Below are 144,179 nucleotides of genomic sequence, written 5' to 3' on the forward strand. Positions count from 1 at the left end.
ACATTTGATGATATCTGATCTGTAAAAGTAGGCTGCATGTATTGATGCCACTGTGGGAACCCTGGAGCTAGGGTTGCCACCTGCCTGGTATTTTACTGGCCTGGCCGGTAAAAATTATGATTGATCCCAATGTTATTAATTGGGAAAAAAGATAAATATAAAGGAAGGCCAGTATTTTTTTTTCGAGAAAAGATGGCAACCCTACCTGGAGCACTGAGAATTTCAGCACATGGTAGCAGGAGTGTAACTACAGAGAAAACAGGGGGGCCAGGAGGTATAGTGGCCCCACAATGCCCTAACTCATATAAAATTTCAATGAATATTGGTGAAACACGTAAATCTCTAGACATTTTGGGGATCTGAAAATAAACTGCCTCTAAAGGAGGTCGTTTTGAACACTCTTAGCATTGTCAGAAGGAACAGCCTGGATTAGCTCTACATAGAACAGATAGGCATAGGTAACACATGGAACACTGAGAGAACAGGCTGAGGCTGCTTCAAATTTAGGGGCAGATTTATCAAAGGTCGAGGTGAATTTTCGAATGAAAAAAATTTGAATTCCGAGCTATTTTTTGTGTACTTCGACTAGGGAATAGTCCAACTACGATTCGAATTTGAAAAAAATAGTAACAGAACACACATTTTTCAGGTTTTTGGCATTCAGACTTTAATTACTAACCCCCCTAAGTCTGTATTTAATGAGTTCATTTTCTTTTCTTTAGTTTTTGTGTTTTAGTTCACTATTTGTTTTTTAGCTGTAGTGTACTTTGTATATTTTTTATCTGCAAACCTTTTGCCAACCACAAGATGTCAGTACATCACAAATAGTAGGTTTTCAGAACTTCTTCGCCATGTACATGTAAATTATTGCAAAGCATCGCAGGCAAAGATACAGATCCGCTGACCATTCATTTAACTATGTGACACTTTCTGTGGTCTGATTACCCACTGAAACCTGCTGAAATGTAAAATGAAAGATTACATAAAGCACCGATGTAGCTCAAATGATAACATTTATAGTGCATTCCGGGTCCTCGCCCAGTGGAGGGTTTATGGAATTACTTCAAGTCCTCTTAGACTAGGAAAAAGATAGTGGTTAAACCTCAGAAAGTCCATAATATGCCATGGGTCTTATTTGTACAGATGGCATTGGGATCTCAAGGCCAAATAGTCCAGAAACTGTTGTTTTTATGTCACTAGCCTGTCGTTTTGTGTGCCACCTGTGCACATGGTCTGTTGGAGTGAAGACTATTATTAGCATTAATACCAATAACCCCAACCTGAGGATAATTATGCAAAATAAATCACCTCACTTTTCTGGTATATTTACATATGCATTGTTCTCTATTTAGGCCATTCCGAAATCAATATATCATTAACCATATATTATAGGGTACATAGAAACTAAAGTGCCATGGATAGCGATTTATTCCATTGGATCTCACAACCTGGAATTCAATGTAATGGGATTGAATTCCCATTCATTTTATGTGTAAGGAGTTGGGTGATAAGAGGGATGGAATTTACATTGTTTTCAAAGGTAAGTTATTTACCTAAAGTATTGTATCCAACCTTTTACTGTAAGATACCTTAATAAGCTCTGTTACAGGCAGTTGCCAGCAAAAGTGGCATCATTAATAGAATATACCTGTGTACAATTAAACTGTGACATTTTCTCAGAATACACACTAATTATGTCCAGAAAAAAGGTCTGGAGAAGCACCAATCAGAGTTGGGTTATAAAAAAATAACCCATACTTGGAACATCCCCCAGAGCACTGTTGTTTCATTTAAAAAATGGAAAGATTATTTTACAACAGTGACTCTGTCTAACGAAGACCATACACAGCCAGGTAAGGAGGTCAGTAGTCAGTAAAGCAACCAGGTCAATAGTACCTCTGAAGGAGCTGGAGAAACAGCCCATAGGACAGGTGAAAGCGGGACACTTCACAAAACTTTAATTTAGGGATGAAAGCCATTTCTGAGAAAAAAAACATATCAAAGCATGTTTGGAGATTGTTAAAAATGATGTGGGAGATACAGCAAACTTTGAAAATGGTTCTCTAAGATGTGTCTCTCTTTGATGAGATCAAAACTGAACCTTTTGGCTTTTAAAATGTTAAGGGGGTTATTTATCAAAGGTCAAGTTGTTTTTTCCATGATAAATTTTAGTTTTTGAAGGTATGGTCAAAAATAGGTTTTTCGAGTTAAAAAAAAACTAGAAATTTTCTAGATGGAAATAGCTGGAATCCAACATTTAAAGGTGTTAATAGCCTTCATGATGTTGGAGTTTTTTTTGGTGGGTTTTGCTCGAAAACTCGATCAATTTGGGTGATTCCAGTTTTTTCCCAACGAAAATGCAATCAATTAGAATTTTCAGGGTTCTCAACTCAAATTTACAGATTCTGTTTTTTTTCGTTAAATTAGAAAGCATTCGAGTTGTGAGTTCATTCAAGTTCTAAAAAAGCTCACAAAGCTCTAAAATCAATAAATTACCCCCTATGTGTGGCAAGTCAACTCTGAGAAAACTATCCCCATGATAAAGTATGATGGTGGTAGTGGCACTATGTGCCATCATGTAATGGGGGGCTTTTTCATTGGAAGGAACTGACAAGAAAGATGAATAAAGACAAATACTGAACATTTCTAGAGAAACAACAAAGTTTCACCTTCCAGCAAGACAATGACCCTGACCACACAGCCAAAGCTATACTTCACCTCAATATAATTGAGAATCTACAGCAAGTCTTAAAAATTGATCTTCCCCAGCTGTCCCCATCCAATCTAACAGGTTGATGGTTAATTCATTAATAAAAAAATGGTCAAATATTGCAGGGTCCAGGTGAACATGGCTGGTACTTCCCTCAAAAGATTCACAGCTGTAATTGCAGCCAAATGTGGTTCTACCAAGTGTCGACTCAGGGTGGTAGATACTTTTGCAACCAACAAATGCCTGCGTTCTGTTTAATTAGCTTTTGTGTCACAATCTTCAAAATGTTAAGTATGTTCTGTAAATCAAATGTCAAAAAATCCCAGTTTATATATTTTAATTCAAGTTTGTATCAAACCACCATCTGTCCACCAAAATAAAAACCATCAGAGTTACTTCTAGTTCCCTTGTTTGGGTACACTACTTGCAGAACTTCAAATGATAATTAATACTAAGCAGCCCACTCCATTTCTTCACATTTAGATGCCCATGAAAGTAGCTGGGATCAACTCATCTTATAAGAACACTGTCTTGAATTGAGCAGAGAAAATTGAACATAGGTCCCTAGAAACTATCTACTAAACAGAAGGGCTGGTTAATCTCAACTACCATGAAATGCACTTCTACATACACATATTGCAACTCAACTCACACTCAAAATGTTGTTTGATTTACTCGCCCTGGTTATTACCCTTTTAACAAAGGTCATGTCTGTATGAAAGGAGTTTAGCTTTACTTATGATTACTATAGAACTGTTGAATACTTTCTTAATATAGCTTTTTTTAATTAGTTACATGTTCCAATTAATTTTATATGCACTGCTCCAAGCACAGCCTGTCCTGTAGTGTGCCCTAAATGGGAGGCCCTGTGGAGCCCTTTGGCCTATTTTCTGGGAAAGCCAATGCAACAGATGACAGTATGTAAATCTCATCTAATTAAAATAGACGTTGCAGGTAGTGGAATTCATTACTGGAAGATAAGTGTATTGTTATTGTGGGACCACTTCCCAGAAGGTTCATTTTAGGCCAAAGTCATAACATCTTCAGCTTGAAACCGTTTCCAAGAGAGTGAAACTATTTAGTATTAATAATATAACTTTCTAGTGTGATTAATATGAAACACTTGTGGCAAGCATCCTTTCATTGCATTATCCACCCATCAGTCCATATAAAACTTACAGTATGTTTTCTATTCTATTCTAAGGGGATTTCATCCAAGTAATAAAAAAATAAACTTTTGCCTAATTACATGTAGTCTGTTGCAATTGTGCCCAGTGAAGAAAATGTATGCAAGTGTGGGAGCACATCTTTTTGAATTGGGAACAAGTTGCGGTCACATTTGTCAAAATGGGGATGGGCTGCATATGGCTTCGATTGCACTCTGCATGGACCCCTTGTCTGGCTTGAGAGCAAAGCAATCAGGTTGGCCCAACTTACTCCAAACAAAATTGACTTCCCCAAACCAGGGTGACATAAAATTGTTGTACCCTAAAGAATCCTACAGCATTGGGCCTGTTGCAACTGACTTTAGTCCATCTTATATATATGTATGGAGTCATGGCCGTATCTTCACTTGTGTAGATACCCAGTGCAAATCATTGAGTAGCAGTTATTTTTGGACCCTTGACCTTTTATGCTTTACTGCAAAATTCATAATTAAACCGAGCAAAACATTAATAAATGGTTCATCATACATTTATACAGGGAATTAATTTTATTTGGTTGTCCCAGATATGAACATGCTACCTGCGGTCCTGCAGCCATTCAGGCAACAATCAAGGCAGTGAGCAAAAGTGCAAGAAAAGGCTAACTGCACTTGTGTTTTAAAACTTTGCGCACTGCATTCACTGACATAATGCGAAAAAAGACGGTTGCAAGGGGATATGATTATACTTTTGCAGTATAATACCTTATAATACATAATAATACAGTTTAATACATTATAATACAGTATAGTACATTAGAGGACAATATAGACAAATAGCAGGGGACCTTTTTACCCATAAAGAGGATCACCACACCAGAGGTCACCCCTTCAGACTAGAAGAAAAGAACTTTCATTTGAAGCAACGTTGGGGGTTCTTCACAGTCAGGACAGTGAGGTTGTGGAATGCACTGCCGGGTGATGTTGTGATGCTGATTCAGTTAATGCCTTTAAGAGTGGCTAAAAAAAAGAGTTCTTGGACAGACGTAATAGCAAAGGCTATTGTGATAATAAAAGTTATAGTTAATATAGATATGAGTATATATGATTTATGTGAAGGTACGGAGGGGTCAGTGTGTATGGATTTCATTTGAAGGGGTTGAACTTAATGGGCTTTGGTCTTTTGTTCAACCCAATTTAAGTATGTAACTATGTAAACAACCCCCCTTGTCTTAGTAAAAGCGAAGTTATGAGCTAAATTTTTTACCAGGTTTCACTGTGAGAAAACTCCAAAGACTCCAATGTTTTATGCACTGAAAAAGTTGACACAAAAAAGCCCAACGACTTGAATGTTGTATCGGATACTCACCATCAGGGTGCACAGTAGCACAGTTCATGGTGTTTGCGGTCCATATAAGAGGTGAGAAGGGAATCAAGAATAAAGTGTTAGGACTGTGCTTCTATAATTGAATAACATGAGTTTCAATAAACTATATTGAAAAGTTCATGTTGATACAAGGTTTGTCAGAATGATCCTCAGGTTTGCTCTTGACCTATGTTACGTGGCTTTGGGCAATGATCCTACAGTCAGATATTCTTGGGGCAAAGTAACAAGGAGATTGATGAGAAGCACATTAAGATATGATTAGATAGTTGGGTCTTGATCTACAATTCAAGTTGACTTGAATTTTGCAACAGCAACCTGTGTTCTACTACTTGTAAAAGTACCAATACCTGTTAAGGTATTGCTGGAGTCACAGAAAACTTTTGGGAAAGAGTGACCTCAGCATGGTGTCCCTATGTAATAAATTAAAACACACACACAAATAAAGTTACAGGAAAAATATTTTACATATGAAAGCACATGATGATTAAAACCAGCCATGCCTTGAAAGATCTTCTTGAGAGGAAAGACACGTTAGCTAATGTTGGCATTCATGCAGTGCCAAATTGGTCTGATCTGAAGAAGAACACATTACATGGTTGGTGGGCATCCAGGAGAGGAGAACATCCACAGTGAAATTCAGTCTTCTTCATATGGAATTTTCAAGTCTGCACAAGCATTACCTAAGTGATCTTTCATGAGTCAGAAACGTGCCATTGTGTAGCCATCAAAATACTCCCCAATTAAACTAATTCCAAAAATGTTCCTGTTTATGTCTGATGGCTCCATCTCATCTGCATTCACCCCTAGGCTGCCCCACTGCTCTACAATAATACAATATCATTTTAAATACACCACTCAACACTAAATAGGTAAATGAATGAAACAAAACAGAAAGAATTAACACATTTACCTATTCAAAGTCAAAATAGAGATAGAGTTATCATTCAGTATGAATCAAACACAAGTGATTCTATCCCAAAACAAAACCAAGGGAGGTTTATGTCTGTGAAGGTTTTCATTCATCGAGGTCATGGTTTATCTAGTAGAAGGAACTGGACTTGTTAAGCAATTAAGATGTTTCACTACTCATCCAAGCAGCTTCTTCAACTGAATGGTATGGAAACTTCTCAGCATTTACATTGCCCAATTTTGATTGGATTATTGGACTTCCCATACTGAGGACTTCCCATACGAGTCTGCTGCTCAGATGAGTAGTGAAACGTCTTCAATAATTATTCCAGTTGCAAGCCATAAGCCGAGAGTGTCTTTCCCACAACTGTCAAGTAAGATAGGTACACAAAGAAAATGCCCTAATGCCAACCATTCCATTTACTTTAAACCTGAACTGGATTCCACCAAAGTATTAAGCACCTTGTTCCATAAAACAAAATTACCATCATAATTTGAATGATTCCTTTCAATCAGAAAACATCACCATTTAAGTTTCCACTCAAATTTATTTCCAGATAACCCCAAACCTCCACCTGATCACATTTTAAACTAACATAGGAATTTCTCCTTCTAGGAGCTGATAAGGAAACTCAACTTTTCAGCTTTCTGTCCCACTGAAAACTAGCTAGCTATTGCAACCCCAGACCCTTCTTCGAGCTGAATTATCCATCATACATTGAACAAAATCTTCTACTCATACCATATTTTTATACTTAATAGTTTCTTAAAGACTGTTAAAGATAAACACAAAACTATTTGGCGAGCAGATCTGAAAATTGAAAAAGAATGTAATGCTGCCTTTGCCTTTCTATTTATAATGACAACATCTGGCAAGTTTCTGGAATATAGTATATAAGTCATGTACAGATGTACAATTCAGACCGGCCAGTATATTTCCTGACATCAGCACAAATGATAACCAAGAAATTGTGCCTCCACTGGATAACTCTTCCATGTCTGTTGAGGCTGCTGTTGTATGGAACCAAACAATGCACATTTAAACATCAGACTAGCAATAGCCAGGAACTGGAAAACAACATTTATGTTATAATGGAGTTCATGCAACACACAAATAATTACACCCTCATAAAATCTGAATAAACCTGGCTACCTTGCCATGAACTGTATACACTACAGATTTGAGACCTATTATGCCAATGCTTGGGATTTGGAGTTTGCTGGATAAGATCTCTATTATTTGGGTATCCATAATTTGGGTCTTCATACTTTAAACATTAAATAAACCAAATAGGATTGTTTTGCCTCCAATAAGGATTAATTATAACTTTGTTAGGATTAAGTACAAGGTAAAGTTGTATTATTACAGAGAAAAGGGATATCATTTTTACAATTTTGAATTATTTTATTAAAATGGGATCTATGGGACATGGCATTCCCATAATTCAGAACTTTCAGGATAATGGGTTTCCAGATACCCATGCCTATGGTTTCCCATACATGTATAACATTTATAGAATGTCCCCAATCGCTGTGAACTAAGGCCCTCTCACAGCAATATTCCCATATGCGAATGTGTATTTTTCACATGGATCTTAAATGATAACTAGATCTCCTATAACTGGAACCATGCAGTGAACCAGTTATAACTGGCTTTACTACCTTACAAGTGCATTGTTCTCTGGTATCTCAACTGTCCTTTGTAATTGTATCCTGTATGAAAAATGTGTTTTAAAATTAAAAGAAAAAAATGTGAAAATGCAAAGTCCAATGGCTTATCATAATATACTGTAACAGCACATCCTGTGGTTTAAAACCAATCCACTTTACAAAATTAAAGTAATTGCTGGTTTATCACACACAATGTTCTCTCTTACTTTTACTAATAGATCATTCCACCATCCACTGGAGAAAACCTGCACAAGCTCATCTCTGTAGTCCCCTTACCAAACTGAACACATATCAGATGCATATTGGACTTCATTAAGGGTATGAAACTGTCTAAACTTTCTCCTTCCTTGTGAACAGTGCCTTGTGTGCAAAGTTCTCCTACAGTGATTAGAAAGTATGGGTTTTTTTCCAAACTGAGTACTGAAATATAATATGCAAAAGAGAAATGTTTGTCCTAAATTTATGTCCTTATATAATTGAGCTCAATTGTTCATATTGATTGATAATGACTCTCATTCCTCAACTGCCCCCAAACACTAATAGCTCCCCATCTTCTCTATAGAGCAAGCAGTGTTTCTACAAAGCTATTGGCTTCTGGATTCCTAGCAGAAGATTTCTGCTGACATTTGCTCTGGTTTTGATCTTGGGAACTTTTATCAGTGTTGAATAAATTGAGTGAATAAAATGTTTATATTGTGCTGTGACAATGACAGAAAGACAGTAAGAGAGGAAAACACAGTTTCTGGTCTTTGACCAATAGGCTGTAGGGAATGTCACAGTGGTAATCTGTGGTCTTGAGCACTTTATAAGGAATTTATAGGGGTCATTTACAACACATTTGCAGTGTACAAAGTGCAAATTTAACTGCAGTTCCTGTCTTTTTACCCAAAATTCACCATTTTTTCCCATAATTCAAAGTCATCATGGTCACTAGAGGGAGTTGTGCCTGAAGGCGCTGTGGTCAGTGCTACAAAACTGACCTGCTTTGTCGTAAACCAGACGCAATTGTGTTGTAAATTTTCAGCCCAGTTAGTAATTTTTGAAAGTCGACATCTAAAAAGACTGATACTTTAGGCACAAGTCTGCAATGTTACTGCAGAGCTACTGCCACCTTTGGAGGTATTATTTTTACTATAGTGCTACTATTTGCAAGAAAAGTGTTCTTTAGTATAATTGCACAACAATAATCAAATGAGCTATACATACACATAAGAAAAACTTTCTCTTGATTGACAGTGAAAATCTGCTGCTTGTCTTTCAACCAGGTGTCTGCACTTAATTTGTATTTATTTTTAACTTAATTTAACTTTATTTAATCAAGTGATAGCATATTATAATGGATTTCAAATTATCACCCTGATGAACAGTATATCCCTGCCCATATCTTCCTAAAGACCAGCTGTTATAAATAAATAATACTAATGATATATGGCTCATTTACTATACTACACAAATGCAGTGGGCACCAAAGCATTTTTTTTACTCACAATTCACAATTTCTTGCTTCAGGACTTGTGGGTTGGGAAGGGGGCAGGAGGCCCCTGAAACCTTTGATTTTGTACTCCACAGAAATAAATATTTGGAGGTACCCCCGTGTAGTCCGCATCAAGTTGTAAGAGTGCAACTTTTTTTCTACTTTTGCTTCATACTACCTTCACACAGAGTCACGTGACTCGGGCAAAGTTTGCACCGACCGGAACATTGCAGGAAGTGCTTCGTAGAAAACTGTGAGTGTATCAAACCTATTTACTTTGGCCATATCTTCCTAAAGACCAGCTATTATAAACAAATACTGTGATACTAATGATATATGTCTCATTTACTATACTATAGGATTAATAATGAGTGGAGGGCACACCAAAACTTTCAAAAAGTAGTAAGAGGTGCAGGAACAAATGTTACCCCTACTGTAGGTAACCTATACCAATAAATTTTATCTACATGTTTGCACACTCAAAACAAATACAATTTAGAGAGAGAGTGGTTCGAAAAAATTGTTTTTACTTTTATGCAAAGAAAAGCATTTTACATGAACAACGCCATACAACACATGGCATAATTTATACAATGTTAAAAATAGCATAGAATATCAACCACCCATTAATTGTACATAGCAAGCAAGATATCAGCAAGGAGCGGATACACCTACCAGAAAAATGAGAATGGCCCCAACGTTTCGGCACCAAGGCCTTTGTCAAGGGGATTCTGATACTTACCGAGTTTGGTAGAGGTATAAATACCCTATTCAATCACTAACTGGGTGCTTCGTTCGCGCGCTTCCTATACTTCCGGGTATGTGACGTCACTTCCGCCTACGTCACTTCCGCCGATGAATCATCTGACTTGATGACGTGGCGCTATATTCGCATTGATACTGCGCGCATTCAAACAGGAAGCATGCGCATCTGTTTACCTCGTTGCTAAGCAACTACTGCTGCATGTAACGCTATTGTTTACACCATCCCAAACAGATGCTTACACAATACACATACACAATACTTTGGGTCGCTGTATTATGGTATCTATTTGGGATGGTGTAAACAATAGCGTTACATGCAGCAGTAGTTGCTTAGCAACGAGGTAAACAGATGAGCATGCTTCCTGTTTGAATGCGCGCAGTATCAATGCGAATATAGCGCCACGTCACCAAGTCAGATGATTCATCGGCGGAAGTGACGTAGGCGGAAGTGACGTATGCGGAAGTGACGTCACATACCCGGAAATATAGGAAGCGCGCGAACGAAGCGCCCAGTTAGTGATTGAATAGGGTATTTATACCTCTACCAAACTCGGTAAGCATCAGAATCCCCTTGACAAAGGCCTTGGTGTCGAAACGTTGGGGCCATTCTCATTTTTCTGGTAGGTGTATCCGCTCCTTGCTGATATCTTGCTTGCTATGTACAATTAATGGGTGGTTGATATTCTATGCTATTTTTAACATTGTATAAATTATGCCATGTGTTGTATGGCGTTTATGCTTTTCTTTGCATAAAAGTAAAAACTATTTTTTCGAACCACTCTCTCTCTAAATTGTATTTGTTTTGAGTGTGCAAACATGTAGATAAAATTCATTTACTATACTACACAAATGCAGTGGGCACCAAAGCATGTTATTACTCACAATTCACAATTTCTTGCTTCAGATTTGTGATTGATGCTTCTTGATCCTGATGTATCCACGATGGTGATAAAGTTTCAGCCATACAGTGAATCAGGAACAAGTCTTCTCAGGATCTATGTAGCTTTCAGATGCATGGTGTGCAATACAGATACCTTGATGAGGTAGCACCTGTGCCAGCACCATGCAAAGTTAGCTCTGGAATGACAGAATGTTCAGGCAGGAGGAAATAAAAGGGTTCAAAGCCTGATCCTGATCAGACTGGCCAACCAAAGGATCTCCATGTGGACCATACCTTTGTGGATAAATCCCATCAGCCCTTCCTTATTTCTACAATTGGACTATATAAAAACCTATACCATTTGGCACTATCTAATTACTGTAAGAGTGAACACAGGGTGTCAGAATCTCTGGAGACCAAGTCCATCATCAGTCAAGGAAACTTTTACAAGTGGAAATCATTGCTGTCTACATTCATCTGCATAATCTCCTTCAGAGACTACAGGCAGTTTTATTAACCAGCAGTGTAGGCTAATTCTCCCCCTTTAGATGTGCAAGTGGTCCTAAGCTATTCTAATGCCCTTCCATGTGAAGGACCACTGAAGATTTAAACATAGGAAAGAGGACATATCAAACAACCTAAAGTCTATAACCAGTGGCATAAACTGGTTATATGCTTTAAGAGCCCCATAGCTTTAAAATTATCAATACTTTCCCCACCCACCATCAGCCAGAGTCTATTTCCTATTATTGCACCCATCAGATACAATAATCACAAATAGAGAATAGTTATGTTGACCAAGTCCCCTTGAAGTCACATATAGAATCACACAAATTGCTTCTGCAACCCTGATAGCACATTGCATGTTCTCTGGAAAACAAGAGTCTTGATGCCAGAAACGATCATTTAATTCCAAGTACTGAACTATTATTACCATATTGCAAATGCCTCCTCATCCTGTTCAGAGTTTGACATACAGTTTAATTTTCAACTCCCACATCCTTAACTCTTTTGTCTCCTTTTCTCTCCGGCGCTGTCAGCTAGTTCCTGTGATTAGAGCTTCACCGGCAGTGGATCAAGCCGGGAAATTCAGCTTAAATCCCAACCGGATGCCTCGTGGAAAGGCATTATGTGCAACGTGGTCTCTGGATAATTAATGAATGGCATATGGTGCTACAAGTGTGTTTAAAAAAAATAAAAAGACCAATTTATGCCGCTATGCAGGTATTAAAATCTATATTTAGGCATTTCCATGAAAATGGGGGGGGGGAGATAACACCCACAAGTTTACTCATTGTCATCCTAGGGTGGACAGGGAGTTAGTCACAGAGTACAATTTGTTCTAATCGCTGCCGTTACACTTATCTAAACATTATGTGGAATAAGCTCAGGGACTGAGTCACAGTGAGTGGGTTTGTAATCAAACGCTGTGTAGCTGCAGCATTGAAAACATGTTGTTAGGGTCCTAAGTAATGTGCCTACACCATACTGAATAGAGAGAAAGAGGAATGCAAAAAAAATCGTTTTTTCCATATAAACACAACGATTCATAAAAATAAAAGCAAGATCATCCTCTAACCTACACAATCACACGGGACGCTGCCATTTATTTCTTTTCATTATTTCCATCCTGCCTTTGTGTTTATTTTTAGTATTCAAAACAGGTCACGTAGATTGGTGTTTAGATATGAGGAATTTAAACTGAAATGACTGCACCTCGTTTTATTTTGCAAGAGCAGGCATGGGCAATAATAATGTGCTTGTCTAGCACAAAGGCCTTGTATGTTACCTGTAGCAAAAACTCACATTTTTTGTAATCCAATCCCATTGTAAAACTTTTGTACACATTGTAACCAAATGAAAATGACCCTACTGCTACAATACGGTTCACTTTTTTTGGAAACTTTTGGACTCTGCATTTTATACTGTTAAAGGACCAGTAACATAAAAAAATTAAATTGTTTTTAAGTAATAAAAAAATAATGCAATGTTGCCCTGCACTGGTACAACTGGTGTGTTTGCTTTCGAAACACTACTATTGTTTATATAAATAAGCTGCTGTGTATCAATGGAGGCAGCCATTCAAAGGAGAAAGGGCTCAAGTTACAAAGCAGATAGCAGATAAGCTCTGTAGAACATAATGTTATCTGTTATCCATTATTTATCCTGTGCCATATAGCCTTTTTTCAATTTCCACCATTGCTACTCAGCAGCTTGTTTATATGAGCTATAGTAGCGTTTCTGAAGCAAACAGATCAGTTTTACCAGTGCAGGGCAACACTACATGATATTTTCTTTACTTTAAAGCACTTTCATTTTTTGGTGTTACTGTTCCTTTAAGATGCACACAGGCAAAAAGATAGGGCACACTTTGACACTCCCAGCATACCCCAACAGTCTGTTCTATTTTCTGGCTATTGATTTGGATCCCAAATGTATCGACCAGTGTTTTGAGTCCAGGCCAAGATTGCCAATCTAGAGATTCTGGCAAATGCCAAAGGGCTGTTATAAGATGCCACAGTCACTATTCCGTGAGCCAATAGGGGCTGCTTGTGTCTCTGCACCTAAAATGTGATGGTCTAATTTGAATCTCAGACTGGAACTGGATGAACTAATAAATATTTCAATGAGGCTAAACCAACTACTCTCTGCTACAATGCCCTGACATGTGTATGAAGGCTTGGAGTTAGTGATGTGCTAGTCTGAAAAAAATTGACCCGCACCATACCCTAACCCAAGATCTCCAAACCCAAACTTGACCTTCCCATTGCTGGCAGGAACACACCTATAAATAGAGGCTGCTGAAGCCGGCACACAGGCCCGGATTTGTGTCAAGGCCACAAAAGCCTAGGCATAGGGTGGCATGCCACCCAGCCACGCTCTAAGGAGCACTGGGGAGCTGCAACAACCCAGCAAATGTACGAGTGCATGTGGGGGGGCGAGATGGGTGCTCACAAAAGCAGGCACTAGGATCTGGGCGCTTAGGGGCGCCGGAGAAGGAAATCCATGCCTTCTGGCACAGAAAGGTCGTGGGCGGGGAAATTGGAAGGAAGAGCTGAACCCAAACCCAGACCCAGCAATCGTGTTCTGAAATCGGTCTGAACCCGCATGACTCCCTACTTCGGGGGTCAGATTATGCTTGTGCATCAACATTTGAAGAACAGGCTACGTGCGCTGCTCTTTATTCCCTTCCCCTGCCATCATTTGCATATGCGTATTAGGGGATTGATTAGTTTTCGTATTCAGCTAAATCTTTCACAAAGGATTCGGGGGTTTGGCTGAATCCAAAATAGTGGATTCGGTGCATCCCTATAAATAACTCCCTTAATCAAGTGCCCGTGTTGTAACCTGCCAGATATCGCCCTACATTGTAAAACTTAAATATTGTTTCCTTCCGGTCTGAATTCCAAGTGGCGAAAAACAGCAAAAGTTTCATGTAAAGAAAATTCATGTTTATATCAATATTTATTGTAAATATTCACACTGCAGGGACCTTATGATAATACAAAAAGTAACATATATTATCATATTTATGCATAGAAATGAATCAACATGCAGCAGTCAATACAGTATGTAATTAGATGGTAAAAAGTCTACTGAAAGTCAGAGACTAACTTTTTTGTCCAGTGCAGTTAGACGTTTGAAAGTAAACATATCATTGGTTGTTGACTTGCTTACCGAACTGGCTCAGAATTTAACCTATAAACTTTTGATTTACTTTAGCTTTGTATTATCTGATCTGATTACGTATACATACAGCAGAAAAGGTGACAGTTTCATAGACATTCATCTGGCACACATTTATGACTGCTATGTGGAAAGGATGCACCAAATCCAAGTTTTGGGCTACATCTTGGGTCAGACAGATTTTTTTTTTATTTAGCAAAACCAAATCACAATCTAATAAAATGTATAGTCATCTTTAAAGGAACTATTGCGAAAATATAATATAAGCTTCCTCATACTGATTAACGAAACGTTCTAAATACAATCAATTAAAAATTCTGCATTGTTTCTGAAGTTTACATTCACTATTCCTCTCTCAGTATATGTTTCTCTTCATTCTGTCTTCATGCAGCAGTTGGGTGTCAGATAAATGATCCAATATATCTTATAGGGGGGCTTCCTTTCCTAGCAGATGTATGAGAACTCACTTAAATAACTGATTCCAGTACAAACAAAATCTAACAAAATAACTACCTTTTGCACAAATACTGTATGTAGAGAGACAGGGTGTCTGGTGATTTTAACAGAGTGAGCTCAAACACATCTTCTAGGCAAAAGGAGCCCCCCTATAAGGTATATTGGATCTAACGGTCAATGATTATCTGACACCCAACTCCTGCATGAAGACAGAATGAAGAGAAACAGATGCTGAGAGAGGAATAGTGAATATAAACTTTATTTCAGGAATGGTACAGAATGTATAACTGATTATATTTAAAAAGTTTCTTATTTCATTATGATGAAGCTAATATTAAATTTTCATTTTTGCAACAGTTCCCCTTTAAGTTAATATGTCTATGAAGGTTTTCATTCATTCAGGTCATGGTATATCTAGCAAAAGTAAATCTAGATCAACTGGACTTGCTGATTAATCATTGAAGACATTTCACTACTCATCTGAGCAGCTTCTTCAGTACCAGTTAGTTGAACTGAAGAAGTGACTCAGATGAGTAGTGAAATGTCATAAATTATTAATCAGCAAGTCCAGTTGCTCTAGATTTACTTCTACTAGATATCTTTAAGTTAACTTTAGTATGTTATAGAATTTCCTGTTAGCAACTTTTCAAGTGTTCGTCATCTTTAATTTGCCTAGTTTTTAAACTACCGTATTATAATTCTTCTGTAGGCCCTTTCCAACTCTGAAATGGGGGTACAATTGACCCTCTTTAAATTCTAAACTGAAGAGTCACTAAACAAAAACCTAACAACTCAAAAACCACAAAACTTAAAAATGACCCCTAAATGCAACGTCTCATAATGTCACCGAGACTATATGATAATTTGCCCCAATATATTTGAAATGACATGCGTTTAATAAAAAGACTGATTTTACTTCATGTGAGCCTGCCTTTATTGTTGTCAATGTCATGCTAAGAGCATTGCACATAAAGTGCAGATATAAGGAATCAAAACCCACTTAATATAGGCATCCCCAACTCCCTAAATAAGGTATTTCCTGATTAATGAAGGGCAGATACGATTTTTTCTAAATCATTATATTAGTATAACTCTTATATAGCAATATGCCAAAAACTATTGTTAATTCAAGAAACACATCCAATCCTATGAGCCAATTAGACATTTGATTTCATATTTCTAACTCTACTGGTGTTGCTCTATAATACAACATTTGTAGGATTGTCACCTTTTCTGGAATAAAAAATACCAGCTTTACTATATTTATATCTTTTTCCCCCTAACAATAGCATTGGTACCAGCCATTATTTTTACTGGCAAGGCTGTTAAAATACTGGTCAGGTTGCCAAAATAACTACTTTCTCTTAATATTTCTTCTTTAACCAACTCTTACTTACAAGTCAAGATTGGGGATCAGAATATAAGGTCACAATATTTTATTTTGTACAGGTATGGAAACCCTTATGCAAATAAATTATCCATTAAGCTCTGGATTACAGGAAGATTGAGGATGATCATATTTAATATGTGGCTGCTCAACCCAACAGACTTACCCTTTACCCTATATTCAGTCTTATTCTGATTACAGATTTAAGTGTTAGACCTATTGTGCAAAAACTCAGGTGCACACACACACACACACACATATTTCTTTGGTTCATACAGGTAACATTTATCCCTGGAAACAAATCATGTTAATTATTAAAGATAGTAATTCTGTATAAACGAATATAAAGGCATACATATTATCCAACACTGTGAAGCCATGAATGCCCAAGGTGCCAGCCAAGTATCAAAGTCTCTTGTAACTAAATGCCTTCATCGTTCCTTGGCAATTCACTTGTACAAACAACATTTTCCCAGTATTTGTGATTACAGTTCGATGCAGCATAAGATATGAATCATACATATGAATCATCAAAGCGTTCTGCTTATAAACCTCACCGCCACCCAAGTAATTTGATTATTTTCTCATTGTGCCTGCTTATTGATAAAAGCTGTATAAAGCAACTGCAAATAAAAGCAAGAATATTGAACTAACGACTGATTTTCATCATGTGAATGAGTCACTATTGTCTTAAAAACGTACATCCGATTGTGCTACCTGAATGACAATGTTTGGATTTTTTTAAAGCTGAAGTTTGGTTTACCTGCACAAAAAAATTACATTGAAACTATATGCCACCGGCTGGAACTTATATTAATTGTGAAATATCACTTCATAACTGCGTCACATAAAACCCAAAGCAATAAATGTAGTAAGAGCATAATTGACTACAGGAAAAAGTAGTCTGAGAGGGCCCTGGTAGGTTATGAGTTCTAGGTTAGGCAGCGAACATTGCAGGAAGAGAATTGGTGGGGTTGGCAAACAGTAAGAGAAAAGTTTAGGAGACTTTACAAGAGATCTATGGAAAGTTACAAAGTTGGTAGTAGGTCAAGTAATGGCAGGCATACGTGGGTTTGATTATTGGTTGGATAGGACCATTAGTGGGCCCCATTTTCCATCAGGACGAGGACCATATCAGCTTATTGATGTGGTCCTCTCCCAATTGCCTGCATTTACCTACGCTATGATCCATTGTGATGATCGCCCGTCGACTGGTAAATGAACCAATGGTTTGGCAAACAAGCAGATCTTTAGGCATATGGTCAGCTTAACCCTAATTTATTGCCAAAGGGTGTCGAGAGTCCACTAAATCTGCAACCACAAGTCCCCCCTTGCGACGAACTGGGTCGGCGGGGCCCATGAAGGCTGGGTTTTTGTGTGTGTGTGTGTGTGAGTCAGCTCACACACATTGAGGAAGTGAAAGCCAGTAGATCAGAGAAACTGACCCCATGAACATCAAATGCTGTATACACCACAACTCACACGCAAATAATATAGATTTATACTCCAAAACCTGACTAAATGTGGAAAAATGAAAACAACTGCAATCCCTGCAAGCAGCTCAAAAATTATTACACAAACCATTAGGCACAAGCTATGCTTAAATACAGGCACATAATGTTTATAAACTACACATTTTGCAGGAACAAAGAAAGAGAGCACACAGATGAAAGGTATTAAATAAGAGCCTGGACTAACTCCTAGTCAATAACACGCTTCACTTTTTACCTGAATCAAAGCAATAGACACAACAAGTACAGTATACTGATACTACACTCAAATGGGACAAGTGCCAGCACTTTTTATATGGCATTTATTCTGCCTTGTGTTGCCCACTCTAACAGTAAATATGGTCCGGGATTTATTTGCAATTGTTTTTTGAAACATGAAACCTTGAACTCAAAATCAGTGAGATACAAAATGTTTATTAAAGAAATTAAATGAAAACTTAAGGAAAAAAGTATGATGTACTTGTTCCCATGGGAACATGCTGCTGCGGACTTCAGCCCTGGGTTGTTTGATAAAAAAAACATCATTTACACATATAAATTAGCACTATGGCAGTGAATGGAACACCACAGAGGGCTGTAGGGACTGATTCAGTTCCCTTAAAGCTTCCCTTTGTTGGAAAGGATTGCATGAAATTGTCTGTGATGGACCAGGGCGAAGTGGCTAATGAATTTCCCCCTTAAAGTGTGATGTGTGGGCCGTGGGTTGGGCAGATTCAGGCTGACTTCAGCACGTTATTTCTGGGTCGTGGGCAGGTTATGGTTGAGCTCTTCCTTCACTCTCCTGCAGCCTTTATTTTGAGGCGCACCTGCCCACCCTTTTTCGTGATTTCAGAAATGAGCAGGTCTATGAATAGATGAGACTTGTCCGGTTGGATTCAGGTCTGGTGCAGGCTGACTTTTTGTCATCACGCACATCACTATTCTCGAAGTAGCTATTGTCAGTCAAACACAAAGATGCTAAATAACTGATTTTTTTTTATTTTTCCATTGAAATATGATTACTGCAAGAATTGCTTTGTGAACCTATGGTTATTGGAAACAGAGATATGATTATAGAGCATATACATTGAGGACAGTAAGGGCACAGCTTGATCCAGCTTGATCCACTAAACTTGAAACACAAAAAGTTTTATACAACAAATAACAAGCAACCTCAACATCTGATGCACACTTGTGCCTAAAAAACAACACAAATGTTTCATTTTAATGCAGAGAACCAAAAATCTTGATTTTAGCACAGTTGCTTTTTTTAAATGCAACACACTGCATTTTTATTGGTTTTACCCATGTTCTTAGTATATTATTGAATTTGAAGAACTTCCTTTTGTTTTGGTATACTGAGCATGTATTCCAATAGACACGCATTCAAACACCTGGGTAAGGACCCTAAGGAGCACATAGTAAGCTGGGTTCCTGAATATTCCATAGAAGAAGACATTCCCAGAGGAGAAAGTGGGCAGAAAGCCATTGGATCCGGCATGTTTCTATAGAAGAACATATGCAGCAAATCATATTGCACATCTTTTCAGTCACAGGCAGCTGAAAAAATAAAAATATGTTATCCACATGAAATCAAGTCATGAAATCGGCTGTTAGCGTGTTACTGACTTATCTTGCAGTATTGCATTAGACTTAGGGCTGAGAAACTGTAACTTTTCTCCATATATCAGCCCTGGTGCCTGGATGCTATGGATGTCTCTGCTCAGAATCTGCTACGACTGAAAAGAGTACAGGGGCCCAGGCCAGAAAAATAAGCAGGGGGAGAAACTGCTCAGGACACACCTAGCAGACCAACTAAAGAGCCTGTCAACAGTTGGCCCCCTGGGAAGGTAATAAGCGACATAGCGACACTCGATTATCAGAGAGCCGTGCGAAAACTGGATAAGTGTTCTAAATTGATATAATTTTAAACCTGGTGCAGCTCCCTGATCCACCAGTTGTGACTGGCTAAAGAATTGGAGCTAGAAGTAAGAGACCCCTGTTAATAATACTGTACTGTAATAATACTATTAGTATGCACATACATAAAGGCTTTTCAGCATCCATTATGATTGTTTAAGAGGACACCTGGCGATATAGCTTTTGAAGTCAGGGTTCATTCCAACTGGGTCCCTGGTGGTCAGGGGCAAATGGTAACCCTACACTGAGAAGCCTGAAAATGTAAAGAGAAGACAGCACATTCTACAGAAACACTATCCATATGATAGAAGTCAAAAACAACTTGATGTAATAATAATACAGGCTGTAATCATGAGACAATTGCTTTTATACCAAACGTCTGTACTTTTGTCAGAAAAGCAGCAGAGAAAGCCACATGGCAAAAATAAAATAGAAGTGCACACATTCCAAGTTATGTACATGTACAGGTCAACACCTTTTTTTGAAAAGAAACATTCTGAAATATTAAATATTCTCTTGAGCCACATATAAATCCTTTTTACATTTTAATGTAGTAACCTCTAAGCTCCAGCTTCCATCCCACTAAACAACACAAAATCTATATCACAACTCTACAGCATGCTATGAACATTTTATACACATCTGACAACATTATCAAAACATTGAAACAAAACATAAGGATCTCAGTTAGAAATGAACTCTGCTGATATCCTGGGAACATCTGCTGCCAAATCATGAAAGTCCTGTTCTAGATCAAATAAGCAAAATTATTAAAGATCTGCAACTATAATTATCAGCAAGTTTAAATACATCTTTCCACAAGTGGCTGTCTTGGCATTCACACAACTCTCAAACCTGGAAGGAAACAGACTCTATGAGAAAAATATGTTAAATAAAACTTTAAACTATGGCTACAAAAAAATGCAAAAGAACCTTTCAGAAAGATAAATGCCACAAACCATTTTGGAGGAAAAAAAATTAGAAATATTCTATATATCAGTTGGGCCTATCAATACACAACTGACACTATAGATACACTAACATTGACTAACATAACTCTAAGTTAGATAATAAAAGAACAGATAAAAGTTGGGCACTGTATATATATTGTACCAACACAATAAATAATTTACATTTTTACATGGGAGTGCCGGTTTCTTGAATACAAGGTTATATATATTTTAATCGTGCACCCCAGCTATATAGGCCGCAACAGTGTTTGCCTTGGAGTGCGGACACTAACTGGACTGTGATATATATATATATTGAATTCTACATAATACTTCTTTGACCAAGCACCCAACATTGAATAATGGAATAAGAGTGCGGGTATGTTTGGACTGGACTGTGATATATATATATATATATATATATATATATATATCACAGTCCAGTCCAAACATACCCGCACTCTTATTCCATTATTCAATGTTGGGTGCTTGGTCAAAGAAGTATTATGTAGAATTCAAAATGGACCAGCACTCCAATAATCTTCAAACAAATGTGTTTATTGAGTCATCACTTTCATATATATATTCATTTATTTCCTCATATATTCATATATTCATTTATTTCCTCAGTGGGTATGGGTAGAATGACAGGGGTATGGTAGAGTACTACATTGGGTATCCATAGGTACTCATGGAATATCCCCATGTGTTTGGGTTCCTGCTGGAAAACCTCCATGTTTCACTGGTGTAGGAGGTCCACGGGTAACTTGCAAGGGGAGTTGGGTATAATATTCTTCTATGTTTGATGCTCCTACCAGATGTAACATCACTTCCAGGATCATGCAATACTTGGAAGAAGGCAGGTCGGAAAGTTTATTAGGTGTACCTAGACTGGTTCTAATCACCTTGCGAAGATGATGCGAAGATGATGATGTGTTGGTCAGTGGGTCTGAGTGAAGCGTGGGTCTTCTGGACTAAACACATACAGGAAGCTAAGGTACGACCCCTATAACTTACAAGTATGTAAATGCCCAACCCCACATACATACGAACGGTGTACATACAAACTAGATTTCCTCTCTGGACATACTGAGTGTGATTGTGTAAGCAAGATGGCCTACTGAAACCACTTCACAAGAGGACTCCTGAAACCACCTCATAAGAGGCCTACTGAAACCACTTAACAAGAGGCCTCCTGAAACCACCTCACAAGAGGCCTCCTGAAACCACCTCACAAGAGGCCTCCTGAAACCACCTCATATGAGGCCTCCTGAAATCACCTCACAAGAGTCTTACTGAAACCACCTCACAAGAGGACTGCGAACACAATTCTGGTCAGGACGTTTGGTTATACAGTAAAAACTCAATTTTACATCCCCTGATTTTAAGTTTTCCCTTTTTTTTTGGTGGTCCCACCTATATATTATGCATAATGTATTTCCCTGATTTTACACAATTTTTTCTGGTCACCTGAAAAAAGTTAAATGGCGTTTCTACTGTAACACTATAATGACTAAGTTGTGTGATTTTGTGTCCCTTAGTGCTCTTGCACTTATCTCTGGTATATGACTTCCCATGAGTTTTGTGAATCTTAGAACTGAGCTGACTTTAGACCACTTAATGAAGAATGGTGTGTGGACTATTTAAGCCTATTTAATGTCCAGCAACCCAATATAACTACTATCATTTACTACAATAACACTTGTTTGTTGTAATATTTACAGCAAAGACCAATGTGATTCCTTCCTTCAGTTAAATTTTTAGGGCATAATCTGATCAGTGTTTCAACACCTTTGCAATTGTTGGTTGTCGATAAAGCTACAAAGCGCTACTACTACTAGTAGGATTTCTTTATAGTTGAATTAAAAAAAGGAAGATGTTATCTTTACAGACATCTGGGAGGGTTATTGTGGTTTCACATCAAACAGCTGCCTTTTATTTGCTAAGAAATCTGTGGGAGGGATAATATCTTACAGAAATCCTGTTGTACTATCATCTCAGTTCATGCTTTTCTCTTCATATGCAACAGATAATGATTTTTAGACATTACTATCAGGAGAAGTTATGAGAAAATCATTTTAAACTGAAATGAATGGGGCAGTGTGCCCCCTTGTTCAACATGAGTTCAATGAATAGGGCTTGTGTTGAACAGACGTATTGCCTATTGTTTAATCATAAACAAATCATGCCTTTTTGAGCTACACAGGGAAATTAAAGCTACTGCTTGTTTGGTCCTTGCAAGATAGATTCCCAGTATACAACACCTCTCCCTTCACCCTTTATTGTAACTATTTTGTTAGCAGGAGTCCATTATACTGGGGGGGATTATCTGTGTGCTGGCATTCTAATTATCTACCTTACAAAGACCAAACATAGAGTACCTTCAATATTCCAATTTAGCTAAAAACATTTTTTTTAAAAAAAACTAAAAAATGTGATATTGAAGGATAATTAAACCGTAAAAATAAGTGAATGTAAAATTGATGAGAGTGCTATTCTAAGACCTTTTGCAATGTGCATTCATTATTTATTTATTTTTAAATTCCAAGATATTAAAGGATTTGTGTATGTTAAAATCAATTAATTTTGTTACAACAGCGCCACCTGCTAGTCATTTTCTGTCCAGTCTGACCACCAAGTAGTCAAGGAGGTTGTCAGGAGAAATAAAGAGGCTGCTCTGATGTTCTTCTGGTTAGGGAAAAAATGAGAAACCTTTCTCAAATCTTTCCTAACCATAAGAACATCAGATCAGCCTCTTTCTCCTGACAACCTCCTTGACTACTTGGTGGTCAGACTGGTCAGAAAATGACTAGCAGGTGGCACTGTTGTATAAATAATAAAAATAAATAAATAATGAATTTACATTGTAAAAGAGCTTCAAATAGCACTCACTTATTTTTAAGGTTTACTTATCCTTTAAGTGTAAAAAGCAAAAAAATAAAAATAAAAAAAACACTAATACAAAACTTATCCATCTCAAAGCTGGCAAGGTAAAAGTCAATGGGAGCTGTCCTTTGCAAATCATAAAAATATTCTTTGGTTTGAGTTTTTTTTGTTTGTAATCATACAAATATTCTAACGAAAATGAGGATATTGAGGTTTTTGTATTCTTATTTGGATGTGATCCATTTTTTTTATTCATTTGTGCGTTTTATAGTCTGATCTTTTATTAAGTAGATACTCGTGCTTTTTAAAAATGTTAGTTGAAATTGAAAACACCTCTGAAACTACACCAATTAGAATTTTGATAAATAAGCCTCTATGTGTTAACTGTATTTCACATGTATTTCCCCAGTTTTCAGATTTTACTATATGCTAGATATTTTTGCATATTTATCATTACATAATTAGAGATTTTTGCAGTGTTCTTAGGCAAAATTGCATCTACTTTTTATGGATCTAGACATCAGGACTTGTGATTTGTCATTTGACAAAGACTGCTATTCTAACACAATTGTTATATCCAGTTATTCATTATAAGTCGCTGCTTCATTTGGCAGTATTCAAAGTCACTGGAAATAGCCCATATCACAAAAATGATCATCAGCATAAAAAATTATCTTTACATGCTCACTGGGTAACAGAAATAGCCCTCATTAAATGATTAAAGCTTTCAGACAAGCAAAATTACTTCCAGTGTACCTGTTCAAAAGAAATGAAGTACAGAGAAATATAACACAACAGGGCCAACAGGCCCATCTAATATTTCTTCTTTATAAAGCTGAAAAATGGTGTTTGTTCTTGCTTGTTTTTAGTATACTGGTATAGGATCTGTTATCCAGAATATAACATGGTTTTGTGGATAAGGGATCTTTCTGTAATTTGGATCACCATACCTTAAGTCCTTTAAAATCATTTAAACATTAAACCCAATAAAATAGTTTTGCCACCAAAATGTATTCATGCAGCTTAAAGAGATTCAGTCCCTTTTCATGGTGTTTTTTGTATTACTAAATTACACTGAATACATTGCAAATAATTAATTCAACCAATTCATTTAACAAATTCATGTATTTTTTAACTTAGGTCATTGTGCCTGATGCTGTGATTTTCAGAAAAAGCCCACACTTCACAATGGAACTGCTTTCAGATAAGCTATTGTTTTCTACTACAGTGTTATCTGGGGGAGTCATGGCAGGACTTTCCTATTGTGTGCTATTCTCAGATCTACCACTGGGTGAAACATGGAGCTTCTATCAGTTCAGGCAGCTGATCCTTCAGGAGAGATGTAAGGAAGCAGTTCTTGTTACCTTTCCATTATTCTCTATGTGTTAACTGTATTTCACGTGTATTTTCCTTAGTATTATCGTTAATTATTTATATATTTTACTATGTGCTATATATTTTGTCTGGGAGTTTTGGAATTTAATTTTGTTTTATTCATTTACTTATAACTACAGCTGTATTTTGACTATGTTTTTGAAATTCAATTCAGACCACAACCCAAATATAACTCCTTCATATTTAAATACACATTTTCAGAGATGACTAGCAGGCTGGAAACTATTAATGGGCACCATCTCATTCTCAATTCTAATTTTTCCCTAAGAAGGTAGCAAACAGAAAATGTGTCATGTCACTTTCACTCTTAAAGTTCATTCACATGAAATGTTTTGTTTGCCTTATGATATATATATATATATATATATATATATATATATATATATATATATATATATATATATATATATATATATATATATATTTATATATACCCTTTAATTTGATTAATGGCAGCAATCCAAGCCACAGTCACTACAGTAACTAGAGTTTGTAACAGTACAGTGCAAAGCTACATCCTTTACTATACTATATACTACAGCTACATACTATATACTACAGCTACATACTTTACTAAACTGATGTACATAAACAATCACCCCTGTCCTTTCTCGGGCTGTGCAAGAGAAAGTTACAGCTAAGGGCATATATCCTATGGCATGGTGAACTGGGCAGCAGCCTAGAGGGTTGGCTTTGGGGTCCTAAATCTAACAGGCACTCATTCCAAAAACGCATTGAATTGTGACAATGGGGTGTCTGTGACAGACAGGGCCGCCATCAGAAATCACACACCCCCTTACCATAATAAAAAGGCGACACAACATTAGTGTCATTAGTGAGCCAAGCCCCCCAACACGTTAAAACAAATTATTTGGTAGCCAGTCCCCCCCCCACACACACACACAAGTTTAAAAAAAATCCATTGGTGGCCATGCCCCCCCCCCACACATTAAAAAAACACAGGTGACTAGGGCCCCCACAAGTTTTAAAAGAAATCTATTGGCGACTAAGGCTCCCCCTCGCATTAAAAAAATCCATTTCGACCAGGGTTCCCCCTCCAAGCCAAAAAAAAAACTGGTGGCCCCTCCATAAGTTAAAAAAGTTATTGGCGGCCAGGCCCTTCCCCAACAAGTTTTTAAAAAAACACTGGTGACCAGGGCCTCCCATAAGTTAAAAAAATTATTGGCAGCCAGGCCCTCCCCCCAACGAGTTTTTAAAAAATAATTGGTGGCCAGGGACCCGAACAAATGTTTAAAATAACACTGGTGACCAGCCCCCCCCCATATAAGACAAAAAAAGATTATTGGCTACCAGCCAGACCATTGGTGTTCAGTGAAACTTACCTTGAAAGTTCTCCTCAGTGACAGCAGCTTCTTCTGCAGCTTTAGCATGAAATAAGAAAAACAATAATAAAAACACACAAGTATGATCAACTTGAGCAAAACCTACGCTTAAAAACATGAGACCTTTGTTGTTGTTTTAAAGAGTGGGATGTGCATGAGGTAATTATATCTTGTTTGATTTCATTTACTCGATTTCTACTTGTCTGCTTTCTTCTTGTCTGTCCTCCAGGGGTAAATCAACTTTGGAGAAGGCCCTGGGCAGTGCCACCACTGGGACTCCTGAAAATCACAAACCCCAGGCAACTGGGTTGCCCTTATGGTAATATACCACTGCTGTCTTCCCTTTGTCCTAATGGAGCTTTACAGGTCCCATCAACTTAACCCTGGCAGCCCCAGTATCCAGTAGATTCAAAGGGAAATTGTTGTACTATAGGAAATTGCTGTGCAGTTACTATTTGGTTTCTATTACACACTAACAATATTCAGTTTAACCATGAATGTTTCTTTAATTAAACCCAAAATAGTTTACAATAAAATTACAGCAGCTGTAGATACCAGAATAGCTGAGTATTAACTGCTAAAATAATTTGCTATAACTGCTATAAACTGGGTTGCCCTTATGATAATGTACCACTGCCGTCTTCCCTTTGTCCTAATGGAGCTTTACAGGTCCCATCAACTTAACCCTGGCAGCCCCAGTACCAGTGGATCGATGTACTATCGGCAAAGCAGAAGAAATCAAAAAGGTGACATATGCCACTATTTACATGTCCTACCTGCACATTTACTATTTGGTTTCTATTACACACTAAAAATATTTAGTTACACTGCAAATTTTTCTTTAATTAAATTAAACCTAAAATATTTTACAATAGAATCACAGCAACTGTAGATACCAGAATGACTATTAACTGCTAAAATAATTTGCTATAACTGCTATAAATAATGTGTATCATCAAGCACAGCTTCTGCAGATTTGCTCAATCCTTAAAAAATGTGCACCTTACAGTCCGTTTTAATAATTTGATAAACTGGTCACCAAAAAAAAAAAAACATTTTGTGCTAATTTTCTGTTCTGTTACAAACAGAAAAAAATCCCATTGATCATAATGAACTGTGGCAAGTCCAAAACTAAAAAATGTAAATTCATGTGTTATTCTAATATACACACATGGGAATAGGTTTACATTATTTAGGTGTATATTCTACTTCTAGCCTTTATAAATAGGCACTTAAATATTCAGAGGAATAAACTTCCTTTCAGAACAATGATTTCCTCTACACAATAGAATGAGTACAAATGTCTGACACATCTTGGTTTAAATGATTGAAAGACCAGGTGTAAAGTTATGTCCGATTCATGTTTCCTCGTCTTAACTCATCAGTCTTTTCCAGCCTATTTATCTGCTATCACAGGAAGCCTAGTCAGCAGCCGGAAATATTCTGCTTTTCATTTTTTTTTTCATGGGGAAGAGTCCAAAATAATTTTTATAACTGATGATTCAAGATAAAAACTGCCTTTTAAACAAGCTATAAAATGATTTTTTTTTTAACCCTGTAGCTGCATCCATTCATGTAAATAAAGTGATTAACCTGTATCAGAGCTTGTAACGCTTGACTGTAGGTTCTAATACAGCATCCTATATCTGCTATGAAATATACTAAGCTTAAATCAACAAAAAAAATCAACTTTCTGCATTTGGTAGACTATAATTTGAGCATTGCAACCTTACTTTTTTTGTGGCTTCCGATTTATTTGATTTTTAACGTCACATTGTGGATTCTAGTTTAGTCGAAATTTGATAAATAACCCCTTTGTGTAAAAGCTCCCTTGCGGCTGTTTATAAAAGTGTTTATGCCCAAATTATGCATATCTTGTACTGGCAGTATTATTTTACACCACCCTAGACTTGATGAAGTTCAAATGAAAGGGAATGCATTGGAAAACTCCTTTATCAATACAAGAAAGCAGATTTACAACAATCGTTATGGATAAATGGAGTCTAATCAAATGTTATAATAGCATGTTTACTCATTAAACCAAGGGGGTATTTACTAAACTCCAAGTACAAAAATCACAAAAAAATCATGATTTTTTTTCTATAATATCAGATTTTTAAAAAATCATACATTTTTCAAAATTTAATAAACCCCGAGGATGGAACAGTCCGAATCAGAAAATCCGGCATCTAAGACCTGTCAATGGGAGAAGTCCCAATGATTTTCTGATGTGCGCTGGGTTTCTTGCAATACCCCGAAGTTTTCTGAGTTTTAGGGTGAAAAATCCGAAAAATTTGGGAAAATCGAATGAAAAAAACATGAAAATCTAATTTTTTTCCCACAAAGCAAATTTTATAAATAAAAATAATTTAAAAAACCAGAACGGATTTGATCGGCGTTTGTAGCAGAAAATATTGAGATCATTTGGACTTAAATATCCCCCCAAATGTCAAATTTCATCAAACTAGGTTCAAATCAGAATCATTCATTCTGGATTTATAACATTTTCATCAAGAAAGCTAGAAATGAGCATTCAAGCTTCTTAGAAAGTGTATTCTATTTGTGAGTCTATTTCACTGGAAAATACATTGTCAATAGCATTCAAGGGGAATTCAGCATGCCTGAGTGTATATATATGACCACTTAGACTGTAGAGCTTGCACTCCAGGTTAAGTGCTTGAAAAAGAATTATCAGGATTTGTCAGTTCAGAAATGGTGGGAGATTTTGGTGTGGATTCAGTCATCTCCCATCAGATGTAAATGTAATTTCTATAGTTAGTAGCATGTATGCATGGCAAAGATATAAAGCAAATGTTAAAGGAGAATTAAACCCCCAAACTAATGAAAACCCCCTACCCCCAACCCTAAATAGTCCCCCCTCCCTCCCACACAGGTGTTAATACCTGTAAATGCCCCTAAGTCTTTAATTACCCCTCGATGCAGAGTCAGCGCAGCGGAACTCACAGGCGCCATCTTCACCGCTTTGGGAGTCTTCAGTAAGTAAGTGGTATAGCAGCGCAAGCGAAATTGTAGCAATTTTCCGGTCCAGAACAATTGCGCATGCGCCAACACCCGTGGACAGGGCTGATCCTATCAAATGTGGGGCCCAATTGGGACCATGTTGGCGGGGCCCCTAGACAAAGTGTTGCTGGCTACTGACACACCAAGTATTTAGGAAAATAAGGGCATACAGGCACAAAATAGAAAGGAAAGGGGCAGACAAGGTAAGAGAGTGAGAGGCATGAAATAGGGGCACACAATAGGGGCACACAGGGTAAGAGAGAGAGGGAGGAAATAGGAGAGTGGACTGGGCCAATTAGTTTGGGGCAGGCTGGGCCGTTTCAGCTTGGGAGCAGGCTTGGTTGGATTGGGGGCAGGCAGGGACTATCAAGGTTGGAAAGCTGGGCCTATGAGAGTTGGGGGCAGGCTAAGACCTATGGAGTTGGGGGATAGGCTGGCTTATCAGAGTTGGGGGTGGGCTGGACCTATGGATTTGGGGATGGGCTGGACAAAGTTGGGGGCAGGCCAGGCAGCATCATGTGCTGAGGGAAATATTATCTGTGCTGCCCTGTGGTGCGGGGCCCCCAGAGGTGCGGGGCCCTATTGGGCCCAATTGGTCCAATAGGCCTAAGGCCGGCCCTGCCCATGGAAATTGCCAAAGAGACCCAAAGATTCCCGAAGCGGTGAAGATGGCTCCTGTGAGCTTCGCTGACTCTGCATCGAGAGGTAATTAAAGACTTAGGGGCATTTACAGGTTTTAACACATGTGCGGGGGGGAACAGGGAAAGGGGACTATGGAGGGTAGTGGTTAAGGGTTTTCATTACTTTGGGGGTTTAGTTCTCCTTTCAGCACTTAAAACCCACAAAAATGAAAAATGTTTCACGGTCTGGCACAATAGGAGAATCTGAATATGAAATGCCTTCAATGGATTTGTTTCTATGTGCAGCTGTATATTCTTGATGAAAGGACAGGAACAATTGTTTCATAATTAGATTTATATTTGGGGCAAATGGGGCTCAGGAGAACTTTACTTTTCTTAATTGAAAATGAAATCCCATTGTATTTTATTCTTAGCCTTTGTGGCAGAACTAGTTTCTGTCCCTAGTTGATAAAACTAAAGATATCATTTAGTTCACATTTCACAGCAGTGCAAATTCTCAGTTTAGTGCTTACCTCTCTTCTCCCTTGAGAGGTCAATGTCCTTTGTAGAAAAGCATTAGAGGATTAAAGTCGACATTCACCCAGTAAACGGGGCTCAAATTTGACAAATTTCAATAACCTACTACTTCGGTCTTCTTAAAGGGATACTGTCATGGGAAAAAAAATTTTTTTTCAAAATGAATCAGTTTATAGTGCTGCTCCAGTAGAATTCTGCACTGAAATCCATTTCTCAAAAGAGCAAACAGATTTTTTTATATTCAATTTTGAAATCTGACATGGGGCTAAACATATTGTCAATTTCCCAGCTGCCCCAAGTCATGTGACTTGTGCTCTGATGAACTTCAATCACTCTTTACTGCTGTACTGCAAGTTGGAGTGATATCACCTCCCTCCCTTTTTTTCCGCCAGCAGCCAAACAAAAGAACAATGGGAAGGTAACCAGATAACAGCTCCCTAACACATGAAAACAGCTGCCTGGTAGATCTAAGAACAGCACTCAATAGTAAAAACCCATGTCCCACTGAGACACATTCAGTTACATTGAGAAGGAAAAACAGCAGTCTGCCAAAAAGCATTTCTCTCCTAAAGTGCAGGCACAAGTCACATGACCAGCTGGGAAATTGACAAAATGTCTAGCCCCATGTCAGATTTCAAAATTGAATATAAAAAAATCTGTTTGCTCTTTTGAGAAATGGATTTCAGTGCAGAAGTCTGCTGGAGTAACACTATTAACTGATGGGTTTTGAAAAAAACATGTTTTCCGATGACAGGATCCCTTTAAGTCTTTTATTTGAAAGTGAAAATGGATCATGCTTTTATGCTCTTTTACATTTGCTACTTCCTCAACACCCACCTGCAATCTGCAGAATTATGATGGTCAACACAATTAGTGAGATTGTTTTTCTTTGGGTTGATTGGGCAACATTGTCAAACATTTTGAACCATTAACACCTGATTCAACCATAAAAGATTCAGTAAAAAAAAAAGAAAATCAGAACTATATATCCAAATTTGACCAAAAAACTTAAAACAAAGAATCTTCTGAAAATTAAATTCTCAGTAAAATGTTGCCAGTGCTTTAAACACAAAACACAAATACATGCTCATTGCATCAAAACAAAATTCTTCAAATTCAATAATATACATGGGTAAAACCCATAAAAATGCAGTGTGTTGCTAAAAATTAATATGGCTGAAAATGCAATATTATCCCGAATTTATTGCACCAGAGTAAAGTTTCAGCTTGTCAATAGCAGCAATGATCCAGAACATCAAACTTGTCACAGGGGGTCACCATCTTGGAAAGTGTCTGTGACACTCACATGCTCAGTGGGCTCTGAGCAGCTGTTGAGAAGCTAAACTTAGGGGTTGTCACAAATTATCAAGCAGAAAATGAGGTTGGCCTGTAATATAAGCTGATGCTACAGGGCTGATTATTAAATTCTGATGCCAGTTGCACTGGTTTCTAAGCTGCCATGTAGCAATTATCTGTATTAATTATTAATTAGCCAAATTTTGTGACATTTACATTGTATGTGTATTGTATATTTTGAGTCGGTCCCTAAGCTCATTAAGTGAAATCAGCACAGAGCATGTGCAGTGAATCAGCAGAAAAGAAGATGGGGAGCTACTGGGGCTTCTTTGGAGACACAGAGCTTCGCTGCTAAAAGGCTGTGGTTGCCTTAGGCTGGTACAGAAGCCCAAAACATAATGCACAACATTTCTAGCTACTTCTTTAGTTAAACTTTAGTTCTGCTTTAAAGGGCAACGAAAGGTAAAATCACTGGGGAGTGCCAAGTGAATATATCAAAACTCAACAGGCAGACGGCACTTCTGGATGAGGTTTATTGGGATTGCTGCTGTTAAACACCTAACGCATTTCGGGAATGTATCCCTTAATCATAGCCTATGATTAAGGGATACATTCCCGAAACGCGTTAGGTGTTTAACATCAGCAATCCCAATAAACCTCATCCAGAAGTGCCGTCTACCTGTTGAGTTTTGATGTATTTACAGTGGGGACACTGTTGACAGAGCACCTGGGCAAAGGGAAGAGTGAATATAATTGCTTATCTAATACCCCAGCTGGAGCTCCTGTTTGGTAAAAAAAAACTGCAGCTGGCTTTTCATTCCACTCCACATGCACCAGCGTGCACACCACCAAAGTATATATAGGCCTCAATGTAGACACACTGTCCAAGGTCAAAGATACCCGTCTTGCACTCTACAGGAGGGGAGGTCTGGAGATCAAACTGTAGGGACACAAAAGCCAGAAACCTGCAAGATAACCAGAAAAATACCAATATTGCTGCTGGGAGTGCCATTTTTGTATGGGTACAGGGCTCATGTTCATGGTTGTGGAGGAGGCCTCATTTCTCATGTTCATGGTTTTAGTGGCTTTTGAAACCACATCTAAACTCACTTTCTCCATGCCATGGAATTTATTAAAAGATCTGATTTAAAAAAGGACAAACAGAAAATTACACTGAACGATCAAAAAAAAAATACTAATACCTCTAAAACCTTTTTGGACAATTCCAAGCAAAAAAAAAAAATCCAAAAACCTCTTCTTTAGGACTTTGACAACTGGCAAGGGGTGGTTTAACTTTAAATAAACTCTTAGGGGCCAATTCATTAAAGGGCGAATTTTTGGCAACGACCGATTCGACACACTCCGTGCCACTTCGCCAGGGGCAAATTCATCACCACTACGCTAATAATCTGACTCTTTCAAATGGGGGGTCACTGACCCTATCTAAAAAACAAATGCTCTGTAAAGATACACATTTATTGTTATTACTCCTCTTTCTATCCAGGCCTCTTCTATTCATATGCCAGTCTCTTATTTAAATTAATGCATGGTTCCTACGGTAGTTTGGGCCCTAGCAACCAGATTACTGAAACTGCAAACTGGAGAACTGCTGAATAAAAAAACGAAATAACTCAAAAACCACAAATATTAAACAATTACAACCAATTGCAAATTGTCTTCCGAATATCATTCTCTGTCTACATCATACTAAAAGTTAACTCACAGATGAACAACCCCTTTAATAAATCTCACATTTTTAGCGCTTAGAAAAACCATGAATTTTTCGAGATTTGTAGAAAAAATAGCAAATGGGCCCCTGAGCATGAACATCTACTTTTAACATTGCATGAAGTCTACTTATTATGCTGACAGTTTCATTTAGGAGAGAGAAGTCTGTAAACAGCTGCAGTAATGTCTGAATAACATTAGGAGGTGCTCTTATGATTTACAAAATCTGGACTTTAAATTTTTTTCATCCCAAAGGGACTACTACACATCGTTTATGAATGCTCTTAATAAGGAAACTCTCTTTAACTCACCTCTTACAGTGCCAATTAAAAACCCCCATAAATTGCTCAGCTCTGTGTAACATTCTTGGGCACAGAATGAAGAGCACATAAACTACGCAATGGATTTTAAAGGAACATTACAAAATAAAAATACAGAAATAAAAGCTACCACTTGAAAAAATGACAAATGTTTTTTTTTCCCCCTTTACTACGTGGTTATGTAAACAGCCCACTGTAATAACAGTTTGATTAAACAGAATGAGCTTAGGCTGGTAATGCTTAGCTTAAGAAATGTGACCAAACAATAGAAATACTGCAGGTATGAAGTATGGGTGTTTGTTTTGAGCTAGATACAGAGTTAAGTGCAGTTTTTGGCATGCAGAGAGGCCATTGAGTCCACCGATAAGATTCAAAGAAATGGAGTATAGTATAGTCAATTATTTGACACTTAACATGGAAATGTTAAGCCAAACCTCAGGAAATCGACAAGCAATGTGTTAAATTAATTCAATGTAATTTAATGGGGGGGGCACTTAGATATAAAAAAGTTATTTTTCAGATTGTCCCAATATTTTTGTACCAAGCAACAACCAAAAATAAATACCAAAAACTTTAGTAATCATCACCTCAATGTGGAATTATACACTAAACTGCGGCTGACTTTGGCTGCCTTGTTTTGTGCGAGTCTGGGTGGGTTCGATTTCTGGGTATGGAAAAAAAAAAGACCCAGAGGGTAATTTTCTAAGATTTCATTATAACACTGCCTGCCACAGTCTGATGCTATTCTTTGCACTCCTTTACAAAGATGGAAAGATATGCATGGAGTATTGAACTAAAGCTGTGGACCCCATTTAAGGGTCAACAAATAGTCGATATTTGCATTCACAATTGCATAACACCCCTTTCTTGGACAACTCACTACATGCTGGCAGTCAGGGACTACCGGTAATCTTCCAGTATAGTAGAGAGAGATACAGGTGGTTTTCAATGCCTCCACCCAGGGCTGTGGAGTACATAAATCGTTGACTCCGACTCCTCAGTTTATGGTACCTCCAACTCCCGGAACAGTGTAATGATAAGAAATAAAACACTAACATACAAGTAAACACAAGTGGTAAACAATATAGCGAAGAAGAAAATAAATGGGAATGCAATACAGAACTGTACATCTATAACAATGGATTTTGAACTGTTTTGGTACAAGCCCCTAATTAGTGGTCTTCTCTTGGTTCAGGTTCCCTTTAACTCACAACAAGGTTACAAGAAAATATTCATGTAAAAGTCATTCTCAATCATTGTTCCAAAACTATCTAGGAAACAAAAAAAGTTTTCACCCCAAATCTCACCCTAATTGACGTTCATGCTGTTTTTTCACACAGAAAAGAAGAAGGAACAAGAGGTCATACCCTGCCGGGATGTTATGATGTCAGATTCTATGAATGCCTTTAAGTGGTTTGGATGACTTTTTGGACAAGAATAATTAACATATTTATGGTGATCTTAAGGTCTACAGTTTAGCACAGGTATATATATATACACATGTGAGTGTATTGATAGGTCTGGATAGGTGTGTGTATACTGTATACACTGTCCTGTGAGGAGCACACCCCACTAAAAATCTAGTGCCTGGGTGTAGAAGAAAACAGAGCATAACACTTATCAGATCTTTAAAAAGTGAAAAAAATTGTTTTATTTCAAGCCCAACTTTTTGGTCACTACCTGTGACTTTTTTCAAAGGAATACAAACATAAAAGTTTGTACACAGTACATAACCTCTCCCTGTTTCAAAGAAAAAGGGCACCAAATGCATTAATACATTATATGCATGTACAGGCTGAATCACATGGACCTGCCAACCCATGCCACAGTCTGCAACTCAACCCACCATAAAAACTATAAATGATGCCCTCTAATGACAAGCAAAAGGTCAAAAGGGAGGCACAGAAACTTAATTTGCGACTCACATACCTGCCAATCTGTACACCTATCCAGTTTGCATTTACTTACCTGCCTAATATTAGGCTGCTTAGCGGCAGTATCTCTTACAACAACAACCTCTTTAATACAATGTTTTATATGCAGCATCAAGATGATACTGTTTGGAAGGGGGGAGACCTGGGTCTTTCACGCAACAACCTTTGCTCCAGTTTTAATCAGACCAAGTGTTTGTAATTTAAATCAGATCAGAAAGCTCAAATAGGCTCACATGCATAATAGCAGAATAGAAACAGCCCTGTCACCCAGCAACACAGTTATAAAAGGCAGAATAGACATTAAACCCATTACTATCACTACAATAAAAGCCAAGATCACTTAGCTCCATAAATAGCCATATTAGCAAACAATCAAATTCAACTTATAATTGACAAAAGGAAAAAATGGCAGCCTTAGGGCTCTTACACACGGCCGTTCCGACCTGCGCTCCCCTGCGTTCCGTTTTTTGGCGTTCAGCCGCAGGGGAGCGCAGGAATAGACGCAAGTCATTATTTGAAATGGGGCTGTACTCACTCAGGCGCGTGTAGGTGCCGAACGCAGGTTCAGACGCAACATGCTGCATTTTTCCTGCTTTCGGCGCCTACACGCGCCTGAGTGAGTACAGCCCCATTTCAAATCATGACTTGCGTCTATTCCTGCGCTCCCCTGCGGCTGAACGCCAAAAAACGGAACGCAGGGGAGCGCAGGTCGGAACGGCCGTGTGTAAGAGCCCTTATCCATAATTGGATAGTTACTTAACCCAGATGAAAGTCTTACTAACTACTAAGGGTATAGTTATTCCAAAGGTAGAGAGAGGGCAATAAAAGATACTGATTAAATCCTTGGCATCTTAATGGCAAATATATGGGGGCCCTTAGGAGGGCCTGCCAGACCAACATCTCGCCAAGAATTGGTGAACTCATGCAAATTGGGAAGAGATCCACAACAAGAGAGTGGATTTCAAAGAGCTGTATATGTTTTCTTATGTGAAGCCTAATGATCAGATGAAATTCCAACCTTGTATTTTTTCTTCTTTATAATTTTGAATTATTTGTCTTCTTCTTCTGACTCTGTCCAGCTTTCAAATGGAGGTCAATCTAAAAAACAAATGCTCTATAAGGCTACACATTTATTGTTGTTGCTACTTTTTCTTGCTCATCTTTCTATTCAGACCTCTCCTATTCATATTCCAGTCTCTTTTTCAAACCAATGCATGGTTGCTAGGGTAATTGGGACCATATGAACCAGATTGCTGAAATTGCAAACTGGAGAGCTGCTGAATAAAAAGTTAAATAACTAAAAAAGCACATGTAATAAAACAATGAAAACCAACTGCAAATGGTCTCAGAATATCACTCCCATGCAACATGCAAAAAGTTAATTTAAAGGTGAACAACTCCTCATGTAACATTGGCATCAAGCCAGAAGGCAACCCTAGCGTCCAATGGCACCTTTTTCATTCACTAGTTAAAAAGCAAAATGGGGGAGAGAGATGCTTGTGCGCCCTGTGTATCCTAGCCTATAGGTCCCTGACAGGCTCCCAGTTGGCCGCACTTCGGTGACAGACAAACCACCACAGTTGCAATTTTGTGGCAGCAGACAGGCACACAAACCTGCCATTCTAAAAAACCCTAGGCACCTTTCACATGCCATTGAACTTGCATTCAGTATGTGTGTATGACTCTTCCTACTACAAATGCCTATATGATGAGAATGTTGTGCTATAAAAACCTGAATAAATAAATAAATATATATATATATTCCATGCACAAAGTCGGCACTCACGTTTATATAGTCTTGTTTGCCTGGGTGCAGGTCAGATGATTTTAGATTTCTTTTAAAGACGATCCACACTCTCAGGACTTAAGCTGGCCATACACAGGCCGATAAAAGCTGCCAACAGACCGAGTCGGCAGCTTATTGTCCTGTGTATGGGGCCTTCCAACGAGTTTCCCCATTTAATATCTGTCCGAAAGTCGGCCAGATGACGATCGAACAGGGTTAAAAATTCCATTGGATCTTGGCCGCATCTGCGCGTTCCGACCGTTTACCCTTCGTTATGATCCGATCGTTGGGATCAGATCAGCCCTATATCGCCAGCCTCAAGGTGTCATTGCTAAATGAATGGATCTCTCAAAGTATGGCCACCTTTAACGTGGCCATAGACGCACGGATAATATTGTACGAAAGTTCATTTCGTACGATATTATCTGTGCGTCTATGGCCACGATAAAGGAGCAGGCATGGTGGGAAACGAGCCGACCGGCAGAAGACTTGGATATCGGCCTTTAAAGGCACCCAAACCGCCATTGTTAGGGCATAAACTAATCTATTCGTCCACTAGGTCCTGAACGTGCGGATCAGCTTTGAAAGAAATATAAATATATATAACATACAAAAGCCATGAATATCTTGTAAATGATATCCTTATAAACGCTGAGTTCTGATGTCATCAGTTATAAACGGTGAGTTCTGATGTCATTTCTGTCACATGACTCACTGAAAGTTGTGTATTATAATAAATAAAGTACCCCCAGTTGGAAAATATGAGGATATTAGAAGTCACCTCGGAGTTCCATGACCTGTATAAAAACAGGCGGCCTTCTGCCTCGTGTTTTTATATGGTCATGAAACTCCTCGGTAACTGATAATATCCTTATAATTTACAAGAGGGGGCACTTTATTCACTATATATATATATATATATATATATATATATATATATTTCATATAAGTTCTTTAGAAGTACAAACACTAGAAGCAATGACCCCCCACAGCAGTTGTAGTTAGACTGATGCCTAAAGCCAGCACGGCCAATATGTGACTTATTAGTTATTGGCCCTCAACCCCTCCCCACAGCCTGCTCCTCATTCCGCCTTCTCACGCCTCCCCTCCTTTCCCTCTTCCCCCTCCCTCGCTCTCCCAAGCCCCGTGTCCTCGCAGCTGCTTGTTGCTGGGGAGGGTGACGTCATCGCTTCCGCCCCACTTCCTCTCCGTCTCTCTCTCTCTTTCTCCCCTCCTAGTCCCTGCGGCTGCGGCGGGTGAGACACTCCAACACACAGACGTACGCGCGCACACACATATACACACACATATATACGCACACACAGCGAGGGAAGGAGAACGAGGCTCCAACATGGACTAACGAGAAATGGGGCTCGGACGGGGCCACCGCCAACAGCAATAGCCCTCACTGTGTGCGCACACCAGGCGGGGCAAGGCAGGCGTGTGACAATAACCCTAGTTCCCGGGTGGGATCTCACCACTTACACGGAGGAGGGGGGACGGTCCTCATCGATGCTGCCGGGGACAGACTCCCAACGTCCTTCTCTCCCCCACCCCTTCCCTAAGAACTCGGGGCAAATGAGGGGAAAGATGAGCAGCTCGGAGCCCCCCGAGGCGGGAGAGACCCGGTGAGCAGGAACAAAATGAGCGAGGAAGCCCCCCCGGAGGAGTAAGTATGATTCTGTTTGGAGAGGGGGGGGGCTTGTGTGTGTGTGTAATCACTTTGGTCTGGAACTCTTCACTTCTGTCTGCCTCACTCTTGTTACCAGGATTGTAGTTCTTATGTATAGCTAGTGATTATGTATAGCTAGTGATTATGTACAGGTAGTGATTGAAGTATTTTCCCAGAGCTCTTGATAATAACTACAAATCCCAGAATCAAGTGTCAGGCAACATGCCGGGGGATTGTGGGAGTTTTAGTTCAGCTGCTGGTTGGACTTAAGCTTTTTTGTTGCATGGCCACTTATATGTGTCTTCTTTCTCATTACCCTTGTCTTTAGCTTAGTGTAAGTGAATACGTTTTTATAGGATTTGTACAGTCTTTGCATAGAGTGTCCTTATTGTAGCCCTCGGCGCAAGAGCTTAATATCTGGCAGATTGCAATACAAATTTAGTAAGCATGATATGCATGTTGTCTTTGCAGCAGGCAGAGGTTGTTGTTATTATTATTATTATTATTAATACTGCACATTGGTCTAATGAACCCAGAGAGGAATGCTTGCCCCCATCTGCTTCATGCCTGTGTCTTTGTCAAGCGCTGTGTACTTTTATGGCATTCTAGCCCAAAAGATTTATAAATACATGTGCAAGGGATGAGCTTGCACCCTTTGGCTGTAGGGTATTGCTGCATGGTACGTTAGATGGAAGCGCCATGCAGTACGGGATCTACAGCGTCCGTGTTGTCTAACGGGGCCTGCAGTTGGGTTCCCCCGTGTGATGGACTGAAAATTGTTGGATACATGTCTGAGACAGGTCCACTCACAAGACAGTTCTGTTATTTGCATTCCTGGCAGTGCCCAGTTGCAGACCGGCTATGAATGTTTGTGATTCTTTGCATGCGTGATGTATAGATAGATAGATATGTGTGTGTTTATGTTGTATACACAGAAATCTACAACCTGTTGCATTCTGTGTGCAGTTTTCAGTGGTTGCTGAGAGTTCTAGAAATGCCACAGGTTGCAGATACCTTGTATAGTAGGCCCATATATCCAGTGCCGGACTGGGACACCAGGGGCCCACCCAAAAACTTTAGACCAGGGGCCCACCTTAAAACCTTTGACCAGGGGCCCACTCTCAGTATTAATATTCTTCCATCTCCTCATTCAACCTCCATTCTCCTGGCCCTGTACTCTTACATACTATAATCAATTATTCCATCTATTTAGCCTCTTTGTTCTCCTAGAAATAGGAAATGGCCATGAAATTGGCCAAAAGTTTAGCAGCATCAGGGCCCACTGGCAACTGGCCCACCGGAATACCAAGAAAACTCCCGGTGGGCCAGTCCGACACAATATAGCTTGCAGTGATGCAGAAAGCAAGGAAAGTTTGCTCTAAATTTTATTCGACAACCTGTATGCAGAGTGACTGCAGGCTCCTGTGGCATGTACAGCTATTTCAAAATACAGGTATGGGACCAGAATGCTCGAGACTTGAGTTTTTTTTGGATAAGGGGCCTTTCAGTAATTCGCATCTCCATACTTTTAAGTAAAAAAAAAAATCATTTAAATATGAAATAAACCCAATATGTTTTGCCTCCAATAACTGTTCATTATAGCTTAGTTAGGATCAAGTTCAATGTACTGATTTATTTTTACAGTTATTGGATCCGTTATCCGGAAACCAGGAAGCTCCAAATTAAGGAAAGGCCTTTTACCATAGACTCCTTTTTGATCAAATTTTTACAAATGATTTCCTTTTCCTCTGTAATAATAAAACAGTACGTTGTACTTGATCCAAACTAAGATATAATTAATTCTTATTGAAAGCAAAACCAGCCTATTAGGTTTAATATTTACATAATTTTCTTATAGACTTACGGTATAAAGACCCAAATTACAGAAAGATCCATTATCCAGTAAACCCCAGGTCTTGGGCATTCAGGAAAACAGATCCCATATCGGTATAGAGAAAATGAAACTAGTTTTTAAAAATGTGTATTATTTCATTATAATGGAGTCTGTGGGAGAGATGGCCTTTCCTTTCGGGATAACAGGTTTCCGGATGACGGATCCTATACCTGTACTGTTCTAAAGTGGCTGGACGCGCTGAAACTACACACAAGTGTTTTGGCTAAATGTGTATTTTCAGTATGTTACAGAGAGTATTCATTATTGGTTCAGTTTTACTGAAAAATGATTACACTGTAGATCTATGCATATTCTGTTCTGGAAATTAAGGTACAGGTATCGAATCCAGTATATGAAGCCCCATTATCCAGAAAGCTCGGGATTACTGTTTGCACTATTTAATCAGTTCTCCGTTATTAATTTTTTTCTGTAATAACGAGACATTACCTTGTACTTTACTTTATCTAAGTCTGTGGAAATCCATGTTGATGACAAAACAATCCTATTGGCTTGTTTTTATTTTCAATGTTTTTTTGTAGCTTTAATGCAGGGGGTCCCCAACATTTTTTAGCTGTGAGACACATTCAGAAAAAAGAGTTGGGTAGCAACACAAGCATGAAAAATATTGCTGGATGCTGCAAATGACGGGGCAGACGGGGCGCGGATTTATAAATAGATGGGATGGAGCGGGCCGGCAAAGTTCAGATGGGGAAGGGGTAGGTAAGGGTCAGGAGCAGGTAAACTCGACCCGCACATCACTAGTCTGTAGCCAACCCCATAGCAGATAAAGGTTACACATGGCCACACACACACAGTGGGGACGTCAAGTATAATCCATCAGAGACCCAAACATTTTGGAGGTGTTCTGTGGGTACCCCACTGGCTGCAGGACTATAGCATGGTGATCCACATTAATGAAGGATCCCTTATCCAGAAAACCTCAGGTCTCAAGCATTCATGGACAATACATCCCATACCTGTATTCTTATTATTCATCTATATTTTAAATTAAATGAAGCCTGTTAAGTGCATTTATACTGCAGCGCATGGTGTGGATCAGTCGATCCTACCAGGTACATTATGCCACCTTCAGATTTTTGGTGTACTTGGGTAATTGCATGTTGTGTTTCATTTGTACAATGGTGCTAGTTTTAAATTTAGGGCTATGTATAAATGTGTCCTAAATTTTAAACTATTTTTAGAATTAGTCGACCAGCGACTAATCTCCCTGCAGTGCCTTCCCGTCTGCAAGAATATGAATTGCCGGCGAGATCGATTTGGATTTCTGAAGTTGCCTCATACTTTGGGAGACTTCGGAAATCCAAAGCGATCCTGCCGGTGATTTATATTCTTGCCGGCGGAAGGCAGCGCAGGAAGATTAGTTGCCCGCAGTAGAGGAGATTTATCGCTGGGTGACTAATCTCCTCATCTGCCACCACCTTATAGCTTGTAGGTCATTGATCAAGGTACAGGTATGGGATCAGTTTTCCGGAAAACCCATTATCCAGAAAGCTCCGAAATACAGAATGCCTGTCTCCCATAGACTCCATTTTATCCAAAATTTTAAAAATGTTTTCCTTTTTTCTCTGTAATAATAAAACAGTAGCTTGTACTTGATCCCAAATAAGATATAATTAATACCTATTGGAAGCAAAAACCAGCCTGTTTATTTAATGTTTTTCTAGTAGACTTAAGGTATGAAAATCCAAATTACAAAAAGATCAGTTTTCCGGAAAACCCAAGGTCCCGAGCATTCTGGATAACAGGCCCCATACTTGTAATACATCTTCTGTGGTTGTCCTCTTCTCTTCTGGGGATCAATACTCTATTTTTGTTATGTTTCGATATTGCACTCTATTTCTTTTCCCAAATAGCCATATGTATTTGAAAAAATTTTGACCGGGTTGCCAGCGTTGCAGCCATGTCCCGCTTTGCTTCATTCTACATTTCCACACAACAACTTTAAAGAGCTGTGGTGTTAAAATGGTTAAGTGCGTTGTATTAAATTGAGATGTCTGTGTGTCCTTTAAAAACAACATCCGCCTACTTGTACAGTTTCGTGTTTGAATGTGCCACGTGATGTAACTGAAATAATGAAGGCCACACGGATAATCATCTCCATATTAACTTGTTTTAAATATTCTACATTCGCTGCTACAATTGGCGAAGAAAGTTTGTTTAATGAGGACGTGGTTCTGTTTTTGTGTTTCCAGTCTTCTCGTGTAATTTGGGGCTTAATGAAAGGGGCTTCATAAAGCTTTTCTTATTTCAAACATGGAAACTGGTAACTTTAAAGGAGAAGGAAAGTAAACTCTTGGGGTGCAAAGTTGTTGGCACCCCCAAGTTATTCAAATCACCTGCAACCTGGGGCTAGCGCTTCTACTCTTCAAAAAAAAAAAAAGGCACCAGCCCTTGGTCCAGTTAGCTGAACACAGCGCCACCATTTTTTTTCCTGCCATGTGTCCTCTGTGCCGGTTCTAGGAGGAGGGCAAATGCACATTAAAGGGGTTGTTCACCTTTGCATTAACTTTTAGTGTGATGCAGATAGTGATATTGTTTTTCATTCTTTATTATTTGTGGTTATTTAGCTTTTTTTATTCAGCAGCTCTCCGGTTTGCAATTTCAGCAATCTGGTTGCTAGGGTCCAAATTGCGCTAGCAACCATGCATTGATTTGAATAAGAGACCAGAATATGCTACTTTTTATTACGCCTTTTTCTATTCAGCTCCTCTCCTTATCATATTCTGGTCTCTTATTCAAATCAATGCATGGTTGCTAGCGCAATTTGGACCCTAGCAACCAGATTTGTAGCTTTACTGATCATTTGGTCAGCGACCCCCCATTCGAATGCTGAAAAGGCAGAAGGAAAAAAATAAAAATTATAAAAAAGAAATAATGAAGACTCGTTAAAAAGTTGATTAGAATTGCCCATTCTGTAACATGCTAAATGTTAACTACCCCTTTAAAGCAATGTTTTGTACTTTGCATGCAATTCCCTAGACATGGGATGCAACGACTGTCTATCTGTGGATTCTGGCAAATGTCTGAAGAGCTGCTGTAGACAGTCACAATTTATTGAGTCTTTAAGGGACCGTCAGTCCTCTTGTACTTGAAACGCCAGGCTGTACTTTAAATGGGAGTGGTGGCACACGTGGGGGATTTAGTCGCCTGAGATCAATCTTTGCTACTGCAGGAGACTAAACTCCCCGAAATGCCTTTCTGCCGGCAAAAATGCAAATCACCGGCAGAATGGAATAAGCGTAGCTTCGGTTTTCTGAAGTCGCTTGAAGTTTCATCGTGAGCGACACTTATGCCACCTAGGGTTGACGGAAAAAAAACACCGGCTTTCTTATATATTTAACTTTTTTCCCTATTAGTAATTGGGCTCAACCATCATTTTTACTGGCCAGGCCGGTAAAATAGAGGCCACGTGGCAACACTAATGCCACCCTGCCATCGATTAGCATTCTTGCTGGCAGGAAGGCATTTCGGGGAGATTAGTCGCCCGCAGTAGTGAAAATTTCTTGCAGTCGACTAAATCTCCCCGTGTGTAGGGTAAGGGCACACGCTGCTATTTCGGGCATCAAATTGCTTCTTCTTCGGGCGACTAGTCTCCCCCAACTGCCTTCTCGGGGAGATGAGTCGCCCGAATGAGAAGCAATCTGTCGCTGGGGGACTAATCTCTCAAAATAGCAGCGTGTGCCCTGACCCTTACAGTGATTTTACAGCTTCTTCTACATGGTCTGTCCCACCCTGCAGTGTATGTGACTGAAACGCCATGTTCTTTATTCTGTAAAGCATTAGCATCTCCCCTGCAGAAAGTACAGCGCTGGGTTCCAAGAGGTAACAACAGAATTTGAGTGTGGAGCTTAATCATAGCCCGGGCAGGTTCAGGCAGAAAAGGATTCGTGGTGTGTAGGCAACGGTGCTGCTTGTCTTTAGGGAATAGCCACCAGTTCTGTTTACATATGTGGCTCCTACTGCTCGCGGCCATTTTTCCCCTCGCCTTCATTTGCATGCGCGGCTCCATTCATAAAAAAAACGGAGGGGGTGTCGGCGAGACAACCTGTACAGATTGGCAGCTGGGCTAGGCCACAGTGTGCCGCCCCTCCCCCAAGCGTCTCTCTCATGCTTGTCAACAGGGACGGGCTCCTCTTTGTGGCGACTGAGCCTGTGTGTTGCCCTGGGTATATAAATATAAAATAAAAGAGGAGGCCAGGTCAGGGCTGGGTCGCTGCCAGGAGCAGAGGACGAGGGAGGCGGCAGAGAAAGCCTTTTTCTTTTTTTTAATTTGTGAATAGAGCTCGGGCCTGGTTATGGTCACGTGACCGCAGCCATTCATAAATTCTCCAGTTCCCATTCACAGGGCAGTGTGCCGCTGTGTCATACACCAGGGACAGGACAGGCTTCCGTTCTGAGGTGAACACACCGGCAGCTTAGGAGTTAAGCGCAGCAGAAGCGCCATACGGCAGTACTGCAAGGGGAGAAGCAGAAAATGGCTCCCAGTTCAGTGTGTTTCTTATAAGCTCCCTTAAAGGGATACTGACACCTGAAATAAAATTTTCTTTTACACATCCATCATAACAGAATGCGCTTTGTGTGCTCTAAACGTATTTGCTTGAGGCTTTCGCATTACCCCGTGTCACTCACCCAGTATTTGTGCAGCCGGAGTCTGTCGAAATTCGGGAAACTTCTAGTAACAATTACAAACGCAGACCTATCGGCGAAAAACCATCAACGTGAATTATTCATAACTTTGAGGGGGTTATTCTTTAAAGTCCCAATGCCATCAACTCGAAAAAGTCGAGTTTTGTTACACTACAAAATCCGAATTTTTAGTGGAAAGAAAAAAACTTTAATTTTTTCGAGATTTATTAAACCCCGGGGATGGAAAAAGTCAGAATCCGAAAATCAGGCATCTCCGACCTATCGAGGTTGTATATAAATCGATGGGAGATGTCCCTATCCCTATTTGATCGTTTCTGTGCTCGAATTAGCCCAAAAATCTGATTATTTCGGACTTTTCAGGCAAAAATTGGAGATAAATATCTGGAGAGATTTCTGGAGTTGTTGCCCATGGCAACCAATTAGCAATCAGCCACCCATAAGTTCATTCAAGGGTCGAATTTCAAATTGAAAAAACTTTGAAATTCGAATCCCAAAAGACCAACCAAAATTGTCTGTGTTTTTTTTTTGTCAAATAGGTTAATTTTCGACCAAATAGGTCCGTATTTGACCATATTAGAATTGTACGAGTTGAAGGAATAGCGCATTCGATCAAATTCAAATTGAAGTGTGATTTTTCAAAGTCCACCAATTGACTCCAAATAGGTTCTAGGATGTCCCCCATAGGCTAAAACAGCCATTCAACAGGTTTTAAATGGCAAATGGTCGAAGTCGAATTTTTAAAGAGACAGTACATGATAAATTTCGATATTCGAATTTTCAATTTTTTTTTTTTTCAAAATCGAATTTGGACTATTCCCTAATCAAAGTACACAAAAAATAAATATAAATTAAAATTCACCTCGACCTTTTTGTTATCTGGACGCTTGGGATTAAAATTACATTTGGCATAATAACAGCCCATCCAACAAACTTGATATTTCATTATCTAGCTGCTTCTTGCCCATAGTCGCAGCATTTTGTGTTGTCCTGTCTGGTGGCATGTAACCCCTGATCATGAAACAGCAGTGGCTTAGCATGTAAACTCATGTGTTCTAAATTACCCGTGTGGTTTGTGCTGCCTTCATCTGCTTGCAACATCCTTACTTCCTGCCTGGAAGCTCTGAGAGGGGCTGGGACCGTTCTTTTTTTATTTCTTCCTAGTATTTGTTGGCATTTGGATCTGACTCTATAAATTTTGGTAGCTCTTGATTCATTACAGATGAGTAATCAGAGTAGGTTGAGCTGTACTTTTTTTTTTTTATTTTGGGTAAAACTAAAGGTTTTGGAGAGAAGGATTATCCCGACAAGCCTTACATAAAGCCTTATTCAGAGTAGCAAGTAATCCGATTGCAAGAAAGCCGATTCTCAAGTGGGAAATGGGATTCATCCGCTTAGTTTAGTAGACTGGAAATTGCTTCCATTATTTTGATGCCGTTTGTGAGTTTGATTTCACATCCAATCTGATATGTTCAGGATTGATGAAATATATGACGGGGTTCAGCCGGCAAATAAATCTACTTTTATATTCTGAACACAGAGCTGTCTTATTAAAAGAAAATCCATGCAGGAGAGGAAACCCATGCCAATACATGGAGAACATGCAGACTGGAAGAATTGGGCCTCCCAAGTAGTTTTTAAAAATACCTGTCCTTTCGGAATTTTAAAAAAACATGCTTGCTGCATAGAAGTTCATGTAGCAGTGGGTTAGTAGACTGGAAAAATTGGGCCTCCCAAGTAGTTTTTAAAAATACCTATCCTTTTGGAGTTTAAAAAAAACATGCTTGCTGCATAGAAGTTCATGTAGCAGTGGGTTAGTAGTTTTTAAAAATTCCTCTCCTTTTGGAATTAAACATGTTTCTATCAACATGGTCTGCTAATTATCAGACATGTTTCTGTGAACATATTATTTTCACCATGCATGCTGCATATCAATTCCTGTAGTAGCAGTGGGATGATAACCTCTGGGAAGGGACTGTGGCTGTGGAATAGTAGGGAGAGATGGTGCCTATAGTAGCAGTGGGATAATAGTCTCTGGGAAGGGACTTTGATGTGATATAGCAGGTATAGTAGGGAGAGATTGTGACTATAGTAGCAGTGGGATAATAGTCTCTGGGAAGGGACTGAGGCTGTGAGATAGCAGGTATAGTAGGGAGAGATGGTGCCTATAGTAACAGTGGGATAATAGTCTCTGGGAAGGGGCTGTGGGATAGCAGGTATAGTAAGGAGAGATGGTGCCTATAGTAGCAGTGGATAATAGTCTATGGGAAGGGAGTGTGGCTGTGGGATAGCAGGTATAGTAGGGAGAGATGGTGCCTATAGTAGCAGTGGGATAATAGTTTCTGGGAAGGGGCTGTGACTGTGGGATAGCAGGTATAGTAAGGAGAGGTGGTGCCTATAGTAGCAGTGGGATAATAGTCTCTGGGAAGGAACTGTGGCTGTAGTATAAACTTTATTTCTCTGCTGCTAGTTAGTTCATTCTCGACTCTAATAATACCTTCAGCCTGCATGTTTCATGACTTCATAGATCACAGTCTAATTCCAGTGTGGTGTAGCCTATTTATTACCACCTACTTTTTTTTGTTCTGCCTTGAGGATTTTGTCTTTTAATAGATGTATCAAATTGGTACCTTGTTATATTTGGCTACACTACACGTAGAATCAATTGAGATTTGAATCTATTATAATTATAGGTCATGAGTGTCTAATATTACAACCAATTAAATAGGGCTAAGTCACAAGGGTTAACCTTTGTGTATTTTATCTGCTTTGGACAACCTGCAGCTCTCTATCTTCTAGAACTACATTGTATTTGGGGTGATATAGCTAGATAGGTAGGATAGAGCTGAGCAGTACTCCAGCAGCAGTGACTTGCTTCTCTTTGCTTAGGCAACCACTCTCCATAAGAGAACAGAATCTCAATACAGGTATGGGACCTGTTATTCAGAATGCTTGGGACCTGGGGTTTTCCAGATAATGGATGTTTCTGTAATTTGGATCTTTAGTCTACTAGAAAAACATTAAATTAACCCTGTAGACTAATTTTGCTTCCGAGGACAATTTTGCTTCCGAGGACTGATGATATCAGTTTTATTACAGAAAATCATTTTTAAAAATCTGGATTATTTGGATAGTCTTTGGGAGTTGGGAGATGGCAAACCCATAATTCTGAGGTTTCTGGATACTGGATCCCATACCTGTACTGTACCAGCCACAGCAGATGCTTTATTTTGAACAGAAAGCTAAATAATGTAAAGACCAAAAATAGAAGACCAACTGCAAATTGTCTCAGAATATCAGTCTGCTTTATACCAAAAGTTAATTTAAAGGCGAACTGTTGTCCTAACTAATCAGACTTGTGACGATTAAACGTGTTGCCTGTGTGAGCACAAATGTACCATTCACAGATGTCCATCCTTAAATTTGAGTTCCGTTTGACAGAATCTTGAAACAAACCCTGGCAAAGTACTCCATTCTGTTCATCCCTAACGTTTATACAGATTCAGTCTGAGTCATATTTTCTATTTGTTGCTGTGGCAACTGAAAATCATAGGTTGCACACAACTATTTTTAGGTGTGTTTCACCTCGGTTGAGCAGGCTCCGATATTGTATCTTTGCAGAGGAAATTCGGAAGCGAGGAATAGGGCTAACTGAAATGATAATGGGGGTCTACTGATCTGATCAGAAACACTATGAAACAAACTCATGATTAGCAGCACTCCGCAATGCATTAAAGGAGACATGTTGTGTGAAAAAAAGAATGTGCCAGTGCATTGTGCTTTTAAATAAAAGTGTTTTGGTTTGATTTATTGGAAATTACTGCAAAAAACCCCCCAACAGATCGCTGCCAATTGTTTTACTTTTTGCTGCCTCATTTCCCAGGCTGTGCAGGGGAGCCGGTGGCACTCAGCTGCTGATTGGTTCCTACCCTACCATGCAGTGTGCATAGACTGACCTGATAGGGATTTGAATCCTGTCTTTGCTTCTGGACTGCAAGACTGTGATTGGCTATTCTCCTCCTAATGGCTTCTTCAAGGGAACGTAGGGTTGCCACCTTTTCCTAAATCTTTTACCGGCTGGTGTGGGGGGGGGCGGGAACAAAAAGGGGCGTATTGTGACGTCTGAAGGGACGGGCCACGTCAAGATTTCAAGAAGGAGAACAAAAGTTACGTTTCCAGTGGATTGGGGGCGGGCCTAGGGGTCTTTTTAAGGGTATTCCAAATTTACCGGCAGCTACATTGCCGGTAAATTTGTAATACCGGCCTTGACAGGTGTTGTACCGGCTAGGCCGGTAGAATACTGTCCTGGTGGCAACCCTAGTTGGAACATGGCCACTCCTCATTTGAAACACTGACAGGCCTTCGCAGATCTATAGGAAGTTTCAATAAAGGAGCTGTATTTAAAGATGATATTAATTAGTAGCCCAGCGTGAAACCAGCACCATAAATTATTTATTATTGCCTTCAAGATTGAAGGGTTTTTTAGCTATGCTTTATGTCTCCTTTAAAGAAGAAGGAATGGCTAAAATAAAGTAAGCTTTAGCAGAAAGGTCTATATAAATACACCAGTAAACCCTCAAAGTAATGTTGCTCTGAGTCCTCTGTCAAAAGAAACATTCCATTTTATTCCTTCTATTGTGTACACATGTGCTTCTGTATCAGACTTCCTGTTTTCAGCATAAACCTCCAGGGCAGGGCTTGAGCATGCTCAGTTTACTCCTCTCTCCCTCCCTGCTGTAATCTGAGCCCAGAGCATATGAGTGAGCAGGGAGAGACTCAGGCAGGAAGTGATGTTACAGCAAGCTAATATGGCAGCTGCTATCCTAAACAAACCGAGAGCTTCTAGAGCTGTTTACTCAGGTATGGTAAATCATTCTGCAGAGTAAATCTAGTGTTATAGCTTGCACAATTGTGGCTAATCTATTGGCAATAAACTACTTTGGTATCTTTCCTTCTCCTTTAAAAATGCTTATTCATAAAAGACACACACTACACCACACATTTCTCAGCCTGCGTATATATCCCCTCAGAGTTCCATCCACTGATCAGGACTCGTATCTTTACAGATATAGAAAAATGTTGGTGTAATCAGTCATCAGCCATTCTTACAAAAAAATCTAGGACAGCATATAACTTTTCATCCCAAGTCTTTATCCAATGTACTTGGTTGAGTCAAAGCAAGCAATGAATGATAAATCTGACTTTTTTTTTCCCCCCCCCCCCGATGGCACAAATTACATGGTAAGCATATTTTACACTGGTGCTGTTCAATTTCTTAGAAATGGCAAAGTAGAGAAAAGGAAGGAAAATTGCAAAAGAGCCTGAGAAGGTTAATATCAATGTTGGTTTTTTTTGGGGGGGATTATTTTTAGGGAATTATTTCTATGTAGACTGGTTTACCCTTTCACTTTTGTTGTTACATTTTTTAGCTGCATATGATGGCTTCTGTTCACTTTTTTTTCTATTATGATATCTCTCTACAAATTAGGAGGAGCGAAGGTGTTGGACTGGTAAAACTCACTATAGACTAAAACAGTTGCCATCATCTAGCAACCAATTAAAGGGGTGGTTCACCTTTAAATTTTAGTATGTTATAAAATGGCATATTTCTAGGACCTTTGCTGTTGTTTTTGTTATTTATCTGAAATTGTTTTTTAATTACTTTCCTTCATTTTTTCATTCTTTCCAGCTTTCAAATGGGAGTCACTGATCCCAGCAGCTAAAAAGCTTTTGCTCTGTGGGGCAATCATTTAATTGTTACCTTTATTACCTATCTTACTATTCACTCCCTATTAGTGATGGGCTAATCTGACCTGTTTCGCTTCACTGAAAATTTGCTTAACTTCGGAAATTGGCTGAAATGCATTGAAGTCTATGGGCGAAATTTTTTTGACACACAATTTTTTTTTACCCATTGGCGTTTATGGGCGTTCTTCTCAGAGCGAAACTTGGCGATAAGTTTCGATCACAACTAGTCCCTATCCTATTCATATTTCCATCTTTTATTCAAACATTACCTTGTTACTAGGGTAAATAAGACCATAGCAACCAGATAGCTGCTAAAATATCAAATGTAGAGCTGCTGAACAAAAAGCGAAATAACTGAAAACCATAAAAGTGATAAAAACCAATTGCAAATTCTCAGAATATGAAAGTTTTCATCATATTGAAAATTTATTTAAAGGTGTACTACCCCTTATTTTCTGCCAGCTGACTAGTAAATGCTCCATGCTGATTGGTTGCTTTGGATCATTAACAAGTAGCAAACTTTAGACAGCTTTTTACATAACCCCATATGCATTGTGCCCTAAAGAGCAAGCCCCACAGCTTGGGATCCTATAGTGTAAAGGAAGAATAGAAAACAAATGAACCATACCTTATGTTTAAACACATGAATAGGTATAACTGAATACACAGCTTATTGTCAAGATGACTGCGTTGGATGCAGGGCTATCTGTTTTCTCTGTATTTGTAGGTTTATTTGGCTTCTAGTAACAACAATCTACTGCACAGAGAATGGAGAGCAACGATTCTCTGTATTTGAAAAGGGTAGGTCAGTGTAGGAGAGACCATTATATGGTTCATGGAATTGTTGGTTTTTAGTTTATTGGTGGAGTAACCGTATATTTATTGGCTCGTTTTCTCGATAGGTGCTTTCTTTTGTCTAAAGTGAAACCTATTCCTTTGGTTTTCTTGTTCCTGTCTTCTTGTTCACAAGAGTCATTGGGTTCATTGTCAGTAGACCCTTTTGTTCTGACTGTTTCTACTAGACGGGTAATTATGTCCTGGTCTCTGTGGTTTGGAAGATCTCCTTCTCCAAAAATTGTATTTATTTATTTCTATTTTTTTTATTTTTTTGAGAACAACTATTAAAAGGAAATCTGTGGGAGGTCTGCACTTCCGAACCTCCTGTTCCTAATTAAGTGCCTGGATAGCTGCTAATCCATATGCGTGAGTTGTAAACTTGACTGCCACAATACTTTTATTGTCTCTTAGGTTTTCTTGGTTTTCTGTTTAAAAAAAAAAAAAAAAAAATGAAGCGTCTGCCCTTTTTCTTTCTCACACTCATTCAGAACTGTATTATTGGTGAGGGGTAGGAATGTAAAATGTCTTTGTGCTCAACATGAAAATACATTTAGGGGCCTATTTATCATGCTGTGTAAAAAGTGGAGTAAAGCTTTACCCAGAGCAACCAAGCAGCAATTAGATTTCAACAGTTAGAAAACAAAAGCAAAGATCCGATTAGTTACTATTAGCAACATCACCGGGAATGTTTCACTCCACTTTTTACACAGCGTGATAAATAGACCCCAAAATGTATTATTAGTAAGTGATGAGCTGATGAAAACGCTGTACTCCATGGTATTTACAGCTAGGGTCATTTTCCATTCTCATGATTGTTGTGCTCATTTGTACTCAACCTATGTTTAACTTTTTTGTGTTGCCAATTATTATTTGGGATTCATACTGTTGATGGAACTTGTCCACTGTAATAGGTTACATTGAGTGCCATTGATTGAGTTTAGTTATATCCGTTCCTTAGTCTGAGGAAGGTTAGGTAACCTTCACGCAGAGTTCCTCCGTCAATGAGTACAAATTTTATTACATGCATACACTTCGAAATTGATCACAAGCCTTTTTTTCTATTCTACAAGGAAAATACAATGTCCCCTAAACTGAATTTTTGCAGCTCTGCAAGTATTTTCCTACCAATCCATCGTCAGTAGCCTTTCCATAAGGTGCAGATAGGTGGTTTAATTTTATGCTGCCATGTAATAGCTCCTGAGTCTGTTAGGGCAGAGACACACGTGGAGATTCGGGTTGATTTAGTTGCCCGGTGACAAATCGCCTCTTCTTCTAGGGACTAATCTTCCTGAACTGTCTTCCTGCCTCACAAGGAAACTTCGGGGGACTTTGGCAAACGAAGCTCTCCAAGTGCCATCTCGCTGGTGATTTAGATTCGCTGGCGGGAAGGCAGTTCGGGGAGGTTGTAGCCAGTCAACAAATCTCCATGAATCTCCACATGTGTCTCTGCCCTAGGGTAAGGCCACACGAGGAGATTTTGTCGCCTGACAACTAATCGCCTTGTCTTATGATCGACTATCTTGCCCGAAGTTGCCTCACTGAGGCAACTTTGGGCGACTATTGAAAGCGCATCGCCACATGTGCATTAGCGCAGGCAACTTTTCATTGTAGCCTATGGGGAAAAACGCTGAGGCAGTTCGGGGAGATAGTCACTCAAAAGACGAGGCGATTAGTCGCCAGGCAACAAAATCTCCCCGAATCTCCACATGTTGACTAGCCCTAAGGCTTTGTTTTAATATAATTTAGCCCATGAATATGGGTAATACAAATAAATAGCCTACTGGTTTACACAAAGCCTATGTCCAGTGCAACAAAAACCAGCAACTATCAAAATGTAAATTCAGGTATAGGCTCAATTACCTGGAATGCTTGGGATCCGGGGGATTTCAGGATAACTGCGCCCCTTTCATCAGTTGAATCACCATAAGGCTACTATAAACCTAAATTGTTTTGTCACTAACATGAATCTATGCTAGCTTAGTTACAGAAGGTAAAGCGGTCCCTGCTCAAGAGTATGCTTTTGCAAGCCTATCTTGTCTGATCCTAGCTGATGGCATACCAGGAGATTAATTGCCAGCAATAAAGCTCCACTTCTGCGGGCGACTAATCTGCTGCTTTACCACCGGCGATACAGTGAATTGCTGGTGGTGAAACCCATGTGTCACGTCTATCTTCTGAAGTCAACCTAAGTTGAAAGTTCAAGCGACTTCGGAAGACTGAAGCGTCACATGGGTTTTACCACCAGTGATTCACTTTATCACTGGTGGGAAAGCATTAGAGATTAGTCGTCTGCAGAAGAGAAGATTTGTAGCAGGATATTAATCTCCTTGTGGACATTGCCTGGGATCAACCTGAACTTCTCTGCATAAAAGTCCATGCATGGAGACCTTGGAGGGACACATGTAGCCTCCAGATAATGATCCATGATCTAGGCAAAGAGCTGAGTGACAGAAGCCTTTTATTTACATACACTAATCCCAGGGGGAGGACAAACGCCAATGAGGAATGTCTGCAGTTTGATTCCTGAGCAAAGGAACTTCTGGTTTTGCCATTCTTTGCAGACTGGAAAGGCCAAGCGCCTGACTCATCGCCATTTATTTATGTAGCACCAACAAGTTACGTAGTGCTTCCTTACATGAGTAGCTCAAAGAAGGATGTCCAAATATAACATTTTTCCTTCTGTTTTTCTTTTTTTAAATTCTGTAATGACTTTGTATCCAAAGTATTAAATAGAATTTGGTTGGTGTTGGCAGTAATGCTGAGAATCACACTTTCTGGTTTATAGGATCTTTACATTTTACTATAGAATTGTGCTTAATTGCAGATTATACTTTTACTGGCATCATTTTATAGTGTGTTTGGGCAAGCTGAGTTGGTAGGTATATTGCCATCTTAACTGTCTTGGACTGGTCTCACCCCTATGACATAATACCACTGGGTGTTGCCATTTTTGGTTTCTTCTAAGGGCAACAGCACATGGAGCAATTCACATCATGTTGCTGCCCATCAGGTTTTCAGCCCAGTAAGTGAGCATAAAAACCCCAATGAATTGCCCCCCCCGGGTAATCAGTTGGACCCTTATCCTATATATATATATATATATATATATATATATATATATATATATATATATATATATATATATATATATATATATATATATATATATATATATATATATATATATATATATATATAAAAACATAGAACCGGTGCACACAGATCACAAGTACATGCCTAGGTGCTGGAATATTAAATCATAGCATAAAACAGCAAGAAAAAACGCACTCAGAGGACTTAAAATGCAAAGAAATAGGTGTTTAATTTAACGTTTAGGCTCTTGAACGTGAGCCGTTCTCAGGAAGGATGGCTCACGTTCAAGAGCCGAAACTTTGAATTAAACACCTTTTTCTTTGCATTTTAAGTCCTATGAGTGTGGTCTTTTTGCTGAGATATTTATATTTTATATATATATATATAAAATTTCATTCCAGACAATGAATTTTGGGGAAACTCCAAGCAAATAGCTTTGAAAAGTAATAGCCAATGTTGAAAACCCTAAATAAAATCTAAGTTATGTTCAGACCCATAAAGCCCATATACGTATGTGTGTTTGTTTATCATTATACATGCTTTTTTCATTTTTGTTTGAGGACGAGGTGAGTGCTGGACTCCTGTTCCTCAGGCAACACAATTAAGTAGAAAGAGAGAAACACAGGAAATGGAAGCACTTAAAATACTTTGTGTTTTATTTTCTTTAAGTTTCTTGTTTCCTAAGGGGATTGTATGTAATTATCTTCTGATCGATAGATAAACCCTATTACTTCCTGTGCAACTTTTTCCTTAATTGTTCTTATTGCCCTCTGTTTCTATAGTTGGGAGTTTATGTTCCTTCCAGTTGTAATGGAATATAGCCACTAATATATGGGATTGCTGCCCTTTGTAGGTTTTTTAAAATTATCAGTTTAAGGATAAACATTACAGAATCTATGAATATGGCATTATTTTTTCTACTACTAAAAAATCATTTAAACACTAAATAAGCTCAAGAGCATTGTTTTGCTTCCAGTAAGGATTAATTATAATAATGGAATCAAGTACAAGTTACAGTTTTATTATTACAGAGGAAAAGGAAATAATTTTGAAAAATTTGAATTCTTCAACTAAAATGTAGTAGACTATGGTAGACAACCTTCTCGTATTTCAAAGCTTTCTGCATAATGGGTTTCTGGATAATGGATCCCATGCCTGTATTACTTTAAATCACCATAACAGGTCTAAGTAGCCCCAGTAGATTCAGCACCAGCTTCCAAAGGCAGATGTGTGTGTGTGTGTATATAGTCTCATTTTAGAGGTGGCAAAGTGAACAGTAAATGTTTTATGTTATACTGTGCTCCTTTAAAATACCTGGTGGATCAGGGTCTGTATAAAAAAAGAGCACTTTATTAATAAATATTAGCATTAAAGTTACAGTGCATATCAATAGGGATACTTAATTCATATATTTGTGCATTCTTAACATTATATTGTTTTTATTCATTTAAAATGCCTTCCAAATAGTTTTACATTATCAAGGGAAGATTTTTAGTGAAGTCTGTGAAAACATTTGAAATTTTCAATTCTCTTCCAAATCTATATCAAGCAAAAGTTAGCTATTTTTGTACGCCAGTCATTTCAAGAATTCTGGCCAGTCTCAGACAGAAGCTTATACAGTATACGTTCTAAGAATAAAATCTTTGTTTTCAGTATCTAACTTTAGGGCTGTGTGCCCTCTGTTCCAATATTATAGAAGCTGGCCTTCCAACTGCATGAACTGATACTGCCCATCAGGCATTGTAAGGGTGCTGACACACATAGCTGTTTCAGATGTTTTAAAGGGAAAATACCCCCCCCCCCTTCCTTTTGACATAAGCTTATTTAATTGGGCTTGTGTAGAAAAGGTGCAGCACAATCTAAACATTAAAAATAAATATATTCTTTATTTTACACAGACATACCTGTTTCTGCAGATTGAAACAAAGCCATTATACGCTGACAAACCATTGTCAACATCACTTTTGCACCCCATCTCGCCATAGTCTTACATAGTTACCCATCCCTCTCCTTGTTCTATTGTGAAGTGATGGACCCTGAGATTTGAAGTTGCTTTGCTTTCCAGCGAATCCGTGTGCCACAGAACACAGAGGGACTTCAAATGCCAGAATCCATCACTGCACAGTAAGGTGAGGGAAGGGTTGAATCACTATTTGAGTTTAAGGGGAGGTTCTGGCAGGGCATAACGTTGGGCCCAGACCGCAACCCGAAAACATTTTTGCAGGCCCTCTATGCACATAGTCCCCACCACACATACTCGAAGGTCACCCTCGACGTACTGGTCATCTGTGAACTAGTGATGTGCGAGCCGGCCGAAAACCCGCGGGATCCGTAGGTTTATCTGCGGGTTTGGGCTGGCTGCCCCATCAAGTCTTGGGGTCGCAGGCGGGTTCGGGTTGATCAGGTCATTCCACTCGCCCCGTCCGCGACCTAATACTTCCGGCTCCTCCATTTATAGATTTGCGCCTGCAAATGGAGGAGCCAAGCCAGGTGCCGGTTGGGTGACGGCGGGTTATGGTCAGGTGCAGGGATAGAAAATCTTGGCCTGCACATCACTACTGCAACCCCCCACAGGACATACTACCAAAGAAGGAGACCCCTTGAGTGGGCTCCCAGGCCTATGGGGGGGGGGGGGGTCTGCTTCTTCGGTAGTATCTGCGCTAGTATATCCTTTGTAGTTAGGCCACCAGAATCAGGTATATATTAACTTGTACATTGACTTACTATACTACTGCACTCCACAGCTCACACAAAAAAAACTTTATTTGAAAAACATTTTGTGGTCAGACGTTTCGGACATGCTCAGTGACCTTCCCCCATTTTTTGGGGTCTCTGAGAAACATTGGGCCACTAAATTCTTTTCAAATAATGCCTTTATTTGCACTTTTGAGTGCAGTTCTTCCTCATCTGCATATAATATACGTACAGTGTGTAAAATATTCATGCTTGTGTATATTCTTCAACATGGTGCAGGTTGGCATTAAAGAAAAGGCAAAAACAGATTCACGACTTGAATTGTAAGGGTTTAGTTTTCCTTTAAAACATTTAAATGTTCAACCTCCCTGCACAGCAGTGAAATGATCTAGTGGAGGCCAAAGTAATATAGGGTTATTGGCATTCTGACATTAATGAAAAACTTTGGGCTAACACCATGAAATGTGTGTGTACAGTTCCTTTTCCCAGCAGGCCTGAAAGCATTTGCCAGAAGAGCCAGCACTTCATATGTCTTGCAGCAATTTAATTCCCTTATTCATGAAATTAAGCATTCACAGCTCTTGTGCCCATTCATTCACATAAACCAGCACTTTATCCGATGTTGACAGTACCTGCAACTTCCCGTAACCCTGCTATGGATGTACGTAAGCGTTCAGTACATAGTGCTCCCGTATTTTGCAGTTTAAAAGTTTCATTCAAGTAGATTCTAATCTTCGCATAGTACATTTTCTAAATATGGACTGGAAAATGCCATTATAGGCTTCTGTTTACTTTTTAATACACACAGAAAAGTGTCTTATTGCCTAGGGCCGTTGTGTTTCGGGAAAGGAAAAGCTCATAACCGATTCTTTTAACAGATTGTCACAGGCTGTGCCGTCCTGCTTGTCATGTTACCAGTTCTCTTGGCTGTCGGGGAAATTCATATTTGTACATTAAGGGGCAGATTTATCAAAGGTCAAATTTCGAAGTTATGTGAATTTTTTTTAACTAATAAATTTGAATGTACTCCACTTGAATGCAAGTTTATTTATGAAAAAACTCTAATATTTGAACGAATACTAACGACCCAAAATTTCTAATCTAATCGAGTTTTTCATCGAATAAGGAAGGCAATTAACATCTTCAAATGGTTCAACGGACCTCTGCCATCGACTTTTACATGAACTTGGCAGGTTTCAGATGGCAAATATTCGAATTAGAACTGGAGTCGAGGGTTGATAAATCTCACATTCAAATTCAAATTTGAGTTGGTGGTTTTTCGAACCTTAATAAATTTGCCCCTAAATGGGTGGTTCAAATTAAAATGTAGATATTTATATTCTAAGACTATTTGGAATTGTTCTTATTTTTTATGGATTTTGGATTTTTTAGCTTTTTGTTCAGCAGTGTGAAATGTCAGTGTATATCTGGTTTCTAGGGTCCAGTTTACCATGGCAACTATAAAGTAGTAGTAGAAAAACTGGAAGATGAGTAGAGGACGTCTGGAAAAGAAAGATAAGTAACAAAATGTAACCATAAATAGAAAATTGTAGCCTCCTAGAGCAGTACCCTTCTAACACCTGGAAAGAGGCAAAAGCAGAAAATAAAAAATGAAGACCAATTACAAATTTAAGAATAGGACATTCTAGATCATTCTAAAAGTTAACTTGGGTAAAAAAAAAAAATACATATATATATATATAGTGTTGATATTTTATATTGTGCATTACAGGATATGTTCATTATTTACATTGGACCTAGCTCCAGTCAGCACCCACTTGAATACCCTCTCTCTTACCCATCATGTACAGTTAGTGCCTATGTGCTAATTAGGCATTAGAGGGGTTCCTTCCCGCTCCGTTGCTGCTGACCGTTTAGGTGCAAGTGTCAGATGGTTGGCTGGATGGGTTTCAAAATAAAGGTGCAAAATATTTCTTTATAGAAACCCAAGGTCCTACTATATAGAGAACAAGCCCCAGGGAGTTTACAATCTAAATAACTAGTCGAATCCACAGGGGCAGGGGCTGATGTAGTAAAATATATATAATCTCTGTAATGGGCTGCAGGCTATGTCAGAGCCATATAATTAAAGAGTAATAATAGCTGCTTGCCCACTGATGTAATTTGGTCTCTAGGGACAATTTGTCGAAGTCTGAGGGACATTCCCGGGATGCATCATTAGCCTTAAAGGGTAATGGATCTGCAAAATGTTTTCTACGTAAGCACAGATTTCTGCAGATTCCTGAGCAGCCCATTCATAAACAGTCTGCGTTCCCGAGTGCCTGAATGAGGGCTAACAACCCCGAAGTCAGTTTACATACATTTAGCTGTGACTTTAGCAGAGAGTTGTAGCTAAGCTCACTGTATTATCTGCCAGTTCTGTGTGCAACTATTCCATCCTGCTGTACATTCTTCCCTTTGATTGCATGCAGAACAGTACCAAAGAAAGCAAGGATTTCAGAGACCACAAACTGAATCGAGTTTTCTTCAGACTGGCAATTTGTAGATACCAGAATGGCTGCTGTAAGGTGCCATAGACCAGGGGTGTCCAACCTGCGGCCCAGGATGGATATGAATGCGGCCTAGCTTGAAACGCTCAGTTCCTGAAGAAATGTCATAATAATAAGTCTATTTAATATCCAGGTGTCCCATATTCCAGTGTATAGCTCCAACTGGTATTGTAGTTCTTTTCTGTGTAGTTTCTTTAATTTTATAAATTAAAAGTGTTTGTGTATTTCATGTGTGGCCCCAGACAATTTTTCTTTTTCCAATGTGGCCCAGGGAAGCCAAAAGGTTGGACACCCCTGCCATAGACTTATTGGCTTTGAGGGGGCGGCTAATTCGGCTTTTATGTTCTTGAAACTCCAGAGCCTGTTTTACACCTCAGTCTGGACCCGAGGGCAATATACAGGTACGGGATCCATTATCCAGAAACCCATTTATGAATGATGAAAAGGTAATTTCCCGTAGACCTCATTTATCCAAATAAAGCAAATGTTTTCCTTTTTCTTTTGTAAAAATAAATCCGTGCCTTCTACTTGATCCAAACTAAGATATAATTAATCCTTATTGGAGGCACAGCCAGCCTATTGGGTTTATTTAATGTTTCATGATTTTCTAGTCGATTTAAGGTATTAAGATCCAAATTACAGAAAGATTCATTATCCGGAAAACCCCAGGTCCCAAGCGTTATGGACAACAGGTCCCATACTTGTAATACATAATACATTTTCTCTTTAATAATGAAACAGCAGCTTGAACTTGTTCCCAACTAAGATATAATTAATCCTTATTGGAGGCAAAGCCAGCTATTGGGTTTATTTAATGTTTACATGATTTTCTAGTAGACTTAAGGTATGAAGATCCAAATTACAGAAAGATTCATTATCCGGAAAACCCCAGGTCCCAAGCATTATAGATAACAGGTCCTGAAAATTCCCGATAACAGGTCCCGAGCATTCTCGATATCCGGTCCCATACCTCTAGTGGAAGATTACACAGAATGTAGAATTGGACAAGATTTTCAGCATGGATCTTGGTGCATCTCTGATTTCTGTGTACAATAAAAAGCAGTTCTAATCTCTCTAGTGAGTCAGCAGCTTATTATTTTCTATTGCCCTCATTTTGGGCCTTCCAAACAGCTTGTCCGATTGAGACGTGTGGATTTTTCTTCAAAGGCAATATAAACTGTAATAAAAATAAAATCATTTATGTCTGGTTTTCTGCTGGTTTAGTTTTAAATATACTGCAAAAAAGGAGTTCCTGTGATAATTGTTTTTTTGAATATACTAGTTCGCTGACATACTAATTACGTGGCTGTAGCATTGGCCACGGGGCAGTGTTTTCCAGACTGAGACTGTCTTTCCCACTGCCGAGACCACAGCAGTGGTTAAAGGAGAAGGAAAGCTACGGAGGCATTTTATTGCCAATAGATTAGCTGCAATAGTGCAAGCTAGAATGCTATATTTATTCTGTAGAATATTTTACCATACCTGAGTAAAAAGCTCTAGAAACTCTGTTTGTTTAGAATAGGAGCTGCAGTATTAATGTGGCGTGACATCACTTCCTGCCTGAGTCTCTCCCTGCTCTGGGCTCAGATTACAGTAGAGAAGGGAGGGGTGGGGGGAGAGGAGCAAACTGAGCATGCTCTTGCCCAGGGCAATGAGGTTTAAGCTGAAGGCAGGAAGTCTGATACAGAAGCCCATGTGTACACAATAGAAGGAAAGAGATGCAGTGTTTCTTTTGACAGGGGACTCAGAGCAACATTACTTTGGGGGTTTACTGGTATATTTAGATGGACCTTTCTGATAAGGCTTACTTAGTTTTAACCTTTCCTTCTCCTTTAAGGGGGCTTTCTGAAGAACAGTAAGCTTAGAATATGGAGGTAAATGTTAATTATCTCTCACAGAATACTGGAAATATAACATGTTATGCTTTTAGTATCTGTAAACTGTTTTTGTGCTAAGAAGCGTGGTCCAAACCACATGTGCAACCAAAGGGAGGCTTCAGCCTAAGCATTCTGAATTTTTTTTTTTTTCTCCGAGAATCTTTATATTGTATCTATATCTTTATAAGCAATGCAACACATATATAAAATATACCCTTGAAAAGTACAATATTCCATGTTTATGCAGTGATGCCATTTTCTAAGGCTACAAATAACACAATAAACATTTTTTATTTTATTAATCAAATTTTAAAAATGGAAATTTATTCTTTAAAGCCTTACAGCTGATCATTGCCATTGGCAGAGCTAATCCTAGAGCTTCTCATATTTCTCAGATCTTTTGGGGCTTCCAACAGTTTCCTTGGGTTGTTTGCATGTTTTGCTCTCATAAATAAGCTATAACGTTTGGGAAAATGTGATGCAGTACAAATGTTTTGCAAAGGGGTGTAGGATATGAATGGCACACACTTCATACCTTTGGTAGATTTGTTCCTAAGGGAACTAGGCACTTCTCTGTCCCCCCCTTGCTCTTAAATCCCTTTTCCACAGCACATTTGAAGACATTCTCAATGCATTTAAAGATTTACCCACCCAAAACAGTTATAAATATACTTCTAGTCCTTCCTGTTTTTATAGCTTACTTATTCCCTTTCCTCTTTGTATTTCTGGCTCTATTTCTGGCACTTATAGGAAATGACGCTCAAGATGTTTCCAAAAAAAAAAATCCATTCTCCGACTCTTCCAACTCTTTTTCTTTCCTTTTTATTGTTTTCCATTTTTTACAGTTTTTTCCATTTTCCTTTCCTTGCATGTTTCCCAGTCACAAAGCTGTAAGCCACATTGCAGACTTTCTAAGCTGTTACAATCTGATACATTAGTTGATTCATTGCTCAGCTGCCATATTTCAGATGGCAGACAAAACTGCCTCTGATATGGATGAATGGAAATCACCCATCACCACTCACGAGAGGCCCAGAAATAAAATACATATTTGCTTGTTTTGAGCTTAGAGCATTCAAGTGATTGATCCATTAATATTGAAGATGAAAATAGTTTGGTCCTTGCCTTATGTCAGTGGGAGCCACTGGCAGAACCTGTGGGTGGTGGTGGTGGTGGGAATTCGAAGGGTAACATTTGCCTTAAAATGTGCTGGTTGAGAATAATCCTTGTGCGATTAGAAGGGCAATGGCATTCTCGAGCGGAAGTTACCATGATATTCTATAAACGTGGTCTTTGCCGCTTGCACAATTTCAATGGTTTCTTAATGTGGCTTTATTTATAGAAGTGGATTTTATGTTCATGCTGCAATTTTAAGGTGTGGGACGTGATGTATGTCCAGCACAAATTTTTGGTAACTGCAATTATAGATGTTTTGTTCGTGACTTTGAGTCATAACCAGAATTTTGCAGACCTCAAGCCTCAACCTTTTCTTTTTCCAAAAATGTGCTGGAGTATAAAACTTACTGTACACCTCTAATCATGATCTGCCCAACTGTGTTTTTGACAACTGGAGATGGTTTTGATATTGCAGTGTCTATAAATTGTTGCTCTCCAGTATGGCAGTTTCCACTCACTTTTAAATAATACACTTATAGAATGCTGAATACACACAGTGGACTGTACTGTCGTTTTCCCTTGCCTGTTACCAGGAAAATAATTGCAAGACTTCCCTGATCTATCTGTACACGAGATATAAGTAGACTATAGCTTTAAAGCCTACAGTGCAATGCAGGGTAAGGAGCGGGTGTGCAGCTGCTGTGTCTGCAGCCCTTATAAACAATAAACTGCATAGTTTAGGGTGGGTTAGTGTTCAAAACATTCAAGGCTAAAAAAGCAAGAGCAATAGTTTGTTAGATTGTTAATGGCTTGAAATTGAAAGTGTGTCTGAACTTGTTTGACTTGCCAATCTGACACAACTGTGATGGGTGGAGGTAGCTGAGTCCAAGGTCCCTGCCAAAATAAATATGAAAACTTGCTTTATATAACTCTGTCCTAAACTATTTTAATTCTTGATTAGGATTTCCTTGTTTCATCTGCCTGCTAAATCTGTTGAAGCCTGTAGAATTCTACCCAAAGAAAAACTCTGTATGCAAGCCAAAGAGCAATCCTATCCCTGGGACTCTGAAGAAGAAGTGAAAATGGTAACCAAGGCATTTGCTGAGCACCAAGATCCAAAGAGAAAACAATGCATGCTTGTACTGCGCTTGCTAGTGCTAGGAACCCGCTGGGATAGCTTGAGTGGATATGCATGTTAATTCCTCAGCTGCTCAAGAGCACAGCCCCAGAGACTATAGAAGAAGCCTTGGACATGGGGATCTGCAAACATGCTAAGTGTGGCCTTTCCTGATAACCAAATGTATGCTGTATGAGATAACTGTGCTCCCAAACATTGTTTTTATGGTCCAGTTACTCCCTAGTAACCAATCAGCTCCTTTTCAGCATGTTAAAGCTGTGAACATTCTACATGTTTAGCTGGGCTGCCTGTTCTGTCAAGAAATGTTGAGTGGGAATTCATTAGGGGTCATTGACATATCTTGTTGGCCCTGATCTAACAAGCACTTGCACTCTGGCCTTACCCCAAATTGAAAAACCCACACAAGGAGCAGAGTTCAGTGACAGGAGTATCTGGAAAGCATTGTCCTTACTCCCTGTCCATAGGGCGCCTTAATGATGTGCAAATTAGGCACAGGACAGAGATTGCTGCTTGTCCCTCTTGGGTAGAACACTGCCTAACTCAGGTTGTCAGCTGTGAGGGTTCCAGTAAGTGGTGCTCATGCCCATAAAGAAGACATGTTCGTGTAGTGTGTAGGCGTATACTGCACATATTTAGGCGTGCTGCTGCATGCCAACCCTTGGCAGATGTTTACTTGGCTTTCTGTGCTTTAGCTCAGCACGTCTCTGTCATCATATGACTCCCTCCCATGTTGATTTGGCCAGCCTGTTCTCTTGAGGTTTGGAGAGATGGCCACTTGTTTTAGGACTAACCAACTAAAGGAGACCTTGCAGATAAATCCAGACCACCCATGGAGTAGAGATTATGAAAGCCCTTGTGGTTATCCGGTTATCTCTGGCAGGTGAATGGATACAATGCATTGCACCAGTTATTTATGATGAATAGTGGAGAAAATTGTGCACCACCTTTATTCTCTCTTGTTACATTTTCTCAAGAGCTGGGAGCAGTGATCCCCAAAACTTCCATTTCATTTGATAACCGCTAAAAACTGCTGGCTTTTTTGCTGGGTTATAAAGGACAACTGAACCCCAAATCACCATCAATTTCTAAGCACTCCCAAGTTACTCTAATCTCATACCTTCTACCTTGGGCCTATGCGCCTCTTATTTGGAAGAATAAGCATTGTTCTAGGGTACATTAGTGTAGAGCAGTGATCCCCAACCAGTGGGGCAACATGTTGCTCTCCGACCCAGAAGCCTCAATGATGGTGCTTATTCCTTAATCCCTGATTTGAAGGCAAGTTTTAGTTGCATAAAAAACAGGTGTACTGCCAAACAGAGCCTCCTGTATGCTTCCAGTCCACATAAAGGCTGTCAATAGTTAATCACAGTCTATAATTGGCACCCCCAGGAACTTTTTACATGCTTGTGTTGCTCCCCAACTTTTTTTTACATTGGAATGCTGCTATTTAGGTGCCCATCTAGGGAAGCAGGGGGCATAATGGGAGAGCAGGACTAGTAGACCAGTAGAGCACTCTCTACTATAGTTATTGTTTTGTTTTTAAAAGCGAGCAATGCCAGCTTGGGACAACCCTCCAGATGTTTTTAAACTACCACTCGAAAGACATTTTAACATGTAGTGCAGTTGAGAATTGCTGGTTAAACTCCCCTGATTTTCTGCTAATATATCCCCTCTCAGACAGGGCCCCAACATTTCTTCATAAATCAATACAGGTATAGGATCGGCTATGTGGAAACACATTATCCAGAAAGCTCCAAATTACAGGAAGGTCATCTCCCATAGATTCCATTTTAATAGGAAAAAAAAATCAAATTTTTAAAAATTATTTCCTTTTTTCTCTAATAATAAAACATTACTTTGTAATACCACCTAAGATAAATAAAAAAAACCTTTATTGGAGGCAGAACAAACCTTTTCGGTTTAATTAATGTTTAAATTATTTTTTTAGTAGACTTAAGATATGGAGATCCAAATTAGACCCCTTGTCTGGAAACCCCTCGGGTCCCCAGCATTCTGGATAACAGGTCCCATACTTGTACTTTGTATTGTCACTTTTTCTGCTTTCGTTTATTACTGGAGATTTTTTTCCCCCTGCTCCTTATTCCTTCTCAGTTAAAAGATAAAACTGCCTGGCTGTGTTTTATGAGAGTTTCCAAACAAGTTTTATGACATACCACACAGGCGTGCTATAGTAGTCAGGCAAGATCAATGAGATTTTTCTGAAGGGCCCACTCATGTTGCTGCAACAGAGGCCTGCAGGGGTTTAAAGGAAAATTGCCACTTTTCAGTTCTTAGTCTGATTGCCCTAGAACTGGTTCTAGAATTGGAACTTGCTGTGTTCTTTAAGAGATTTGCATTTGCTTATTATGCCTAGGCATGCACCGAATCCACTATTTTGGATTCGGCCGAACCCTTGAATCCTTCGCGAAATATTTGGCCGAATCCAAATCCTAATTTGCATATGCAAATTAGGGGTGGGAAAACATTTTTTACTTCCTTGTTTTGTGACAAAAAGTCACACGATTTCCCTCCCCACCCCTAGGATTCGAATTCGGCTGGGCAGAAGGATTCCGAATCCTGCTGAAAAAGCCGAATCCTGAACCGAATCCTGGATTCGGTGCATCCCTAATTATGACATGTTGTCTCGTTGCCACAGGACTATATACAGGCATATTGTCGATTAAAAAAAGTCTATTTTAGCAATATTCTTAACAATCTGTTGTATTGTTTATAGGGGGGTTTTTCACCTTCCAAACGTTTTTTTCAGTTGAGTTGTTTTCAGGTTGTTCTCCAGAAATAGACTTTTTTCCCGATTGCTTTCATTATTTTTTACTTCAGGCGCTGATTCTGAACTGTTACTATTTTGCTACATTTAGTTGATACATTTCTCAGCAGCATCTCTGGACTGGAGTATTGGCAATTATTTTATCAATTCTAATAGCTGCCTTTAAAGAAACTCAGGATTCTGCATGTATCAACTAAATGTATCTATTTAGAACAGTTTACAGGGTCGACGACCCCCCCCTCCCAGAGCTGCTTCAGAAGGTGAAAAATGACACCTTAATATTAGAAAACTGGTCACACATACAAAATAGAAAGTCATTGGAGAAAGTCGTTATTTCTGGTGAACTTTCTGAAACCAACTGAACTGAAAAAAGTGTTGGACGGTGAACAACCCATTTAAGGCAGTGGGGGTTTATTGTGACCCAAAATTGGGTTTTAAACCAGTAACACTCCTTGCTATTTTCTTTTGTATTCCGGAAAACCTATCTTAAACAGCCCTTGGCCAATTCCTGGGGCAAAATCCATAAGTTTAAAATCTCTGCTGTAAGGGAATGTGGTTTGGAAGAAAAAGATTAACTTTTGATAGAATTATTGCTTTGTATTCTTGCATGGTGGAAATCCATTTTCTGGTTCTTGTGTAGTGCTTTATGGCAAGGATTTTTGCTATACAAGTATGGAATCTATTATTCAGAAAGCTATACTGATCCCTGGCTGCATTGCTATACTGAATTACATACAAAACAAAAGTCACCAGCACTTCTTGAATATGCAAAAGTCCATTTGTATCAAGAACATTAAAAGCAGCATACAAAAATACATGTGACGTTTTGGGACTCGCTTCCTTTTTGCAAACATGATATACATATAAATCAAATCATGCACTTTATACCCATAAGCCCCATTTGTTCCTGCTTACAGCACCACCTACTAGCTTTGCCTTAAAGGTACATGACCATATAATGTATTAATGTTGAACTACAGCCCACAATGACACAAATATAATTTGCAGAAATTACACAAAATCATATAATCGGTAATCAGTTGCCAAGTACATGGTCTCCTGCATTTCCAGAATTGCTGATGACTCTATGCATGCAAGACTGGGGGTCCTCCTCTAGCTTTCTGTTATGGGAGCACCAAAGTTTTATTTGCCAGTACACTAGGTGGGTGCAAAACACTAGATTACTTTTTTTTTTTTTTTTAATATTTTTATTACATTTTTCAAACAAAAGACATAAAAAAAAGAAAAATAAATTACAGGAAAAAAAAGTGGCATTCACAATATTTCCTATACATAACAGCCCCTAAAAGAAAGAAAGAAAGAACAAGAAAAAAATAAAAAAATAACCCCCTTTGGCAACCAGGGTTTTTGTATTATGATTTACAACCTTTGCCTTTTTAGCAGTGGTCCTAATTATTCAGTTCTCATAATTCCAGTATATTTCTCTAGATACGTAGTACTAAATTGAGTGTTGCATCTTTTTCATATATTAACCATGGAAGCCAAGTTTTTTCATATGTTTCCATATCATTTAATAACATATGATCCAGTTTCTCATTGGCTGCTATCTGAATTATTCTCGTTTTGAGAGATGCTATAGATATATCTGTCTTTTTCCAATTACTGGAAACATTTATCCTAGCTGCCATAAGTATATGTTGACATAATCTGTATGTTATTTTAGACATCTTTTGGTCTCATTCCTAACAGCATAACAAAAGGATCCTTAATAAATCTAGAACCTATCACTTTTGATAACAGGTGAACTACCTTATCCCAATATTTAGATACAACCTTGCATTCCCACCATATGTGTGCCATGGTTCCCCTTTCAGTACACCCCCGGAAACATCTCGGATCACATGAGGGATAAATTCTATGCAATCTAGCTGGAACCAAGTACGCTCTATGTAACAATTTTACCGATGTCTCCATGACAGCCACACAGTTACTCCCCTTGTTCGCTATCAAGTTGCAATTTGACCACTGTTGAGTTGAAAGTTGGTCACTAAAATCTTTTTCCCACTCAAGCATATAGGGGAGCTTCTTGTTGTTCGGGGCCAATCGATTACTTTTTTTTAAAATGCAGCTGCAAGTTCTACCGCAAGGGATGTATTTTACAATTAGGCCACACACATTCATGATCAGATTACACTGATTCACTTTTTAGGTTGTTCAGTGGATCTCAAGGGAATCTAATTGTAGATGAGGCCACCCTTCTGTGTTTGTTTTTGGCCTCTCCATTGCACAGATGCCAGACATCAGGACTTAATGTCAGATTTTCCCACACACATATATATCAATATCAAAAAGGATATTTGCTTGGATTTGCCAAGCCTTAACATTTGTGTATCCATATAAACAATAAAATGATGTTCTCAATAATTATCCAGTAGGATGTCCTTTTTGAAAACACAGTAGAACCCACATTTTACTTTTTTCATGTATCCATATAAACAATAAAATGATGTTCTTCGTAATTGTCAGTATGCTTTCCTTGTTAAAAACACCTTAGAACCCACCCCATTATACATTTTCCAGCGGGCCAGAAAAAAATGTCAGATAACCCCATACACATATATATCAATAAGGATATTTTCTTGGATTTACCAAGCCTTTACATTTGTGTATCCATATAAACAATAATTTTCAATAATTGTCCAGTATGATGTCCTTTTTAAAAACACAGTAGAACCCCCCCCCCCATTTTATGTTTTTCAGAGGGCCAGAAAAAATTATGTAAAATCCAGGAGAATGTTGTATGCATAATATATACTGTAGGTGGAACCACAAGAACTGACGTAAAATGAGCGAAAACTTAAAATCAGGGCATATGAAATTGAGGTTTCGCTGTAAATCCAAACAATCACAATATTATTTCTTATTTCTAAGTACAGGTATGGGACCTGTTATTCAGAATGCTTGGGAGTTTGTGGATAAGGGATCCGTCTGAAATATGGGCCTCCATACTTCGTCTGCTAAAAACCATTTCAATATTAAACCCAATAAAATTGTGTAAGGAGTGAGTATACAGTATCTTAGTATGGATCAAGTACAAAGCACTGTTTTATTACAGAGAAAAATTAAATATCTTTTTGAAATGGAGACTAAAGGTGGCCATACACGGAGAGATCCGCTCGTTTGGCGATGTCGCCAAACGAGCGGATCTCTCTCCTATATGCACACCTTGTGGGCAATATTGGGCTGATCCAATCGTAGGGCCCAACAATCGGATCCTAACGAATGGGAACAGGCGGTCGGATCGCGGGACAACATCAACGAACAGATGCGGCCGCATCAACGAACAGATGCGGCCGCGATCCGACAGGATTTTTAGTCCCATCCGATCGAGATGTGGCCGACTTTCGGCCACATCTCGATCGGGGAAGCCCGTCGGGGGCCCCATACACGGGCCAATAAACTGCCGACTCGGTCTGTCCGCAGCTTTTATCGGCCCATGTATGGCCACCTTAAGAGATGTGGCTTTCCTGTAATTTGGAGCTTTCTGGATAATGGGTTTTCTGCAAACCAGATCCCATACCCGTATTTCTTATTAGTATTTGTAAAGGGCAGGCTACCTCTCTTCAATTTATGGAGCTGATGCAGAAGCCCGAGGTGTGCCAGGTGGCTGGGCTGTTTTTATGAAAGGATTGCTCCTTACAGGGCTTGCTCATAGAAGGTGTTTGTTTGTAGACTATGAAAAGGATTAGGGAGGCAGCCCTCAGTGTTTGGTATTCAAGCCACGGTGTATAACTAAACCATTTCCTGACCTTTCGGCCTGCATTCAGCCTAAAAGAGTAAACACTGTGCTTACATAAATGGGGCTGTTTGAAAAACATTCCTCTGAGGAACTTGGTATAGTCTCTGCAAGTGCCTGAGCTTGTTGTCTCTCCTTTCAGCATTATATGAAGGCACAGTGAACACTAACATTTTTGCAACTGGATTGTTGTACAGGAGATGAACATTTGGACTCATTTCAATTTTGCTTTGCTTGGCACTTCCCAAGTGCACGTTCAACTTACCATGGACCCAGTGGTCCTAGTTATTATCTTCTATTGGTATATTGCCGACATATTCTACATGTTCCTTTACAGAGTATATAAATCATTCCCTAAACCCCGACCCCAAAGGAGCTTACAATCAAAGTGCCTATCACATTTACACACATTATGGTCTGTTTCATTCTAGACAATTAACCTGCCTGTATGTTTTTTGAGTGTAAGAGGAGACTGGGGTATCTGAGGGGGGGGGGGGTGGACTAGTGATATGTGGGCCAAGAAAAACTTCAAAACTCAAAATTGTACAGTAATGGGACCTGTTATCCAGAATACTCGAGACTTGAAATGACCCAGTTAATGGATCTTTACTTAATTTGGATCTTCATACCTTTACTCTAACTAGAAAATCATGTAAACATTAAATAAGCCCAATAGGCAGGTTTTGCTTCCAATAAGGTGCATTATAGCTTAGTTGGGATCAAGTGCAAGGTACTGATTTATTATAACAGAGAAAAAGAAAATACATTTTAAATATTTGTATTATTTGGCTGCAATGGAGTCTATGGAAGATGGTTTTTCAGTAATTCTGAGCTTTCTGGATAATGGGTTTCTGGATATTGGATCTAATACCTGTGTTGCCATTGAGGAACCTGTACCTGTGTCTTCTTGCTCTGCGCGCCTTTCGCTTCTGTGTTCGCCTCTGATTCCAAAAAAACGGAATCTTTGGGAGCAGGTATGACCTGCACTCATCGCTAAACCAAACCCAGTGGTCAACCCACACATCACTAGTGTGGACCCCTAAATCCACACTAGATTGCTATGTCATCACAGATTCTAGGGATTAATACATTACATGACTTCTTCAGCAAGGGGAAGTATAAGAACAATGGATGCCAGTGAGCAGATTGCATACATTGTGTGGGTGATAAAATGCTGGAAATTTGCCCGTGCACCATTGCCTTTCAGCTGGAATTCTGTTGAATACGAACATAAACCACCCTATAGATGTTATTCTTTATAGGTCCGATTGGCCATAGTACTCCTTGGGCCAGATTTTTAAAAAAAAATAGTGCAGAGATCCGCTCGTTTGTCGACAACGGCAAACGAGCGGAACTCCCTGTGTATGGCCACCTTTTAGATTGAAGAAATCCAAGAATGGAAGGATCTGTTTTGATCATCCTAATTTCATTGGGGTGGGGGTGGAAACCATTTGCACACACTTAAATACCCACTGCTCACGAGGAAGTCCTTGACCACATGTAAAAACCCTGTTATGTTCCAGAAACCCTAAAGAGCAGACAGGAAATTGTTATATATCATTAAATGCTGTGATAAAACGTTGCTCTGGCACAAACATCCAGACAGACTTCAGATAAATGCTGTTTAGAGAGGAAACCTAGCCAGTGAAAAGAAATTCTCTTCCCTTAATGGGTAGATTCTGGTTCTTTGCCTTCATTCTTGTGCCTCCTAACAGACTTAATGAAAGCATTTTCATTTTTAACATCTTTTTATTTGTGGCCTATTTTGAATTAATAGGGAATCATTCACAGACGAGTTACTGTAAAAAGTAATGAAAACAAAATGTATTGCTTCAAGTTATTAACACTGCATGTGTCTCTAAATGCCCCTAGGTTTCTTACTGGGGTGTAGGTAGCTGAGGTTTCCTCAACTATGAAATGAACCAGACCATTGACTTTGCCTATAGTTCGTAAGAGTTTTAGAACCATTCACGGTTGGAGGAGGACGTAGCCATTAAAATGCGCACAGTACAGATTCTAGCAAAGCCGACTGCTGACTCCAGTAGGAACAACATACTGTACGGGGCCTTCTAATTATAGTGCATAAAATAAATAGGTCATCAATATACACTAAAAAATATGTGTGAAATTGCCTGTATCTGAGACCAAGGGAGTTATATGGTAGTATGACTTGCATCATTTTAGCAGTCCTAAGCAACCAGTTAGATGTTTGTTGATATTATTCTAACGGCAGTAGACTAGTAAAAGTTAACTGCACTCCAGTTTCCATAGGATACTGGGCTGGAGGACACTTTTCCCATTTTACTATGTGATCCCATATTTCCAACATCAAATTGCTGGACAATTTAAGAGACAAAGTCTTTCCTCTGGCCATTACTAAACACATAACTTGCATTTTCGAAAAATGATGCATCTATATTTTATCAACATTGCTCTCTCTTTAAAAACAGCCATAAATAGATGGTTTCTATCAGTTCATCTAGTGAGTAAATCTTCTTTTGACATTGCAAACAATAGAATGTCTGTGAGGAAACTGAATATATGCTGAAGCTTCCGCTGACTTTGAAGGTCACTAGGACTTGATTGCTTTGGTGGTGCAATGGTGCTGCTGTCAGAACAGTGCCTTTCAGCAACTGCTACAAGTCCCACCAGCCACAAATGTGCCCAATTCTATTCTGTTTAATGTCGGTTTAAAGGAAGTGAGCACCTTGCTTTTGTCCTTCTAGTCTTTGTTTAGGAGGCCATTTTTATAATTGTTTTTGAAAAGATTGCATGCAGTGCATAATCTCTAAGACACTTACTGATGTGCCTTATACTATAAGGTTCTTCTGTTATCAGTTTGTGTGTGATATACAGTGGCAACCAGGGTGTTTGACCTGTGGAGGACTGGCACAGGCCTCTACTAGGACAGCCATGTTCCATGTGAAGTTTCAGTATTGTGCAGCTTTCTTGGGTTTCATGTAAAGCTGCAACGTTGTGCATCTTTCTTTGGTTCCATGTGAAGTTTCAATATTGTGCAGCTTTCTTGGGTTTCATGTAAAGTTGCAACACTGTGCACCTTTTTTGGGGTTCCATGTGAAGTTTCAATATTGTGCATCTTTCATCGGTTTAATGTGACATTTTATTAGTGTGCTGCTTTTTTGGGTTTCATGTAAAGCTGCAACGTTGTGCAGCTTTCTTGGGTTCCATGTGAAGTTTCAATATTGTGCAGCTTTCTTGGGTTCCATGTGAAGTTTCCATATTGTGCAGCTTTCTTGGGCTCCATATAAAGTTGCAACGTTGTGCAGCTTTCTTGGGTTCCATGTGACGTTTCAATATTGTGCAGTTTTCTTGGGTTCTGTGTAAAATTTTTATTTTTTTGTAACCGCCTTGTATAGATGCAGACAATGTTTCCTCAACAGAGCTGCAGTAAAGTCTCACAGTCCTCCTGGCTTGCATAGTACAATTACAATAGGTGTATATGTGCAAAGCGTAAGACTTTGATATCATCCTATGACATTATTATTCAGTAGGTGGTGGGCGATATCTAAAATGTTTGTATGTTGCTGCAAGGCTGTCATGCATCTCTTATTGTGGCTTTTTCAGATTACATGAATCGTGCAGCTTCTTAATGCTGTCAGGCATAGTGACATTTCTGAGCTCGCCTTTGGCAATATGTTCTACTGCAGCTGCCTTAACAAAAGTCCTTTGGTTTCTGTAATCCTTAATTTCCTGTGGTTCTGACTGGGTGGTGGTCATGTTGCATTCAGAAGGCAGCAAATAGCCTTCAGATACCTGATGCATGCACAGGAAATAAAACGATGATGGCACAGAATGTACAAACACTGGCAAAGCCCCGCGGAATAAAAGGATTTCATATTTCTGCTGTTTGCCAAGCACTACCTGGAATATTAACTGCTTGCTGTCTCCCTGGCTGTGCCGCACACAGGCTGTGAATGCACTCTTTCACCGTGCTGGCAGATAAGTGGGTGTGAAAACACGTAAACGTGTAAATGAAAAGCATTGGCAAATTTTAGCTGCTAAGATAGTTCAGTTGCGGTTTGTGATGTTGTCTAGCGCTTGCATTTCATTTATATGTGGGTTTAGTTGAGTATGTGCTTTGGGGCACTTGCGGGGATATCCCACCAGTGAGCAGTTTTGTTGTTATTCTGCCATTAAATTAGTTATGTTGATATTCCTTCCATAACAGGAAAATATGGCAGATATTCATGATTTGAGTGTTTTTCCTGCTACAAAATACGATTCAAAAGATAAATATAAAAAAAATCCTAAACTGCCCCTTGGGGTGGTTCATCTTTAAGTTAACTTTTAGTATGTTATAGAATGGTCCGTTCTAAACAACTTTTCAATTGGTCTTCATTATTTATTTTTATAGTTTTAGATTATTTGCCTTCTTCTGACTCTTTCCAGCTTACAAGAAGGGGGTCATTGACCCCATCACAAATGCCCTGTAAGGCTACACATTGGTTTGTTTATTGTTATTGCTACATTTTATTACTCACTTTTCTATTCAGGCTTATCTTATTCATATTCCAGCCTCTTGTTCAAATCAGTGCCTGGTTGCTAGGGCATTTTTGGACCCTAGCAACCAGATTGCTGAAATTGTAAACTGGAGAGCTACTGAATAAAAAGCTAAATAACTCAAAAACCACAAATAATAAACTTTGAAAACCAATTGCAAATTGTCTCAGAATATCACTCACTACATCATACTAAAAGTTAGTAATACCCTATGAACCATTCATGAATTCCAGTAAGAGGCTAGAATATGGATAGGCAAGGGCCTGAATAGGAAGATGAATAATATAAAAAAAAAAGTAGCAATAACAATACATTTGTTTTTAGATGGGGTCAGTGACCCCCCCATTTGAAACCTGGAAAGAGTCAGAAGAAAAAAGCAAATAATTAAAAAACCTAAAAAAATAAAAAAGTTTCTTAGAATTTGTTCTATGCCATTGTAAAAGTTAACTTAAAGGTGAACCACTATTTCAGTGTCTTGGGTTGGTTCAAGCCACACTGTTTGTAGCTGATGGAGCAGAGTTGCCAGGGCCAGTAGAAGTACAGATATGTGATCTCTTACGTGGAAACCCGGTTTCCAGAACGTTCCAACTCCTTATGCGGAAGCCCAGGTACAAACCAATCCCATACCTGTACTACAAAATGAATAGTGGTGGCTGATACTGTGCGATTTAGAAAGCCATGTTTTGCCTACCATGGCTATTCGTAAACTGACCAGTGATTTTGCTTGTTCAGCCTCTAAAGCAAAAGTGGAAGATGTTGTTTATTTGTTAAAGGGGATGTTCACCTTTAAATTCACTTTTAGTATGATGTAGAGAGAGTGAGATGCTGAGACAATTTGCATTTTACATTTTTTATTATTTGTGGTTTTTGAGTTATATAACTTTTTATTAAGCCGCTCTCCAGTTTACAGTTTCAGCAGTCCTTTTGCTAGGTTCCCAATTACCCTAGCAACCATGCATTGATTTGGATAAGGGACTGGAATATGTATAGGCAAGGGCCTGAATAGGTGAATAATAAAAAGTAGCACTAACAATACATTTGTAGCCTCACAGAGCATTTGTTTTTTGATGGGGATCAGTTATCCCCATTTGAAGGCTGGAAAGAGTCCAAAGAAGAAGGCAAATAATGGAAAAACTATAATAAATAAGACCAATTGAAAAGTTGCTTCGCATTCGCCATTCTATAATATGCCAAAAGTTAACTTAAAGGTGAACCACCCCTTTAACTTTGAACCTTTCAGCAATGAATCTCCCATTAATGGCCGTATTTTGTCATAAATAATAAAGTTATATATACAGAATGCTACCAACCTGCCGAAAACCTGCACAGATAATTTCAGATATTTTTTTTCTTGCTCATTTGATGATCATACAGGTAGCTGACCAAAGGAAATTTAATATATTGTAAATAAGCTTTCTCTCCTTAAGTTCATCCATGAGAGTGACTGATTTGTGTGCTTCTCTCTTGCAGTGACAGCTACATTGTGCGTGTGAAGGCGGTGGTTATGAGCAGGGATGACTCGAGTGGGGGGTGGCTACCGCATGAAGGAGGTGGACTAAGCCGCGTTGGCGTCTCCAAGGTGTATCCAGAGGACAGTGGAAGGAGCAATTTTCTCATCCATGGGGAAAGACTCAATGACAAACTGGTAAGGGACAAAATGTGGTTTATTGTTTACACAGGTATGAGATCCATTTTCTGGAAACCGGTTATCCAGAAAGCTCCGAATTACAGAATGGCATTCTCACATAGACTCATTTTATCCAAATAATCCACATTTTTAAAAATGATTTCATTTTTCTCTGTAATAATAAAACAGTAGCTTGTACTTGATCTCAACTAACATAGAATTAATTCTAATTGGATGCAAAACCAGCCTATGGGGTTTATTTAATGTTTACGTGATAGCCTTAAAGGGGACCTGTCACCCTAAGAAATAATTCCAAATTCTTTTCTCTCATGTTAGTTGAGCAAAATAAACTTTACGTATACTATATTATTTAATTGACTGCCCCACCTCTATGCCTCAGGCATAACATAATAACAGGTATATATGTTTTAACGAAAAAAATTAGTTGTGTTCCATGTTTCGATTGCAAACGACTTTCATTATGTAGGTTTTTATGTGCAGATGACAGGTCCGCTTTAATGTATGAAGATCCCTTATGCGGAAAACCCAAGGTCCCGAGCATTCTGGATAACAGATCCCATACCTGTACACGTGTGCCTGTGTGTAGATAACGTTACATACAATTGTGATTCGTGTTAATGTTTAAACGCAGAGGAATAACCTTAGGTTGTCTCTAAATGTAAGCTTACCATTACAACTTGGCATCTCCTACGCTCAACCGTTGTCTAGGGTTGGTGGCTTTTTATCCTTTCACAGATCATAAATCGGCCTAATAGACTGTCAAAACAGTGGAATGAAGTACCCTTGGCTGTCCTCAGACAAACAAAACTGTCACTTATTTGCCCACGTTGATCTGAGAAAGAGAAAGGGGTATTAACAGTGGTACCAAATAAGATCACGGACTGACTGGTCTGGGGGGGAGATGATTAGATCAGCCCAATGAGGCTCTACCATCAGGATGGACAAATTGGGCAATGATCAGGCCATACTAACTTTAGGTTAACTTTTTTGTATGATGTAGACAGTGATATTCGGAGAAAATTTGCAATTAAGTTTCATTTTTTGTGTTTTTTTTTTTTAATTATTTAACTTTTTATTCAGCCGCTTTCTAGTTTGCAATTTCAGCAGTTTGGTTGCTAGGGTCCAAATTACCGTAACAACTATGCATTGATTTGAATAAGAGACTGGGATATGAATAAGAGATGCCCTGAAATGTAGCAATAACAATACATTTGTAGCTTAACACAGATGGGGGTCAGACCCTTAATTTGAAGAATAAGGCAAATAATTAAAAAAAACTGTATAAAAAAAAGACAAATTAAAATGTTTTTAGAATTGGGCATTCTATAACATACTATAAGTTAACTGAAAAGTGAACCCTCCTCCTTTAAGGGCCTGTGGAAACCTGTCAGAAATTCAACTTGCCTTTTGTTTTTGTTTTGCGGAATTATTAAGAGAGCTGTCTTTTTTGCAGTGATTTCCTTGCTTTTCTAAAGTGTTGCCGGCTCCAATTGCAAATTTTACATGGAACCACTGTTCTTTATTATAAACTTTGTCTCATCCCATGGCTCTTCTACAATTTTATAATTATTGTTTTACATAATCTGTTGGGGACCTAGAGGCGTGGGCTCCTGCTCTGAGCCATTTCTGACCCCCGGTTAATTATTATATAGCATTTCTTTAATTAGCTGAGACTGCAAGACCCCCCAACTTATTTTTTTTTTTCCACCAGCTCAGTACTGTATAGAGTAGGGATGCACCCAATCCACTATTTGGTGTTTAGCCGAATCCCCAAATCATTCATGAAAGATTTGGCAGAATACGAAACCGAATCCTAATTTGCAAATTAGGGCAGGAAAGGGAAAAAGTAGAATTTTTATTTCCCTGTTTTGTGTCAAAAATGTACTTGATCCCCCTTACTGCCCGGTTAGCAGTTCAGTTGCATAGGGCTGGATCAGGTTAGCCAAAAGATTTTTTCATGGACCATAAATTATTATATAGCGTTTGTTTAATTTGCCGAGACTGCAAAACCCCCTCGACTTTTTTCACCAGCTCATTACTGTATAGAGTAGGGATGCACCCAATCCACTATTTGGTATTCGGCCAAATACTTCATGAAAGATTTGGCTGAATATGAACCGAATCCGAATCCTAATTTGCATATGCATTAAGGGAGGGGAAGGAGAAAAAGTGAAAAAGATTTTTTACTTCCTTGTTTACCTGATTTCTGTTCCTGCCCCTAATTTGCATATGAAAATTAGTATGCGGTTCGGCCATGCATGAGGATTCGACTGAATCCAAATCCTGCTGAAAAAGGCCGGAATCCGAACCGGATAGTGGATTCGGTGCATTGCTAGTATAGAGAAAGCTGATAAGTGATGAGATTTTAGAATTTATGTAAAGCAGAATTCCTGAAAGGAAACACAACGTCACTCTTATTCCTTCCCAGGATCTCTTCTGCATACAAATGAGAAGGGCGGTCTTCTCACTCATAGCCTGGGCTACCCTTAATGTTTTATTGGGCAGCTGTCCTATCTGTGTCTGTAGAAAGGTTCTACAACTTCCTGGATTCCCTTGTCATAGAGTAAGAATCATGAAAACAGAATTTTCACATGGATTCCCTGCAATTTGGAACACATGAAGATGAAACACAGTGGGCTTGTATGTCATACTCCAGGGCCACAGAGCTTCCTTCATCTAATTTAAACAAAGGCCCATTGTTGCTGGGAAAGCTGGTCAATGGTATTATACAGTATAGAGGGTTCCAACAAACAAGTTTCTCTTCCATGAAAAAAAAAAATGCAGTTTTTAGTTCAGATATATTTGGATGTTTATAATTTGTTTTCAGTTTCTTGCATGGGTAGGAGGGAGTAATAAGGTATCGATCAGCATTCCACATGCGTAATATACACAGTACACTGCTCTATAGGAGAACACAGCATTCACATTTCCTTAGGCTCACAGGGGCTACTTTGGGATTTTCAGCGCCCACAGCAGTGGCTGATCGATACCTTATAGACTTTATTGTAAAACGCCAGGTGATAGCCTGAAAAAACATCCTTGTGCATTTCCAGGCCTGACTGCTGATACAAGTGAGTGATTGGTTTCCCTTTAATGTACAGTTGCCACCTATTCAGTTTTGAACTGGCTTTTACACCAGCTGTCCGGTTTAAAACTGCCTGTCAAGATTTCAGAGGTCAGAACCAGACAAGACTCTGCTTTGACTGAGTAATCCAGACTTTGATGACACTGCCCACACCTACCATAGCCCCACCCCCAATGTAATTTGTCCCACCCCTGATTTTACTCACCCCACCTCCCTGTCCAGACCTTTAGGGTCAGGCCACACAGGCAGATTCGGGGAAATTAGTTGCCCAGTGACTGCCTTTCCTGCCCGCTAAAATGTAAATTGCCGGCGGGGTGGCACTCAGAGCGATTTGTTTTCCGAAATCGCCCGAAGTTTCTTCCTCAGACGACTTCTGAAAATGAATCGATCCGAGTGCCATCTCGCCGGCAATTTACATTGCAGCCGGCAGGAATGCAGTTTGGGGAGATTAGTCGCCCCGAAGAAGAATCTGCCTGTGCGCCCTGATCCTAAAAGACTCAAGGTGGCAAACCTACTTTGATGCTTCTCTTTACTGTATTGGACAATTTCTTATACAGGTATGGGATCCGTTATCCGGAAACCTGTTATTCTAAAAGCTTTAAATTACGGGAAGGCTTTCTCCCATAGGCTCCATTTTATCCAATTAATCGAAATTTTTAAAAATTATTTCCTTTTTCTCTGTAATAATAAAACAGTAGCTTTTACTTGATCCCAACTAAGATATAATTAATCCTTATTGGAAGCAAAACAATCCTATTGAGTTTATTTAATGTTTACATGATTTTCTAGTAAAAAAATCCAAATTATGGAAAACCTGTTATCCGGAAGACACCAGGTCCTGAGCATTCTGGATAACCGGTCTACCTGTATTAAACAACACAAAACGTATGTCCAAAAAATTGTAATTTTACGAAAACACAATGCTGTGGTGAAAAATTGCACACATTTGCATATCCAAATTGTGAATAGAACAAAAAGCGATTTTTCAACTTCAATATATTTTATTAAATCATTTAAAATCATGCATCTCTACCCAGCAGAAAGTTTTAGTGGCCCTCTGTGCACTACTGGTTTTGACTCCTGAAACAGGGTAGCACAATCCAGCTCTTCTCTGGCAGTCTGCACACAATTAATTAGCTTGCTCTCTGTGAGTTTCAGTGGTCAGAACCGCCAGTGCAGCACAGACAAATACTGCGTTCAATTACAATTACCATTACAAATAATTACAAACCATTGAAGATTATTAATTCGTGTTTATTGGAAAATTGCCTAGAATTGTATTACACAATTATGGGTGGAGTAACCCTTTATGTGCAAAAGACACCTTATATCTAATGATTTAATGGCTACAGGCGTATCCGTATTAATTCTGTGTAATGCTGTTTATCTGTCTTAATAAGCCTTCCTTGCTGTGCTCCTAGGTCTTATTGGAATGTTATTTGAAGAAGGACTTGGTCTACTGGAAAGCAACTCCAACATTTCATCACTGGTTAGTTGACAACAGGAGGTTTGGCCTCACCTTTCAGAGCCCTGCTGATGCAAGAGCCTTCGACAGAGGAGTCCGCAAAGCCATTGAAGACCTCACAGAAGGTAATGAAACCTTATACCCGCATTCTGTCTATTCTTTGCCTAGGGGTGTGGAGCCTGTGAGATTTGTCACATTCCACTGCTCTTTTTTTCATACTGGTGATACCAGAAAAACCCTGAAGCTGGAAGAATGTTGGCAGGCAAAGAAAGAGGAGGAGGAGGGCTCTTCTAATTTTGTCCCAAGTTGGGTGTATTATTTGAGGAAAGAAAAAGTAACTATAAATTCCTTTAAGCAGTAGGGCTCTAAGTACATTCCAAGACCTACAAGGCACTCAAATGGTTAACAGCTGCATCAGCGAACCCTACCAACAGGGCATTCTTTTCTGTCACATTGTAAATTGAGATATATATATATATATATATATATATATATATATATATATATATATATATATATTATATATATATATATATATATATATATATATATATATATATATATACACACATATACACTACTACAAGAAGGTCCGCACTCTCAGGACTTCAAATCATAATATTTATTATAAATGACTAACGTTTCGGCTAGGTCCCTAGCCTTTCTCAAAGAAAAGAATATTCAAAATATTCATAAATAAATAATATATAAATATTATTTACATAAAGAGGCCTCTCCGAGCATGCTTTGAGAAAGGCCTCGGAGAGGCCGAAACGTCAGCTTGTAGCTTTTATTAAATAAAAAAAGATTATTTTAAGTCCTGAGAGTGCGTAATCCATTTGATGTGTGTGTGTATATATATGTATGTATGTGTGTGTGTGTGTATGTATGTGTGTGTGTGTATGTATGTATAATAAATATATATATATATATATATATATATATATATATATATATATATATATATATATATATATATATATAAACAAATACAAGAGGTCCTCTCCACTCAACCCATTATCAATATAATTAAGACAGAGACATTTTGTGCATACTGCTACTGAAAAATGCCTTACCCTTTAAGCAAAACGGGGATTGTTTGTCCATATATTGCAATATATTTAAGCTGGCCAACTACGTCAAAGTCATCCCATATCTGGCCAGTCCTACACTTAATTTTCATCTGATTCATTAAGAATTCTGTTGCTTCATTATACATTTTACAAATGGACTAAGTTTTACCTGCAACTTACTCGCTGCTTTTAAAGTAAAACTCCTAACTTGGCTACAACATGCACCCCCGCCTAATGGTTTTAAAAATTAGTGGTGAGCACAACTTTCCCTTATATACATATATGTATACACCCCCCCACACACACACATACAGGTAAAGAACCTGTTATCCAGAATGCTTGTGACCTTGGTTTCTCCGGATCAGATATCTGTAATTTGAATCTCCAGACCTTACTCCTACTAAAAAATTATTTGCACAATAAATAAACCTAATAGTAATGGAAAGGATTTTTAAAGATTTGAATTATTTGGATAAAATGTAATCTATGAGAGACAGACTTCATGTAATTTGGAGCTTTCTGGATAACAGATCCCGTGTGTATGTGTGTGCATCTCCCAAAATGTATCTCAATAATTGTAGAAAGTGAAGGCACTCACGGATCTAAATACTAGTGAATTTACTTAACTTCTCACATGTTCCTCCACATAAACACGTTTCGGATCCTATTCAATTGTCCTGACAATGGTTCTAAAGGAACCAAAGCGTGGGGGAACATGCGAGAAGCTAAATAAATTCACTAGTATTTAGATCCGCGAGTGCCTCCACTTTCTACAATTATATATATAGATTATTGGCCAGAGCTATTTTTACCCTGTCGGCTGTGGGATGGGATTCTTTTCTTCAATAGACTCCTGCCTCTCGCCCACATTCTGAGCAGAGGGAAAACCAAAAAGTTGTCAGGAAAAAAAAAAAATGAGCGGTACTTGTTAACTGCAGCTATATTTATATGTCAAGGTGTGGAATCTTGTGTAGATATGTCAAGACTTCTCTATATAGATAGATAAAATATCCGTTTGTGTTTTAGCAACAGACTCCATGGAAAGGTTAGGCAATATGGGTAATCGCTGATATTGATAAGTCATTTTGGATAAAACAGGTGTCTGCTTATGAGCTACACTTTTCAGCCAGTGAAGGTTCCCTCCATCATCAGTAATTATGAAACTCCATTGATCATCTAAAGCAGTTCCACCAGGATTGTGGCCCTGATGGCACCATCATAAAATACACTGCCTGTGACTCCGCTTTTCACTAGAGCTGATCTAGCATCTGTTCCATGTAACGCCTGCATCCCAAAAGGGTGGTTTTCCTATTTTATAGAATGGCTAATTCTAGGCATCTTTTTAATTGGCCTTCATTTTTTCTTTTTATATAGGGTTTGAGTTATTTGCCTTCTTCTTCTGACTCTTTCCAGCTTTCGATTGGAGGTCATTGACCCCGTATAAAAACAAATGCCCTGTAAGGCTACAAATATATTGTTATTGCTACTTTTTCTTACTTATCTTTCTAATCAGATCTTATTTTTATAGAGACCTACATTGTTCAGGGGGGGGCGGTATAGTTTTCCTTTAAAGGAGATGTAAAGCTCAACTAAAGAAGTAGCTAGAAATGTTGTGCATTATGTTTTGGGTTTTCGTACCAGCCCAAGGCAACCCACAGCCATTTAGCAGTAAAGATCTGTGTCTCCAAAGATGCCCCAGTAGCTCCCCATCTTCTTTTCTGCTGATTCACAGCACATGCTCTGTGCTGCTGTCACTTACTGAGCTTAGGGACCCACTCACAATACACAGTACACATAGAATAGAAATGTCACAATATAAGGCTGATTAGTAATTAATACTGATAATTCTATTACTACATGGCAGCACAGAAACCAGTGCAACTAGCATCAGAATTTAATAATCAGCCCTGTAGCATCAGCTTATATTATAGACAAACCTCATTTTCTGCTGGATAATTAGTGACGAGACCCCTAAGCTTAGCTTCTCAACAGCTGCTCAGAGCCCACTGAGCATGTGAGTGTCACAGACACTTTCCAAGATGGTGACCCCCCTGTGAAAAGTTTGAAGTCCTGGATCATTGCTGCTATTGACAAGCTGAAACTTTAGGCTGCTGCAATAAGTGCAGTATATAAAATATGGCATTTTTAGCTATATTCATTTTTAGGGTTTAGTTCAACTTAAAAGTTAATTTAAAAGTGAACAACCACTTCTTTAAAGGGCAAGTTATGAGTTGTGAGTTTTTCAGCCCAACATCCTGTGGGCCACTTTACTTGCCAGGACTGCTAGAGTTCCTTTGTTTTTCAAATGCAACATTATGTCCTTTTAACCTTTGAACAGTAGCTATGGATACAAATAACACGGCTTATTTTAAAAAATGGAATAGAGCAAATAATTTCTGGCCTCTCTCGAAAGTAAATGTTGCCACCAAGTATCCCACACGCATACAAACCCACCGTGCAGAAAATAGTGAACAGTACCATCCTGTTATGTAGCTGAAATGAAATACTTGCTCCTTTTTGCTCCCCCGTCTTCTCCCAAGGTATCAGGTGTCTCCTTTATGCCATCCAGTCTACCTGGAAGAAAGGTAGGGCTTGTTTCGCAGCAGGCTGGCATCATGCCCAGCAAACCCTTGGTTATACTATATTTCTTCCTTATCTCTTGGTTTGTACTGCAAAAATGTGCTTGTGAGGAAAATAGCTTAAAAAAGGGAAAGCTAATAAAATACCTGTGTTGCTAAATTTGTTGCTAAATTTTTTGGGAAGGCAGTGTTAGGGTACATGGTTCCTATCATTATTTATTTTACTTTTGTTTTCTGCTGTATAAGAATTTATTTCAGGTTTGCATTATATTATATTCCGGATTCCCTATGATATTAATTGTCAATCGTATGTAAGTAAATTAATGTGCAGTACAGGTATGGGATCCATTATCCAGAAAGCTCAGAATTCCAGAAGGGCTGTCTCCTATAGACTAAATTTTATCAAACTAATCCAAATTTTAAAAAAAATAATTTCCTTTTTCTCGGTTAATTAATGTTTAAATGATTTTCTAGTAGACTTAGGGTTAGGGCACACAGGCAGCTTCGGGGAGATTAGTCGCCCGATGACAAATCTTCTCTTTTTCGGGACGACTAATCTCTCCAAACTGCCTCCCCTGCCTTCCCGCTGGCGATTTACATTTGGCACTCAGAGTGTTTCGTTTTCGGAAGGCGCCCGAAGTTTTCCTCATAAGGAAGGCAGTTTGTGAGATTAGTCGCCCCGCCGGGGTCTGTGCAAGAAATAAACAAAATGAATGACAAATTTCATTGATGAGGTTAGTTTAAGTATAAAAGTTACCATAAATGTAGTTTTCAGAATACATACAAGTTACACGATTGACGAGGGGTTCTACTTCTAGCTGCAAGCAGAACAAGAGGCTTTACTCATATAAATGCTGTAAACAATATCTTGGGAAACCAGGTACTGACAGGGATATCTAAGTGCCCCAGTCCCCCCAGGGGCCACTGAATATAGCATATAGGAGGGTTTCCATTCTTCAAGTGGGGAGCAATGACAGACTGGGAAGAGCGGTTTGAGAAGCACAGCAGAGGTCGCTCAAGAGGTGTGCCATAGTCCTTATGGTTGCAGAATAATTCTTGTCTTTTAGAGAATAGTAGGGATGCACCAAATCCAAGATTTGGTTCTGGATTCGGCCTTTTTCAGCAAGATTCAACCTCCTTGTGCCTGGCTGAACCGAATCCTAATTTGCATATGTAAATTAGAGGTGGGAAGTAGTGACATGTGGGACGGGTTTTCCCGAACTTTAACTTGCCCTCCCTCCACCCGCGCCTGCCCGAGCCCGACTTCCCTATACAGCCCCGCCTACTGATGACATCACAAAAGGGGCGGGGCAAGCAGGCGCATGGCTATAAACTCAGAAGCCGGAAGTTGCACTCCCTCACAGGGGGTGCAAGGTCAGCCTGAACCGACCGACCCGCGGGTATCGCCCCGGCCCACACATCCACTAGTGGGAAGGGTAATCACATGACATTTCGTCACAAAACAAGAAAGTAAAAAAATTTCCCCCACCTTTTCCTTTCCAGCATTTGCGGATTCGTTGTTCGGCTGAATCTTTCACAAAGTATTTGGACATTTGGCAAATCCCAAAAAGCGTATTTGGTGCATCCCTAGAGAATAGCACCTCTCTTTTTATGCTCGTAGGTTGGGGGTTAAAGAGGAGTCACAGTTAGCCGGTTAATTTGCCTTAAAGTGAACTTGATAATTCCCACCAGTGCTGTCCCTGTACTTTCTACCTGTCATACACATAATTAATTTCAGTTATTGTACTCGCTTGCAAAGCACTCAAATATGTCACACCACCATACATCACCTCTCTAAATCGCCAAAAACACCCCCAGATGTAACATTCAGTCTTCTCACAACTGCCTTCTCTGCTTCTCATTCCGTATCCAGGACTTGAACATTGTAGATGTATGATAAATGTTTTGGTGACCTGCAGTTGCTAATAGAGAGAGAGACCAGCAAACAGGGGAAAGTCAATATTGTGTCAAGGTCATTGGATAGGAATACTGCCATTGTGTTGCTCCAGAACATTCATATTCTCTGTTCATACTCGAGGCACATTGGTGTCTGTGTTCATTCCCCTTGCTTTCAGTTGGTACTTTCACAGGACACTCCATTGGTTTGCTCCAAATGATTTGGTATCTCAAGTAAAAAGGTGCGTACGGAGGATGCAGACCCTGTGGTTGTCGGGTGAGCCCAGGGTTGTAGACGGCCCGGTTAGGCCATAATTAATGAGCTGTTTCAATAGATTTTGGTCAGAATAGGTCAATGTACCATTGATTTGGGGACCAAATTTGCCGTGGGGCCAAGTAACGTTTACCGTATATACTCGAGTATAAGCCGATCCGAGTATAAGCCGAGGTACCTAATTTTACCTACGAAAACTGGGAAAACTTATTGACTCTAGTATAAGCCTAGACACAACTACAGCCCTGTCTCCCAGCAGCGCACCTTCCGCCAAAGAGACTCCCCCAGCGATCGACCGGACTTCTTTGCAAAGTTGATGGTGACAGAGAATTGTGCAGAGAGTGCTGTGTGTCATAAAACCATCACTGATCTTTCTTATAACCAACAGATGGCGCTGTGTGATATTGCCATCACTGTTAATCCTTTATTCAACCAACAGATGGCGCTGTGTGATATTGCAGTTACTGTTATTCTTTCATATTACCAACAGATGGCGCTGTGTGATATTGCAGTCACTGTATTCTTTGATACAACCAACAGATGGCGCTGTGTGATATTGCAGTCACTGTTATTCTTTGATACAACCAACAGATGGCGCTGTGTGATATTGCAGTCACTGTTATTCTTTGATACAACCAACAGATGGCGCTGTGTGATATTGCAGTCACTGTTATTCTTTGATACAACCAACAGATGGCGCTGTGTGATATTGCAGTTACTGTTATTCTTTGATATAACCAACAGATGGCGCTGTGTGATATTGCAGTTACTGTTATTCTTTCATATAACCAACAGATGGCGCTGTGTGATATTGCAGTCACTGTTATTCTTTGATATAACCAACAGAGGGCGCACTGTTATTCTTTCATAAAACCAACAGAGGGCATTGTGGGATATTGCAGTCTCTCCCCAAGTGAACTGTTGGTATAGGAATGATTAAAATTGACTGCAATATCGGCAACTGCCCGCTGACCCGAGTATAAGCCGAGGTAGACTTTTTCAGCACATTTTGGATGCTGAAAAACTCGGCTTATACTCGAGTATATACGGTAGTTACGCCACTTCAAGTAACCGAGTGCTTATCCGCAAGGGGTGGTTCACTTTTAAGTTAACTTTTAGTATTTGATAGAATGGCCAATTCTAAACAACTTTTCAATTGCTGTTTATTATTTGTTTTTTTAATTATTTGCCTTTTTCTTCTGACTCTTCCCAACTTTCACAAGGGGGTAGCTGACCCCATCTAAAAAAAAAAAAAAAACCATGCTCTGTAAGGCTGCAAATGTATAGTTATTGCTATTTTGTATTGCTCCTCTTTCTATTCAGACCCTCCCATTTTCATATTCCAGTCTCTTATTCAAATCAATGCATGGCTGCTAGGTTAATTTGGACCAGATTGATGAAACTGCAAACTGGAGAGCTGCTGAATAAAAAGCTAAATAACTCAAACCACAAATGATGATAAAAAATTAAAAGCAATTGCAGATTGTCTCAGACTATCACTCACTACATCATACTAAAAGTTAACTTAAAGAGGAACAACCCCTTTAAATGTATTCTTTTTCCTTGTGATGTTGTAGTATGATTGCAGCAGGTTTATTTCTTCCCACATTTCAAGAATTCACAGGTTTAATAAAGCAGCACCTAGCATAATAAAGGGCAGCATTAATAACAGGTTTTGGTTCAGTGAAGTATTGGCATCACATTTTTAAGCTGAGACTTCCATCTTCAGGCAGTGCTCTCTTAATAGAGTGACAGAGCAGAGGATTAGTGCTTTTAGCACTGTGGTGCCACCCAGACAGCATCAGTAAAAGTCCCCAAATGACCCAGTGGCTATATTTCCTGTTTCTAAGCAGCTCCGAGACAGAAGCTTGGATCCTTGGCACTCACTGCGAGGGTTGTCGTGCCCTGGAAGTTGTATATCTTCAACAGTTCTCTGCTCGCAGTCAGAGCTTGGCCTCCAAGTCTTGTTCTCCCTTGGCATAACTAAGAGACTGTATAAGGCAAGAATTGGAAGGAAATGGGCAAAACGTTAATGCATTATTCGTCTAACTTTCCTTTTTATTAACGGGAAAAAAATCTGGAAATGATTACATGTATTGTATCTATTATCCGGAAACCCGTTATCCAGAAAGCTCCAAATGACATAAAGGCCGTCTCCCATAGACTCCATTTTATCCAAATAATCAAGATTTTTTTAAAATAATTTCCTTTTTCTCTGTAATAATAAAACAGTACATTGTACTTGATCCAAACTAAGATATAATTAATCCTTCTTGGAAGCAAAACCAGCCTATTGCGTTTATTTAATGTTAATATGATTTTCTAGTAGACTTAAGATATGAAGATCCAAATTATGGAATGATACATTATCTGGAAAACCCCAGGTCCCGAACATTCTAGATAACAGGTCCCATACCTGTACTACCAACAGAGCTTTAGGACCCAGTATAATATTGAATGGTATTTTGGTTAAATTTGGTGTATTTGGGGCCTGGCCGTGGCATAATGGGGCCATTGGGAACCATACAGTAGTAGTGAACATCATCAACATTATAAACATGAGTGAGATTGGATTTTCTCTGAAATTAAAAGGGCATTGTTGCGGCTAGGTTCTAGAACAGTAGGGGGTAATTCTAGTTACACAACAGAATTCATAATCAAAAAGCTTCCTGTATGGCAGCTCCTGCATAAGGCTAGCACCACAATCAGGTAGCCAAAATCTGCTGGCTGATTTCAGCCCTATCATGGGCAGTAGCCTCCTCTCTTTCCCACAATGAGTCAGCTTGGCTTGGCTCAGCTCTTTGCAATTAGCCAATTTAATGCCCTAGTCTAAGAGGAGTCCCAACAAAAGGTGGATTGGAGTCATCTCTTCCTGTAAAGACTGTACTGCCCCAACTAGTGCATTGTGTACTATTTAAATGTAAATTTGGGTACACTTATCACCGTATATATATGAATTCTTCTCCAGATGCAAGTTTAACTGCTCCACAACATGTTCAAGGTTATTCTTGATATACTGGGAAACTTCAGATGAGATTACTATTGTTTATAGACAACCACCTGAAGCAAAGGACTAATGGTAGATTTGTCTGTATTTATTGGTACTGTCAAGTGTATTTACTTTATTTATGTAGAACAGGGGTCCCCAACATGTTTTACCCGTGAACCACATTCAAATGTAAAAGATTTGAGGAGCAACACGAGCATGAAAAAGTTATTGGGGGTGCAAAATAATAGTTGAGATCGGTAACCTTTTGTGGATTGGCAGCCTACAGGAGGCTCTGTTTGGCCATAAAACCAGGTTTTTATGCAACAAAAACTTGCCCCAAGTCCAGAATTCAGAAGTAAGCACCTGCTTTGAGGCCACTGGCAGCAACATCCAAGGGGTTGAGGAGCAACATGTTGCTTGTGAGCCACTGGTTGGGGATCACTCATCTAAACCATTTAACATAGGGACTGATGGAGATCAACATGAAACAGAAAACTTTTGGATTAACGTAGTAAACCTTTTAAAGTCACCAGTGTTCTGCTGATTTGTTACTTATTTTTACTTTTCTTGATTTTAAAAATGTTTGGGTAAATAATGTGCATTAATTAGTTGCTTCTCTTCTTTTTAAAGGATCTACTACTTCTTCTTCCACAATCCATAATGAGGCAGAGCTTGGGGATGATGACGTGTTTGCTGTAAGTACCATACCATGAATTTTTTTTTTTTTTAAAGATACAGTTCCCTTGGTGACCAAAACACTCCCCTTTATGAGTCACATGGAATTTTTCTCTGTTGATGGTTTTCTCTGAAGATGGTATGGGACTTGATATCCAGAATGTTCAGAATGACCTGGGTCTCCATACCTTAAAAGCTGGCCATAGTCATTCAGATTATAGCCTATGGCAAACGTACGATCGTCCGTGCCAATCTTCCGACCTGCAACTAACTATTCAGATTAAAATAAAGTAGTAAAGAGAACAAATCATACGATTCTCTGGAAGACCACAATCGTACGAAAGGTATGTCGGACAAATAAAAGTGATATCATCAGATAGGCAATACATGCAGAGAACTTATAGTTAGCCAATATAAATCTATTAACCTGACAGAATGACCGATTGCCTTAGTATGAAAAATGTCGGGACACTACACACACGGTTGGAAAATCATATGAAACATATCTTACAATGGTATCTTTGCATCTATGGCCAGCTTAAAGGAGAATTCAACACGTAACTAAAAAAAAACCTACCTCCCTACCCACCCTACGTAGACCTCCTCCCTTCTCCCACCCAGCCTAAATGACCCTAACTTTTTGTGCAGATTCAGGGATTGCAGTTCACCACAGCTTTCCGAAGACCTGGAATATGGCTGCGGTGAGCTGCGATCCCTGAATCTGCACCGAGGGATAAGTAAAAAGTTAGGGGGCAGCTAGGCTGGGGAGGGAGGGGGGACTAGGTAGGGTAGAAGGGTAGAGGTTTTTTTAGTTACGTGATACCCCCAAAATGAACACTTAAGCAACAGATAGTTTACATACTATTAAGTGGCATATTAAAGAATCTCACCAAACTGGAATATATATTTAAGTAAATATTGCCCTTTTACATCTCTTGCCTTGAACCCCCCCTTCCGTGATGTCTGTGTGCTGCCTCAGAGATCACCTGACCAGAAATACTACAATTCTAACTGTAACAGGAAGAAGTGTGGAAGCAAAAGACAGAACTCTGTCTGTTAATTGGCTCATGTGACTTAACAAGTATGGTTTGTTGGTATGTTGTTGGTATGTTGGAATAGTACGATCCCAGGGGGGCGGTCCTTATTTTTTCAAATGGCAATTTTCTATTAATGATTACCGAATGGCACATACTACTAGAAAAGTATATTATTATGAAAATGGTTTATTTACATGAAGCAGGGTTTTACACATGAGCTGTTTTATACAATGTCTTTTTATAGAGACCTACATTGTTTTATGGGGTATAGTTTTCCTTTAAGTCTACTAAACAATACTTTAATCCGTAATTAAACCCAATATTGTTTTGTCACCAATAAGGATTAATTGTATTTTAGTTGGGATTAAGTACAAGGTACTGTTTTATTAATACAGAGAAACAGGAAATTATTTTAAAAATAATTGCATTATTTCATTAAAATGGAGTCTATAGGAGATGGCCTTCCCGTAATTCTGAGCCTTCTGGATAACGGGTTTCTGGATAACAGATCCTATACCTGTATATAGCAGCTGGGGATGATGGCAACTTCAAAGCTTTACGTGCACTAACAAAATGGGATTGTGGGGCAGGGAAGAATGAGTTTATGAACTCCATAAAAAAGCAACCGTTTTAAGATAGGAGCGACATGCTTTGGATTATTTTCCCTGTATGATGCATTTCTTTTATTAGTAATCAACAAAAGGCTATTAAACATGCCCGTGTTCAGTGACCAATGAGAGAATGCTGCATAGAGAGGGGCACTTAGCACAGGATTGCCTGGAGTTGTATGTCAAAGGGTCTTTTCAGGTTCCCTTGGCTCTCAGTGAGCAGATTCATTCAGCAGGAGGGATTCTATTCCCATCTGTTCCTTTGTCCCAGTTCTAAAAGACAAACAACAGCAGGCTGGGTTAAAAGGTGATTTCCTGTACTCCAGAGAAAGACTATCATTAGCAGCCGCTTCCCGGCTACCTGCCACATTTGATTTATGGAGGCCAATCACAGAGGGGGGAGGAGCACTGATGGAGCAGTTTATACACACCTCTCACAAAATAATCCATATTGCCCGGTTTGGCCACATTCTAAGGCTACATACCATAAGTCATGAACTCCTGATGTGTGCAGTCAATCTCATTTGGCAACTGGTAACACTTTCACTGCACATATCATATAAAATGTTTTACGGGGGGGGCTGATATTTTTTACTTTTTTAAAAAAGGGGGGAGAGAATTGTGCAGTTATACGTTATGATTATTTATTGTCTTTCTAAACCGCTGGGCCAGGGACAAGAAGGGATAATAAGACTGGCCAGACCGCAGGCTTTGTGAACTGCATTTCTTCAGCCAGGTCTTAAAGGACACGTCAACCTAATAAAATAAAACAAGCAACTTTGCAATATAAATTCATTACATGTTGTCTATGGTTTTTAGGTTATATGTATTGCTATTGAAACCAGCGTGTGTCCCTTTCATTCTCTGCCTTGGTGTCTTACAAATGTAAGACAAGGCAACTCATTAACTGACCTGTCTTGCAGGAGAAGACTGGATTTTGCGACAGTGTTTAAAAAGAAACAGCCAGGAGTTAAGCAAATGCTGCTTTCTTTAGCAATTACATTTACAAACAACTTTTAACGCACTAACCATTTTTAAAAAAATTCATACTGGAAAGTTGCTTATAATTGTGTTTTCTGTTGTTAGGCAAAAAATGTTTTGCGGTTGACATGTCCTTTAAAGAAGAAGGAAAGCTACCGAAGCAGTTTATTGCCAATAGATTAGCAACAATAGTGCAAGCTATAACACAATATTTATTCTGCAGAATGCTTTGCCATACCTGAGTAAACAACTCTAGAAACTCTATGTTTATTTAGGATAGCAGCTGCCATATTAGCTTGGTGTGACATCACTTCCTGCCTAAGTCTCTCCCTGCTCGCTCATAGCTCTGGGCTCGAATTACAGCAGGGAGGGTGGGGGAAAGGGAGGGAGAGAGGAGCAAACTGAGCATGCTCATGCCCAAGCCCTGGAGGTTTAAGCTGAAGGCAGGAAGTCTGATACAGAAGCCCATGTGTACACAATAGAAGGAAAGAAAAGCTATGTTTCTTTTGACAGAGAACTCAGAGCCTCATTACTTTGAGGGTTTACTGGTGTATTTATATAGACCTTTCTGATAAAGCTTACTTAGTTTTAGCCTTTCCTTCTCCTTTAAAGAGCTTCTAGAGCTTTTTACTCAGGTATGGTAAAACATTCTACAGAATAAATATAGCATTCTAGCTAGAACTATTGCAGGTAATCTATTGACAATAAAATGCCTCCGTAGCTTTCCTTCTCCTTTCAGGTGCTAAATGTTTGGACTGGTGTTTGTAAACATTTTTTGTGTGGATAATATCATTAAAAAAATTGCTTAGATGAAGATAAGATGAGTATTTTCCCTGTAAAAACAAATGGCATAGGGTATTGCATTCTAATCGCATGTTTGTGCCTCAACATGCGCTTGTTTCAGTTTGCAGATCCTGAACAGAAACTGCAACTAAAAGGGGCAAGTTTTACTTTTAAACCCTATTTAAAGGGTTCCATTGCCTAAAAACTGATATTTTGTTTGCACAGTGAAAGAAAATCTCATTGTAAGCAGCTTTCCTATATGAATTCTTTACAAATGGTTAATGGGTTTAAGTTATGAGTAAATGTTATTAATAACAATTCATGTCTGGCTGTTTACATTTTCTGCACCAATGGTTCCGACTCCTGAAACCATGTTGTGAGCCAGCTGATCAACAGACCTGGAGGAGATGTGACCCCTGTTACCTTATTTTATCATTCCCAGAGAACCGAAACGGATACAAACACTGCTTTCAATTGCAATTACATTTACAAATAACTGGATCATCGCTGATGAATGTTTATTAGACTGTTGCTTACATTTAGATTTTTTTTCATTAGGCAAAAGAAACCTCTAATTTACAAAGTAAAACAAGTTGTGCTTATTATAGATCTGCAAAAAAGACAGAGGGTTTTTATTAACCCCATCGCCTTTCTTGTTCCTGAACTAAAACACATGCATTTTTTCATGTTACAAACCGCATTTTCATTTGAATTCTACTATTTTTCATTTTTCCTTTTGAATACCTGCTGCTTTATTAGCTCCCCTCTGCTTTAGGCTCAATATGCTCCTAACACATGTATTTAGGCTGAAATCTGGTTAAAAAGTTGCACACCTGCTTGCATTGACATGGCTGTCCCCATAAGGCGTTTGTACATGTGAAACTGCATTCCAGATCTGAAAGGTCATCAGTGTTCTGTAGAAAAGGATTTCCTGGAGTTGCAGGAAATTATACTGTATCAACAGTGCTGTGGAACAGGAAAGAGTGTCATCAAATACAATTTTGCCATTAAGCCTGGTTGCTTGGTGTATAAAGGACTCTTGTTATCTCTGTTCTCTAGGGTTTGGGTTTTCTCACTGAGAAGTCTCTAAGTCTAAAAAGTTTTTTTTTTTGCCCGAAAAATACTTGGGATTTTATTAAAGGAAAACTACACCCCCAGAATAATGTAGGTCTCTATAAAAAGATATTGCATAAAACCCTGCTTCGTGTAAATAAACCATTTTCATAATAATATACTATTTTAGTAGTATGTGCCATTGGGTAATCATAAATAGAAAACTGCCATTTTATAAAACAAGGGCTGGCCTCTGGGATCGCTTGAATCACGGTGCACACAAACAAACCATACATGTTGGGTCACATGAGCCAATTAAAAGACAGAGTTCTGTCTTTTGCTTCCACACTTCTTCCTGTTTCAGTTTAATTTGCAGTATTTCTGGTCAGGTGATCTCTGAGGCAGCACACAGACATCACGGAATGGTGGTTCAAGGCAAGAGATGTAAGGGCAGAGACACACGTTCAGATTCGTGGAGATTAGTCGCCCATCGACAAATCTTCTCTTCTTCAGGCATTCCCGCCAGCTAGAATGTAAAACGCCAGTGGGATAGCACTCAGAACGCGTTGTTTTCCGAAGTCCAGGAAACTTCGGGCGACTCAGAGTGCTATCCCGCCGGTGATTTACATTCTAGCCAGCTGATTAGGCGCCCAAAGAAGAGGCGATTAGTCACTGGGCAACTAAATCTTCCCGAATCTGAACGTGTCTCTGCCCTAAAAGGACAATATTTACTTAAATATATATTCAGGTATGGGACCTATTATCCAGAATGCTTGGGTCCTGGGGCTTTCAGTAATTTGGATCTTCACACCTTCAGTCTACTAGAAAATCATTTAAACATTAAATAAACCCAATAGGCTGGTTTTGCTTCCAATACAGATTAATTATATCTTAGTTTGGATCAAGTACAATGTACTGTTTTATTATTACAGAGAAAAAGGAAATCATTTTTAAAAATTTGGATTATTTGATTATAATGGAGTCTATGGGAGACGGCCTTTCCGTAATACGGAACTTTACGGATAACTGGTTTCCAGATAACTGATCCCATACCTGTACCAGTTTGGTGAGATTCTTTAATATGTCACTTAATATGATGTAAACTATCTGTTGTTTAAATATTAATTTTGGAGGTAAAGTTTTCCTTTGAGTATTTTGATAAAAAATCATTTTATTTTATCCGCAGCACTTCATTATAATCTGTCTTGCACTTAGTTCCTTCCATCAGCAGTCTAGTCTTATAAGTTTGGTATCCACCAAACAATCGACCCCATGGGCAGAACACTCTGATTCCATATTAGGAGCTGGACCTTTGTGATACTCTGTTTATTTGGGTCAACATCTGGAATCATTGGAACAGTATGCACCATATTGGCCAGTGCGTCGGCAGATGAAGATGTAATGAGAAGCCAGGGCATCAGCACTTGCCAAATGTTCTAATCTGCCTGATTGATATCCGTGTTACATAGATATTGGTCGGTATCGTCTGAGCAGCATACTTGTATCAAACTTCTTATAGCCAGCTCTGGTGTGAGCAAGTTTGTGGATGATGCCTTATACTAGTTACTAGTGATGTGTGGGTTGACAAAAAGTTATTTACCCAGCCTAACCCACCAATCCCAAAAAGAGTGAAATGGGCAAAGCAGATGCGAGTAGATAAATAACTGTCGTAGGCAGAAGTGGGATCATAAAGATGGCGTGGACAGAGTTCGGTCCTCACCTGCCTGCAACCTGCAAAGGACATATGTTTGTTGGCCTGAACCCCAAGACCCACGGGATTTTGGCTCAGCCTGCACAACTAGCGATTCGGCTGGTTTTATATAGACTTAAAAGGTTGAACTTGATGGACGTGTGTCTTTTTGTATTTCTGCTAGCCACACAAATTCATATGGCATATATTTAGGGTATTTTTCATTAATTCATTAATTAGGGTTATTTGACTGTTAGTCTGTATGGGGGGGGGGGAGCTACATTTAAATACTAGCATCAGACCCGTTGCCTGTACAAATTGCTGCTCCTTGGCCTCACATGATGACTTCAATCCCAAAGTAAAAAATTGCCTAATAAAAGAAAACCTAACTTTCCAATATACATGTATTAAAATTTTTAGTGCTTTTAAAATTATTTGTAACCGCATTTGCTATTGAATGCAGCATTTACTTAACTCCTGTTAATTTTTAAACAATGTCGCAAAAGTCTAAGTTCCCATTAAAGTCTGTTAATCGGCTGCTTGTCTAAGGGCTCTTACACACGGGCGGTTTTACCTGTGCTTCCCTGCGTTGCGCTTTCTTCCATTCAGCTGCAGGGGAGCGCAGGAGTAGACGCAGTCAATTATTGTGAAGGGGGCTGTACTCAGATGCATGAATGTGCCGAACGCAGCTGAAATGCAACATGATGCGCCCCACCTGCGTCTGTGTGTCTGAGTACAGCCCCTTCACAATAATTGACTGCGTTTACTCTTGCGGTCCCCTGCGGCTGAATGCAGGGAAGCACAGGTAAAACCGGCCGTGTGTAAGAGCCCTTAAGGTGGACATCGACTTTAAAGGGGTTGCTTACCTTTAAATGAACTTTTAGTATGATGTAGGGAGTTTGCAATTTCAGCCATCTGGCAGTTAGGGTCCAAATTACCCTAGCAACCATGCATTAATTTGAATAAGAGACTGGAATATGAATAGGAGAGGCCTGAATAGAAAGAAGAATAAACCCCAATTTAAAAGCTGGAAAGAGTCCGAAGAAAAAGGCAAATAATTTAAAAACTATAAAAAAATAAACCGTGAAGACCAATTGAAAAGTTGCTTAGAATGGGCCATTCTAACATACTAAAAGTTAACCTAAAGTTGACCCACCCCTTTAAGATTCTTCGACCAATTTTCGTGCAATCCAACAAATCCTCACCGTCAAATTATCTCTCAATAACGAAAAAATCTTTTAAAAGTCTTCACATCTATGGCCACCTTTACATTGTTTTAAAAGTCTGAGAACAGACGATCAGGGAACATAGTAGAAAGTAGGGATGCACCGAATCCACTATTTTTTGGATTCGGCCAAACCCCTGAATCCTTTGCGAAAGATTCGGGCGAATACGGAACCGAATCATAATTTGCATATGCGATGGGAAGGGAAAAACATTTTTACTTCCATGTGTTGTGATAAAAAGTCATGCAAGTTCCCTCCCCGTCCCTAATTTGCATATGCAAGATGAAGGATTTGGCCGAATCAAAAGGCCGAATCGTGGATTTGGTGCATCCGTAGTAGAAAGGGACAGACAATTTTCAATAGCAATACGTATACAAATAACCCATATGACATTTGTTATGAGTGCTTATTGCAAAGTTGCTTGGAATTATTTTTCTTGTACTAGGCAAAAAATTATTTGAGTTTTTTTATTTTGGGTTGTCATTCCCTTTAATCACTGTAGTTCCTTCATTTTCTTTTTTTAATGTTACATCTCCTATTTTTGACCCCCAAAGATGGTGAAAGTTGACATTTAATAACGCACTATGCTAAGAAACCAAGTAATGGCTTAAATATAATTGTATATATTTGTGCATGGATTTTGGTGATTGAAGGCTAATGTTTACTGTCCTGCCCAGGGAGAGGACATGCTACAACTTCAAAATGTGTATATATATATATATATATACTGTTTCCAGATGGCAACCAAAAATGACTCAAATTCTGTTACAAGGAAAACTACAGCCCATACATAATACAATACAGAATGTAGCCATTTGTAATGTAGTGTTGATAAATCATTTCCACCCTTCCAAAAAAAAAAAAAAAAAGTGCATGACGAGAATTTTTGTTGGTTTTATGAAAAGTCCTTCTTTTTTTGCTTTGTGAACCATTATGTTGGGGTTTCATATAGAAATAATCCTGCATCTTAAGTTATAGCAAGTATTTAGAAAAGGTTATTCCCTAGAAGGTAAAATAGAGGCAGACCCATGTTAGACACTGGGTAACTAGGCCAATACCACTAGTTAGGCATTACGAACTAGTGATAGAATACTTATGGGCATACAGTATATATGTGTTGGTTTGTGTCCGTGTATAAATAGACGGGGCTCGAACCAATCTGTGCATAATTAGGGCATGAGGTTAACCCAAAGGTTATTGAGGCCAGCTGAAATAGAAATGTATGAAATGCGTCTGGGATAATACTTCCATGTTGTTTTTATCGGGATTGCAGAAGCCTGCATAGCATTTCTGTTTCTAGAACCTCATATCTGCTGAGCGGATCCTCCTGCTGGAATGATTTCATGTTGGACTCGGCAATATTCTCATTCTTCTGAAGTTATTGTTCAGATACATTCAACATTTTCCGTCTCCCCAAGGACAGCAAATCCTTGTTATTGCAATGCTTTTGTTTGACTTTGCTTCTTCCAAAACATCCTGTTTTGTGCCGCCATAGCCTACTGACTTTCCCGTGGATCTGCACCTGTACTTTGTTGCCCCCCCCTTCTGACATCAATGGGAAGAATGAAAAAATTAGCATAATTACAAACAAAATAGTACATTTTGCCACTTAAAGTTCTTCCTCACATTAATTGCAAACTGTCATTTTTTTTGTCAATAAGAGAACATGCCCTGGGAAAAACGTTAACGGTTTAATACACTTAGGGTGCCTTACTAATTGCCAACCTTCACTAAATTCAACTTTAGTTATTCGTTGTTATCAAGTCTGCATGTTATTAAAGGGGGTCGAAACACATAGACCAATTAAACTTTGCCTAATAAAAGAAAAATGCATATTGGAAAGCTATTACTAGATATAAATGATATTTAGGTTATTTGTAAACTTATACAGGTATGGCATCTGTTATCAGGAAACCCATTATGCAGGAAGAGGCGAATTACGGAAAGGCTCTCAGCATTCACCCCTAATAAGTGTTTGTAAAGCCCCATCTTTTAGCTCAGGAGGACATGAAACAGTCCTATTGGACGTACCCTTCACTTCTGTACAGCTTTATCATGTATTTTTAATTCATTTTTGGCATGCACTAACGTTCTGGTCGGGCAGCTGTGTTATGTTGTTGTTGTTTTAACATAAAAGATAAAGTAGTCTTTGTTTTAAAGACATGGGATTGTAACCTCATGTATGTCCAATTCAAAAAAAAAAAACTCCACTAATAATGTCTGCATCCAGCTCTGGCTTTAATGCAGGAATTCTTAACCTATGGGTCAGGACTCAAAATTGGGACACCATGCTGTTTATGATGGGTCTCCATGGTTCCTTTATATACTGGGAAGAGGGAAAAAAGAACAGAGCTAGTATAAGCAAGTGGTCACCCCCTACATGTTTATTGTGTCATAATGCAAGGAGGAGCACCCCTATTTTTTTTTTTTACCCCGCCAGAGGTGTGGCTTGCATTCCAGTTTGATACAATAGTCTTTTTTTATTTTTTTTTCTTCAATAAAGCTCCCTCCCAGTGCCGGCAGCCTATTTCTGGCAGGGGGCAATTCTTTTTAAATAAAATATTATTGTGTCCCCCAACCAGAATGTGGGCTCTATTTGCCCACACCTCTGGCAAGGTAAAAACACCTTATAGGTGACTTTTAACATATTGTCACCCCTGCAATTCCCTTTTCAACAAGTGAGAGAAGCAGATTTTCAATTGGCAGGTCTGGCATTGCCCACAACTGCTTTCAGGATGTTGACAATCACTTTGGGAACCTGAATATAGGGCTGCACAAAATCCGAGGTTACAGTTTTATTTTTGTTCAAGGTTTGTATGGCCTTTGCTTTGGGCTTGGGATTTTACAGTATATGATGCCTGGGTCAAACATGGCTTGCCATGCTATCTGCAGATAAGATTCTTAAAAGGGGGTTATTCACCTTTAGGGCAGAGACACACGTGGAGAATCAGTGAGATTAAGTCGCCCATCGACAAATCGACTCTTCTTCGGGCGACTAATCTCCCCCAACTGCCTTCCAGCCGGCTAGAATCTAAATCACCGGCGGGATGGCACTCGGAGTGATTAGTTTTCCGAAGTTGAATCACAATGAAACTTCGGGCGACTTCCGAAAACGAAGCGATCCGAGTGCCATCCTGCCGGCGATCTTGATTCTAGGCGGCGGGGAGATTAGTTGCCCAAAGAAGAGGCAAATATTAGGCCGGGTGACTAATATCCCTGAATCTCCACGTGTCTCTGCCCTTAAAGTAACTTTCAGTATGATGTAGAGCATGATTTCTGAGACAATTTGCATCGTTGCGACATGCATTGATTTGAATAAGAGACTGGAATATGAGTAGGAGATGGATTGAATAGAAAGAAAAGTAATAAAAAGTAGCAATAACAATAAACGTGTAGCCTTATAGAGCATTTGTTATTTTTTTTTCAGTTGGGTCAGTGACTCCCACTCTGGAAAGAACCAGAAGAAGGCAAATAAAAACTATAAAAAGGAAAAAAAAAACAACTGAAAAGTTGCTTAGAATTGGTCATTCTGTAACAAACTAAAAAATTACCTTGAAGGTGAACTACCCCTTTAATTAGTTTGGAACATACAAAACTCAATGGGGGGAATTCACAAAAGTGTCGGTAAAAAAAGTAACCCAGAAGTGGCGGTCGACAAATTTGTAAAATGTCGTACGTACGGCAAATTCACAAAGGCAGATGTTACCATCTCTGAATGTCTCGTAAGTCCGACAATTTTCTAAAATGTCTTATATCTTTTCATCGTACAAACGACATTTACCAAGACTTTTTAAACGACAATTTGTCTGACATTTTCATTTTGGAGAGCCTAAAGTGTCTGAAAAATTGTCGGTAAAAAAAATGAGTTTACGAGTAATTCATAAAAATGTCGGGAAAAGTGGCGCCGAAAAACCACGCCCACTTTTAACGACACTAATTCAATAGTGTCGTACATGTCGGAAAACTGGCGGAGAAATGCTCTGTGAATTTGTCGGCTGTTGCTACGACACTTTCTACGACATTTTAAAGACATTTTTTCGTTCCCGACACTTTTGTGAATTCCCCCCAATGTGTCATTGTAATCAAAAAATTTCTGATTCCCATTTTTATGTGTAGTGCTGCCCATACCCATAGTAAGGTAAGCGGAAAGCCTAAGCCTTTACATGTCTGGAGTATGGAACAGTTGCCTTTTGAAACAGCCAGGTAGCCAGACAATAGTGGCGGGCTAAGGTAGAGCACATGTGAATGTAATCTAAGCTCGCTCTTGACTTGTTTTGGCATCATTTCCCATTGTGAAGCGACGAGAAACAACATATCTTGTATTTCCGTTACTGCTGTTGACATTTGAGTTTTCTTTGTTTCTAAAAATGCACGGAGGGGCGTAGTGCAAAAAGTGGCTCTGGGAGGGAGATAGGGCTTTGTGCTGCTGAAGGTGACACTAAGCAATGCGTGCTTACGGTTATTGAGAAATCCGCTACGCTGGCCCGCTGACAACTACTTGATTGACGCCTTCCTGTTAGCGCTGGGACTAGAACTGCTTTTTATTGTACACAGAAACCAGAGAGGGACCAAGATCCATGCCAAAAATGTTGTCTGTGCAATTCTGCATTCTGTGTAATATTCAACTAGAGGTATGGGACCTGTTATCCAGAATGCTTGGGACCTGGGGTTTTCCGGATAAGGGATCTTTCCATAATTTGGATCTTCATATTGGGACCTGTTATCCAGAATGCTTGGGACCTGGGGTTTTCCGGATAAGGGATCTTTCCATAATTTGGATCTTCATATCTAAAGTCTACTAGAAAATCATGTAAACATTAAATAAACCCAATAGGCTGGTTTTGCTTCCAATAAGGATTAATTATATCTTCGTTGGGATCAAGTACAAGCGACTTTTTTATTATTACAGAGAAAAACAGGAAAAAATTGTAAAAATGTGGATAGAATGGAGTCAGTGGGAGTCGGCCTTCCAGTAATGCAGAGCTTTCTGGATAACGGATCCTATACCTGTATTTGCCTTTATAAATACCCATATTTGCAAACATTTTTAAGTGTGAGTGTGTTCTCTCCAAATTGACAGATATCTATGGACTATGTTCAGTGATTGGCCAGGCTTGAACAATTCATTTGTTGATGCGCCCGGCCGTTCAATGGCTGTTGCATTGGCAGATGAGGAATTCAAGGGGAGCCGTGTCACTTTTTGTTGTTGGAAAGGTGGCCTTACCACGTATGTTCACACTTATGATTCCTCTCCACCCCACCCCCCCCCCATGGGCCAAACGTACCATATGGGATCGGCCAGTGTATGGCCACCATTGCACATACTAGATTGCTGCATTCTGAACCAAATCAACCTATTGGAAGAAGTTGCAGCATGCTGTGTGACCTGATTAGTTGGGAACACTTGACTCTGATTACTAATGTACATGAGACCTCAAGCTGTTGGCGTGGGGCAACTTTGTTGTCAAAGTCTTTTAGACAGCCCATACATTGGCAGAACCAATTTTTCGGACCTATCCCAAACCAGCGATCCGAACTGCAACTCGCATATTTACCCACTTGGATCCGCTACCCGACGTCGGGCAACTGCCTTATCCACAACTTGATCCCTAAACCTCGACCACCGTTAAACAGTGCTGTTGCTGCAAACAAAGTTTTGTAAACTTTTAAAAGGTGTAAAATATAGATGATATAACATAAGATAAGAAATATAAATGGGACCCGCAACGCGACCCGTATCTATACCCGCACCCAAAATCCTACCCTCATCCCGCAAGGCTACCCACTTTTTTTGAGGGTAACGCGCGGGTACCTGACCCGCTTCAGGTCTCTACACCTGGGTGTCCAGATTGGGTTTGTTTGGTGGTGACTCTGTGTATGGCCACCTTAAAGTTTAAAGTCATTGTCGTCCCAGTTTGACATGACACTGACATATTTTATATTTAGTTGAGAAAGGAATTCTGATTGGAATTCTGACCAAGGAGCCTTATCCAAAGTAATTTTTTATGTAAACACAACATTTTTTTCATATACCGCCTCACACACAATTTATATTTTTTGCTGATCTTGACGTTACAGCACACTTATATTTTAGGGCTTTTGGTTGCATCAGCTGTTGGGATGTCTCGTAAGGCCTGCTTCCAGGGAAAATACGTTCTGGTGATGTCAACTGTCTATAATTGACCCTTGCCAACTTCTAAATACCAGCTCTGCTTCTAGTGTGGGAAATGTCTGCTTTCAGAGGTTACAACAGGCTTTGCAGCCAACATAGGATGAATCACTTTAAATGGCAGTAAGTCTGCATCATCATCATCGTCACCATCGCCGTCCAAATATAAATAAACAGAAGATTGTGTCCGATAATTGTCAGAAGTAGCATAGCCGTGAGGCACGCATTGTGATGAGGAAGTTGCCTAACTCAGTGATTATTTTAATTGTGTAGCTTAATCAGAATGGGGACAAACAGGAGGTCGGTGGCAAAGGTGACGTATTATTCATGAGAAATGATCACTACACAAATTAGAGCAGTTTACTGATGTGTGTGTGTACAGTGCTGATTATACTGTGATAGTGTTTTCTTTAAGTAGGTTTAGGTTCACTTTATACCATATTCCCGTTTGGTTAGACCCACAACAAAGCAGTCTGTTACATACAATAGAAAGCTTGCTGTGTGGCATAATAAATATGTTTCCCATCCTAATTTATTGCGTTTCCAGAGATTTGGTTGGGCTCATATGCCAAGAAGTTCTTCACAACTGCAGCCTATCTAGTGAAGAGAAAGTAAGCCATCTTTATGAGATGTAGAACAATGGTTGTGTAACAACCCTGAGAGGGACCCAACCAGTAGCCCAAAGGCTTTTTAGGGTAAGAGAAACTGCGAAAATGCCTATTGACTCCTCAAAGCCCATTTTTCCATAAGATTTTGGGGTGACCTGTTCCTGAATGGCTGAAACTGCAATGTTTTGTCATAAATGCAAAATTCTTCTGAACTATAAGGGGCGACGACCAACTGTTGGGCCTTACACTGGATCTAGAACCCCAAAAAATCCAAAAAACACTTATCTACAGTGTAGGCTTCCAAAATGTTGGCTGCCTTAAGTTGGCCATAGACGCAAAGATCCGATCGTAAGAATCGAGGATTCGTACGATATTTGGACCGTGTGTGGAGAGTCCCGACATTTTTCCTCCGGCGGAGATCAGTTGTTTGGTCGATCGGACAGGTTACAAAATTTCTGTCGCCTGCCGATAATATCTCTGAGTGTATTGCCGAACGTACGATTTTCAGAGGGAGACTGTCACTAGCTTTTGTCGGACATAACTATCGTACAATTGCTGTCAGGGGCAGAACATCGGCTGATCTGTTCTTACTACTTCTGAATGGTAAGACTTTGATCTTTATGGTTAGTGGCAGGTTGGGCGATGGGAAAGTCCGATCGTAATTTAATTTGTACGATCGGATCTTTGCGTCTATGGCCAGCTTTAAGGCACTCACAGCCGACTGATGTGATTTCTAGAGGGCAGGGCTCAGTCTGGAAATCCTTTATGGTCAGTTTTGGGGTAAATATTTCAGTGTGCTCCTCAATATTCTTGGTTCTACAGCAAGGTGAATTATAGTACTGTAAGTATTTTGACATATCTTTGATGGTATGAGATGGTGGGGTCCTGATGAAATGTTAGACTACAGGGCATCTGTAAAAATCTGTAAAACAAAAAAATGCAAAAAGCATTGGAATTCTAGTGGAATAAAGTGAAGGACTTTAAATAACTCGATGAGACAATTGATTCTAAGATCTAATCAGCTCATAATTTTATTTCTCAGGTGGCCCACAGATCCAGTCATTCACCGATGAGTTTAGACCCATATTAATATGTGTCCAACTTAAGGGCAATTTAGTAGGGAAGATTACCCTTGATGTAGCTAAGCAGGTTGAGGGTAAAGATGCTCATCTTTGGAGGGGAATTTAAAAGTGGGAAAGACACATGGGAAAAAAAGACTTACAGAGATCAGTTGTACTTCAGGAAGGGGATTGTAAGAGTAAATTCTTCCTGAGCTCTTTAAGAAATAACATTGATGTGGGCTTTGTAGGTCAGTAGTGCTATTTTAAAATGATCCATGAAAACATGGAGAAGCCAGTAGAGAGACTAGCTCTGTTAGACAGCAGAAAAGGAACAGCTGGTGATGGGGATGAGCCTGCCATCTTTGTGGAAAGGAGACCGCAGGAGTCAAGAGGTGGCAGGTTGTATCTCTAAGCTAAAGCACTTACAAGATGACCAGATCATCTTATTAAGCTAGCCTCATTCCCAAATTGCCCAAACTCCTACAGCAATATAGAGCAAGTGCAAGCTTGAAGGGCCCACAGAGAAGTATCACCAAATGTTAGTCATTTGAATTAAACATTTAAATGAAAGCCGAAATAGTCACTACAAATGGGTGAAGTAAAGAGATTGTTTAAACAGAGCTCATCTTTACAGATACCAAGAAGTCCATTTAAATTCAAATTCTCCTTGAGCCCTTCAGCCTTGTGTTTACTCTCGGTAGGTGTTGGGGTCCTGAGTTCTTTTCCAGCTAAAACATTATCTGCAAGGTGTGTGTATACTGTATGTTCTCCTTGTGTCTGCATGGATTTCCTCCTTCCAAAAATCATATAGACATGTTGACTGGCAGCCTACTGTGTGTGAATGTGATAGGGACCATAGACTGTGAGCTCCACTTGGGCAGAGACTGATGTATAATCTGCTGCATATAATAATAAGACCTTCCTGTAAAAAAAAAAAAAAAAAAAGTCTGACCATCGTGGTGGACTTTTAATTTGTTGTTGGTTTTTCAGCTGAGCGCAGGCATGGAGGGATAAATGCTCATTCTATTTTTTTTTTCTTGCTTTGCTCTTCCCTGTCATTTGTATTACATTGTGACCTCGGACATCTATTGTGACCTCGGACATCTTCCAGTAAAAAATACTACCCCAGTTTTACTTATTTAGCTAATCCCCCCTTTGTTTACCATGGCCGCAGCTTCGTTTGCGGTTGAAGGAGATGAGGATGTTTTCCTTTTCTTTGCTGGTGGCCTTTCGCCTCAGATGTTCCCATAAATTATGTACTAGAATAGAAGAAAGAATATGGCTTTTAATTTAACCTCCTCTCTACCAAAGCAGATCTTGCTCAACGAGTAGAATGTAGCAGAGAAACCTGTGCCCCACATTGTGATAGAAGCTTCATGATTATTTATAAAACTATAATCTTAGCAAAGTGCCCATTCAATTATCTTCAGTGCTCTTTTTGTCATGAAGCAGGGTAAGGACTAGGGATGCACCAAATACACTATTTTGGATTCGGCTGAACCCCCGGATCCTACTAGAAAGATTCGACCGAATACCGAACCAAATCCTAATTTGCATATGCAAATTAGGGGTGGGAAGGGGGAAATCATTTTTACTTCCTTGTTTTGTGACAAAAAGTCACGTGATTTCCCTCCCCGCCCCTAATTTGCATATGCAAATTTGGGTTCAGATTCGGTTTGGCCTGGCGGAAGGATTCGGCCGAATCCTGCTGAAAAAGGCCGAATCCTGGATTCGGTGTATCCCTAGTAAGGACCTTGGCCCAGGCGGCACTTTACCAGTGCTGGCAAAAAGCCTTTAGCCAATGACTGTGTGCGTAGTTCAAAGGTTAATCGTGAAAAGTGCAACCTGGAAAAGCAGAAAAATGTGCCTTCATTCATGCCTTTGCGTGTAAAGCCACCCCATGAGTTTGCTTAGTCATGTTTACTTGTTAAAACACATTCCATGTCATTGAGACGTTGCAAGCAGGAGTTGCCATTAGAGCTTCAGCTGTAGCAGGAAACCTCCGTGTTTAGTTGCAATTTATACAATCTTGTGTGACTTTTTTGTTTAGTAGCTTTTCAGAATGCAAAATCTACTGTTCTATAGACACATTGCATTGTGTGTGCATGTGTTGAATTTTGATCTTTATGTAATATGTGGTTACTAGGGCTTACGAGTCTTAGCAACCAAGCAGCAGTTTGGAAGTCATCATAGGCAGTCAGTTTACATCACAGGCTGAATAGAAAGACTAAGGGGAAAGCATTTGTTGAAATTCGTCCATACATAGCATACATCCATTTCTATATCAAGTTATTTGCTAAAGCCCTTTTCTCTTTTTCCATACAGTCTCCTGTGGAGACAAGAATAAGCCCTTAGAACACACAAAATGATGCTGAGGTTAATGGAAAGGCCTATCTTCCTCCTTCCATGCTCATACTTTCCCTGCACTCTTATATTTCTTTCAGCTCCCTATGGAGTCCCTGCTTCAGATGCCCCAAAGGGAGGCAGGACTTAGGCAATTGCAATACAGTGTGCAGTCTCCTCTATATAATATATACGAGTTCAGTAAATTATGCGACACAAATGACATCACTGAACACTGTTTATAAATGATGACATCACTCCACCTCCTTAGTCAGTCTTGTTAAAATGTATCTGTAACCCCAAGAATAACGTTGTTTGAAAATGTTGGGTGTATCTCTGTATCTGTTTTTTGCAATGTTCTATTGCTGGAAAACACAAAAGAATCCTGAGAGAGTGCTGATGGTGCATGTTGCGCTGTTTGGAAAGTGTTGCACTACTAATATAATCTCTAATATAAACTCTCTGTTTCTTACAGACCAGCACTGACAGCTCTTCGAACTCATCACAGAAGCGAGAGCCACCGGTGAGGACCATGGCGTCTCCTTTGCCCGGCGTTCATTGCCGATATAGCACTCTGAGCAACATCGATCTTCCTGGTTTTGAACATTATCCTACAGAACAAGTATGATGATTACTTCCTTGGGGTCATATCCTCCTTTGTGATCCAGCACTTACTATATTATAGTGCTAGTATTATAATAACTGTACCTGTACCTTAGTCCTACAACAAGCAATACCCATTCTTCCAAACACTCTCACTTAATAGCATTTGAAAAACAACTGGAATCCATTAATTGATCCTTGAAACAACTAACTATAGTACAATAAAATCATATGTCCTATATCAGGAGCTTATAGGAGTTTCACACCCAGTTTGAACATTGACTGGCAGACTTTTCTCACTCACTCATTTACTGATTCATTCACTCAATCACTGACTTATTTGTTCTCTCTCTCTCTCTCTCTCTCTCTCTCTCTCTCTCTCTCTCTCTCACTCATTTACTGATTCATTCACTCAATCACTGACTTATTTGTTCTCTCTCTCTCTCTCTCTCTCTCTCTCTCTCTCTCTCACTCATTTACTGATTCATTCACTCAATCGCTGACTTATTTGTTCTCACTCTCTCCCACTCTCTCTCACTCTCTTCCACTCTCTCACTCACTCATTTACTGATTCATTCACTCAATCACTGACTCATTGTTCTCACTCTCTTCCACTCTCACTCACTCATTTACTGATTCATTCACTCAATCACTGACTTATTTGTTCTCTCTCACTCACTCATTTACTGATTCATTCCCTCAATCGCTGACTTATTTGTTCTCACTCTCTTCCACTCTCTCACTCACTCATTTACTGATTCATTCACTCAATCACTGACTTATTTGTTCTCTCTCACTCACTCATTTACTGATTCACTCAATCACTGACTCATTTTCTCTCACTCTCTCCCACTCTCTTCCACTCTCTCACTCACCTTTAAATTAACTTTTAGTATGGAGTAGATACTGATATTCTGAGTCAATCTGCAATTGGTTTTCATTTTTTATTATTTGTGGTTTTTGAGTTATTTAGCTTTATAGGATTCAGATTCGGCCGAATCCTTCTGCCTGGCCAAACCGAAAAATTACATTTAGGGGTGGGGAGGGGAATCGCGTGATTTTTTTGTCACAAAACAAGGAATTAAAAAACGTTTTTACCCTTCTCATCCCTAATTTTCATATGCAAATTATGAAAATATTTGGTTCAGTATTCAACGGAATCTTTCGGCCAAATCCAAAATAGTGGATTTGGTGCATCCCTACAAATTACCCTAACCACTATGGATTGATTTAAACAAGAGACTGGAATATGAATGGGAGAGGCCTGAATAAAAAGATGAGTAATAAAACGTAGCAATAACAATACATTTGTAGCTGTATAGAACATCGAATGTTTAGATGGTTAGATGTTTTGAAAGCAGGAAAGAGTCTGAAGAAAAAGGTAAATTATTCAAAAACTATATATATACACGCCACACACGATCCGAAAATCGTACGAATCCTCAATTCGTACGATCGGATCTGTGTGTCTATGGCCACCTTAAGGCTACAAATGTATTGTTATTGTTACTTTTTATAACTCATCTTTCTATTCCAGTCTCTCAATCAAATCAATGCATGATTTATAGGGTCATTTGGGCCCTAGCAACCAGATGGCTGAATATGCAAACTGGAGAGCTGCTGAATAAAAAGCTTAATGTCTCCACTCACAAATAATAAGAAATGAAAACCAGAATATCACTCTCTACATCATACTACCAGTTAATTTAAAGGTGAACAACCCCTTTAATCATGGACCCCGCTGTCAGAGTTTATATCTTGCTAGAGTAGGCCGTGTGTATTGGTTGTACAGCAGGACCTTTTGTTTATCTAATTACTGTGTATATCTGTGCATTTCAGTCATTGCCTCGGCCTCATCGACACGTCAGCTTCCCGGATGATGACGATGAGATCGTACGTATCAATCCAAGGGAAAGGAACTGGCTCACGGGCTACGAAGACTATCGCCAGGCACCTATTCATCGCAAATACCCAGACGCCGAGAGCATTGACTCTTACGTTCGGTTTGCTAAAAGCGAATCTACCAAACATGATTACAACTACCCGTATGTAGATCACACAAACTTTGGCATATCCAAAGACCTGAAGACCTCTGTTATAAATACCCAGCCTTCGAGGTGCTCGTCCAGGAGGAAAGATGGAGAGAGGTCCAGATGTATCTACTGCAGGGACATGTTTAACCATGACGAAAACCGCCGGGGACAGTGCCAGGACGCCCCAGATTCTGTGCGCAACTGCATCCGCCGCGTTAGCTGCATGGGATTTGCAGACTGTGTGCTCTATCACTGCATGTCTGACTCAGAAGGGGATTACACAGACGCTTGTTCTTGTGACACCAGCGATGAAAAATTTTGCCTTCGGTGGATGCTCCTTATCCCCTTGTCCATCATCGCACCGGGCATGTGCTGTTACCTCCCTCTGCGGGCTTGCTATAACTGTGGTGTCATGTGCGGCTGCTGCGGAGGGAAACACAAAGCAGCTGGATGATCACGTGGAATCCCAAGGACTTTTTAATCATATGCATCTTTCATGATCTATTGGGAAGCGCCTTGACGTGGAACACTCGGTTCCAACCTTTGGGTGCAGCTTGCCCCAACTTGAAAAGCAGTTTTATGAAGCCACAGTGAGTTTAGCTAAGGTGTCTAACAAACTCAGAAAAATGAAATGCTAAACCGGTAAGGAGGAGAAGGCATTTGAGCAGCTTTAGTTCTCACCATTGAGAATTCAGGTGTATAGAATGAACGCAGAGAATCTAAATCTGTCAAGCCTCAACTTGCCTGAAGTATATCACCTGTAAATAGCTTTGGCACTTCCAGAAATGTGGTATGTCAACAACACTTCTGCTAACGGGGGCTCAGATATGGTATAGATGGAAATAAATCCCCCTTATAAGTATTTTAACCTGCATCCAGGTATTCTGTTCTTACCTACGGTAACATAGGGTGAGACGAGTACCATCATGCAGTAGTTCTCCTTCATTGTTATGCAACCGCATTTATTTGAGAGTATATAGTATTGGATGTCCAGCACCATTTCTTCTGTTTTCCTTTTATGTATTACTTTAAATCTTGTGCGCCGAATGTGGGTTGCGTGTGCGCGCTTTCCGCATGGGTAACAATCCTGATTTATGCTGGAGCCACGTTCATTTCAGAAGATCTGTTTGCCTCGATGCTACACAGAGTGGCACAATTTGCACATGATTTCGAATGATCGATTCCTGAAAATCATCACATGACCCTTTATGTTTTTGGTTACTAAATCTCACTTAGAGTCCATCATGTAATGTTATTTTTATTGATATTTTCAAATATTTTTTTTACTGAGAAAAAAAGGGAATTCGATACAGTTTAGGTAACCACTTAAAGTTGAAAATTCCTCTTTCAGCCTAACCGTTCACGTAGAATGTTGTCGTTTTCTTTTCTGGCTTGTTTTATCCAGCAAAACACTACATTTTTGGTCACTTTGAGTCATGCTAAGCAGAAACAGATTAAAAGACTAAAGCCATGTGATGGCCGGGGTCGGACTGGGCCTCCTAGGAGCCACCAGAGAACTTGAGATTCAGAGCCCACTCTCAGAGCTTAAATGTAAGAGAGGCTATACAGGCCTATAATGGAAAGAAGAATGGGCTGATGGAATCTGTTCTTGGTTGAGGTCCATTGGGCGAACCCTTAGTTCTTTGGAAGCCCAATCCGTCCCAGGTGGTGGCCTAATTGTTTGTTCACCATACGGGTGATTCAACTTTCTCACACAAGGGATTAAAGCTGATATTCTCTTCTCTTATTTTTCCAACTGAGCGTTGGGTGGTCTGAAACTTTTTCTATTGCACTTTGTCGTTATCTCAAAAATGCAATGTACTTTAAAGAGGGAGTTGACTATTAATGAAAGCAAAGGTAGTTGAGTGACATGGGAGACTAGTCAAAAACACTAGATTAAAGGGAAGCCTCGCCCTCCACATGTCTAACATGGTGCTATTGTCTTGAGGATCTGGGGCAAGAGTAAAGCAATTCCAGGGCGGTGCATTGTCCAACGTCTTCTGCTGGTGGCAATGTATCTAAAAGGGAGAGGATCAAAAGTCATTTCGGTTTTATATATGTACAAAAGTATAGTCTTTGACTTGTTTTATTGTTTTACTGCGTAAAACTATTTCTTCTTCTTCTGAAGGCAAAAGTGTTGTGTGGTGGTCACAAGTGGGTAACCGACGAATTGGAACAGAGTTGAGAACGGAGAGTTGGGTCGAGTGAGCAATTACTCCTTGCCATGCTTTCAGGGTGCTTGATCTTGTCATAAGCTGTAGTGAACAACTATCGACCCCAAGTAACAAGCATTTTTTGGGAAGACCTGTGTATCTCATAAAAATCCGAAACATGGAGTTATTCTTAAGGAGCCATTGGCAGGATACCGAAGGAAGGGTCATACATACACATTTCTGTTGTTCCACATGGTCAGGTGGAGCTGCAGCTTTTCTTCACTTGTTCATCTGCCAGTGACCAACATGGTGCATTCTAAAAGGAAAGAGTGAAAATAGAGTTCACCAGAGAAAGAGAAACTCTTTTTTTGGTAAAAACTCTCATTTGAATTGGGAATTATCCAAACTCGATTCGAATTTTAATTTTGAGATTTATCCAACCTATCCCCTGGGAATAATTCTAATTCGAATATTGGCCACCTTAAACCTGCCGCGTTCATGTATAAGTCAATGGGAGAGGTCCAGTGATCAATTTGAAGATATTGGCCTCCCTGACATTCTCGGAGAAAAAAAACTCAAATTAAAGTTTAGTCGAATTTGATTCGATTCCAGTTTTCATGCTGGTAATATTCATTCGAGTTTTAGATATTCTATGTTTTTTCTTAAATAGCCTCCCAATTGAATTTTGAGTATAATTGAATTTATTAGAGTTAAAAACAACATAAATTAGAAATTCAACCGTTGATAAATGGGCCTCCCAGATTAAAATGCCCCTAAAAAATTCCATACAGAGATGTGATATTTCCCTTGGCAGTCTTTAATGCCCTTTAATAAAGAGATGCCTTAAAGACTGAAAAAATATGGCGCCCCCAAGAGAAAATTCACTGTATTGCAGTCTGCAGTTGCCTTAGAGTGTTCTCTTTTTCTAGCTCTGCGTTTGTGTAAACCCGACAGTCGAAAGGAATAGCAGATTGTCCCGTAAAACAGAATTGTTCACTAGTAACCGACCCACCACTGAAAGCAAATAGACGGTACTGGTTAATAGTTAATTAGGTGTAGTTACAAAAATGTACATTTCTTTGTTCATTGTAAAGTGATATAACTATTTTAAGTAAGATGTTTTATTAATAATAATAATAATTATTATTTTCAATATATTTGTAGTGATGGATACTACACAGACACAGCTTTACTTACAGCTCTCATCCCTTCTATTTATTAATGTCTGATAGAATTGCAGAAATAACTCCCCACGGTTATGCTTATTGGCTAGTAAATACCATAATCAATGCCTATGGGCCCCGCTGTTGCAGTAGAATTGACATCTAGTCCGTTCAGCTGTCGGAAATATCCCTTTAAGAGGTCCAACAATCACAGCAAAATGTATTGGTTACTTTATAAGAGGTGCTTGGGACCAGAAACTGACCCCATTGCTCTGCTCTCACCTGAGGCCTTATGTAGGGGTAAATATACACAAACTTTACTGTTCTGCTAATGAGGCTGGGCAGATGGTCAGCAAATCCCCTTTCTCAAGTGTGCTATTGCCTGACAGCAGCTGCTGGGCTTAGTTTCTGGCCCCTGCAGCAACTCTTGCAAGGAGCTTCACATTGCAGTCACCATAGACCTCTATTAGGGACACAGACTCATCGGTATCTTTAACTCATAGAAATAAAAATTAACAAAATTATATCGTGAAAAATAGCCAAATAATTTTTGTATTTCAAAGTATATATATAAATATATGGAAAGTTATAGCTTCCTAGCATAGTACAATCTAAATATTGGGAGGCAGCTGGGGACTGGCTTCCTGCACTTGGCACTGCCGTCTGTGCCGTAATAACCGCTTGCAGTTTATTGCCTTCCCCCCCCACCCTCCACTTGCACATTGACATTAGTCTTAAAGAGAAACTTTATTTTTTGCCAAGTAGCTTTAAGTTATGCTACCCTATTTTTTCACTGCTTATGTAAATATTTGTTCCTAAAATGACCATTTTTAAATTGTATCGCAAATTGTTCTGTTCAGTAGAGGAAGGTTGCCAACGAGCACTTGTGCTGTGTGCTTGAACATGTTGTCCTGATGCTAATGCAACGCCAGATTCAGCTCTATGGTTTTCCATGAAATGCCAACAAATCAAAGGGAAATATTGATTCCAGAGCAGAGAACTGTTTAAAGGTCCAAGCAGCCCTGTGCCCTGCATTTGGGGAGTTTTGTTTAGAGAGAACACAATATCACACCATGTATTCATCTCTAGGTTGTACAGTCAGCAACTACATATGCAGTAAGGACCTCTAGAAATGAACTAGGGCTGTAGGATAGTAGGCGTTGAGTGTTAGATGATGTCTATTGTAGCAGTGGGAATAATAGTCTCTGGGAAGGGACTGTGACTGTGGGATAGTAGGGAGAGATGGTGCCTGTAGTAACAGTGGGATAGTAGTCTCTGGGAAGGGACTGTGGCTATGGGATAGCAGGTATAGAAGGGAGAGGTGATGCTTGTAGTAGCAGTGGGATAATAGTTTCTTGGAAGGGACCGTGACTGTGGAATAGCAGGTATAGTAGGGAGAGATGGTGCCTATAGTAACAGTGGGATAATAGTCTCTTGGAAGGGACCGTGACTGTGGGATAGCAGGTATAGTAGGGAGAGATGGTACCTATAGTAACAGTGGGATAATAGTCTCTGGGAAGGGAGTGTGACTGTGGAATAGCAGGTATAGTAGGGAGAGATGGTGCCTATAGTAACAGTGGGATAAACGTCTCTGGGAAGGGAGTGTGACTGTGGGATAGCAGATATAGTAGGGAGAGATGGTGCCTATAGTAACAGTGGGATAATAGTCTCTGGGAAGGGAGTGTGACTGTGGAATAGCAGGTATAGTAGGGAGAGATGGTGCCTATAGTAACAGTGGATAATAGTCTCTGGGAATGGAGTGTGACTGTGGAATAGTAGGGAGAGATGGTGCCTATAGTAGCAGTGGGATAAACGTCTCTAGGAAGGGACTTTGGCTGTTTGGTAGCAGGTATAGTAGGGAGCGATGGCAAGAGTTATTCGTTCTTATTGGTGTTACCTAGACCACCCCACCCATATTGTGGCACCCACTCATCTGCAAGATAGTGAATTGCATGAATGTTTGCTTGTCTCGAGCATCAGCCATAAATTACTTCCAGCGTGTGGGTTATGGACAGGTTTGCAGGTGTGGATTTGCTCTTATCTGCAGTATGTGTCTCTGGGCACTTGTTTACATCATTTTATCCCAACTGAATGCCTTGATCGAAGGATTTGTGGAAATATTCACCCCAATGTACACACATTGGAGCAAAGGGGAAATTCACCCTTTAAATTGATATTGAGCTTGTCGTGCAGGCCCGAGCAGCAATTTGCATCTCTGCATTTAAAATGAATATGGGGGAACCTGAACAAAAAGTTGAGGAATAAAAATAAATAATAGAAGAACCCAGCTTAAAGTGACACTGACAGTTCCTATGAAAATGCATAGGAATCATCAGTATTGTTGGGAATAAAGGACCAGAATGTTCTTTTTTTTTTTTTTCTACAAATCTGCCCCCAGCAGTACTTATGAAGAGAGATTCACTTCCTGGTCAGGGGGATGGGGGTGAGATAATTCCAGAGGTTGGAGTAGAACTGTGTCATTCCTCCAATCTATTTAGAGATTGTGGCACCTTCAGCCCGGTGTGAGTATCAGAAGCGACTTTCCAAGTCACAGTGAAGCGTTGGAAGCAGAAAGTAACCCTGGGTTTGGGGCAGTTTTGTAGAATAAGAACATTGTGCCCTTTTATTCCTGGAAATGCCTGTCCCTTGTTATTATGCACAGTACCTTGCAATGGCGGCACACTTATAGAGAAAATCTCCTATCCTATCTCCTTATTGTGTGTACAGGACATTCCTGCATTTATTCGTATGAGTGGAAGATGTCATGTTGCTTGCCTCAGCAGCAGTATACCTGAAAAAGATAAGAATGCAGCAGCTCAACTACAGGAAGGCGCAAAAGAACAATCTGATTCATTTGAAATATATTCTATTTGATGCCTTTCATACATGTATCTTGAGTCAGACGTTTAGGGCAGAGACACGCTCAGATTTGGGGGGATTAGTCGCCCAGCGAGAAATCGCCTCTTCTTTGGGTTGTCTAATCTCCCTGAACTGCCACCCACCGGCTAGAATGTAAATCGCCGGCGGGGTGGCAATCGGATTGCTTAATTTTCCAAAGTTCCCTCACGAGGAAAGTTCAGGCGACTTCGAAAAACGAAGTGCTCCGAGTGCCATCCCACCAGCGATTTAGATTCTAGCCGGCGGAAGGCAGAGTTGGGGAGATTCGTCGCCCGAAGAAGGGGAAGATTTATCGCCGGGCGACTAAATCTCCCCGAATCTGAGCGTGTGTCTCTGCCCTTATGGCTGACCTTCGCATGATTCTTATAAAGACAAAAATTATGGCAGCTTCTACTTTCTTGATCATCAAGACGAATGTGACCTGTACACACCCAGAACCCCACAGCTGTACCTTAATAACAAGGAACAGAAAGATGCAAATAGGCTAAATCCTTACTAGGGAGTAATGCCCATTTCCAGACTGACAGATACATGTACCTAAACTGCTTGGCCAGGTTATACTCCACTGCCACAGGAAGTAGAAAGTCGTTCCTGCCACAGGAAGTAGGAAGTGTGTGGTTGGCTGAGGGAGGGAAGGGCTCCGGGGCACTTAAAAAGAAAGGGGAGCTCTAATATATCTGTCTCCCCCTTCGGCCATTTCTAGAAGAGCCACAGCACTTGCTTATGTATTTGACCGTCTATGATTGCTTGTTGCTTCATGCTGCCACAGTTATCCCTGATATGCCATTTCTACATCTTTTTTTCACCATTACAGTCCGTTGTATTCCATTTATATTCCCTTCTACCCACAGTGAAATATGAGGGTGGGTGCATAATATGATTATGATTTAAATCAATACATCAGGATCTGCCACAGCGATTGCCTCTGTTCTGTGTATACCTAAACGTAGCAGAACCAGAAGGTCGTCTCAATGAAAATGCATCAGCCAATAAACAATATGGCAGCTCCCATAATGAACAAAATGTATGGACGATAAACCTTACTTTTAAATAGATTTCCCATTGTGGTTGGTACTTTTGCTATTGTAAAAATTGTTCTTTTAAAGGGCAACACCGAGAAAGTTTTAACTCGTCAACAGAAAGGGGTTTAGTCATTGCTCGGCAATCAAAAACCCAGAGGCCTCAGTTAGGGTTGCCACCTGGCCGGTAAAAATGATGGTTGATCCCAATGTTATTAATAGGGAAAAAAGATATATAGGAAGGCCTGTATTTTTTTCCAGAAAAGGTGGCAACCCTAGCCTCAGTGGGTCACTTCCCTCTGACTGCAACGGCCATTAGTAGTCTTCAGGTTACCCAAAAGTGCTGTGGGGCACCCAGACCCACTTCTTTTCCTATTCCAGGCAGTGTAAAGCAATGGCCAGCTTTCCATGCCATTCATACTGAGTAGCTTCTCTTCACCAGTTCTCTCCCCATCCCCAAACATTTCATCATTAAATGGGCATTGCATTCTCCCAGACTGGTAACCCACCCAACACACACATTGTTTCTTACTGTTAATAGCTAATGGGTTTAGGGCAAAGCATGTGCTTTGATAGAGTCCCATAGCACGTGGCCATGTACACGCAGGGGCTCCTTGTAAATAGGTCTCGGCGGGTCCCCCGCTCCGCAAACGTTCCGTGTGACGGACATTAACCACCCGGAGAATCGATTTCAGATTTTATTTTTGTACCTGTGGTAAAAGGAACGTTAACCTCCGTTCTCCGTGTCATGGACATATAACCCTTTCTGGTTTTTTTGTTTTTGTTTCAGCTATCGCTCCAATTAACAAATGAAAGTGCCTAAACCGTATATTCATTATGTACCTGTATACTAAAAAAAAAGTAAACCATGTTGTAGTAATTTTTTATAAGCATTTTTACCTCTGTGTAAAAAAGGAAAAGCAAAAAAAAAAAAAAAAAAACCCCCTTTAAAAACAATAAATATACATAAATGTGTAATGATGTACATTTTGGTTACCTTCTTTTTTTTTTTTATTGTTTCTAATATGTATGATCAATGTAGTTACTGCTTTCCAGAACATACCATGTAAATACAAATATATAATATGAAAAATACTCTGTGGCTTTCACCTAATTCTTATCGACATGTTTCTAAGCGTTGGTCACAATCGGGGGGCAGTGTAAGAACTGTGGGTGCTGTGTCTATTCACAACATGTAACCTTCTGACTGTGTACCATAGGCTATGTATGTATGTATCATACTAGATATGAAGTAAACAGGGATATTCTGAGATATTCTTTGCAGTTGGTCTTTATTTTTTGAGGTTTTTGAACTCTCCAACTTTCTGTTCAGCAGCTTCGCGGTTTGGAATTTCAGCACCTGAGCAAACTTAGTGAGGTTCATACATAAACACCAGACAAATATGCACCTGGGCAGCAACCCACGTTTGCCAAACCAAACGTTTGCTTTAATTGTTCAACCTGCAACTGCCTGAAAAAAAACTAGTCACTTATTTGTTGCTATGGGTTAATGCCCAGCTGCAAATTTGGCCAGTGTTTGTAAAAGAGCCTCTTAAATTGCAGCTGTGTGGCTTTAAATTTCAGGGCACACAGGCAGATTCAGGGCGATTAGTCGCCCGGCGACAAATCTCCTCTTCGGGGCGACTAATTTTCCCAAACTGCCTTCCTGCCGGCTAAATGTAAATCGCCGGTGGGATGGCACTCAGAGCGATTCGTTTTCCGAAGTCACCCGAAGTTTCCTCATCGGGCAACTTCGGAAAACGAATCACTCCAAGTGCCATCCCACCGGCGATTTCCATTTTAGCCGTCTGGCAGGCAGTGTAGAGAGATTACCGGTAGTTGTAGCACTATTGCTACTCAACCAAGCAGCAACATGCACATGTGAGACTGAAAGCACCAACCCAATATCCCAGGAAGGCAACAGAAATGCACAGACACGTGACTTCCTAGTTTTACATGGGGAAGCCTAATGTTAAAGGGATACTGTCATGGGAAAAAAAAATTTTTTCAAAATGAATCAGTTAATAGTGCTGCTCCAGCAGAATTATGCACTGAAATCCATTTCTCAAAAGAGCAAACAGATTTTTTTATATTCAATTTTGAAATCTGACATGGGGCTAGACATATTGTCAATTTCCCAGCTGCCCCAAGTCATGTGATAAACTTCATATCACTCTTTACTGCTGTACTGCAAGTTGGAGTGATATCATCCCCCCCCCTCCCTTTCCCCCCCCCTCAGCAGCCAAACAAATGAACAATGGGAAGGTAACCAGATAACAGCTCCCTAACACAAGATAACAGCTGCCTGGTAGATCTAAGAACAACACTCAATAGTAAAAACCCATGTCTCACTGAGACACATTCAGTTACATTGAGAAGGAAAAACAGCAGCCTGCCAGAAAGCATTTCTCTCCTAAAGTGCAGGCACATGTCACATGTCCAGGGGCAGCTGGGAAATTGACAAAATGTCTAGCCCCATGTCAGATTTCAAAATTGAAAATAAAAAAAACAGTTTGCTCTTTTGAGAAATGGATTTCAGTGCAGAACTCTGCTGGAGTAGCACTATTAACTGATGCGTTTTGAAAAAAAATGTTTTCCCATGACAGGATCCCTTTAAGGATACCATGAAATTCCATCAAAGCACAGGCCAATGGAAATACATTTAAAGCACTTGGTAATCTGAAAGCAGGGGGTAAGGGAAGAACCAAAATTGATAACCACTGAGGCCAATTAGATGTGGATTAGAAAGGCAATAATAAAAAAGGAAGATCTTAGCAATAGGTAAACTGAGTAGATGTTTGAATTATGAACCCAAGAATGGAAAACAAAAAGTTTAGAGCAGTGATCCCCAACCAGTAGCTCGTGAGTAACATGTTGCTCTCCAACCCCTTGGATGTTGCTCCCAGTGTCCTCACATCAAGTGCTTATTTTTGAATTACTGATTTGGAGGCAAGTTGCATAAAAACCGCATGTACTGCCAAACAGAGCCTCGTGTAGGATGACAGTCCACATAGGGGACCAAATGGCTAATCACAGCCCATATTCTGCATCCCAAGAGGAGGCCCGGGCCTAGGGTGGCAGGATTTTAGGGGGCAGCATGCCGCCCAACCACACCCACATTGGTTCAAAAACACTGGGGATACAATCCGTTTTTTAAATTTCCCATGTGCCAATCCCCATTGCTCCAGTCCAGATGTTGAAAATTTGCACAAATAAAGGGGAGGGGACAGGGGCTACGATCGGCAGTGGGACTAGGAGCACCCGCTTTGTAAATCCAGCCTTGATCAAAAGGTTTGGGATCCCTGGTTTAGAGGTTATACAATACAATGAGCCGTTCTGACTGAAGCCTTGCTGACTGGTGGCAGCTTCAATGCTGTGCCGGTACAGAATGAGGGAAAGAGGTAAGTGTCCATTTGAAACATGTACCATTTGAAAAGCACTGGTAGGTTATATGTGACAATTTTTAACAGAAAGCTGCCTGCTGATTGGTTGATATAGGTGACTAGGAATGAAGCAAATGCACCGCTTTTAGCATAATGTCACACTGATGTTCTGAGCCAGCTTGCAGTAGGTCTTTGTTTTGTTTTTTTTAACAGATAAAATGGCAATAGGTAAAAAATACATATAAAATCCATGCTTATGAATAATAATTGTATGTAATTATTTTACAACAAATAATTATATCAGTCAGGTCCGCTGGTTTAAAATGAATTTACATCCATCATCAAAATATGAAAAAGAAAAACTGCGCTCCTACAACCCTCCTAGACGTCTTCGTGTTTTGTAGTATTTTTTTTGAATTACTTCAACAGTAGTTCTCCAATATTTCATGTCAGCACCTATTTGATTGCCATGGGTCCAATTTACTAGTTGCTGCTCTTCTATACATACTAAGACTTAACTCAAAGGCAAACTGGCCCTTTAAATATGCTGCTCACAGACCGTTAAGAGAATGTAACTCTATAAAGTTTCTATTCTTCTGGATAACTGAAAGTCTATAAATGATCAGCAGCCTAAACACAAGTGGTCTTCTTAGCCTCAGGTTAACAAAATGAATTAACTCTATGGGGCAGATTTACTAAAGGGCGAAGTGGCTGTTTTGCCAAAACGAAAATTCGCAGGGACATCGACAATTTACTAAAAGGCGTAGAGGACAATTTGCTTGCGAAAAAGCTCAGTACTAGAGAAGTTTTGCACCGGGCGAATTTTCAGTCAGAACAATCGTTATTCCTCAAAGCGCCCAATTCGTTAATTTTTTTTCGCCATTGTCTGTAAATGAAGCTACATCCTCGACAATCTTGTGTCAGTGACATCATATCCTGTATGCCGAAAAGTCATCAAAAAAGACAAAAACCTGACGTTTTTTCATATTTTAATGGCGAATTATGTTTAAATGTTGTAGTTGTTAAATACTGAATATTTTTTGTAAAAAAAAAAAAATTTAACCATTTGAAGCTCATTTAATTTTTTAATAAGTGGGCACTTCCAGCAATTTCACCAACACTCACTAATAAAGACATATATATCACATATGTACCTGCCATATTTAAATGATGTAAGCATAAGTATGTTAACAAAGTTTGCTAGGAAGAAAGTAACGCTAGCAAAAATTTGCTTAGAAATGTTGGCGCTGACACATTTTCACTGGCGAAAGTACGCCAGTGTTCGTTTGCCACGACAAAACTCTGCATTTTGATAAATACACATATTCGCCGGGAATTAACGTTAACGAAGTTGAATGAAGAGTGACGAAGCCTTCAGAGACCAGGGATCTCAGAAACAGAGTGGATCAAAAGGATGGGCTAAAAATGTCCCTAATTTGAGATTTCACCATGCTGTTTGCTCATATTTCCTTGCAGCCCAGCCACTGGGGAGCACTACACCTTCTTTGCTGCATTTGTAAAGGAAAACTATACCCCCAAAATGAATACCCAAGCAACAGATAGTTTATATCATATTAAGTGGCATAATAAAGACTTTTGCCAAACTGGAAAATATAGTTAAGTAAATGTTGCCCTTTTACATCTCTTGCAGGTCCGGACTGAGAATTAAAATAGGCCCTGGCATTTCAGGTACACAGAGGCCCAAACAGCCCCCACCAGCCCACTAAATACTGACTTTCTATGGCACCTTATAGCAGCCCCTCTGGCATTTGCCAGAACCCACATATTGCCAGTCCGGGCCTGATCTCTTGCCTTGAACCACCATTCCGTGATAGTCTGTGTGTTGCCTCAAAGATCACCTGACCAGAAATACTTCAACTGTAACAGGAAGAAGTGTGGAAGCAAAAGACAGAACTCTTTCTGTTAATTGGCTCATGTGACCTAACATGTATGGTTTGCTTGTGTGCACCGTGAATCCTACGATCCCAGGAGGCGGCCCTTATTTTTTAATTTAACTATTTATAATTACCCAATGGCACATACTAAAAAAAGTATATTATAATGACAATGGTTTATTTACATGAAGCATTTATTTTACTTATGAGCTGTTTTATGCAATATCTTTTTATAGAGACCTAAATTGTTTCAGGGGTATAGTTTTCCTTTAATCAGTGCAGGACGAGCACTAGAACTTAGTGTTAGTGACTGTATCCCAGGTTCTAAATATAGAGACTAGTTAATATGAGTAAGTGTCACTAGTGGCCAAAAAGCCTAATTTTGACCCAGAAAACTTTGATAGATGTGCCTACTATCTGTTGCAGAGACACTACAGCTCAATAACTTTCTGCATGGGGTACAATTAAAGATGTGTATTATATAGAATATATGCTAATGGATATTTGTATACAATATTTCAAATAACTACTTTCCTAATCTGAAAGCACTCTGTCTCTGGCCTCCAATCAAAATCATTTCATTTGTTACCCAGTTTATGTACAGGGTACCATAAAAGTTCTAACGTGCTATTCAGAAAGGCAGCACCCATATTTGCAGTCCCGTGTTATAAACACCCCGCCAGAGTGTGATATTTTCGTTGGGGCATCTTAATTGCCTATTCCCTCAATCATCATTCTGATCCAAATTTAACTGTGAAATCCTGGTGTGGCTGCCTACAAAATTAGGATTTCTATTTCTTTTCTGCCTGTCAAGAGTGAGAGCCCCAGCTGTCCTGGCGGTCCCTCGCTGTGCTCATATATAGGGCTGGACTGTTTGGGAAACGTGGGTGGCCACGACTGTAATATTTAGATGCCTTCAAACGAGCAAGTTGCACTGTAAGTGTCCTCCTATGTATGTATGTAGCCCAGCACACTGTTCCCTGTTATTCCCAGTTCTGCCTACATATGTGTAGAGGTTTAGAGTAAGCTGCAACATCTCAAAAGAACAAAACCAAGAAACAGGCAAACGTTTGTCAGCTGTTGCAGAACCACAACAACATCTAAAATGAAGGATTCAGGGAGTGGGCTGGAAGGAAACTGGCGGTTTGGTGTATTAGGGCAGCGCAAATATGAAAAATTATGCAGTGGCCACAACAGATCAGCTTGGGCCCCACAAAGAATATATTCCAGTGGGCCAGTTTCACCCTGAAATAGCCACAGCATTGACCATAGCAACACCCCTATGTTTGGTGAGATAGGATTTAACAACAGCCCGAGTCAGCAGCTTTGTTTCAGCTTCAGTGTTGGAGAAGGGGTTCCTGGAATTAATGTGACTGCTCACACATCCTCACAGCCGTTCTCTCTAAGATGGTTCATGGACATGCCTGGGATTTGTAACAGGATCAGGTATAAGTGATAAATAAAAAGAGAAAAACTTAAAAAAACGATGCTGATTTTGTGTTCTGGGGATTTAAACAAGGGTTTAATCTTATATCAGAATGAAAGATGAATAGTAGAATTCTGGAAAAGGACATTACTCAAAAATAATAATAATAATACAGGTATTGGATCCATTATCCAGAAACCCTTTATCCAGAAAGCTGTGGAATTCGGAAAAGCCATCTCCCATAGACTCCATTTTATCCACATTATCCAAATTTTTCAAATGTATTTCCCTTTTTCTCTGTAATAATAAAACAGTAGCTTGTATTTGATCCAACCTAAGATAGAATGAATCCGTATTAGAAGCAAAACCAGCCTATTGGGTTTGTTTAATGATTACATGATTTTCTAGTAGACTTAAGGAGTGAAGATCCAAATTACGGAAAGATCCCTTACCCCGGAAAACTGGAACTTTGCCTTTGACATGCTTTTGTCTCTGGTCACACCTTCCTTATGAGCTGCAAATACTGTAGAGGGAGGACTTTAATAGTTTATTGGTCTTTGGGTATTTTTTTAATACATTTTTAGCCTTCCTATTCAGATTCCAGCCAGCAACTAACAATTTAATTAAGCCCTAGTAACCAGATAGCAGATAAAAGTCCAAACTGAAAGGGGTGGTTCACCTTTAAGTAAACTTTAAGTAAGTTTTAGAATGACCAATTCTAAGCAACTTTTCAATTGGTCTTCATTATTATATTTTTTATAGTGATTGAATTATTTGCCTTCTTCTGCCGACCTTTTCCATCTTTCAAATTAGGTCACTGAACCCATCTCAAAACAAATGCTCTGTAAGGCTACAAATTTATTGTTATTGCAGCTTTTCATTACTCATCTTTCTATTCAGGCCTCTCACAGTCTGTCATTCAAATCAGTGCGTGGTTGCTAGGGTAATTTGGACCCTAGCAACCAGATTGCAGACATGGCAAACTGGAGAGCTGCTGAATAAAAAGCTAAATCACAAAAAAAACCACAAATAATAAAAAATAAAAATCAATTGCAAATTGTCTCAGAATATCACTCTATACATCATACTAAAAGTTATCTCAAAGGGGAACAACCCCTTAAAAAAAATTATATAAAAAAAACAATAAGAAGACTCCCAGCAAATTGTCTTACAATACAACTGTCTGAATGAATAATGAAACAAGAGATAACACATCACAATAACGGACCTTTTAAAGAATGTTTCTATGTGTCCATATCAGTAAATATTGCCCTTTTACATCTTTTCCCTTGAGCCATCATTTTATATTGGTCTGTATGTGCCTCACTGATCACCTGACAGGAAGAAAGAGGAAGACATGCGGGTAGGGTTGCCACCTGTACGGATTTGACCCGGACAGGACATTGAAGTTAATGACCTGGTGATCAGCCAATTGCTGATCGCCACATCATCAGCCCTGCCCCAATGTCATCAGTCCCGCCCCCTGGTGTCATCCGCCTGCCCCTTACCTGTTTTCTCCGAACGGAAAAGGTGGCCATCTTACAAACAAACAGAAAAAGAGAAAGCAAAACAGAAAGCTCTGTTTTTTTAATTGGCTGGTGTAACCTAACTTGCGTGCGCCGCCTGGGTTTGTGTGTGAGCACAGAGCTTTATACAAGTCACAGGACAGAGCAATTTTTCTATATGGGATTATCCCATCACACATAATACCAGAAATGTCTATTTTTCACAACTAAAGCTTTTTTTTTATATGAAACAGTGTTTTACATATTGGCTGTTTTATTTGTAGAGAGCCCTGCAATGTTCAGGGGTATAGTTTCCCTTGAATTTGCTTCCAGTGTTTCCCAGCCTATTTCCCAAAATACAGACCATTGTTACGTCAGGTGGGCAACCTCTGTGGCACAAAACTAGTTTTAGCGATATTTCCATTGATAAGAATAACAGAAGCCAATTGCTCAGCGCATTGGCCACTCACAGCCCCAGTGGTGTCAGCTCCTACGTTTAGGCTGTAGGCAAATTCCCACGGATTGTAAATTGGCTCGGGGCTTGAGTTGCCTTTGGCCTGACCTAGGTTAATGGGGCTGTGATGCACCTCAGGGAACCTGTCAGCCGCTAGGTACCATGGCTGCCAAGAACTATTACGCAGAAGCTATGAACATGAGACGGAATTATCCTGTCACCAATAAAGACAGCACTAGAAATGGCTTCCTCTCATGTCTTCCGGCTCCCTTCCTGACTGCTGGATCTTCCCAGCATCCTTCCTGCCTCTGTTATAAACGTCCTGTCTCCCGCACCTGTCGTGCTTCCTGCCCTTTCGCCCTGCTCCTGGCTCTGGAACATCTTGTTTTGCTTTTGTCGTTTTTCCATGAAGTTGTTTTGCCTCCACTGCTATCCTTTTATTTCCTCCTTCTTCTCTTCATACGGCCATATGCCCCTGCTAGCAGCTCCTCTGTGCTCTCAGTAAAAAGACGGCAGCAGCTGCCTCTCGTAGGTGTATTTGGCTGAAGCTTCTCCTGTTTGTAGGATTTCTGTGGGCTGACTATATTTCATGCGAACATGTTTTCCATGAGATGCAGAGGTGGAGTGTCATATGTTTCAATTGCTGCGCTTAACTCCATCTGCTCCAGCCCTTGTGTCGCTGTCAATGGTTAATACTACATTTTTTGCAAGCCACATCAAGCACCAAATTTTGATGTTTTGTTGTATTTTATTTAAAGGGATCCTGTCATGGGAAAAAATGTTTTTTTCAAAACACATCAGTTAATAGTGCTGCTCCAGCAGAATTCTGCACTGAAAAAAGAGCAAAAAATTTTTTTCTTATTTCATTTTGAAATCTGACATGGGGCTAGACATATTGTCAGTTTCCCAGATGGCCCCAGTCATGTGACTTGTGCTCTGATAAACTTCAATAACTCTTTACTGCTGTACTGAGTGATATCACCCCCTCCCTTTTCCCCCCCAGCAGCCTGACAACAGAACAATGGGAAGGTAACCAGATAGCAGCTCCCTAACACAAGATAACAGCTGCCTGCTAGATATAAGAACAGCACTCAATAGTAAAAGCCAAGTCCCACTGAGACTGATTCAGTTATATGGAGTAGGAGAAATAACAGACTTGTGCTCTGAACTTCATTAACTTTTTACTGCTGTACTGCAAGTTAGTTATATCACCCCCCCCCCCCAGTAGCCTAACAACAGAACAATGGGAAGGTAACCAGATAACAGCTCCCTAACACAAGATAACAGCTGCCTGGTAGATCTAAGAGCAGCACTCAATAGTAAAATCCAGGTCCCACTCAGTTACATTGAGTAGAAGAAACAACAGCCTGCCAGAAAGCAGTTCCACCCTAAAGTGCTGGCACTTTCTGAAATCACATGACCAGGCAAAATTACCTGAGATAGCGCCTACACACCAATATTACAACTAAAAAAAAATACACTTGCTGGTTCAGGAATGCAATTTTATATGACACAGTGAATTATTTGCAGTTCAAAAAAAAAAAAATGGTGTAGTTTAGAAATTAAAACTACACCATAAAAATCATGACAGAATCCCTTTAAGTAAATCAAATTTTGTTTCAATTTTCATTTGAAATATCAAGTGTCATATTTTATATCACATACCTCCCAACATATTGGAAATAGAAAGTGGGACAAAAAGATTTGCTGGTGAAAATTCCAGTCCAGGGAGTTCACAGACGACATCTTCTTCCACGCAATCTTCTTCCTGCTTTGAACGGCGTTTTGGCGCATGCACAGTAGGAGCATTTCGCCGGTACGGATCTACTGCGCATGCGCCAAAAGTCACGAAGTGCGCATGCGCAGTACATCGTAGCGGCGAAATGCTCCTACTGCGCGTGCGCCATTCAAAGCAGGAAGAAGATCGCGTGGAAGAAGATGTCGTCTGTGAACTCCCTGGACTGGACCTGCACAGAAGGGTAAGTAACAAGTTAGGGGCATTTGCCCAGCGGGACGGGTAGACCAGAGGGGAGGAGGGAGGGTGGGCAACACACGGGAGGGGGGGGGGTTTTACGCCAACTAGGTTTCCTTCCCCTTTAAGCAAAGGATAGCATATAAAATGCTTCTGCTAACATTCAGAGCCCTTCACTCCTCTGCTCTTCACTACATTTCTTCTCTTTTCACACCATCCATATCCACTTCCACCTCTTGTCTCAAACCTTTCTATCTTGCTGCTCTTTACCTCTGGAATGCCACCCCTGAATTCCTCCGTAATGAGTGATCTCTCAATCTCTTCAAGAATAAACTAAGGGTAAGGGCACAAGGAGAGATTAATCGCCCCAGCGCCAAATCGCCTCTTCTTCGGGGTGACAATCTGCCTTCCCCTACCTTCCCTCAGCTATAATAAAAAACCGGCAGCGATATGGCACTCTGTTTTCCAAAGTCACCCGAAGTTGCCTCACGAGGAAACTTTGGCCGACTTCAGGAAACAAATCGCCACGAGTGCCATCCCAGTGGGCGATTTCTCATTATAGCCGGCAGGAAGGTAGGGGAAGGCAGATCGGGAAGATTGTCGCCAAGAAGAAGAGGCGATTAGTCACCAGCGGCTAAATCTCCCCATGTGCCCTTACCCTAAGAGTCTACTTCATGGAGCACTTGAACATTAGTCTAGTCCTGGCACCTATTGGACAACGACTTAACCTTCTGCCAGATGATTTCCCCTTATGTGTGTAAGATTCCCCTCCAATTTCAACTTTGACTGTAAGCTCTACGGGGCAGGGAACTCCTTCCAACTGTTTCTCTTACCAGTAGTAGAGGCCCTGGGGTACATACCTCTCTGTCCCACCATGGTACCAGCGGATGATTTCTATTCTCAGTGCTAAAGGCAATCTTTTGTGGGCTGCCCCGGCATTAGAGGAATTAGCCCTAAAACATTCCAGCTCTCTGCGCATCTGTATCTGCCGCACATAAGGGGAAATCATCTGGCTGTTCAATGTGTAGAAGCCGCTTGTCCAATGATGTGCTCCTCGCAGAATGTGGTGCGTCACGGAAGCGCAAAGAAACCGATTGGGGGGGGTCTCATTCCTCTCCTTGCTGAAGTGCACAAGAACTCTTTCCTTTTCTGTGTTTCAGAAAGACTGGTATAAGGGGCCAGATCTTATCAAGTCCATGTTGCACTGCAATTTACTTTAAACCAACAGTTGTTTAGGAAAGCAAACTTTTGCATTGTTTACATAAGGCCCTATCCCAATGGAATTTATAGATAAGTTCTGGTGGGCCTAGCCTTTATTTTTCTGAAAGTCACTGGTCGTGGGACTTTTATGTACAGTGCCCTGGACTATTTTCACACACACACTTTTTTTTAAAGAGGGCCATACTAAGTTTAGAGAGCAGCCCAGTTATAGCGGGCTGTTTAACAGGGAATTATGTGATACTCTTTGAAATCCCAAGGTCTTCCATTGTCCTTGAAAAAATGACAAACACCCAACAAGTATTGGTTATGTGAAGCTTCAAAGGCAATATGAGTCCTCTCCAACATTGTTTCTGAAATAGTCATACAAAGTTATGAGACCTATTATCCAGAATGCTCGGGCGAGACCAGGGGTTTTCCAGATAAGGGGTCTACTAAAATATAATTTAAACATTAATTAAACCCAATAGGCTGGTTTTGCCTCCAATAAGGATTAATTATATCTTAGTTGGGATCAAGTACAAGCTACTGTTTTATTATTACAGAGAAATGGAAATAATTTTTTTTAAAAATTGTTTGATTAGAATGGAGTCTATGGGAAATGGCATTCCCGTAATTCAGAGATTAATGGATATCAGGTTTCTGGATAACGGATCCCATGCCTGTATTGCCATCTACCAGGTCTCTACTCCAAAACCAAGCCCTATTACCATGCCTAACAACATTCCCATTTAAAACAGTTTTTTTTCTAATATAAAAAAAAGTCTACCTTTCTAAAGGGGAAATTCTTCGAGTAAGCTTTTGCCTAAAAATTAAAGCTGCCAGTCTAACAGTAATGCTGCTATTTGTTTGGCATATTTGTATTTGCCATCAGCAGAGCCAATAACATAGGAGGTTAAATAGATGTTCGACTCTGTGTGTGGATCCCATGTGGGAATAACTGTGCATCCAAGAGCTTGCGGGGAAACTGATACACAGCAGCTGTGGCTTACTTAATAAGCAGTTAATGTAGCTAGCAGAAATCAAGGCTTATTTCCCAGATCTGCGGAACAATGAAGAGCACTGTTGTTGGAGATTACCATTGCTGCTCACATCTTTGGTGAGCCTGGAAGCAGAGAGAGAGGAAACTTTTATCTGTCCTTCTGTTGCAGGAGTGGATGATTTGTGGCCAGGGTATCATTTATACCACCCCCCCCCCCCCCAAACCCCCAGGGAGCCGAGGGGACTGAATCTGAAGGAAGGAAGGAAATACTTTGAGAAGGATAAACAGTCTCAGGAAAATAGTGCAGATGGGCAAAGACTGGTAAAGCTGTACACATGGGAGTGTTCAGTTTCCACTAGAAGTACCTATTAATAGGACAGAGCTAATTGCAGTACCATTAGGATAAGGAAGGGTGGCATGTCATATAGGGGAGGTGTAGGGCATTAAACATGGATGTTTATTCATGGATATTATGGAGTTGCCGAAAGCAATGTTTTTAATTATCTCTGTACCTACAGCACCACCAGATGCAGTTGAGACTAGGGATGCCCCCAAATCCAGGATCCGGTTCAGATTCCGGCCAGCAGGACTTCGGATTCAGCTGAAATCCAAGTGCCAGTGCCATGTGACTTTGGAACTTTTTGGCTTATAGAAATGAAGGTTTGGATTCGATTCAGGATTCGGCCGAATCCTTCATGATTCTGGATTCGGGCAAATCCAAAATAGTGAATTTAGTGCATCCCTAACTGAGATGCAACATGCAGTTTAACATAGGCTTTAATAACTCCTGGGCGATAGAATGGATAAACACCATGTAAGGGCCCTCAGTTTTATGGTGAAAAATCGAATTATTTTTGCCCATGTGAATTTTATGGCCACTGACACCCAGTTCAGCCTGCACATGTAGGGCCTTTATTAATCTGCTGAGTGCTATGTTGTCTTCCTGCACTCTTCTGTCTATGGCTGACACTGGCAGTGAGTGATAGAGGGGCCCTGCTCATAAATGCTCAGTGTTTGGTGGTGATCATGTGCCTCCACCAGTGTCTTCCTTAGGCAGAGAATTTCAGTGGCCCATGTGTCATACACTTCATCTCCCCTCTCAGCATCCTGTTGTGAAGATGTGGAATGGCAGAAGTAATAGTTATGTTAAGCATCAAAGAAAAATAATATTTTGTTTTCTTTTAACCCCAGCACCATTGTATAAGAACAGAAATATATGAAATATTGTGTATTTGTTTAATGTTGCCTTATTACTCCTATCCTCTGCAATGAAGCGCTTGCTCGGTGCAGAACAGCTCAGACGTGGCTCCCCCCGTGTCTGGATCAGGTACCCACTTTCACTTCTGTGTGCAATAAAGGCCTTAATGTATTTGCCTGCTGCAGCTGCAGACACGTCCTATCCTTTCCAAGCTCTTATTATCCCCTGGAGTTCAGCCTTGCCTACTGACTAGCAAACCAGAAGCAGAAAGAAGAACTGGTGGTTCCAACATGCAGAAGCATTAGTGTTATGTTTTGGTAGCCGAGGATGAGTAGAGCATAACAGTGCTTTATTAGCAGGTTCATGCAGCCATTTCACTTCAACTATTGAAAACAGTCTAGAAAGTACTATGTGCACAGTATAACTCTTAAGCACAGTGACACCTACAGGCCCTTTGTATAAACACCACAATTAGCACATACCTTGGCTTTATATACACATCTGGCAATGCCAGAGACTGTCTCTCCTCTATGCACAAACCACTCAGCTGTAGTAGAACCCCAGTAAAGTAAAGTGCCACTGACACTTATAACTAGACAGGAATGTATTATAATACACAAAAGCTACGAATATCTTGTAAATTATATCCTTATAAACGGTGAGTTCTGATGTCATCAGTTATAAACGGTGAGTTCTGATGCCATTTCTGTCACGACTCACTCGTGTATTATAATAAATAAAGTACCCCCAGTTGCAAAATATGAGGATATTAGAAGTTACCTCGGAGTTCCATGACCTGTATAAAAACACTCGGCCTTCGGCCTCGTGCTTTTATATGGTCATGAAACTCCTCGGTAACTTATAATATCCTTATATTTTACAAAAGGGGGTACTTTATTCACTATATTATTTACCCTCCAGTTTCTGTGAAGCTGTTGTTGCTTAAAGGGATGCACTAAATCCATCGGCTGAATACCAAATCCTCCACAAAAGATTTGGTGAATACAGGACTGAATCCAAACTTTTGGTCGCTAATTTAAATTTGAAAAAAAAATATGTAATCATTCATAATATGTTTTTAATTTGTCTAGCGCTTTAAAGTCACGCGCCAAAGGTGTTTTTTTGTCTGAACTTGACTGATTCAGTGCATTCTCTAATTGCTTAACTGTGACCTCCCATAGCTCTCCCATTGGGTAATACTTAATTTAGAAGACACCTGTAGATGTAGGTGAACACAACAACCTTCCCCCCTCCCCCGCATGACCCACTTGTGTCTTCCATTCCCCGCCAGCTTGTTCCGCCCATCTACATTTAGGTAGGATTGGGGCTGGGGAGGGGGGATTTATACAACTATAGAGCAAGCTGACCCCATAGTCTGGGCCCCCATGTCCTCTGGTCCTGCTTTCTCTATAGTTACACCACTAGACCACTAGAAACATTACTGGAATGAGGGAGCCCACATTTGATACCCTTTTCACTTAAAATTTCCTTTCTAATAAAAGGCTGGTATATTTAGAGGAGATATCTTTTTCGGAGAATTGCGGCATTTTCTTCATGTATGACTTTTTTATAAATCATGAATTTTTCGGAATTTATTTAACCCCGAGGATGGAAAAGTCAGAAATTCCGGCATCTCAGACCTGTCGAGGTTGCACATAAGTTAATGGGAGAATGATCCAATGATTTTTTGATGTGCACTGGGTTTTGTGCAATACTCCAGAGTTTTTGGGTAAAAAACATTTTCAGGAAAATGTAATAATAAATAAGTGCAAAAAACCTGAGCGGATTTGGTCGGAGTTTGTAACAGAAAATATTGAGATAAATTCGGACTTTGATAAATAACCCCCTAAGTGTATAAGGAATGATTTTATTGTACTGTGCAACTTTGAGAAAGGCTAGAGCAACAGCTCTACCACTTTGAATAAAAGCTTTTATGATCATAAGGGTAGGACTACATGGATGTTTTCGGCGCGATCCGACCTGCTGCCAACAAAAGGCCAGCGTCAAATCACATGCAACGGAAATAAGGTAAGTAATGGAAATGTCGGATCAAGTGCAGAGTTGTGTGCAGTGTCTGCATCCGACAGTCATCTCGCGTCGGATCAACGCTGCGACACCATTCGACAATGCATTCAACTACCTTATTTCCGTCACATGCGATGTGATGCTGGCCTTTTGTTGCAGCATGTCGGATCGCACCGAAAACGTCTATGTAGTCCTGCACTAAGACCTGCGAGTGCAACTTCTGCGAGATCGGATGGTGGTGTGCACCCAGGCAAAGTGGGGATTTTAATTGTGAGTGCATATAATATATATATATATATATATATATATATATATATATATATATATATATATATATATATATATTGTCAGTGGAGTGAACGCACTCCTCCCGGGTTCAATTTATTCGATGGCGGTGCGTTGGTCAAGGCTTTGTGATATATTCCAGTAAATGGACCCGCACTCTTTCATTCTGGTGAAATAAATGTGCTTTATTCATAAGTTCATTTGAACTTGTGAATAAAGCACATTTATTTCACCAGAATGAAAGTGTGCGGGTCCATTTACTGGAATATATATATATATATATATATATATATATATATATATATATATATATATATATATATATATATATATGGACCTCTAAGCACATGTAGAGTTGCCATTTCTTTTGAGACAAAAAATAGTGGCCTTTCTATATTTTTTGTCTTCTTCCCTATTAATAACATAGTCATCAGGCCTCATTATTATACAGACACTGCATCTGGTTACATGAGCCTATGGCTACTAGGGGCTTCTGAGAGTTATAGTTCAGTGACGTCAGATTGCCTGTGTGTGTGATATTTATATATATGGAATTTCATAGTATGCTATAGAAAAGCGGTGTTTTGTAATGTCTCATCCTGATTGTTGCTGGTCAGTGAGAGACAAAGGAGACAAAGGGATGGCACCACATCCTGTTCCTGCCACACAAGATAACATGCGGCTGCAGTGTGACTCACTACATGTCACCGTGACTCATTAAAGAAACAGGGAAGAAAAACACGAGTATCTTAGAGTCGCAACTGGAAACAACAATACTGTGCTCTGCAAGGGCTGCCAATGTAGGCGATGGGTTAGTGCTTTGTGACTACTGAACACTCTGGTGGAGCACTAACACATTCCACGAGCTAACAATATTATATCTGCAACAACAATAGAAAACAATGGTCGTATTCCACTTTACCTGAGTTCCAGATCCTGGGTTGATCAGGAAATGGCATCTTAGTGTGATGGACACTATGGTAATCAAAAGCAGTTTGCAGTTGGTCTTTTTTTTATATAAGCTCACCCCTCAATGCCCATGAAAGAAGCACTTGCTTTCCAGGTCATGCAGCATGGATGGGGTTGCCACTGGGCAAAGAGTCAAATGAGGATTCATAGTGCCATGTTTTAGTAGCTACTCCGAATATCCCCCTGGGGATCACATGTGCTCAGCCACCCAGGTACCCAGTCCCCATGACACCTCACCAGGGTTATAACCCATGTCTATATCTGTAGAATCGCTGTCTTTTTCTACTTACATTTTTTTTTTTCAGTTTTTTTGTCTTGTTTACAATTCTGTGATGCAGTTTCCTTGGTTACCTTGAACACATCTTGAGTTCCTTTTTTTTTCCCCTCTGTAATTATACATGCAAGATGCAACGAGAAGAAATCTAAAGCTGGTCCTACTCCGGCATTTCTGCTGTCTTTGGCCAATATGAACCAACCATCATAATAATAATAATAATAAATAAATAAGACCAACTGAAAGTTACACAGAATTAGCCATTCTATTACAATTGAACCACCTCTTTTAAGAACACACTATATTAGTAAAACTCCCATAGTCCTTGATCTATGGGGTTGGGCTGACCTATCAGAAGCTCTCCTGGTGGGCCCCAGCCCAGTTAATTTCCCATCAGCTATTTCTTATTTTCACTATAGGTCAACATGAAGGTGGTTACTTATCATGCTCCGAATATCTGAACCTCGAATAATTTGTAGTTTTCGGAGCAAAAAAAAAAAAGACAAATTTTTTGAGATTTATTAAAGTGCGATGGTCTAAAAAAACTCAGAATCCGAAACCCCAGCATCTAAAAGCTCTTGACATCCTGTATAAGTCAATGGAGAAGGTCCCAGTGTCTGCGCTGATGTCCAATGATTTTGGGAGTTTTGGCACAAGAAACTCCAAAAAAATCATAGTTTTTGCGGAAAACTCCGAAACAATTTTACGTTTTGCCCGACAATATTTTGACAGGCTTTTTTCTTCATAAATAAGGTCCATTCAGGAATTCAGAGTTGCTCGGAGTTTGATATTAGAAATAATGAGATAAATTCGGATATTTGTAAATAACCCCCTAAGTCTATTACATAGCAATGTGTACATCTAGTTGTTCTAAGAGTGGACCCTTGTTGTATCTGGTTGGCCCTTGGAGCCATTTTCTACACTTTTGGAAACCACTGATTACTCAGACTAGGACCACCTTAAAAGCCATTTAGTGGGTGCCTATGATGAAGAATATTCGAGTCAACGTAATGTTCCAATTAAACTGTCTGTCATGGCTGTCAATTTAAGGGAAAATAAATGGGGGTGTTGGCTTGATACAATTATTTATCAATTATTCATCGAGTTATTCCTATCACAGATTTCTCCTGTGTCATTTTTTTCTCTCTGAGTATTTATTTATATAGGCAGGACTTCCTAGATCACAATCGCATTAGACTGCGTTTGTTAATGAGCAATTCAGGAAATAGCCATGAAAACAATGAGCAATTGAAGGAATCACTGGAACAAATCCAGTAAAATGCTGCCTTTTATAGAGACTGAGCAAAGCAACACGCACAAGCACTGGGGCAACAGACAGGCTGGAATTGTTAGAGAGACAGTGGATATAGACTAGTGACTGACAGAGACTGATTCTAGTTGGTAGAAATCTGATATTGCCAAGGAAGCAGTTGCCCAAGGAGCTTGGATGCTTGGAGGATTGCTGAGGGAACATATTGGGCATGAGGGACCCGTATGGAAGTGCAGACATAAGTTTTCCCCTGTATGGTTGTGCCAAGGACTAGGTCAAGGAGCTGCCATGTCAGAAACATCATCAGATATATGTGTTGCTCTGTAGTTCCCCTGATTATCACTAAGTATGTGAATCTCCCTTCATAATTATAGGAATGGATTCTCTCTTATGATAAAGGTAAAGATGAGGGAACTGGGACAAGTAAAGTCATCAGGAGAAATGGGGGGGTTTATTTCCTTACTTTGGGCACGATTTACTAAATTTACTCTTTATTAGGTGGTTCCAGTGCAGATGCCCATAGCAACCAACACCCAATCAGATCTTTGCTTTCTGGAGATAAGATGTCAAGCTGAAGAAGAAGCCAGCGGAGGTCCTAAGTCATGGAGAGAGTGACTGAGAAGGACGTGATCATTGTCACCCCACCGCAGCACTTTCAAAAAAAATCTGTAGCCAGTGCAAGTCATGATGGGAGCAGCAGAGAAGTTCTACACCAGTTCTGCAAGAGGAAGTAGGAGGTCACCAAACAAGTGGAGCCTAATTTGGTTATCCACACGCTGGCCTAAATTAGGTTGATCACCGAATCAGGGGACAATAATAGGATCATACTACAGACTTATGGAGACCTGTTGGGTGAGGACCACATCAACCCATCAATGAGGTCCTCATACACAAAGATTTTCAAACCTCCCAATAGATATGTTGCTGAATTTGATATCACATATCAATTGGGTCGGCACTTCCAAAAGACCCCATACAAAAGCAAGTGTTTCCTTCTCAGAATTAAATGAACTGTTCCAGCACTGAAAAGCTATCAGTAAAAATCAACAAAAAAATATTAAAAGCAGTAAAAATTAACAATCGTTGGTAGATCGGGTCAGTGGCCTATCAATTATAAGCAGGCCTGCAAACAGAGGGGGCCCAGTAAGAATTATCTGCCAGGACAATATTTAATTAATTATAATGAAGAAGCTGCACAAAGTTTTTGCTCGTCTTGCAGTTTCCAGTAAATCACATTTTCTCACATTTCTAGAAAAAGGGGAAGTTTAAAACCAAAATAACGACACGCGTCACCAAGAAACTGCACATCCCCCCAGCGCAGTGAGCAATGTGCCCGGCTTTGCAGTACAAATCAGAGGAGGGTGATAGACGGGGCGGAAAAGGATTTACTGAGAGATTTCACTTATTGCCATGGAAACATTTACTCAAAAAATAGAATGTCGCTTCCTTAAAAGGACGATGAAGCTCAAGCAGAAACGCTTCTTACATCAAAAAATGGTATCAGGATGCAAGTTTCTCTGAAATAACTGAAAATGTGAAGTTTTGAGATTTGTGATTCCCTTTGTTTGATCCTTATCTCACTGAGAAGCAGGTTACAATTGCTGGGGATTTGGGGTTGTTTTTAGGACTTTTACATGCGTACACGCATTTTGTGTTTCTGTGGAACATGGCTCTACCTCCAGAGGAACTCCCAGCCAGCAGTTGTCCAGCCCAAGAAGGCATGCCTAACTAGCCTGAACCTGACACTATGGACCTGTACTGATTTAGTGTCCGTTGGCAGGTCTGGACTGAGAATGAAAATAGGCCCTGGCATTTCAGGTACACAGAGGCCCAATCAGCCCATACAGAGGCCAAATCAGCCCACAAAGAGGCCAAAAAAGGCCCCACCAGCCCACTAAATACTGACTTTCTATGGCACCTTATAGCAGCCCCTCTGGCATTTGCCAGAACCCACAGATTGCCAGTCCGGGCCTGTCCGTTGGGCTGCTGAATCCTCTAAACTCTTCAGTGGAGCCCAAGCTGCTTTGCTGGATGGTGCATTCCTGACTCTCACCATAAAGTGCCATAGAACCTGCCCTTACACTTGCTGGCCTTACTACAGGAACCAGCTCACAACCAAACACTGCCTCTTGTCTTTAATGGTTTTATGGTACAGTGTCCCAGGACAACTCCTCCCTTGCTTTTACCTTTTACCTTCCAAAGGCAATCCCCTCTCCTTGACCAACATAGACGGACGCTTCCTGCAAGATCTGCCCTCTCTATGGCTACCACCTGGCCATAATTTTACCAGAAAGAGCGGATACAACAATTTTACCAACAATATACTTACAAACATTGGGGCAGAAAAAAGATTTAGGGTGGCCAACGGATTCATATTCATATATAATTATAAGTTCTCAAGTGGAAAGCCTTATTTTGGTCGGCTCTCCAAACAAAAATGTCAATGGACCCTCAATGTCAGGCTCTCTGGGTGCCATAGGAGGCCTATTTGGACACTTTCTATTGGAAACCACCAATTTTTCATACTATGTCCACCTTGAAAGCCATTTAGTGGGTGTCTATGAAGAATATCCCAGTCAATGCAAATTTTACTGAGACCCCTGGCTTGCTGGGAAATGAATTACAATGTAATTTCTCCTACCGCACACCTGTAGTTCACCAATCCTGCAACTGGTGGTGCGTTTCTTCCGTTGACCCGGCTGGGTCCCTTATAGGGATGTCGCGGACTGTTCGCCTGCGAACTAATTCGCGCGAACATCGACTGTTCGCGTCCGCCGAATGTTCGCGAACGTCGCGCGACGTTCGCCAATTTGGGTTCGCCTTAGCTGGCGCTTATTTTTGACCTCTCACCCCAGACCAGCAGATACATGGCAGCCAATCAGGAAGCTCTCCCTCCTGGACCACCCCTACACCCCCTGGACCACTCTCCTTCCATATATAAACTGAAGCCCTGCAGCGTTTTTTCATTCTGCCTGTGTGTGCTTGGAAGAGCTAGTGTAGGGAGAGAGCTGGTTAGTGATTTGAGGAACAGTTGATAGTAACTTTGCTGGCTAGTAATCTACTTGATACTGCTCTGTATTGTAGGGACAGAACTCTGCAGGGATTTGAGGGACATTTTAGGTTAGGTAGCTTTGCTGGCTAGTAATCTACCTTCTACTGCAGTGCTCTGTATGTAGCTGCTGTGGGCAGCTGTCCTGCTGCTGATCTCTCATCTGCTGACTGCTGCCTGTAACCCAATAGTCCTTGTAAGGACTGCTTTTATTTTCTTTTTTGTTTTTTTACTTTGCTACTATAAGAGCCCAGTGCTATTAGTCTAGCTGTGTTGGGGAGTGGGACTGGTGTGCTGCTCCTCCTAGTAGTTCACCACTACCAGCACCAACCAGAGTCAAAATTGTTACAAAGTATCTTATTTGCACCTGTTAGCTGTTCTGAGCTCTTTGCCAAAAGCTAATTAAGTTAGCTGTTCAGTTCAGAGAAAAGAGGGACTTTCCAGTACAAAAGAGGGACAGGGGGTTGAGTGGTCAAAAGAGGGACAGTTGGGAGGTATGCAAGTGCCACCTAGCTGTGTGAGCTTTTTCACATTCTGTCTAAATAACAATAATAATTCTGTGTCCGTAAACATCACCTGAGTGATACAGCAGCAATAATATATTCCGTATCCACTACTGTATACGTTGCCCTTGCAGGCATTGTTTGCCCAGTCTTTAACCAAGTGCCACCTCGCTGTGTGAGCTTTTTCACATTCCGTGTCCAGAAACATCACCTGAGTGACGTAGTGTGATTTCTGCCCTTTACAGCACAAAACGCAGCGCTGTGTCAACAATGTATTTTTCAGATACATTTTTGCCCTTGATCCCCCTCTGGCATGCCACTGTCCAGGTCGTTGCACCCTTTAAACAACTTTAAAATCATTTTTCTGGCCAGAAATGTCTTTTCTAGCTTTTAAAATTCGCCTTCCAATTGAAGTCTATGGGGTTCGCGACGTTCGCATTTTTGACGCAAGTTCGCGGATATGTTCGCGAACATTTTTTCCACCGTTCGCTACATCCCTAGTCCCTTAGCAATAAATGTGTATAGAAAACAGATCCGCACACACACTGGTTAATGCAGTCGGGGAGTATCCCCTTTTATTCAGCCACCAAACATTCAACGTTTCGGGGGGGAACACCCAATGTTTCGGGGGGGAACACCCACCCTTCATCAGAAAATCCTGATGAAGGGTGGGTGTTTCCCCCTGAAACGTTGAATGTTTGGTGGCTGAACAAAAGGGGATACTCCCCGACTGCATTAACCAGTGTGTGTGCGGATCCGTTTTCTATACACATTCGTTGCTGGGAAATGAAGTCTTCCCCCATTCTTCTAGCAAACCCAGTTATGCCCTCGATCCACCCCAATCCCAACTTCCCTAATACACAGCTTCCTCGGATACATCCAATACCCACCCCATCACATCACCACCCCACCCCCTTGGTCTCCTCAGCTAGTAATACCAGAAAATGTGGCAACTCTACACTAGTGATGTGTGGGTTAGGAAAAACTCAACCCACACTTGACCCTAACCCACAAAACCTTAACCTGCACCCAAAATGTTCCTCTTGCTACTATGTTACTTCAGCGAGCACCTCTGGTTTTAAGACAGGGAATATTCAGGTGCAGTGTAGGAGTGTAGTACTAATGCAGTCTGACCCGCATCCAACCCTAATTTGGGTTTTGGGTCAACCCCGCACATCACTAATCTACACTGTACAGGGATTCTCTGCACTAGGCTGACATCTAGTGATAAAAAGTAGCATTGACATAGAATTTAATTAACCATAAAAATGTTTATAGGTTATACGTGGGGTTATCTGTTTCCTACTACTCACTTGCCCATTTCTACTTCTCTGGAAAACAGCAGAAGTCTATTTTGCTTCATGGCCGGGATTTTCTATGCTTTCATGAGCTCAGAGCCACTGCCCCCACAAAGCAAAATCCAATACCCTTTGGGGCACATTTACTTACTTTCAAATTTTCTCCTCTGAAGTTTCCGCCATACTTTGCACAACTACGTCAGATGTTATTTCGTAACATTCATCAGAATGCGCAATTACCTCTCGGCAAACGTTGGCGCACCTTCGTCAACGATGATTTGTTCGCGCAAAAAATTCATAACATTTCTCTAGCGTTCCTTTCTTCCTAGCAAGACTAACTTGTTAACTTACTTACACTTATGTCAATTTAAATTCAGTGGGTATATAAAGGTTATACTGTATGTATTTAGTAGTGATGTTGATGAAATTGCAGGGAGAGGCAGCAATGTCCAAGGAAGCAGAATGAAGACAGAAATTTTCTATTTTCCTCGACATGAGTCCACCCAGTCAGAATAGATTTTGGTGAAAAGGGAAACAAATTGAAATTTTCACACTTTGATAAATTAGCAGATTTACGATCATTCGCCGGAGCGGAAATTTGCTTGGCGAAATGCAACGAAAGTTCTCCAGTGCCAATGTAATTTGCTAATGAAGTGTATTACTTGACTTTTAGTAAATAGGTAATGTTGCTGCAAATTTTTTTTAAGCAAAAATGTGTCCAAAAAAACACAATTTGCTCTTAAGTAAATGTGCCCCTTAGAGAGCTTTAGTTTCCCCAAAAACAGGGCAAAGGCTATGTAGTCACATATATATATATACAGTGTTTATATGTTCTCCCCAAACAGAAATGACACCCTCCACCCCAGCTTGTGGCAATATGAGGGTGCATCATTTCATCGGAAATACACCCAGTGTCGGACTGGCCCACCGAGAGCCGGGCCAAGGTAGTTTGGCACCCTAGGCAAGGACTTCAATCAGCCCCCCCCATTCTGTAGGACCATTTCCCACCTAATCACTTACAGTTTTTTTTAATAAGCCAGCAGCACCCAAAATATTGCCCCAAATCTATACCTATTGTGCCACCAATGCATTGCCCCCCAAGTCTGTGCCACCAATGCATTGCCCCCCAAGTCTGTGCCACCAATACATGCCCCCCAAGTCTGTGCCACCAATGCATGCCCCCCAAGTCTGCGCCACCAATGCATTGCCCCCCCAAGTCTGTGCCACCAATGCATTGCCCCCCAAGTCTGCGCCACCAATACATGCCCCCCGTCTGTGCCACCAATGCATGCCCCCCAAGTCTGCGCCACCAATGCATTGCCCCCCCAATCTGTACCTGTTGTGCCAAGTGCCAACAA

At 39.8% G+C, this 144,179-nt stretch overlaps 1 protein-coding gene and 1 long non-coding RNA gene across 4 annotated transcripts; one reads left to right on the forward strand and one right to left on the reverse strand.

Moving 5' to 3' along the window:
* Nucleotides 1-17,836: 17,836 nt before the first annotated feature.
* LOC108716583 lies at nucleotides 17,837-39,317 on the reverse strand. The gene is made up of 3 exons (XR_005961193.1): nucleotides 39,182-39,317; nucleotides 26,455-26,493; nucleotides 17,837-19,520 (listed from the first exon to the last, which is right to left on the reverse strand). It is a non-coding gene; the product is annotated as an uncharacterized LOC108716583 (long non-coding RNA).
* spred2.L (sprouty related, EVH1 domain containing 2 L homeolog) lies at nucleotides 38,795-115,157 on the forward strand. 3 transcript variants are annotated; one of them, XM_018262817.2, is made up of 6 exons: nucleotides 38,795-39,365; nucleotides 77,474-77,648; nucleotides 82,158-82,326; nucleotides 91,643-91,707; nucleotides 109,722-109,868; nucleotides 111,689-115,157. In XM_018262817.2, the coding sequence occupies exons 1-6, from the start codon at nucleotides 39,340-39,342 to the stop codon at nucleotides 112,334-112,336; spliced, it is 1,230 nt and encodes a 409-aa protein (XP_018118306.1). In that variant the 5' UTR covers nucleotides 38,795-39,339; the 3' UTR covers nucleotides 112,337-115,157. The 3 variants fall into 3 exon arrangements, with proteins under 3 accessions (XP_018118306.1, XP_041418572.1, XP_041418571.1); XM_041562638.1 differs by lacking the exon at nucleotides 38,795-39,365 and adding an exon at nucleotides 64,896-65,102; XM_041562637.1 differs by lacking the exon at nucleotides 38,795-39,365 and adding an exon at nucleotides 65,110-65,820.
* Nucleotides 115,158-144,179: the final 29,022 nt, after the last annotated feature.

Source organism: Xenopus laevis, chromosome 5L, assembly GCF_017654675.1.
Source record: "Xenopus laevis strain J_2021 chromosome 5L, Xenopus_laevis_v10.1, whole genome shotgun sequence".
NCBI classification, from domain to species: domain Eukaryota; kingdom Metazoa; phylum Chordata; class Amphibia; order Anura; family Pipidae; genus Xenopus; species Xenopus laevis.

What these genes read in the sequence shown, in the direction of transcription:
- spred2.L (XM_041562637.1), top strand. Translation starts at nt 65,708, where the DNA reads ATGGCCACTTGTTTTAGGACTAACCAACTAAAGGAGACCTTGCAGATA. An exon ending in TATCCGGTTATCTCTGGCAG is followed by an intron (nt 65,821 to 77,473) that starts GTGAATGGATAC and finishes TCTCTCTTGCAG; the next exon opens with TGACAGCTACATTGTGCGTG. An exon ending in AACATTATCCTACAGAACAA is followed by an intron (nt 109,869 to 111,688) that starts GTATGATGATTA and finishes TGTGCATTTCAG; the next exon opens with TCATTGCCTCGGCCTCATCG.